This window comes from Oncorhynchus tshawytscha, linkage group LG03 (genome assembly GCF_018296145.1).
Source record: "Oncorhynchus tshawytscha isolate Ot180627B linkage group LG03, Otsh_v2.0, whole genome shotgun sequence".
Taxonomy (NCBI): domain Eukaryota; kingdom Metazoa; phylum Chordata; class Actinopteri; order Salmoniformes; family Salmonidae; genus Oncorhynchus; species Oncorhynchus tshawytscha.
The window spans coordinates 47,249,454-47,372,235 of record NC_056431.1 but is presented as its reverse complement, the minus strand read 5'-3'; the positions used below and the strand labels follow the sequence as shown (position 1 = coordinate 47,372,235).

Genomic DNA, 122,782 nt, shown 5'->3' with positions numbered 1-122,782 from the left:
GTCATTGATCTAGTTCAATCTTATCAATCACTTAAACATATTTAATATTGATCTCTTACCTAGTTGATGACTGGACAGATTGTGTAGAAATGCAGGAAATTAGCTTTAGATGCTCCCAAAAATGGGAGGAGTGTAGGTTAGGTCCTCCCCCACTTCTAAAACCAAAGTTGCGTCCCTGAACACATGCATATCTGTATTCCAATACATTAGGGCCTAATGAATTTATTCCAATTTACTGATTTCCTTATAAGTACTGTAAAAGGGGAAATCTTTGAAATTGTTGCATGTTGCCAGTAGAAACAGTGTCATAAGATAAAGTGCTACCCAGTTAACTGTATTGTAGCCTACATGCAACACTAGTTCTCATCATGCTATGTTGCTGCATTTGTTCCTAGAACACGATAAAGGGAAAAGAAAATGCAGAAATTCACAGTGACAAACTTATAAATATGTCTTTGAAGTGGCAACTTCGTTTACCACATCTGTAAACTGAATTGAGCAAATCAAGCCTTAACCCAAGCGTAGGCCTATCAGAGGACTTCTGAGACTGTCACAGAAACACGGGGATTTATTTAAAAATGCAACACTTGAGGAAAGAAAATACATTTTTAAATAAAGGCCAGCCTCAATTTTCCACGAGGCTTCTGATGAGCCCAGTCCCAGGAGAGGCAGAATTAAAGGTACAGTAATTAGCAGAGCCCGGCTAGCTCTGATTAGTCCACATTAGCTTTTTACAGTTAACATATGGGCCATTTCATTTCTCTGTGACGGTGTTCCCTGATAGAAAATGTTTAAAGGGGGAGGAATGGAGAAAGGAGTTTGTCCTCAAGTGACACAGTCATATGCTATCAATATGCTGCCATGTTCTTTTGGAGCTGGGGTTGTGTTTTAATAGGCCTGGTGGTTAGAACGTGGCAGGCGTTTCACAGGGACAATGTATTGTTATGCCTCCATTTCTTCTTTTTGAAGGATTTTTTTTTTTTTTACTAAAGAAGGCAGACGTCCGTTGCCATGAAGCTCTTCCAAAAAGGAACAAAGGGGGGCTATTCCAAAACAGAGTGGTCGACAGTTATTATATGAAATCACCACACATAGAGAGTCTTGGCTGGGAGAAGGAAAACAAACCGGCCACATTCCCCCTGTACTGTAGCCTACTCTGACTCACGTCTTGGTTATGGAGTTGGACAGAGGGGTCCCAAGCTGAACGTAGTGTCATATGGCAGAATTGTCATTCTTCTGTTACCTCTCCCTTATTCACAGACCACTCTGCAGTTAACCCTGCTCCTATTATTTATACTGCCCTATTTACATTACATATTTATGTTGCCAATTACTTTAAGCATATCCTTCCTACTCTCCGTCCAACACTTCGACAACCCCTTTTAACAAAACAAGCAAATGGATGAAACATTCCCATGCAGCAAAAACTCGGTCTCTTGGATCCAAGACCGCATTCATGTTTTTTGTCAAAAGTTGTGTAGAGAGTGAAATGTGGCGCTGAAATCATTGGTGGCCTGCCGGGCTCGTTTGGTCTTCGAAAGTGTCTCTGCGTGCCAGGAGGGAGGTCACCCAAAGCTGGAACTCGTTCTGTCTTTTATTCTCTGTGGAGATTTAGTGAAACACAACCACAAAGCTAGTTTAAGTATGTCACTCTCCCATCGTTCTCCCAGTTCTCTGCCAAGGCATGAGACATCTGATTTAGAGAATAATGAAATGCAGAAAAATGGCTTTCCCATAATTAGACATTCTCTTATCTCTGCTGAGCTCTGTAGAAAAAAAATTGCACATTCCACAATGGCATAGTCTTTGCATTGGCTTTTAAAAAGTGTATAAACAGAAACTTCTGTTAGGGGGTATGAAAGCAGTTGGCTGATTTGAAACTGATGTGAATGCTGTCGTACAGTACCACACAGCTACAATTGTATCTCTGGATTATTTGTACACTCAATCCATATGGAGATATGCTGACTGAGAAACGCTTTCTGACAGTATTTACACAAATTACCTTTCTCCTCAACAAATGCAATAGTTGGTTGATACCCTACCAGAAGATGCAGTGATCTTGATTTAACTTGGAACATTTTGATTGGACGTGTGTTTGTCATACTAGACAGGGATCCTGTTGCTTTTGCCTTATCTCTACATGCTCTTCCTCAAATAAGCTCTACAGGGAACTGATTAGTACATCCACAACGGGTCATCTCCCCAGCCCTATAGTGCTGTTGAGGAGTATGAAAGCATGGCACCTTATTGCCTTTCAAACGACTCTCAACCTACTGGGAGTAAGTCTAATTAATTATTTGATACAGGTTCTTTTGACATACTTTGACTTTCAAAGTGGCTTTAAAGTGGCAGCTTCAGAGTGGAAGCTCTTTGGACTGGTAGTCTATGATACTATATGCTACAGATGCTGTAAGTGGTTGGTGCTTGAGGGTGTGTCTGGACCATCCCAAATTACATAGATCCATTAGTCTTCCTGGTATAATGATATTGATTTAGGACATGTTCTAGGACAACTGTTGTCATTGTTGCAGTATTGCAGAGTTGTCATCATACTGATATTTAGACATTGTAAAATGGATGACCACATTGACAAAAATGTATCTACACAGTCTATGGCTTTCTTGGGGTTTCTGCATCCACAACGAAGACAAACAATTTTCCTTGAGGGCAAGTCTGCAGTGTTGGTAAACCTGCGACTCCTGCTGTTATCTTAAAAGACAAGGGACTCCTACTCCAGCCGAAAAGACAAAAATAGCACACGGCACAACAAAGCTTTGCTCCCAGAGAGCAAATGGTCAGAGCAGACAGGGAGTGTGTTTCATGTGGTCTCTAGTCATATAAGTAGGAGCAGAGCAGCTGTGATCTGATAGTGATGGAGAACACCTTGTCTGAGTGACTCTGCCCTGGCCACTAGTGACCAGCAGAGGGTGCTGATTCACCCCACCCTCCCTCTGGTCTGACGTAGAGCAACGAAGAGCTGCTGACCAGCTTTGGATCAGTCTGGATAAATCAAAGCAAACATATTGACAAAAAGCCTAAACAAAGTATTTTCCTAGATTAAAGATTTTTCCCGATCTTCATCAAACATCCAGGAATTAGATTCACTCTAGAATGAAATGCTCTGAAACAGATTGGTTTGTGTATATCAAACAGGACTTGTAGACGAATCGATGTGAACAATATCCAGGATAGAGGTCAATACACCCACCAATAATCTGTTGTGATTCTCTTGTCGTGAATCTCTCAGGTGTTTCAGATCCCTGTAACTTCTTACAGTATACAGTGCTGTACAGAAAGTGATGTGAGAATAGAATAAGGGGTTCACTGTGTACAGTACTGGACATGATGGCAACTTTAAAAGTGACACATTTAAATGGCATTACATAAGTCCAGATTAGGGAGCCTGTTTTAATTGCGGCCGTGCTTTGAGGAGCAGGGCTGTGTAATAGGAGCTGACAGACGTATGATATGAGTCCTGTGATCACTTATTAGACTACAAAGGCTGTGGCTGCTCCTCTCTGCTCTGCTCGCCCTCCCATTCATTTACACTGTGATTGACTGTTTTATTTCAGGGACAGCTCCATTAGTTATATTTCGATGAGTGGTCGTTCGTCAGAGAAAATGATTAAAAGTAATCATCTCATCCGGGTTGTCTCTCTCTCTCACTCACTCACACGCTCACACACACTGTGTGTGTGTTTCTGTGTGTAGGTAGGCTCCTCTGATCACCCAGTATTCATGTTACATCATTGTATATGGTTGTTTAACCCTTAAAACAGACATTTGCTATTGAGGAGGAAGGGAGACTTTTTCCAATGTGATTGTGGTTTCATACAATGCATATGAAAAAAAAACCTCAGTGCTCATATTCAAAGGATTATTTTTAATTTCCAAGTGTGTCTGAGACAGTTCCATTTGCATAGAGCCTGTCTCAGACACACTTGAGGATGATGCTCATTCACAGACTTGAATGCATCACACAGGCACACACAGATAACTTAACATAGTATCATTACTTTTGTCAATACTTCTTTCATGATACTGTAGCTATGCAGTATAAGGCAATGGAAGAGCCAGACCACAAAATAAGCTATTTACTAGTATGCATTCACTATAGCACAATTCAGAAATCACAGTTTGGGTTCTGGGTTCAAGAAGTGTAACTAACAATATAGTAAGATATAAATGCTATTAAAACTTTAAGATAAGGTGTAAATCCTCACTATTAATAATATATTACAGAAATACTAGCAACTAGCTCCAAGCTTTAGGCACAACAGGTCCTCTTGTCTGTTCATGAATCCATCCATTGCTGTAGATAAAATGTCCTTATCACTTCTTCTCCAGGCCGAAGATCTCTGGGCTCTCAATGAGGATGAACTCCACTATCTGGTTCTGATAAACCATGTTGACCGCCATGTTCCCACAGTCCAGCTCAGGCCACATGAGTGTCGGGCCAAACACGATGCTGATGCCTTGTGTCGACATCAGGTTTTTCCGTGAACACGTCAGAATCCTGCAGAGAGATAATGGTTAAATTATCTGGGAAAACAAGAGAGAGCTTTGATTTAGATGGTTGAGATTGAAACAATGGGATATTAACTCATGAGTCACGAAACGAGGCTTTTCAAGTCAACATCAATGACCATCACAAAAACAGACATCTCATTGCTACCGGAAAATGTTGGATCATTTCTGCACACATTCAGTAGATTTGTTAGCAAGGCTGATTTTTACCCTTCAATGGCCCCTGTTGAAAACATCTCTTATTTCAGTATTGGTAACTCTGTATATCATCTGTGCACCCAGCTTTGTGTACTCAAAGATCCAAAGATGTGTACTTTCACTTCATGCCACACATTCAGCACCGGCAGTCAACTGCGGAACATCTATTGACTCTAATGTATCTGAATAGGGAAAGTTACAAAATAAATCTGGATGGAGTTTCAGTGTAGAGAGGAGGTCTGGAGAAGGTTTGGGGACTGGATAAAACAGGGGCAGGAAATTAAGAAGCACATGCAACTCTTGTACATTACGTACATGCTGTACGATTCTATGCCGCAATGAGGAAACTGTAGATGATATTCTCTACTGTACAATCTGCAGTGACCTGCTTTTGTTTCACTGTACAGATTGCCTCGCCTTCTTCCTTGGCCATAATCCATTAGATATACTGTATATTCCATTACCTTGACATGAGCAGTATGCTACGCAGGGTGTATATGAGGACTCGGTGGTTGTACTTTCTGGAGAAAGCACAGAGAACGTGATACAGGGAGGCTTTTTGAGAAGTATTCTTCCTGAGCTGAGGCTTGGCTGTGGGACAAAGACCCAGGCAGGCCCAGGCAGGGGGACCCACTCCGCTCCAGTCTCTACTCCCTCTGTGGAGGAGGCTGCCGCCCACAGGCCTCTGGGCCCATTATGGAGTGAGGCCTGGAACGGGATGGAAGGGCTGTGGCGTGGGGCGCATCTCCAAGCTGTCAGTGGGATCTTGACGGAGCGTTCTGAGGTGGGATGGGGTCCCTCCTTGCCCAAAACAGATCCACACAGGGCCTCTCAGCAGATAATTGCATCCAAAGGTATTGTCAGGGTGCCAGGATTAGGCACTGCAGCGCCTGAAGCTGGTCTTTTGGAAAGCCCTAAGTGATGTTATCTATGGCTTACATGTCATAAAACAAAAAGCAAAATAAAACAACAGTCTGGATATTTTTTCCATTGCCTAAATGTAGTGCACATGTATAGTAAGAAAACACACTAGAAAAGTTCAATTTGATTTCTTTCCCTTTTTCCCCAAAGTATGGAGTTAGTATTCTTTGTGACAACTACTATAATAGTTAAGTTAACATAACATCTAGCCGATGTAAAGGCAGATGTACTGGTATGCAAGAGCTCAATCAGAATAGACATCTAAGATGGACTGACATTCACATTAGGGATAGTCTGTCTAAACAGTTGATTTCAGTGCTACAGTATATGTCAATAAAACGCATGCCTGGAAAGGTCACGATCAGGCTGTATCTCTCACCAATGGAAATATGCCTCTAAATCGTTAATCATGTGGGATGGTCAACATCTTGCTCTGCCACATGTCATTATAATATCGACCCAGCGTGTTCATACCATGCATATTTCTCAAGCTCATTACTAAGAGAAAGACATGATGATGATCCAACCTGACACAATCATTATGAATAATTATCCTCATCTCACTTTAAGCCAAAAAATTATATTTTCCATAAAATATGCTATCATGCTACGGTGTCAGAGCGAATCTGTATCAATGTGCTGTGGTAATTTATGTATATTAATAATGTTCAGAGTGCTAGCTTTAGCAATACCAATGTAGCTAGTACTGCATAGTGTCCCCCCTGTGCCATAATGCTAGTAAGGCACAGAACACTGATGTCTTGGAAGGAGCTATATTGTGAAAAGAGTGCCATAATTGATTCCAGACGAGAGAACTTACGTTCACAGGTGGGAGTGTAATTGCAGGAAGTGAAATTCACTGCCACCTATTTATCGGTGCTAGCAAAGCAGAATTAGAGATTTACTGTCACCGCGTGCATGTGCTGTACGATTCTGGTCAAATATATATTTTAGGGGATGACTGGGAAAAACAAAGTTTACTGAACGCACGTACTTGAGGTGGACAATATGATGTGCAAGTGCTTTTTATTTTATTTTAGACTTTCGAAATGCAGTTGTATTCACCTGATGAATAGAGTTTCTATCCATGCACTTGCCATTACTGTAGGTCTGTGTCTTTGCATGTATTGTGTGTCCATGTGACTAAGTGTCTTGGAGTGTGTCTTGGAGTGAAACCTGATTAAAATGTGTACACGCTATAATTTCCTATTTATGTCTGCAATTAACCTCAGCCCTGTGCCTGTGTACAGTACATCACTGTTCTCTGCCTGTCTGACCATCAGCGTTTTAACTTAATTAGAACACTGCGATGATCTAAGGGTCTGGATTACCATGCCTAATGGTTCACTAATGATCTCAAATAAGGCGACTCAATTATTAAAGTAATTCCACTGTATATTATTATTATTCATTATTAAAGTAATTCCACTGTATATTCACAGAAGGAATACATCACCTTAGTTCTCAGGATCATTCTGCCTCGGCACAACGGAGACTGGTATAACTTTGTGTAGACTAGCTATTCCTCATCTCCTCTTCCTCTGACTACAACGGCTACAACCTCTAACACTAGCTATACTTACAGGAAACAAAAATCACACTTCAAATACTTCACACCCAAACTTGCAAGTAATGACTAGTCACCAACACCCTGGCACAGTGTTTCCAAAAAGCCATGGTGGCATACACAGCTCATATCAGCAATGTCCATCCTACCCTACCCAGAGAGCTGACCAGAGGGGACTCGTGATTTGATCTGACGAATCATTGATGTCTCCTACATGAGCTGACGTGCACGGCCCAAGATGCCAATGGTAATTAATTAGCATCTAGTTTCTCCAGGCGGGGCATGACAGAAAATGAGAGCTGGACCATGATGGGGTCCCCTCCTTCTTTTCCACCTCCTCCTCCTCCTCCTCCTCGCCTGGAAGGCTCCTCCTAATTGGGTCAGGATCACTGACTCCTTCAGGATCATGGGACAGATAATAAATTGAGGTGGGGATGGGAAGAGAGAGAGAGGAAGGGGCAGGGAGCCGGAGGAGGTGGGGACGAGGAGGAGAGGGGATGGGGGGGGGGTGGTCTAAAGCTCGAAGGTTGAAACTATAAGTGTCAGTCTCGTAAAGTGAACAGACAGCGCCCCATTTGATCTGAACTAAAAATACCCCATGGGACCAAACATTTGAGTTGAAGTGTTGAAAAGTTTCCAAGCAGCGAACATCTTCTTGGTGCACTATGGTTAAACAACACTGCATTGGATCATGGCAGTTGAGAGCCAATCATAAGAGCTGTCCTAGACAGACCTATGTCATCCATTCTGGTTCAGCAGCACCCATTGATTTTGATTCCTCTCCTAGCCTCGGCTGAGGCTACCTATCACACCTATAGAGGTTTGTTTTCCACTCTGTAGTAAGGTCAGCAGGAATTGAAAGCCCATGGATTTTTTTAAAGCCCTTGTGGTAAATGGTACCATGAACAGCAGTGACAAAAACACTGACAAAAAGGAGAATAAATAGAATAGCTAAGTGAAGGTACACTTCAGAGAATCTGGTTTCCTTGACCACATCATCACAATGCAAGTACACAGCTCGATATTGAAGCCAGACCCTATGGATCGGGGGAAAAAGGAACACTGGTTCCACACAGGCAGAGAATGAAGCCACAACAAAGCAGTCAGAAAACTTCATAGACTCCTACATTACTGAAGGCACAGACAACCCAGCCAGGACCGAAATAAAACCGCTCAGTGAAGCCTGGGATCATAAACCACTCTTCCTTCTGGAATAAAAGTTGTTTAATATGGGAGGCAGGGACACATTCACACACTCTGTAATCTCATTTGATATCCTCGATAAGGCAACATGCACCACTGATAAGCGTTTGTCAGCGTAAACTTACTCTCATTCTTTACCTCTAATTGTCTTTATAAGATGTTCCCCCTCTTTTTGTTCTCTGGCAATCTCAGAGAATGCTTTATACACTGTGCCTGTGCGCCCTCCAATGCTGCTATGCTCTTTTCTTTGGGGGAAAAAAGGCAAATAATAAATGTAAAAAAATCACACATGATCCCAATTTACTGTGGTCTGGTGTGAAATTTAGATTAGGCAAACGCATCTAGCCTATGAGAAATAAAGAGTGGAACTGGAAGTGAACGCGGTATGGAGCGAGACAGAGAGCGAGAAAGAGGGAGAGAGAAATAAGTGAATTAGAGCTAAACCACATCAATAGGTAAGGGTGTGGTAGCCAAAGTCCTGGATCTGGTCCCTAGGGGCCCGTTCTCCTGCCATTCTGTCACATGAGACGTTCTGGCTTGATTATTTGCATGGTGAGAGGGCAGGGAGAAGTCATTTTGTGGTGGGGGCAGACTTGGAGGCACTGCCTGGGATTTACTCTGTCCCCACAATCCCCGCGCAATGAAACCGTGTGAGCAAAACAATGTGTCAGTAACATTACTTCACTCAGTCCATTGATAGTTTTTATGAGGATATTATTCAACATATTCTATTATGCAAAGCTGCATAAAGGAGCTGCAAAGAAGAGCTGAGAAGGACTGAGAAATAGGATAGAAATGCCGCTGAAACCATTCCTTGAACTAGGTGTGTCATTGCCGAAAGAGAGAGGGGGAACGAGAGGTAGAGATAGGAAGATAGAGAGAAAGGAGGGAAAAAGAAAGAGCGAGAGGAGGGAGACAGAAATAGAGAGAGAAAGAAAGAGAGAGATAAAGAGATAGAGATGTTTTGAGGTTATCTCTGTAGGCAATTCTGCATGGGGATATGAATGGGGGATTTGGACTTATTGAGGGACCTGGCATTCGAAAGCAAACAGACAAACACACACACGTCCTCTGCTGTAGCCAAGGGGTATGTTCCAGTTAGGGAGGGGCTCATCAATCTAAAATGAGTCATTTGGCCTCCTGTGTGGGGTGGTAAATATGGAGAAGGGTAAGATGGGATAGAACACCTCTCCTGGGACATGGGTTTAGCCATATGGCCCCTTTAGCCTGGCCAGGACAGTCAGAGTGGACCGGGGCCAGGCAACTTGCACACGCAGGCAGCACTGAGGTCATTTCCCCCTGTCCTACACACATGGGGCCGGGATGCCACGGTCGGGTGGGGGGGAAGGGGGATAGAAGCGTCATACGTAACTTTCTCCAGAGCTTGATGTTTTAGTGTGACCTCTCCGTCACCCTTTACTGTACGTTTGACTCTCTGTTGTCACTCTACTTTTTAAAAACACTGGGCTAATAGAAAAAAAATGACTGTTTATGAGTTAGTATATAGCATTCGCCTACCGCATTCTACAATCCATCCGAATTCTGGACATTGAATACAACATGTTCCGGCTGTGCCCCAATGACATTAACAGGCTGTCAACTTACTTCTGCAGGTGTCTGAAGAGTACTCTCATGGTGTCCTGGTTGGGTTTAGGGAGCTGAAGTACTAGCTTCTTTATCACCTGCACCTTCTGCTTGCCAGCCTTCGTCTCTGTTCCGAAGGAAGATTTGGAGGAATATCGTTAAGTGGCAACACTATAAAGATTGATTATCCAAGTGTAGATGTTTGTCTGATTATTCACATTCAATTCAAGAGTAAGTGAGACTTTACTCCGTTTTTTTTTTTAAATGGATGGTCATTATTGTTATTACTGGAAACCATTAGAGCCTTTCTGTTACTGTAACACAACACTTGGCTGACCAATTAGCCCTCCCAAGGGAACTTCCCAGTCTCCAATGGGGAGTCAGATGGGCCCTTACCCATAATGCCTTATATAGATGGCAAACTGTTTGGCGACATTGTGTCTGACCTATGACCCTTATAAATTGGTAGGATCCATCATGTTGTGCTAGCTGATGGGTAACACTCTTAAGACTGCACCTCCTCTCCTGATACACACTGTTCTGTAAGAGGAATACACCAATGAAATCTCTCAAACAATGTGCATGTCTTTCAATGAGACTTTATTTGATTGTAATCAAAACAAATAGAAACCTAACACTATGGTCAGATGAGTTAGATAATTCCAGGGAGAAAATCCTCGATGATTTAGTCCTCATAGGGGCCAGGCCAGGTGGGGACGTCAATACAACCAGTCCAGGGATCAAGCTCCTTTTCCAACCCTGAATTCCACCCCAAAACAACTTTGCATGTTATTAATCTGAACAGATGTTTGCTTTCTGTATTGCTACTCCATTTAGGAAGAGTTGGGGAAACACGTGTGAATGTGTGTGTTTGTGTTGATGTATTTGTTGAAGAGGGAGAGAGTGAAAAGTACTAAAATAGTTTTTGTTATAAAACAAGACAAATCCAGTCCTCAATCCCTGATAAATATCACAAGAAACTGCAACACTCAGTAACACATCTATAGTCCAAAAACTGTCCCACCCACTGTGGCACTACAGCCATGCAACACCTCCCATCCATCTGTTGAAACCTGCTACCTGTTTTATTATATCGACATCCTGCAAAGAGGTGACAATAACCTCATGCTTGTTCTACCCTCCCTGTACTCACTGCTCAGCATCCTTCTCTGACCTCCAGAGGAACCCACAGGTTAGGTTAACACTAATGGCCTAATGGAGTCTACTCAGCTCTGCTTGTTCTCATTACCCCAGGTTGTTAGCAGACAGAGCCGCAGAGCGAGGCGAGGACAATGTTTGGCCCCCTGTCTGTCGTACCGTGGAGGCTCCCCTTGAGCACGGCCAGAGCAGATGTCTGCGTGTACACCGAGCTGGCACAGGCACAGGTAGCAGATGCCCACGTCGGGTGCCAACCCTGCCAGTTGGGCACAGATGGACAAACCCGTTCTGGGAGAGAGAGTAGGGCCCCTGACCTTCTGCTCTAGGTGAGCCTAGCCTGAGCTACGCTCTGCGCCGGCCCGGCAGGATGGAATGTGTGGCAGCTTTCCCTGCCTGGCGGACAGGCTGTCACTCTGAACAGAGTTTTCCTGTTTAGTTTTTGTCCTCAGAATTAACTACGACTGGAAGTTATCACTGAGATTATCTGAATTGACTAGAGATGACCCACTCTGAAATAGATCAGGCGATATATCTGTTAAGTACAATGCAGAACTGTTTATAAGAGGCACCTGCTGTTACACAACTAATCAATAGTAGGCCTCACCCTAAAATATTTAATCTGGTCTACATTACTGGCACAAAGGACATGATTCATTCATTACTTTGCCGTTGGTGGCTGACATATTGGAGATGCCCCTCAGCTCACCATTGTGGACAGATGGCGAGGACAGTGTCATTAATTTAAAGCAGGCTGAAATGCCCTGTTAGGATTATAGCATCTACATTTGCTGATTCACTCCAATGTACCACACACTGAAACATACAACCTGACCCAAAAGTCACACAGGGTCATATAATATGGCACTGGATGAGCAATGGAGCCAGATGAATACGGTAATACTGCTCTTCACACAACTACTCTAAACCAGAAGATCATTTTCAGCCTTCGTATAAATGAAGTTGTGATTATTTAATTGACTGAGCTGACTTTTGGCAACCATAGCAAGCATAGAACATTAAGTGTGATACCATTTCCTGGAAGACCCTATTTCCTTTTTTTTGCAAATCCAATATGGTTATGAATCTGGCATGAACAGGAGTAAAGCCTCTCAATGATGGGAAACATCTCAAGGGATCGAGCGTACCCCACAGAAGACTAAACGAACATTAGTCATGTCAACTTTAGTCCCCGGCTGCAGCATTAGGCAGCTTTTGGGCACCTAGAGGGGATTGAGTGATTTATGAGCTGCTATGACAACAGACCATTACAACTCCCCATCCAGGTCTGTATACAACAACACAAACAAACATGGCTGTGCCAATGAAAATCAATACTGTGTATGGGGTGTAACCCAAGGAATAGTCCTTTGATCCCAAACAAATATTTAAGAATTGCTGATCTGTATAGATTGGAACAAGAAGGTAAATGCCAAACAAATGCATACAAACCTTTTTTTTTTGCAGTCTGCTGTAAACTGTGTATGTGACAAATAACATTTGATTTGTTTTTGTTTTGAGGTATCAAGTTGGGACAATAAGATTTATGGAATTGTCGACATTTTTGCATTTGTGCAAAGCTACTTTCCCAGTTATTAAACATTCGCAATGTAAATCTTAAAACCCAACGTTAGTCATTTGAGAATGTCAATAGCTGTATATTCATAGAGATTTCTGTGAGAACCAATTACTGTACAATAGCCTCAAGTTTTTCTTCTCTTTTCGATTTCTGATAAGTGTTTCAATCGGTGACACAGTGACTAGATACACATTCAGCATCTAAACCTCTGTGTATATAATCCCATTATAAACGGGGGAAATGTATTTTGTTTCAGGAAATCTAGCCGTACAACCTCATCTCCAGGCTTAGTGTACTGCATGGCTCACTAAAGCCCCGTCAAGGCAAATATTAGCAGAAAGCAAATAATCCTGCAGGTTGTGATTAAGATTTTAAATGGATCCCAATTGTGTGCTTTTGGTTAATGAATAACAAAGTCTTGGAGGATGGTGTCTGTAATTTATTAAACATGAAAAGCTCCTTGATGAAATATAGAAACTAGATATTTTTGCATTTCAAACGATTTGCATGGCCAGCTTACTTGCATGCAAATTTGTTTTTAGAGCGTTATAAAAAGAAATGAACTAATAAGTACCATTGAATGCCCCCATTTCATGAAAAGGTAGTATCTTCAAGTATCTTGATCAAAGGTAAAAACCTAATTATGAGGAATTATTATTCTCAAACTGAAACGTTACCTACCAATTTAAGAAGTCTCAGCACAGTAGCACAGAAGTGCAGAATTTCTAGATAGTTTTTTTTCTCATTTGTTCAATCTTTAATTGCATATTCATGAGAGTGCTTTGCACCACATTCCCCATTACAGAAAATACACAAACATAATTAATACTCATTATGAACACAGGTCCTAAGTTAATAATCCATCTGTGATTATGATGAGTGCTCTGTATGCTCTCAATAAGTCAGAAATAGAAACAAACCAAACAATGTCAAACTAATAAAAACAACTCCTTTCTATGCTACAGGACTTGTAGGGCTCTGGGCTCTCTGCCTTTCTGTGATGTGCGCTTTTGTATTTGAGTTAGACTATAGAATGCTATTCTTTCCTACTGTAATGGTGATTATCAACTAAACTACGCCAGATCATAAATACGTGCAATTATTCATATGTAAATGATGTGTCTCTTTGAAGCGTGAGAAGTGGTGTGTAACCTAAGATGACCTGGAGATAGCGAGGATATCATCATTATAACCACAAATGCATTTCAAACAGATACCAAACACTACAGAGAAATGTGATTCTCTCTTACGTTTGTCATGTACAGGCATTTTGTCTTCCCTAATCTACAGTATTATCATAAATACTGAACCCACATTGGTAAAGTTATTGCTTAAGTGGGTGAATCAACCAACCCCAACTGAGACACAATAGATTCCCTCGATTCTCTCTGCAGTAATGTTTTTCTGCTGTGTTTCTGTTTCTGTGTCAGTATGGTGAATAAATAAGAGCCATGTATAAAACTGTGCTAGCTAGTTAATGAAGAGAAAGTCCCTGGCTTGGTGGAGATGCGGAGGGAGCAGTATTTAGACTTCTCTCCTCGTCTGTGTGGCCCAGTTACTAACTCACATGACTCCATTTCCATGGTTACTGAGGGCATAGACAAGGACCAAACAACTTGGGAAAATATGCATCTTTTTCTAATTAGCATTTTTGAATTAACAGCAGAAGAATTTTAAGGATGCCAGCCAATCTAAAGTTCTGGGAGCCAAACATTTTAATACAATCACTTATGTTTAAGAGAGTTCCAATCTTTGTAAATATCAACAGTTAAACACACACATGCATGCATACAGATAGCATCCACTCATCCATGAACATGTGACATCTTAGTTCTTGTAACCAGTGTAAAAATGTCTCAACTCACGACTCCGCTCCTCCCCCGAAACATTTACACTTTTACGGCAACACTATCAATGCCGCCACCATCCTCTACAAAACTATAGAAGCAGCGCTCGAACGAGATCAAGCTCAATTCACCAGTGTTTGCATTGATTTGCTTGCGAAACAAAAAGGAGCGTTTGTCTGCGAGACAGGTGGCTGGAGATTCCAGATACCCCTCTCCGATACTGAGGCCCACATGAATAATAGAACGTGGTAAGTTGGTGCCAGGATCACGGCCTGCAAACACAGCTGCTCCTCTCAGCCTTCCAAGAATGAACAGCTCACTTGGAAGGGAGACAGGGAGACAAGGCCTGCATGGACACCACCTGAGGACCTCAGACTGAACAACTCATCAAACCTACGGGGCTGAGAGGGAGGGAGGGGAGGGAAGGGGGCATCTGTTCATACAAAAGTAGAGAGAAAACAAATGAAACAGGAGACCAGAGAAAGAAAGAAAGAAAGAAAGAAAGAAAGAAAGGGAGGTGTCGGACTGAAGATATGATAAGTGTTTGCATTGTGCTTAGGATATTTAGGAGATAACAATATCATGTCTCCATTATCCGTGGCTGAGAAAATCCTTTCATATGATGTGAATGGACTGGACTACATCCAATGCTACACTCCCCATCATGTTGTAGTACTTGTAAGTATTTTTGTCCAATGGGACCCAAGCGCTTGGCCCATGATTCCGGTAACGACACTGCCCATTCGTAACAACACATGCACACTGGCCATGGTTCCAGTAAGCTGCAACACTGTGGGCTCTTGGAACGGTGGTTTCAATTAGAGACCTGGTGATGTGTACTGAAACCTGCCTAATCAGCTCACCTCCCATCCACACAAGCCACGGACCCATAGGAACTCCCCGTAATGCAACCCCATTACAGGGCCAGCCAGCAATGGGCAACGAGACTCTAATGATTACGACCCATCATCTCCATCACCAGGAGACTCTCTCCCTGTCTCAAGGTCCTAAATGGGACATGAAGTCAAACAACTGTTTACTAATAATGTGTTGGCTGCAGATTAGGCCTTGCTCTCATGTTCTGGACAGTTCAACCAGCTCATTATCTTGGACTAGGACTAGGTCGTCTTAAATGACGTGAGGCAGGTGATTGCCATGTGCTGATGCTAAACCTTCACAGTCTTTTCATTTCAGTATCTTTGCAATATAAATGAATGGTGTACGTCACCATATGGTCACTAATGCATCTATTTAGCTGCACAACTACATTCACTTAGTGGCGAATCTGTAGTGACTCCACCCCTGTCCGTTTCATCTCTACAGCGGAGCATGGCGTACCAGGTTATCCTAATTACACCTCCTGCTATGAAGGGCTTCCTACACTGCTAATTAGTTGTCTAAACGCTGTCTGAGACTCATCAGCCGTGCACATACTTATCTGATTAACTGGATGTAACCACCTTGAGCGCCAGAGGGGATTCTGGCCTACATTCTGGAGCATGTAAATATTTATTGCCAAATTATAGCACCACCTTGGGATTGTTTTCGCAATCTGTTTCCGGGGGCTTCGAGGGTCTCAGAGAGAATATTTGGGTATGGGATGGGACAGCATTGACAACAGCAGGCACTTTTGTACAAATGACACATATAGAACAAATGAAAAAATAAATAAGGGGTAGAAGAAAAAGCATTATTCAATATAATTTCCTTATGTTTCATCCATGGAGCTCAGGAGAGAGCTGATGCTCCCTGTATTCCAACCCTGAGGTGAGGTTACAGGGCCCAGGTAGCATTTCAACACAAGTGCACAACCTTTAACAGTATTGTTTACACAAGGTTAACACTGGCGTCAGTAGGACGGCAGCTAGGGTGGGAGCCGGAACAATGGCATGATGGGGGTTAATGTGTGGTGGGGTGTGTGTGTGTGTGTGGTGAAGTAGAGTGGAAGTACGTCGACACATGACTGTGTCAGATCTGATCTTGTGTTAGTATCTGTCTGGACTGCCAGCCCTGGCTGTCGTGACCTTTGACCTGTGGAATTCCCCCCACTAACCACTAGGGGATGTCAGGGGTGCGAGAGAGAGGTGACCCACCTCACAGTTCGACAGCGACCTCTTTTGACTGGACAGATCGAGAGAGGCAGAGAACTCTGCAACCTTTTTGAGACCACCTGGTGTAAGTGGAGTCAATGATATAGTACATTGTACATGAAGCACAGAAAGAAATCCTGTACATACTGTGTAGATCTATCTGAATGTTTGAAGAGTTTACTCACCGCCTCCAAATGCAACCTAAAGTTCTAACTCTGAGGTTGTTCTCCTCTGGGCCCATACATACTGTATGTGCCAAGTGACCATGTGGAAAGATGGCTATTGATTTCACCCCTGTTGCTTAGCAGAGAGTGGAGTATCAACTTAGCATACTGTACCACGGCTCAATCCTCAGTGGTCTTTCTCTCTCTCAGCCTCTCTGAATGAAAAATCGTTTAGTGTTTAAGTGAGCTGCCTTGAGGACAACGTTTCTAGAGGCAAATAAAAGCGCATGGAGTACAGTATAAACAGGATTAATGCTAACACACCACAGGGCCTGATGCATAAGTTACTATGTAAAACCCAGGCAAGCCTGCCTATTTCACTGGTAGAATAGCAACCGTTACACAGTTTTGACACAAACCGTTATTAATCTGGATCTGGAGAATTTCATTGCATTCCATATTTTCAGTCTTCTTGACCTCAAAATGAAAGTGACTGACATCTGACTGCAAGCGCAAGCTTTGCGAATATGCTGACACAAACTAATGTGCTGATGACAACAGCAAAACATCTAGGCTGTATACTCACTGATGGCCTCCACAAACAGCTCAAATAATGGGAAGGGAAACAGGGGCTCTGGCAGCTCCCGGAAAAACATCTTGAGTGCCCCGGTGACGACGTGGATGTCCTCCCATTGGCTGTCGTCCAGGTTAAACTCCTCCTCTGGGACAACACCAGGAAGAGAGGGGGCAAGAGAGAGGGGGGAAGAGGGGGAAGATTCGGAGAGGTGGGAGTGGGAGACAGAGAAAGAGAAGGAACAGGAACAGTGAGAGAGAAAGAGAAAGAGGGAGTGAGAGAGAAAAAGAACAGGAGAGGGAATAGAGAGGGAACAACAAAGCTTTAATTGAGAGAATTTGCAAAGGCTAATTACTATGCTAATGTTTACCTGCTAACAGCGGAGCTCGCTAACAGGCTCCCAGCTACCCAGAGGTCTGATGAAGCCACATGTGTTGGATTGGGTTTCTGTTCTAGACTGACATATACCCTCTGTTGAAATCAGTTAGTTCTGATAGGGCTGAGAATAGAGAAAACCCCTGGTAGTGACAGAGACAGGCCATCAGGTGACGAAGTGATTCAGAGGCACCAGGCTCAATATGCCACAGGAGGAGTGCAGGATGATCCAAAGCCAAGATGACAGGCCTGGAGGTCTGAAGACAGTGGAATGGTACAGCACAAAGTCACATTATGCTGTATGTTGAAACTGGAAATAAGCAATCGTTCGTTTCAGACAACCCTGTTACATGATAATAGGAATAAAGTGCCATGGGAACTTCTGAATCATTTTCATAGAGATAATTATCTTAGAGAGATTTTATCCATCCTTTGAAATTAGAGTAATGTATTTGGCATGTCAAGATGATCTTAGATCTTCCCTTCCATCCTAGGCCAACCAAAAACAAAGGCAATGTGTTGGAAAGCCAGAGTCATAGAGAATTACATAAAGCCAGAAGGGTATTTCTTTTTTTTTCTGCACAGTTTTAGGTACTCCCTAGAAAAAAAGTCCAGACTTTCAATTAGCCAGCCTCTCCAGTGTGTGCACTTGACACATCTGAGCTGATTGCTAATCAGCCCATGGTTTCCTTGTTTGTATTGAATCCTGGTACAAAACCCACTCAGGGAAACTGAACCTGCTGGGTTCTATGGTCCTGAAGGACATAGTAGCCTACTACATGGTCAATGTTTTCAACCCACTCTCACTTGAGATTGTACTGTACTGGCTCTCTATAACTATGGGGGTTGGGAGCACATTCAGGATAAATGGAATGTGTGGGACAGAATGCAGGCACATGGTGTCATTGTGTCAGAATGCTTGGAATGTGCAAAATGTTGATGATGTCACTCTCCCCTCAATGTCCCGCATCACAAACCACTTCTTTAATCTCTAGGACTGCAGGGCACAGTAACAAATAATGGTGTCTCTAAATAAAAAGAAGGTTGCTAGCTACCTCAAGACAGAGAAATACGTTCCAGAGTGATAAATTAGGCTAAAGGTCAACCAGTCTATTCTTTATTCTCAGAGCCTGGACAACAACAAATGTACTCTTGTTGGTTTGCTGGAGAAATGCCCCAGGAGTCCCTTACAGGAAACATTGGATAATTCAGATGAAGTACGTAGACGTGTTTCACTGGAGGCCCAGATCTGACTTGAATTCTCATGAGGGATGCTTTATCCTTCCTTTAACTCTGAAAGATCCCATTCTTAAGGTATTCATCAATCATTTTTTATTTTCCAAAGAATGCCTTGTGATCCGTTACTCATTCACCATCAATAGGTCTCTACAGTTATTCATAATTAAGTAGAGTTACTCAGTAACTACCCAGAATCATCCATGATTATTGAAGATGGCGCCAGAGAGGATAGCTGCTGTTTAATTTGCTCTTAACCAACCGTGCAATTTTGTTCGTTTTTTTGCATTGTTTGTATCTTATTTTGTACATAATGTTGCTACTACCATCTCTTATAACCGAAAATAGCTTCTGGACATCAGAACAGCGATTACTCACCTCAAATTGGACAAAGAATGTTTCTTAAATGTGTCAGACGGGAAGGATATACTCCAAACCCCCGAAAAGGCCCTCATCCTGTCATTCGCTGGAAAAAGAAACTGAGATTTTGCGGAAAGAGATCGGGGTGCCTTGTGAGGATCAGGTGACGAGTGGATAATCTGCTGTTCAATCACTGGAAAATAAATTAGATAAACTGAAAGCACGTATATCCTACCAACGGGACATTAAAAACTGTAATATTTTATGTTTCACTGATTTGTGGCTGAACGATGATATACAGCTGACGGGTTATGCACTATCGGCAGGATAGAACAACAGCTTCTGGTAAGACAGAGGGCGGGGACCTATGTACATTTGTAAACAACAGCTAGTGCACGATATCTAAGGAAGTCTCGAGGTTTTGCTTGCCTGAGGTAGAGTATCTCATGATAAGCTGTAGACCACACTATCTACCGAGAGAGTTTTCATCGTAGCTGTCTACATATCATCACAGACCGATGCTGGCACTAAAATCGCACTCAATGAGCTGTATACCGCCATAAGCAAACATGAAAATGCTCATCCAGAGTTGGAGCTCCTAGTGGCCGGTGACTTTAATGCAGGGACACTTATATCAGTTTTGATACAAGGACGTTAAATGTGCAACCAGAGGGGAAAAAAAAAAACTCTAGACCACCTTTACTCCACACACAGAGACGAGTACAAAGCTCTCCCTCGCCCTCCATTTGGCAACTCTAAAATTATATCCTGATTCCTGCTTACAAGCAAAAATTAAAGCAGGAAGCACCAGTGAATCGGTCTATAAAAAGCGGTCAGATGAAGCAGATGCTAAACTGCAGAACTGTTTTGCTAGCACAGACTGGAACATGTTCCGGGATTCTTCCGATGGCATTGAGGAGTGCATCACATCAGTCACTGGCTTCCTCAATAAGTGCATCAATGATGTCATCTCCACAGTGACTGTACGTAGATACCCCAACCAGAAGCCATGGATTACAGGCATCCGAACTGAGCTAAAGGGTAGACCTGCTGCTTTCAATTAGTGGGACTCTAACCCAGAAGCTTTTAAGAAATCCCGCTATTCCCTCCGTCAAACCATCAAACAGGCAAAGCATCAATACAGGACTAAGATCAAATCATACTACACCAGCTCCGACGTACAGACTACAAAGGGAAGCACAGCCGAGAGCTGCCCAGTGACACGAGCCTACAAGATGAGCTAAATAACTTCTGTGCTCGCTTCGAGGCAAGTAACACTGAAACATGCATGAGAGCATCAGCTGTTCCGGACGACTGTGTGATCACGCTCTCCACAGCCGATGTGAGTAAGACCTTTAAACAGGTCAACATTCACAAGGCTGCAGGGCCAGACGGATTACCAGGACATGTACTCCAAGCATGCACTGACCAACTGGCAAGTGTCTTCACTGACATTTTCAACCTTTCCATGTCGGAGTCTGTAATACCAACATGCTTCAAGAAGACCACCATAGTCCCTGTGCCCAAGAACACTAAGGTAACCTGCCTAAATGACTACCGACCCATGGCACTCGCGTCTGTAGCCATGAAATGCTTTGAAAGGGTGGTCATGGCTCACATCAACACCATTATCCCAGAAACCTTAGACCCATTCCAATTTGCATACAGCCCCAACAGATCCACAGAGCACGCTGACCGGGTCTCTAGGTGTACAGTGTTTCCTCCGACACATTGGTGCGGCTGGCTTCCGGGTTGGATGTGCGGTGTGTCAAGAAGCAGTGCGGCTTGGTTGGGTTGTGTTTGCATGGTTCTCTCGCATGGCTCTCTCGCATGGCTCTCGACCTTCGCCTCTCCCGAGCCCGTACGGGAGTTGCAGCGATGAGACAAGACAGTAACTACTACCAATTGGATACCACAAAATTGGGGAGAAAAAGGGGGTAACAATAATATATATATTTTTTTAAACAACACATCCAGCACGCTGATCGTCAACACGGGGTCCCCTCAGGGGTTCGTTCTCAGTCCAGTCCCTTCCTGTACTCCCTGTTCACTCGTGACTGCACTGACAGGCACGACTCCAACACCATCATTAAGTTTGCCAATGACACAACTGTGGTAGGCCTGATCACCAACAACAATGAGACAGCCTATAGGGAGGAGGTCAGAGATGTGATCAAGAGAAAGGAGATGATTGTGGACTATAGGAAAAGGAGGACTGAACTCGCCCCCATTCTCACCGATGGGGCTGTAGTGGAGCAGGTTGAGAGCTTCAAGTTCCTTGGCGTCCACATCACCAACAAACTAACATGGTCCAAGCACACCAAGACAGTTGTGAAGAGGGCACAGCAAAGCTATTCCCCCTCAGGAGACTAAAATATTTGGCATGGGTACTCAGATTCTCAAAAGGTTTTTACAGCTGCACCATCGAGAGCATTCTGACAGGTTTTATCACTGCCTGGGATGGCAACTGCTCGGCCTCTGACCGCAAGGCGCTACAGAGGGTAGTGCGTACGGCCCAGTACATCATTTGGGCCAGGCTTCCTGCCATCCAGGACCTCTTTACCAGGTGATGTCAGAGGAAGGCCCTAAAAATTCCCAAAGACTCTAGCCACCCTAGTCAAGACTGTTCTCTCTGCTACCGCACAGCAAGCTATACGGGAGTGCCAAGTCTATGTCCAAGAGGCTTCTAAACAGCTTCTACCCCCAAACCATAAGACTCCTGAACATCTGAACATCTAATCAAATGGCTACCCAGACTATTTGCAATGCCCCCCTCCCCCCTTTTACGCTGCTGCTACTCTCTGTTATTATCTATGCATAGTCACTTTAATAACTATACGTACATATTACCTCAATTATCTTGACACTGGGGCCCCCGCACATTGACTGTACCGGTACCCCCTGTATATAGCCCCGTTATTGTTATTTACAGCTGGTCTTTTATTGTTTGTTTTTCTTACTTTTTAAAGGTATTTTCTTAAAACTGCATTGTTGGTTAATGGCTTGTAAGTAAGCATTTCACTGTCAAGTCTACACCTGTTGCATTCGGCGCATGTGACAAATACAATTTGATTTGATTTCAACAGAACACACTGTCTTAGTTGTATCAATTGTATCACAAAGAAACCCCCCTAATTGAACCCTATTCGAATCGTGTTGTGTTCATTATATGATATCCAGTAGAAACTGAACTGTATGAAGTCAAGTACTGTTACAAACACCATAACACAGTCAATCACAAGTGAATTAAATGACAGAACATACCTTGGTCAACCAAGAATCGTAACTTCTGGATGGTGGCTAGATTACCACTCACTCTGTAGATGCCATCAGCCTCTAAACCTGGTGGATACAAGTTAGACATTAAACACAAGCAAATTTGACAAGACTACATTTTGATTTGGACTTATATGACCATAAATGACACATTTAGATACAATTCCTGGGTTTTACAATAGACAATGTGTACATTCATTGCAGTGGAATGGATAGTTGACATCTTGCCTAGATAAGGGCTTGGACTTGGACAACATACGGCTCTATTTCACTGTGACATTTTGAGCATTACTTTGATTATGGAGTCTGACTGCCATTTTCTTTTGCATCCAAGTACAGGAGACCAGCCTGCCAAACCAGCTCAACAGCATTTGATATATTGTCATGCTTTCATTGTACATACTCTCAAAAACAAGCCATTTAAAAAATATATACATTAAAAAGTGAACAGCATTTATATACACAAGGCTGGAGGCTTAAAAGTTGAAATACAGGCTAGGCTACAGATTGTAATGCTAAATATTTGAGTCACCATGTTGTCAGTGCAAACTAACACTGCCACTGCATAGAGGTAGCTGGGGCGACACTTTCCTCTGGCCCTTTCTATCAATTGCTCTAATGAATGTCCGTCCACATTCCAGAGCATTTGACAGTGGCACGCTATGTACTGTACTATACCGCTGTCACTGGTGGGGTAACTTGAGGATATGGTTGACTTGAAAAGTAAAGAAGACGTACGTTTCATTCTTTGCAAGGCATTTTTGTATAACGTCCTGGCTATTTTCTGCAGCTCAAGTGTTAAGATGTCCAGAGGAATTTCACCCCAGTGTTTGGCCCTTTGTTTACATAGAAAGCAGTCAGAAGTTGTTTGTTTGTTCTTTCCCTGCTGTGTCCAGAGCCCAGCCAATGGCCTCCCAAATGTTGTTTGTGTGTGTGTGTGCGCGAGTGAGTGCGTGTCTAAAGGTTTATTTTCTAACACACTAAAGTCCATCGTGTATCAAGAAATGCAACAGACCTTTAGATCATAATCATTACAGTTAAAAGACGCTCTTAATCATTATTATTTTCTCAGCGTGTTTATCGGGCCACAGCAATTTTACCCCCAGATAACTAATAGTCCTGAACAAATGTTCAGCCAAAACCACAAACGGAACCCATTACACAAACACATAATTCAGTCTCAATTTCAGCGCGTTATAAACAGTCTGAAGTGGACTCGGAATTGGACGCGGACCAGGAGTGAGTGATTTGGGATGCCGAGGAGCATTTTCCTCAGGGTTCAGCGCCTTTGCCTGGCCAGCTATGTGACGGAGCCTGGGAAACTACCGATCACACACATTGTGTGAGAACACTACGAGTCAATGACCGGGATACACGTCTTATAAAACAGGCACTCTCAACTATAGGTCTTTTCATATTCACTCTCAAATGTCAAAACAGAGGGGGAAGTGTAAACAGTGGTGAAATGCTGAAGCAGCTACTGTAACTGTATGAGATGAAGCATCACTGAGGTGGACAGGCCGACTCGCCAGGGTCAGGGTGTGGAGAAGGGTCAAACTCCCAAATACAGGAGGACAATAGAGTACATACTTCCCACACACATCTTATCCATTGTTGATTTATTTCCCATAAACAAAGTATTAATTAAAAATAACAATTTTAGTAAAAGTGCATACCTCTTTTTTCGACGGCCTCCACACACTGCCTGACAAACTTTGGCACAGTGGTCCCTTCCCGCTCCCAAAGTGCCAACAAGTGACATCCAAACACTCGATCTGTGAGGAAGAAAAGACATGATTTGTTCAAGTAAAAAAATCAATTTCCCAGAACTACTGAACTAGAGACAGGGTAAAAATATAGATATTAGCAGTAATCACCAGATATTGCATTTAATTGCATCAAAAGTCCTCAAACGTGGAATGTGTTGAAATGTCTGTTTTCAGATCTCAGGAATTTTGGTGGAACGGTAAAAGGTCTGTTTAATAAGTCATTCCATTCACGCTTGAAAAATCTCATTAATACTGTCCATTGATCATCATCATCATTATGTGGAGGGATAGGTAATTATTTCATAGCATGAGTAGTAACACTCATCGCTCTTGACTCCTACTGCCCTGCTTTCCTCTGATGGCTGTTTCCAGAACAGTGCTACTAACAGTAGGCTACATGGATTCCACGGCCACATTGGTAAAGGATAAACAATCTAATGTTTAATCACACACTTAGCATTTTATCGCTAACATTTTTTCCCATGAACCCTGAGAATCCCAGGCCGCTTTGCTCCAATCAGAGGAAGAGGGGGGCCACATTTTCTTGCCTTATATGAACATTCCCATTGCTTCATTACTCTACTTTTGTCCATTTAAATGTACTAAGGCGTCCCTCATTTAACCTGTCCTTACTGGCAATAAACTCAGGCATCTGTGGTCACTAACTCTGGTCAGTTAATCTCTAGTAGATGCCCTATAGGGCTAGCAAAAGCTAGGGTTAGCAAAGCATACCTCATCAATCATAGACTGGAATTCAAACTGACTGTGCACAGAGGTACACTTTCTCACTCATCAACTGGCTTATGTTACATTATCGGGACTCTTGAACAGTGCTGTCTCTCTAGCACTGTGCAACATCAAAGATCGCCCTCTCTTGTTTATACACTGGAGGGAAGTGTGCACCAAATACATAAATGACTGCAAGCGCGGCACCTTTGCATACAAAATGCACTTCCCAGTGCTCGGCAGATAAGCAATAGAAAAGACGAGGGAGAAGGGAAGGGGGGCAGAGAAATGGAGCAAAATTACCCCTCCTAAAGGAATTCAAATAACCCTCGCGTTGCATGGATTTAATTTGCATTCTGAAGTACGATAGGAAAGGGGGGCTGATTTGAGGAAGCACACTCTCTGAAGTGGCTTGCCCACCAGCCCTGCCAAATAGGACAGTCTGGAGGCCACCTGCCCCACTCCTTAATCCAGAAGTATTTCATTTATTCCGTCAATAACGTCCTCTCCCTTTGATCTAGCGTTTGTCCCGTGGACACAACATTAAAGGGTCTCCTTGAAGCTGGGGGAAATTCCAAATACCGTTACCTTCTTCTAAGGATTGCAAATGTGCTTAAATATGCCCTTTAATGGTGTATTTTCCTTCAACCGTGAGCTCAATAAATTAGTTCCCCCTTAGAGGAATGGATTCTGTGGTTGCCGGTTGGATTGGCATGGTTTGTTCAAGTAAAATGCATTCAGTTTAATTTTATCAATCACTGTTGTTCTGTGACTCCTAATAAACGTGGAAAGACCTTTTCAAATCAGTATAATAACTCATTATCATCACTAGTTATTCTATATTTACAATCAATTATAAAATAAAATTGTGACATCTGGGAATATACACACAGTTAACTCTCTTTTTTCTTATTGGAAGGGCTGTCCTAATAGAAAAAGATGACAAAATGTACAACACATTTTGAACGATTTGTGTTCTTCACAACATGTGAGGTGTGCTGGAAAATAACACACTTATACTGGTACATTTAAAACAGAATACTGTGATACCTTTGATGATGCCTTTCTCCTGTAGAGTCTTCATAGAAGGCCGCCTTGAGATGAACTTTTTGAGTCTGTTCTTCACCCCAATCTTATCAGCACTGTCCGACATGCTGTAGGTGAGCTTGGAAGACTTGAAAACTTGTCAGGAACACACAGACACACAGTTAAAATATGCCTTTACAATGTTCAGCCAGTAAAGTGGAGGTGGATAGCATGGTTCCCCTCATCTCTCTACCTGACCCTCGCTCTTCCCCTCTCTCTCTCTCTCGTTAGAGTCCCAGTGTTATTTATTAATTAGACATCCTTCCAGGGGTCTCTCCCATGGCTGTCTTTTTCTATTATTCATTCCAATTGAACTTCTCCATGTCTAGAGGAATTCCCTGTCGTTTTTTTAAAGTCCGGGTGCTGCTTGTCATTCTAATAAAAATGAACACTGCTCCTCCCAAATGAATCAAATGGCCTATTTTTGTCTACGGACTAGCTTTGCAATAAAATAAACAAGTTGAATATCTTTATTATATTATAGTTGGGTTAGACAGAGTTGCAAAGCAAATACTATTGTTGTCAGGTGATTGTATATAATTTCCTGAAAACATACAGTAGGACCTACAGTGGGAAAAAAGCTATCCATGTTGCTCTCCAGTTTGTGTAAAGTACGGTCTTTTTCATGGGCATAAATTCACATAAACATAGCCAGAATCATACCCATAATGAAAGGTTCAAGCAGCTGGATATAAGAGACTGGATCTTGGCCTCTATGTCCCTGGCCCCTAATTAGAGATTTTAATATGCTCATCCAACATCAATATATTCGTCTCGCAGCGCTTAAGGTGATGAGATTGATTTGAACCAATGACAGGGATTAACATAATTGCTACTTGACATACGATGACATAATGTTAATTAGCATGTTCTTGTGTCATGTTCCTACAAGAGCCATAATTGAAATCAACAGTCCCACACACATTTTGGGCATATAAAAAGAAAACACAAAAAAGTGGCACTAAAAATCAGGAAAGCTGTCAGACCTTATCACGTCGGTGAGTAAGGGAAACGAGCACACATACATTATGCAAATGTGTGAGCAACCATTTCCCTGGAAAAGTTGTGTTTTGAGCAATTAAATCCCTACCGTAGCACAGATAAGAGACAACTTTTAATCAGCATACCTCCGAGTTCCAGCTTGTACTAACACGTCAAGAATTGTTTTGATTAGCAACTGTAGTAGAACTATAGTCGTTGGAGACAACTTACTGAGTGAGCGTCTGTGTTCAGGTTCCTTTGTGCAGGGGGAATCAGGTGCAGGTTTTGGCAGTGACAGTGTCTTGCTAAGCAACCCATGTCTAGGTAGGTACTCAGTGCTGTTTGCTCTCTGTATGCCAGGCTTGCCAGAGGCCTGTCCTCCAGCTCCTTTAGACTACATCAGAAAGGAGGTTACAACCTTTCAGAGTCCAAAGGTAACTGGTTGCATACAGTAACTCATTATTAACAGTCATTATTCAGTAAAGCAGGTCTATACGATTATCTGCACTACGTGGAACATACAATTATATGTTTGACCTGATATATAGTCAATGATCCATGGAATTGTCTTGCTTTCATTTTGAGAAGCATGTTATGACTAAGCAATATTCTGAATGATTTAGTCATCATTTCAATATCATAAACACTTCAGAAATGTTGAACTTCAGATATACCGTCTGTACGAAACAGGAAACTGCTTACCAAGTTGTCAGCTGTGCTTTTAATAGCATCATGCCATTTACATATTGTGGGGTAATTGTCAGCCTGGAGAAGGAACTCACTTCCAGAGCTGGTTGTTATCTGGAACAGAGAATGCTCAAATTGACCTCAATAAAGGTACAACAACAAACAGGCCTTTACCTAATGCATTCCCATGAGGCAGGGTATAATACATACCAAATAGCAAAGGTTAGAATTCATAATACAATCAATATTTACATGTTCATGTCATTTTAATGACACCTACTGATCCACATGAGTTTATAAGACTATGCTCACTCCAGCATCAGCAGACTTTGTACTTGATACTCATTCCCTTGGTCTGTTGAGTCTTTTCAGCTATGTGCCTGTTAATATGTGTGCTCTCTGTGTTTGACAAGAAGCTCACGTTGTGCAGGGTGTGTGTGTGTGTGTGTGTGTGTGTGTGTGTGTGTGTGTGTGTGTGTGTGTGTGTGCCAAAAGAAGAGACAAATGCAGACTGTATTCTCAGAGGGGAAAACATAATTAGTGTGATACTTGTCATCTTAATATCAGGCCTGTTCTGCATCTCTGCAACAGTGTAGTAACAGCATTTGGCGCCGTCAAACAGGATAACTGTACTGTTAGTAAAAGTCTTTGAGAAACCATGACATCAAGGTCAGCATTGTCAAGTGTAGTTGATATTAAAGCTGATTAAATTTTGCTCATGTTTTGTAACGGAAATGGTAAAAATAACATAAAAGGAGATAAAATGGTATTTCATACCATACATAACGATGAAACTTGTTTTTTTGCATGTTATCTTCCTAAATTAGTTAAAATGTTGACAATTGTTCATCATTCATCTATGTGATAATTCCTTAGAGGAAGTGTTTTTTACCGTATGGAGTTTGGGATGTGAGTAACCTTTTCCCCTTCGTATATTAATATCTCTTTAATCCAGCATGAAAAGCCAGACCAGACTGTAATTATTTTTGTCACACGAAACCTTTTAACAAATTCTGAGGAGGAAATTTCATATTTTATCAACAACCATGCTTGCAAAGTCACTCGTAGCCTTGGGGAGTAGCATCTCACATCTTGCTGTCCCAATATTCCACTCATGCAATCATGGTTACCCTACATGGACCTTCAAAGTTTGGGACTATTGTGGAACTGACTTTTGTGACTTCCTTACAAAGCGTCAGGAGCAGTTAAGCAGCATGCTTTTGTGATGCCAGATAAAAACAGAGAATGGTTAGGGGCACAATCCTTGTCAGAGTGAGTTTGCCATCCCTCTTTTCTTCGGTTACAAGCATCTGAACAAGCATGTTTGCTCTGGAACATTGTTTTTCCTCGAGGCTTCCCCAGGACGTGTCAGTAATAGGCTCTGCAATCACGCTGCAATGTGGGGGACAGGTTACGGGGAGGCTCACTGGTGCATCTGAAAGTGCTCTCCAAACAATCACAAACACACAAACCTTGGGCTCCGAGGATCTATTTCCTGTTCTCTAACATAAAGTATGTGTAATCAGATACACAAAACATTTAAAAAATGCATACAGGAACTTGTGTAAAAAATGTTCAACCACTACCATGTACAGTACACCCTATAAATAACAACACAGATCGGTTGTGTTTGTATCACCTCTTCTCTCCATGATTAACTGGAACATAATGGACTTGGATAGGTTGTTTTATAACCCAAGTTAGATGTATTTGCATGAATTTTGCATTAGTTACAGTCTGTTCCTCTTATAAATGTTAGATGGTGGACACACTGAGCTCCCCCTCTATTCCCACATGGGACTGATCTAGCTACCTTCAACTGGGATGACTGTATGCATTGATGTTTCATTTTGCCATTCACAGCCCCTCATAATTGTATAATTTGGCAGAAATGATTTACACCAGTATGTCAGAGCTCTAGAATTATAGTACGAGTTGATTTGAAGAATGAGTAAAGCAACCTTTCACGTACATTATTAATATCAAATGGGAGATTTGCAAAGATTTTGAAGTTATGTGCCTGGATGTCAACTTCAAATGATAAGCCTAAAATCCTAGGCCTTGAAAGAGGAAACCAATATTAGTGACTGTTTATTAACTGGTCCCTGCAACTTGGAATCTTTGTTGAAATCCAATGTGTCCATATCATGGTGAAGCTAGCCTACAATCCTCTTCATATTGGGGTTTAAGACTCAGGATTTATCATGTAGTCCATGGGATCCTCATACAGAAATGCATCCTGAACATTACATCCCTTTTCTCCTCCTGTCATCTTGGAAACAGAACCCTATTGAAATGTCTGGCTTACACCAAAGTATATCTGACTTGCTGATAAGGCAGACTCTTCCCTCTGAAGTTTAATCAAAAATTGAGAGCAAACTGCTTAAAAAATATATATGTATTTTTTAGGAGCATCTTAAAGATGCATTTAAGATTATCTGAAGCAGCGCAGAGAAATGACAGCGGATGCTTCGTGTCTATTCATTCAGTTAATGAAAAATGGAGATAAGCTCCTTCAACTAAATATGGCCCTACCCAGTCTCCATGTTCACATGTCAACTGTCCTAATCTGAGCCAGCACAAAAGGTACAGTGTGTAGGGCACCGCCTCTCAGGCTCATATTGAGCTGTAGGTTCGTTGGGACGACGCACACTCCTTAGTATGCCATGATATTAATCCTGACGTGCACAGGCCTCTTGAACTAAGAGTTGGTGATTTTAATTAGCATGGTCATTTTATTCTCAGGCAAATGTTTGCTGGAGATGCTAATGTATGTGAAAGCAGATAGATTTCCCCCCCCAAAGGCCCTTCATATCAACATGCTAGCTATAGTACAAATGGAACACTACAGACAATGTAGGAGGTGCAGGCTAATGCAACACTCACATCCAGGTCCCCACAGTCAAACAAAACAATAGGCAAACATATTAATTAATAAAGAAGGACTATGGGAAATAAAAATGTAATTATATAGTTTATACCACTGGTTAACATTGTTCTTTATAACCAACAGACCAATTGTTGGTTATTCATAGACTGTTATGAAATGTGAGGTATTATAGGAGATAATCAGCCTTGACAACGCAATGGAAATGCATTGTAAAATGACTGCATATAAAGGGTATGACTTGACTTCTATTCAGGGAATATATTCAGCTCATTGCCACGATACAAAAACAAAAGTCAAAAGTTTTATGTGTATTTTTAAGAAGTGAAATGCAGTTATAGTAACCAGTGCAAAGTAGTGTTTTGCTTTTAGAAATGAAAAAGAATATGAAATAAATCTATTTTTTTTTCATCACATTTCTTAATAAAGAGGGTGTTGAATTTCTGGGCTATATTTTGACTGGAGACATTAATATTTAAATATGCACAGCGGAGCAGAGAGGAGAGTGCCATTTGTGCCTTTACATTTGCATGTGGCTCTTAAATTAAACATTAATTGTGGTTCTTCATAAAGGAACAATGCAATGTTGAAGCATTCTACTTTGCCAAGTTAATTATTTCCAATTTGCAACAAAATATCTGTAGATGTGTCAAAACTGCAATGATAATCAGAGAAAGAAAAGTTCTTAGAATAACAGTGGAAATAGTGTGAAATTAAAGAGTATCTAAGTGTTGGATGCTTTTTATTTAGGTCTGACCTGAGCAGAATGTTAATCCTGCAATGTACTGCTGAGTTATCATAGGCCAAGGCGACAGTTGTCATAAGAATGTTCCATCATTTGCTGAAAATGTAATAAATCTCCACAATTCATAACCCACAAATTGCTTACTTCTCTTCTCTTTGCTCCATGACCTGAACTCATCCCAGATGCTCTATCCTGGTGGCTCACATTTCTCCACATAAGAAAGGTATAACATTTAATACTGTGTGATGCATGTCTGGCTAGAATTAAGTCATGTGGTTTAACTGAAGTTCATTTCTAAGTTGTAATCTCCAAGGCAATCTGCTGTTGGGGGGTTTAAATCCTTCCACCGTACTGGCGATTAACATACTATATACTTTCACTGTTTCTCTGAAGAACCAAATTAATGCCCACTTCAATGTAAGCAGCTTTGAGGAAGAAGGGCCACACCACAAATACCTTTTCTACGCTCTGGGACTACCAGAGAGAGACTGTCATTTTAACGGATTAAGTCCTCATCTCAAGTCTCCAGAGACTCAGTTCAGAGGGAACGTTACGAAGGTAACTTACAGCTACGCAATCAACGTAACGCAATGCCGATGCAATTTAATAAACTATTATGTTTTCCACTTGTTTCCCTCCTTTGAATAAGAACACTGTGTTCCAGTGACCGAATGAAATACACAGATAAAAGCCTTTTAAAGGGGGGGGGGTTGCGTCTGAGTAAGTACCAGTAGGGGTCAGGCTTTAGATGACGGCTAGTGTTTCACAAGGTGACATTCTGTGTTAATCTGGGACTATTGCCAGCTGCCTTGCGACTCTGTTGTCATAAAGTATCTGTGTTTAAGGGTTACAAGGAAGAATCTTTCAAACGCTCACGTTGTTTTAATTAATTTATTTTTTTTACATGGTTTGTGGAGAAAGAGACAAGATATAAAAATCACAGTGCCACTTTAATTCACAGCTTATAATACATGTGTAATAACTTAGTAACAAAGTGGAGCCGTAACTATCCTTATTCCGAGCTGGGAGTAATGTGCTATCCATATGTATAAAAATACAACGCATGATGGTACTCTACCAGATCACAGAGTGACAAACAGACAGGCCTTCCTCTCATAACAAACAAAATACATTACCATTATGTAAATAGATTGATATACAATGATCTTACGACCTCATTTGAAGCCCTAAGATCTTGCCATCCTCCTGGGCCAATTAGCCATAACACTTATCACAAAGTCACTCCGAAGCATATCAATCCGTGCGCATGGCCGTGAGGTACAGTGTGAAACGCCAGTTGTGATAACACTGTTAAAGAGCTCCAGACTCCCGCAGCTCTGACACCACGGAGACATGCATCGCTACAATATGGTGCATGTCTTAGTGGTGCGGTCTCTACCCTCCAGCCAGGAGGACAAGAAATGACAAGACAGGAGGTGGATGAATTAGTAGCAGTGGAGAATGAAATGCAAGGATATGCTCATTATATAAAATGTGATTGCTCAAAATCAAACAAAATGTGGTATTATTCATTCATTGATCTGGATATTGCTATTATGGTCCAACTAACTTTTCCATTAACATTCTAGTATAGGCAGTATTTTAAATAAACTAAGCTACTAGTTGATGGCCGATGCCAGCCTCTTTTTGGGTGTAGCCCATTCCTGCAGTCAAATTACCAAATCACCCTCTAGTGGCTTCATGGGTGGAATGTTATTCATATTTTTCATAATTTCATAATTAATAAACATGAAGAGAAAAAAAATGGCAGAAAATACGGTGTTTCTATGTGAAACGGTTTTGTTATATTTCAGTCTTCTGTGATGTATATAAAGTGTAATATTTGGATAAACTCCAAATTAAATACATTCAACTCTATATCTGACATGGTACAGGTGTCTTCTCCCCCCCCCCCATAACCATGTCTGTGAGGTATATACTTTTGTTTCAAAGTAGATTTGTTTAAGACTAGCAAGGAACACTCTGTGTGAACCTGATTTAGCCCACAGCAGTAAAAGGTTAACCACAGGTCAATCTCCTAGACCTCACCAAAGTAGTGTTGGCTAGGACAAGCAAAGTCTGTGTCTGTGAGAGGCTACCTCTATATGTGTGTGTTGTGGGATCCATTTTGGGAGCGAGCCACTCCTATTCACAATCGTAATCACGGCTGGTCATCAAGAAGCAATCAGGCACCGTGAGCTTTAAGACAGATGGCATTAAAGTAGTCAGGTCAGCAGCTTTGGACGATTACATCCTGGGATCAGGGGACCAGTAGGCACGGGATAAATCCTACTCCTACTGTACAAACTATAACCTGCTCTGACTATCTACTGTACTGATCTTTCAGTTGCTTTAAATAGTAAATACATTAATTTACATCGATCTGGTCCAGCTTTTTTATTTATTTGCTCCACTCAAGATACAGCTCCTACACTTCAGGGCCTGGCTGATGCATAATGATGTGGAGGTGTTTAGTATCTCTGTGTTGGTGTAACAAGGGCCAAGCCAGTTGTAAAAGTCAATGCCTTTCATCTGACTGAACTTTAGAAAGGTTGAGGCGCATACAGAAATCCAAAGATCAAAAACTGTGCTAACCTCAATGAACTTCTTCCGAAAAAATTAGGATGACATCCTGACAGTATAATTCACCTTTAACACTCAGAAGGACGCTTCCTGAAGATATTACGGGTCTTTCGCAAGAATATTAAACTTTCCTGTTGATTAGTCAAGATAAAGCAATGTTTTTAGAGTGGTGGCAGGTTAAAGCTCCTCCACTAAAATGGACTCATTATTTTCTAGCCCTGGGCTCTATTTCATCATCTTAGTTGTTTCTGTCTTCTCTCCATGGTTGTTGTTGAAGTCTGTTTTTCCACATAGTGACAATGAGAACGATGTTTGTCAGAGCAGAGAGGGTACAGGGGGCTCACAGCGAGAGTCGCCCAAAACTCCAAAGAATCAATTAGTGATGAGAGAAGGATGCTGGTGTTGACGTCTCTGTAGCTGCGGCCAGTGGGTTTAACCAGACGCCTTTGACACTACACTACTTTATGTCTCTCTTTCTTCTGGTGGAGTTGACGCAATTTGGACTTTTCTGCTCCTTTTGTTATTTGCTTTTAACTCACTCACGCCAGACTCAAACACTGAGATATGTAGAAAGGCATGAAAAATGCACGACCACTTATTCAAAGTTGTGCTCCTTTTCATTTGTTAAGCAACGTCAGAGATACTTCTAGTTTTATTAGCCTCGTGGGATAGTTTTTGAGCCGTTAGCGCTTTTCAAACAGACTATCTGCTTTCATCAATGCTGAAAACAGTTAAAAAAGACAAATCATGTTGAAATTCTTCTGAATTGATTTTGGTTATAAAGACAGTGTGCCAGGCATTTCCATTCAGTTTTGACATATTATTTTTAGTATATAATTTTGGGTGTGCTTACATTTGTCCTGTTAAACACAAGTTTGTAGTGGAAATGTGTTTTTTGCATATCCCAACCCCCTGAACACAGGGAGTAGGGTCACAGTCACCATTGAACAGCACTGCTGAGGCAATTAGGGTTAAGTGCCTTGCTCAGCTACAGATTTTTTATATACATTTATTATCTTGTCAGCTCCGGTCCTCAAACCAGCAACCTTTCAGTTACTGGCCCAACACTCTCACCTCAAGGCTACCTGCCATCCCTGGTATGACAGCTCAATATAGATAGACTGCAGTTTGGAATACAGAGTTCTGCTCATTGTGTCTGACTTTCATCGGACAATGTTAGCCTTATACAGCCTTATATATGGTCTGGTTTATGGTTCCCCAAGGTAAAGTATGACCTCTCCTCATGTCCCTTTTCTGCATCATGTCCCCTCCTACCTCTATGATTCTTCAAATGTTTTTTTTATTTATCACAGTACAAATAGTGTAATACGTTTAAACAATCTCTGTTCTTCAGTGAACCTTTTTGTATGTTTTTACAATCTTATGTATCATAAGGCAGCTGTGTGACGAACAATGACATATCTTATATCTCATATTGCAGTCAAATATGTGTATTTCCTGTCAATCCTCATGCGATGTTTAACCTGAGACTGATGCAGACGCAGAAGTGACTTACTCTCAGCCTCAAAACAACCACATCACAATTGACCACAGTTTTCTCTGGTTTCTAACTATGTTTGTGTATGCAATTCTTTCCGTGAGCATGGCACAAGATACGGGGGTCCCTCAGGTGTCAAAGGAATCCAAATACAAAGACCAGAGCTCCCTCCTTGTTTCTGCAAGGTTACGTTTCACTTTGTCAACCCTGGCTGTGTAACTGATAGCCTGATAAAAATGTAGCAGACATGAACCTTGCATTGTTTTAAGAATTTCCTATGTAGAGACCAAGTGAAGGTTATTCACAGTGTCTCGCTAAGCTGAAGTGTGGAGTAACCTTGAAGGAAAACAAAGTCCCTCCTTCCTTAAGCTCCTGGTAGGGCAATACTGAATCATGAAGAACAATGTCCATCTATTCATAAACACAAATTATGATATTGGTGAGTGAAGAGATAACGGGAAGGGTGAGTAACAGACTTGTGTCAAGTCTAAAAAGAAGCATGCAGCTGAATAAATACTGTGGGTGACAATGGCCTCAGTTAACACCCTCCTCCCATTCCCATCCTCTTTCCCCTGCTTGTGGAATATGGAAGACCTTTGTGTCACCAAACTTGTCACTCCTCCACAATGACAAAAAGAAAGAAAAAAAAAGTGAATAAATAAACTGGGTAGATGAATAACATGAACACCTATTTCTGAACCATTTTCATCAACAACTTTTTCTAACACTTTTACTATTCCTTCAGCTGCCCTCGAGCCAAACCAGAGCTCTCTTCTAACCATGTTAATCCCCTTGCAGGACCCCCCATAAACTGATTGAACCACTTCCTCAGTCGATCACACATTCACTAAACTTTCAACTTTATAGATAAGAAAAACATACTTTTTTTTTTCAGGCGGGCATTGGCTTAATGAGTCAGTTTCAGCTCTCCTCTATCCTTTTACCCACGACTTCCTCTAGAAAGAGCAGGTTGGCTGCTTCCTGCCTGCCAAGCAGCCATGTCACTGATCTGAAAAGCTACTGCGGGGAAAAACAGCTGGTGAGTACTGAGGTCTTAGAAAGTCAACGCTGACTGACTGAGAGGCACATTTCTCAGGGTCATGACCCTGTGATCTTCGGCTGGGTAGCCTGTTAATGACAACACTGTCCAGGGAGGACACTTCCTTACTGGAATGTTCACAGAGAATGATAGTGATAGAAAGCTGAGCGGAAAATAATGTTCGGCTTCATGCCTATTTGATTGCAGGATTTATTGAGCTGAGGCTCCTTGTCATATTTGGACATTGGATTTGAAGCGCAATCAATCGATATATCTTGTGCATTTGAAATGTTGGATTTGGAAGAAATACACTGAAATACACTGAGTGGACAAAACATTAGGAATCTTTTCATGACATATACCGCTCAGGGGAATCCAGGTGAAAGCTATGATCCCTTATTGATGTCACCTGTTAAATCCCCTTCAATCCGTGTAGATGAAGGGGAGGAGACAGGTTAAAGAAGGATTTCCATGGCCCAACGAATTGAGGCTGTTCTGAGGGCATAAAGGTGTGCAACTCAATATTAGGAAGGTGTTCCTAATGTTTTGTACATTCAGTGTATATACTGCTGCCATCAATCAAGGTTTAAAGTTGAGAGTCACATTTATGTCTGCAAACACTGGGTACTTTGCAGGAAATTTTAATTATTCCTTATCAAATCTCGTGAATGGCCTTTTGAGATCACCATTTTCAATAGTGCCAAACTCATCAAGTCTGTAAACCGGCCCTTAGTTTATGTGGTTCAATAGAGTAATTATGTTGTCATCGTCCTTGAAATATCATAGAAATTGGGATCTATCTGGAAGTCAGAGATATGGCGAGCGGAGATACTGTATAAGCGGGCTAACAAAACAAACATTTCTATTATATTTTTGTAATCGTATCTACCCATCTGACAGGCATATCTTTGTGAGGTATTTCTTCGATTATTGTATAAATCAGTCTCTGGAATGGTGCGAAATTAAAACTAACTTTCCGTACTAATTTTAACTGTAATCCTAGTGTTGATTGACAATGTTGTCAGAACTCAGAATAGCTTTGCGTCAGCATTACACACACTTTTCTGTCCACAGCACTTGGATTATTTAAGATTATGGTGTAATTCCCATTTTAATCTTCACTGCATTAAGATTTTGAGGCTGAAATACTATGCGGAAGAGTAGCGACCGGCAGCGATGAAGTGTCTTAAGCATCTGATGAGATCGTGAAATCTGCTCTCATCCTCGTCCTTTTCTCCCGCTTATCACAGCATTTTTGTTTCTCATGAAAACTTGTGCTGCCACCGCCAATGAATTGATCATCAGTTTGCTTTGCTGGCTTAAGCTTTTATCAAAGAGTATCTTGAAAAGGCAAAAATAAGATAGTACTGTGAAGTTCAAAGGTCTAATTCCCTACACTAAAGGCCATTGGGTCTGAGGAGACTAGATGTTGGCTTAACATCACCTTCAAATGCAATCTGACTCAATTGAAATGTCTAGTCAACAAAAAATAATTTATGAAAATGTATCAAATATCTTACGTTGAGTCTATTATATACTGAAATTATCAAGGAAAGAGTGCATCCGAGAACATCCCATCATCAACAACTGAAACAGACAATTTGCAGGCTGCTCAGTTTTATTGTAAACTTGCTTGATCCTTGTATTCATGCAGAAACAAAATGGCCGTACCTGAACCACGTTCTTCCGGCTGGACCTCTCTGTTGTCCATTCAACCACGACCCCACAGAGATCCACCCCATCAGGGCTGCAGCCAGGTTTCTACAGATATATAAGAGGCAGAGTGGAGAGGTGTTTAGTGAATAAAGGTTACTATACTGAACAAAAATATAAATGCAACATGTGAAGTGTTTGTCCCATGTTTCATGAGCTGAAATAAAAGATCCCACAAAAATCTTATTTCTCTAAAATTTTGTGAACAAATTTGTTTACATCCCATTTAGTGAGCATTTTTCCTTTGCCAAGATAATCCATCCACCTGACAGGTGTGGCACATCAAGAAGCTGATTAAACAGCATGATCATTACACAGGTGCACTTTGTGCTGGGGACAATAAAATGGCACTCTAAAATGTGCAGTTCTGTCACACAACACAATGCCACAGATGTTTTGAGGGAGCTTGCAAATGGCATGCTGACCGCAGGAATGTCCTCCAGAGCTCTTTCCAGAGAATTGAATACTCATTTCTGCTGGAGGAGTGTGCTCTTTAGATTCATCGCGTTTTCAACTGGCAGATGGCGTGTATGGCGTCGTGTGGGCGAGCGGTTTGCTGATGTCAACGTTGTGAACAGAGTGCCCCATGGTGGCAGTGGGGTTAAGGTATGGGCAGGCATAAGTTACAAAAACAATTACATGTCAATTTGATTGCACAGAAGTACCCTGATGAGATCCTGAGGCCCATTGTCGAGTCATTCATCTGCCGCCATCTCCTCATGTTTCAGCATGATAATGCACAGCCCCATGTTGCAAGGATCTGTGAACAATTCTTGGAAGCTGAAAATGTACGACAGCATGTTCCAGTTCCCACCCATACTCAGCAACTTCACACAGCCATCACAGAGGAATGGGACAACATTACACAGGCCATAATCAACAGCCTGATCAACTCTATGTGAAGGAGATGCATGAGGCAAATGCATGAGGCAAATGGTGGTCACACCAGATACTGACTGGTTTTCTGATCCATGACCCTACCTTTTTTAAAGTTATCTGTGACCAAAAGATGCATATCTGTATTCCCAGTCATGAGAAATCCATAGATTAGGGCCTAATGTATTTATTTCAACTGACTGATTTCCCTATATGAACTTTGAAATTTTGTGTGTGTGTAACGGCAGATTTCTTCTTAGTCCGAAGAGGAGTAAGGATCGGACCAAGATGCAGAGTGGTAAGTGTTCATGACGATTTATTTAAAAAACGAACTGAACACTGAAATACAAAACAATAAACGATGTGATGAAAACGAAAACCGAAACAGAGCCGGCGACAAACACTCACACGGAAACAAACACCCACACACCAACAGTGAAACCCAGGCTACCTAAGTATGATTCTCAATCAGAGACAACTAACGACACCTGCCTCTGATTGAGAACCATACTAGGCTGAACACAAAAACCAACATAGAAAAACAAACATAGACTGCCCACCCCAACTCATGCCCTGACCATGGGGGTACTGTCAGAACGTGACAGTACCCCCCCCCCCCCAGTACCCACGCCATGGGTCCCGAATGGACGGGAGACTCCGGCAGCTCCGGACAGGCGGGAGACTCCGGCTATGCCGGACAGGCGGGAGACTCCGGCAGCGCCGGAGTGAAGGGTGATTCCGGCATCGCGACGTGACAGGCGGCTCTGGCAGCTCCTGGCTGGCAGCGGCTCTGGCAGCTCCTGGCTGGCTGACGGCTCTGGCAGCTCCTGGCTGGCTGACGGCTCTGGCAGCTCCTGGCTGGCTGACAGGCTCTGGCAGCTCCTGGCTGGCTGAAGGCTCTGGCAGCTCCTGGCTGGCTGACGGCTCTGGCAGCTCCTGGCTGGCTGCGGCTCTGGCAGCTCCTGGCTGGCACTGGCTCTGGCCGCTCCTGGCTGGCTGGCGGCTCTGGCAGCTCCTGGCTGGCTGACGGCTCTGGCAGCTCCTGGCTGGCCAACGGCTCTGGCAGCTCCTGGCTGGCTGAATGCTCTGGCAGCTCCTGGCCAGTGCGGCTCTGGCAGGTCCTGGCTGACTGACGGCTCTGGCAGGTCCTGGCTGACTGACGGCTCTGGCAGGTCCTGGCTGACTGACGGCTGGCAGGTCCTGGCTGACTGACGGCTCTGGCTGACTGACGACTCAGGACAAACTGCCGGCGCTGGCAGCTCAGGACAGGCGGGAGACTCCGGCAGCGCCGGACAGGCGGGTGACTCCGGCAGCGCCGGACAGGCGGGTGACTCCGGCAGCTCAGGACAGAAGGAAGGCTCTGGCAGCGCTAGACAGGCGGGAGCATCTGTAGGCAGAAGACAGAGAGACAGCCTGGTGCGGGGGCTGCCCCCCAATAATTATTTCTTAGGCTTCAAGTCGCGCTGCCGTGCTGCCTCCTCATACCATCACCTCTCGGTTTCGCTGCCTCCAGCTCAGCCTTGGGGCAGCGATATTCACCCTGCTGTGCCCATGGTCCCTTGCCGTCCAGAATCTCCTCTCAAGTCCAGGAGTCCTGTGATTTTGGCCGCTGCTGCTGCCCGTTACCACGCTGCTTGGTCCTTTTTTGGTGGGTGTTTCTGTAACGGCAGATTTCCTCTTCGTCTGAAGAGGAGTAAGGATCGGACCAAGATGCAGCGTGGTAAGTGTTCATGACGATTTATTTAAAACACGAACTGAACACTGAAATACAAAACAATAAACGATGTGATGAAAACAAAAACAGAAACAGTACCATGTGGCGACAAACACTCACACAGAAACAAACACCCACAAACCAACAGTGAAACCCAGGCTACCACGTATGATTCTCAATCAGAGACAACTAACGACACCTGATTGAGAACCATACTAGGCTGAACACAAAAACCAACATAGAAAAACAAACATAGACTGCCCACCCCAACTCACGCCCTGACCATACTAAATAAAGACAAAACAAAGGAAATAAAGGTCAGAACGTGACAGTTTGTATTTTTTTTTCAGTGTAGTTTCACTGCTGTGTTTGTGAATGGGACTCCTAAATGTATCATAGTTGTGCAGTAAATATCAAAATAAATGTTTAAAGAGGGACGCTCTCTCTATAATGGACAGATATTTGATATAAATCACAATGAATAAACAAAAGGAAGTGCTCTACCCAAATATCATATTTTTGTTATATTCATTATGCTGTAAACTGAGAATGTACATGTGCTGTAATTCTCTATCATTCAAACCTTTAATATCTTATTCATATCCTCTATGGAATTAAAGAAGCGGTGTGTAACCGTATGAAAACAAGAATGGTATAATTTTCAGACAAAGAGAATGTGATTTAGAAAATGTAGCTTTTTTAAAGAACTAATCAGTGTTAAAGGCATGGGAACTCATTTAGATATAATTTCCCTTTATTGTGGTCTCAGACGAGGGAAATCATGGGTAAATTATAGTGAGATGCTGTAGAAAATTAAGATGATAAGGACATTCTACAACAGTATTACAATGTGGTATCACAATACACTGTAAACACCATAAATCAGAATCAAATCAAGCTATCTTAGGCCTTGATTTGCTCACTGAGATCCCACATGCCCAGCCTGGAATAAACTGAACCTTGACGACTCAATTAACTACCTTGGCTGACAGGTACAGTATTGGATAAATTAGGTGATATTTGATTTATAGTACCTGCCTCACACAGAGGACACTACATGTGTTTAAGTTGGATGATGTAAAATACTGCCCATTCTTGTTTCTACTGAATAAATAACTCTCCTTACAGAATGATGTACACATTGCAGGTGAACTCATATATCCTGACTTTATATGCTGGTGACGACATTGTATATTCAGACCCAAACCTAAATACTGCCCACAGCGACCAAATGATAACACAAGAGATTAATAAGCTGTTTATTCTACTCTGAAACAAAGATAAATTAAATTATCAAATGAACACACACACACACAACCTCCACTGTACCAACTATTTCCATCGGAAAGGGGGGAGATATGTCAATCTATGTGGAAGTGGAAATGTCTCTCTCGCCCATAATGAACTATTGGACGGGGAGAGTCTGACAGACCGTTGCCCTGGTGGGGCTCAGTAAGGGAGAGGGCTTTGATTAAGTCCTTGGAGCTTCATTAAAAAGCATGGCAAGCTCATTTTAGAGACTCCCCCCAACCACCCCTTCTCTCGCTCTCTCTGCCAGTCACCAGTTTCTCTCTGTCTCGCTCCACCTCTCCCTCTCTCTCTCTCAGAACCACATCAGGGCAGGGTGGATTAAAGTCACATACTATACACACATAGACACATAGACACACACACACACACACACACACACACACACACACACACACTATATGCAGTCCACTTCACAAGGGGGTAAACAGTTCCTCATTGCTTTTTGATGGGGTGAGCTCCAGTCCTTGGGATCAAAGCCAAAGTTAATTTGCCAGTTTGAGAAATCAGAAAATGAAAAGAAAACGCTTCATTTCTGGCATCAAATTAAAATGCACATAGCGTGTGTTCACTCAACATTTGCACTCATAATGCTAATAGGCAATCCCTCAGAAGGTTGATTTGAGGCTGTAATTGAACATTGCCCCCTCGTATTCAGCAGGTTACCAACCTATTGATGTCACTTTTTTACTTCACAGAACTGTCACTTTTTACTTTACTGTGTGTGTGTGTGTGTGTGTGTAGTAAAAACCTACCAAATTCGTCAGGGCTTCTTGCTTGCTCTCTTTATAAAACAGAAGTTTATCAGTCTCCAGGACTACCCAAGTTGAAGCCCAGTTCTTCCTCAGTTTTTTGCCTCCATCTGATATTTTGGCTTTATTCAAATATTCACCTTTCAAAACAACCTGAAATGCATGATGTAACATTTAGCCTTTAACGTATATTAAATCAATTAAATATTAAAATAAAACACATGCTATTTTATCAGTATAAACTAAATAAATATACCTATTTTAATATGTAAAATAGGCCTGCTGAGTTAAAAGCATAGAAACATATTTATAGTGAATAATACTTAAAAGTTAGACTTATAGAAATAGTCTAATAGTCAATAGCAACCATATAGCAATAAAGTATAATAAACCAAATACATTCCTTCCCATATGCTGCCATACAAACAGTTATTTTTGATGACCTGTCATACTCACAAGAGTCTCTGCAGCTCCACCAATGTTATGCTGAGACTGGTTCCTCCGGTGGCGAGAGATCTACAGAAACAGGAAAGCAGAAAAATATATTGAAGAGGAGCCGATTTCCCTGACTGTTTCAAATCAGAGCTGTTGCTTGATTGTGGCCATATTGTCTTAGCTAATAAAATCGGTTCAGTGAAATTAAAGGCGTACAGGTACTGCTAAGAGTCTATGTATTCCATGCAGTAAAGATGATGCAATATACTGCATACAGAGTACGGTTACGTGTGAATGTATCATCAATGTCTATATACAGTATACATATACAACGTCTATATCATACAAGACAATACAGTCTCTGATAGTAATGTGTATGGAGCCACCGTGGGGTTAATGAGATGAGACCTCGCATTGTGACAACAGATTGACAACGCACACAACCCAGTGCTAACCAAAATCAGACCATGAGTATTCAGATCAATATCACAGCAATGTAAACACTCGTTCCAAAAGATAAACATGGACACAAATACAGCAAGATTATTGACAGTGTCATTTGACAAATCCATTCTCAACTCCATGTATTTCAGTATTGTAGTAATAGAGTGGCAGCGGAAGCAGTACTAGGTATAGCTATAGTAAAGGTAGCTTAGAAGAGGTTGAGGTTATACATAGTTGAACAAGAGTTCTGCGATATCCACACCCTTTACTATGGAAACACAGCTCACAGAATGTATGGTTTGGTCGTCAGTTTTATCCTTCAGCACGGTGCTGGCCTGCCCTCTACTGTTCAAAGGATAGGCCTACCCCGGCACGCAGAGTCCTATATTCATTATGATTGGGTCCTGCTATATTCTCTCATTAATCACAGTGTAAGAGGGTGGAGCTGGTCACAGTACAGCTGGTTTTAACACACTTACGTCCATATATGGGAGGAGGTCAAGAAAGCATTTCTCTGCTCTCTGGTAACATATCTAATACATGGGAGTAAACAAATAACGTTTCTTTTGATGTCTGTTAGACGAGACCCGCTGTGTAATGAATGTAATGAAATGAAAAGTACATCTGCAATACGAACAACATTCATGAACACTGATGCAATGTTAAAGCAACTCTCTTAACCGTGTTCTGAGTTGTGTTTGTTCCGAGTTGTTAATGACCATGTTTGTAGTCCGTAGGAACTGGTTCATTATCTCCAGTAGCCTTTGCATCTCTGTCCTCTGGACAAACTGTATTATTGCAGTATAAGACGTCTCACAAACAAGTATCATCTGCATAATTAGCAAACAAGCAACCCAACAAAACCACAGACGTGGCCTCACGGCAGTGATCATCTGAATGTTTCAGTTTGCTGTCAATTACTAATAAACCCTATGAAGGTTTACAATACAACTGTGTATGTTAAGCAATCTAAACTGACGGATTGAAGGTCAATGGCCTGTTGTAAACACATCTAGTACTATTCGCTATCTGAAATTTTGCAGATGAACATTCCAGCCAACAGACAGATGTATTGTATGATACGATGTATGAACCACTATGCTAACTAGAGGTGTCAGCCAGCCCCTCCACCAGCTTATGAAAAATATTAAATGGTTGGGGTTATGTCCAGTTCATTGTCAACATGGTAGCTACATTATTCCAAATATGCTACACCAGATTGCTCATTTTGTAAATGCATCATCTGTTTTATCTTTACCCTGATTTTCCCACAGGGAAGTGCTCAGAGTCAAACAGAGATCAGCTCAATTAAGCTAATGATAATCACCTAATGTGCGACAACAGTTTAGAAACAATATAATCATAATTACTGGAATTTATATAAGCACAGTTCACCAAATGGCTAACAATATTCAATAAGCCTCTACAATCAGAGTATATCCGGCTTATAGGTGTGTGTGTGTGTGTGTGTGTATGTGTGCGCCTACACTGAGGGTACAAACATAAAGAACACCTCATCTTTCCATGACATAGACTGACCAGATGACTGTCTTGCTCTGGATGTATGATCCATTATTGATGTCATCTGTTTAATCCACTTCAATCAGTATAGATGAAGGGGAGGAGACAGGTTAAAGAAGGATTTTCAAGCCTTGAGTCAATTGAGAGATGGATTGTGAGACAATTGTGTATGCCCAGAGGGTGAATGGGCAAGACAAAATATTTAAATGCCTTTGAACGGGGAATGGTAGTAGGTGCCAGGCACACTGGTTTGAGTGTGTCAACTGTCAAGAACAGCAATGCTGCTGGATTTTTTCACGCTCAACAGTTTCCCTTGTGTATCAAGAATGCTCCATCAACCAAGGGACATCCAGACCAAGGCAGGCCGGTGGTCGAAAACAGGTAATTGATGAAAGAGGACAAAGGAGGCTGACACAAAATGTGCAGAGTAACAGACGAACTGCAGTTAGTCAACTGACAGTCCAGTACAACATTGGTGTCCAAAGAACCATAAAATAATGCACAACTCGTTTGAACTTAACACAAATGGGGTATGGCAACCGACGATCTTACAAAGTTCCACTTCTTTTAGCAACAAAACAAAAAACTGTGGTTGCAGTGGGCTAAGGAACAAAAACCCTGGACACTGGAGAATTGGAAAAACATTGCCTGATCTGATGAATCCCGGTTCCTGCTGTTTCACACTGATGGGAGGACTAGGGTATGCAGATAACCACATGAGTACAAGCATCTAACATGCTGTGTGTCAACATTGCAGGCTGATGTAGGTGCTGGGATGGCACACATTGGGCCTCTTGATAAAAGTGGAGCAACGTTTGAATGCCACAGGCTATTGCCAATCAAGTGCATCCCTTCATGGCAACAGTCTATGTTTAAAACAGGATAATGCCCCTAGGATAGGACTGTCCAGGAATATCAATCCAATTGAGCATCTGTGGGATGAGACGGAACGAGCTATTCGGAGTAGAGCTCCACTACCAGCCAACTTGACACAACTGTGGGAAGCATTGGAGTGTTTCAGTTCCTTGGAGAGTCCACGCCCTTACAAATTGAGGCTGTTCTGAGGGCAAAAAGGGGTTCAACTCAAAATTAGGAATGTGTTACTAATGTTTTGTACACTCAGTGTATACTCACAGGTTTGGGAGGCAGGTCAGGATCCTGCAGGACCATGGACTTGGTTTGACTCAGGCGTTCCCCGCTGCTCTGGGAGCTCTTGATGCGCATCTGGACTGTACCTTGTGCTGCTCCGGTCAACTGGTGGGGCAGAATCAGAGGCGGCTGTTTCCCTACATTCTGAAGATTGGTGATTCTGGTCAAAAGGAGATGAAAACATAAGTGGATGTTAAGATTAAAATATTGATGAAAAAAACAAGTATTATCCAATTGATAAGATTTCTTATAAATCAATGGATATAAAATAACCTATATACTGAAGAAGGCTATTAAGTCAAAATGTCTGTGTATGCTATCCTGATGCAGTAAAAAATAATACCTTTTTTGAAAATGAAGTATGCTTCATGCAACATCGTTTTGAGGGCCCAAACAAACTTTTGGGAAGGCATGATGGTCCTCCTTTGATTCAAATATTGATAAATAATAAGTAGTATCCAACTGATAAGATTCCTAATAATTAAATGGATGTAGAACACTTCATAGAAGGCTGTTAAAAGTGCTATTTTTGCTTTTGGGAGTGCATTAATTCATTTGGTTTAGCTGTGACGTTCAGGAGATGAGAAACATTTAGGGGCAGACACTTCGAGAAGTCTGGCCTAAGCTTGAGGACTTTAACTTTCCTTCCTGTAATGGTTGCCTCATTAAAGCATTGCAAAACACCCTTCTTGCTGTAATGTGTCTTTCGATGAGCAGGAAAAATACACAGTCTGCTTATTCAACGATTGTCACAAATCTACCCACTGACAAAAATCTATGTTAAATCTAAACAACGATCATGTAAATGTAAATATTAAGGCACATCCAGCCAATGTCATAATATATATATATTTTTTTTAACCAAATGTGTGTTATTGACTGATGTTTATTTTGAAAAGCTGCACAGTGTCTCACAACAGGAAGCAAATCTAAAACTCCCTCCCCAAAAGAACTATTCAGAAATCAACCAAAGTATTTAATGTTTGCATAGAGCCTAACATCTCTTCTTCTTTCTGATTACCACTTTAACAACGCAGTAAATAATGATGGCCATGTGATACATATCATCATATATCTGGTATAGACTTGTGCAGAATTGTCAATTGACAGACAGGATAATGAATGCAGTTTCAAAAAGTTACTTTAGCAAAGTAAAAAGAAAAGAGACACAAATTCTCTATATTTTTGGAATTCACACTTGTTCAACAGCAAATCTACGGTGTCCTGTGGCATCTAGCATGTCCTGTTTTAACTGCATGTAGACAGGGCATTCCTAAACAACATCTCCCATGTTATAACGATTCTGGAATATAATACTCAAGAATAACGGATATTCCTCACGTGTCAACAACTTTCCACCTATCAACAACTTTCCACCTATCAGCCACGTCCAGTAAGGACCCAGGCCACTGACACCATTGCTCAGGTGTTACATCTCTTTAAGTCACCAATGGCCCCCACTAAACCCCAAATACTCTTAAAAGCAAGGAAACAGCAATGACAGCATCTTTCAATTTTCAAATGCAAACCCACTAGAATGGTGTCTTTCTTACCTCGCCCCCGCCATGCCTCTATCAAATCAATCTGCCACTGATCACAAAAAGAGAGAAATAGTGCAAGTCTTCCTTTTAGAGGAAGTAGGTTTCATCATGTGTTGTACTCAAACCATTGCTGCTCTACAGTTGATGTGAACATCTGTTATATGTCGCAGGCTCAGGTCCCCACTTCCTGAAGGGTGCTACTTGCACAGAAATAGTCTGACTGAAACTTGCTTCAACTTCAAAAGTGAATACCGGTACACATTACTAACGCATGTACAATAGAGGTAGAATCTGACCATCACACAATCTGAGAACAGCGTGAATCAGAATTATCTCCCTCCTGCAGCAGAGAGTTGGTGTACGAGACAACAATTTGTGTGGTTTTCCGCTTCTCCTTTTTGGCCTGTTTTTAGTAACAGCTTGTTTCAAACATCTCCCTTGCCCAAGTGTAGTTTGAAAGTTAGTTGTGCATGCCTTGTGGTAAGTTTCACTGCAGTTATTGTTGTCCTAACTTAAATTCTATTTGGTTACAGTGATTTTATAGTTTGCATCAATAAAAAAGTGGTCAGTTGAAGCAGATGCTAAACTACAGGACTGTTTTGCTATCACAGACTGGAACATGTTCCGGGATTCTTCCGATGGCATTTAGGATTACACCACATCAGTCACTGGCTTTACCAATAAGTGCATCGAGGACATCGTCCGCACAGTGACTGTACGTACATACCCCAACCAGAAGCCATGGATTACAGGCAACATTGGCACTGAGCTAAAGGGTAGAGCTGCCGCTTTCAAGGTGGTGCAGGACTCTAACCCGGAAGCTTACAAGAAATCCTGCTATGACATGCGACGAACCATCAAACAGTCAAAGATCAATACAGGGCTAAGAGTGAATCATACTACACCGGCTCTGATGCTCGTCTTATGTGGCAGGGCTTGCAAACTATTACAGACTACAAAGGGAAGCACAGCCGCGAGCTGCCCAGTGACATGAGCCTACCAGACGAGCTAAATCACTTCTATGCTCGCTTCGAGGCAAGCAACACTGAGGCATGCATGAGAGCATCAACTGTTCCGGACGACTGTGTGATCACGCTCTCCATAGCCGACGTGAGTAAGACCTTTAAACCGGTCAACATACACAAGGCTGCGGGGCCAGGCGGATTACCAGGACGTGTGCTCCGGGCATGTGCTGACCAACTGGCAGATGTTTTCACTGACATTTTCAACATGTCCCTGATTGAGTCTGTAATACCAACATGTTTCAAGCAGACCATAGTCCATGTGCCCAAGTACACAAAGGCAACCTGCCTAAATGTCTACAGACCGTGGCACTCACGTCTGTAGCCATGAAGTGCTTTGAAAGGTTGGTAACGGCTCACATCAACACCATTATCCCAGAAACCCTAGACCCACTCCAATTTGCATATCGCCCAACAGATCCACAGATGATGCAAACTCTATTGCACTCCACACTGCCCTTTCCCACCTGGACAAAAGGAACACTTATGTGAGAATGTTGTTCATTGACTACAGCTCAGCGTTCAACACCATTGTACCCTCAAAGCTCATCACTAAGCTAAGGATCCTGGGACTAAACAACTCCCTCTGCAACTGGATCTTGGAATTCCTGACGGGCCACCCCCAGGTGGTGAGGGTAGGTAGCAACACATCTGCCACACTGATCCTCAACACTGGAGCTCCCCAGGGGTGTGTGCTCAGTCCCCTCCTGTACTCCCTGTTCAACCACGACTGCATGGCCAGGCACGACTCCAACACCATCATTAAGTTGGCAGAGGACACAACAGTGGTAGGCCTGATCACCGACAGCGATGAGACAGCCTATAGAGAGGAGGTCAGAGACCTGGCCGGGTGGTGCCAGAATAACAACGTATCCCTCAATGTAACAAAGACTAAGGAGATGATTGTGGACTATAGGAAAAGGAGGACCGAGCTGGAGTGGAGCAGGTTGTAGTGGAGCAGGTTGAGAGCTGTAGTGCTGTAGAGGAGCAGTAGTGTAGTGGAGCAGGTTGAGAGCTTCAAGTTCCTTGGTGTCCACATCAACAACAAACTAGAATGGTCCAAGCACACCAAGACAGTCGTGAAGAAGGTACGACAAAGCCTATTCCCCTCAGGAAACTAAAAAGATTTGGCATGGGTCCTGAGATTCTCAAAAGGTTCTACAGCTGCAACATCGAGAGTATGCTGACTGGTTGCATCACTGCCTGGTATGGCAATTGCTCGGCCTCTGACCGCAAGGCACTACAGAGGGTTGTGCATACCGCCCAGTACATCACTTGGGCTAAGCTGCCTGCCATCCAGGACCTCTACACCAGGCGGTGTCAGAGGAAGGCCCTAAAAATTGTCAAAGACCCCAGTCATAGACTGTTCTCTCCTACCGCACGGCAAGTGGTATCAGAGTGCCAAGTCTAGGACAAAAAGGCTTCTCAACAGTTTTTACCCCCAAGCCATAAGGCTCCTGAACAGGTAATCAAACGGCTACCAGGACTATTTGCACTGTGTTCCCCCCCAACCCCTCTTTCTATGCTGCTGCTACTCTCTGTTTATCATATATGTATAGTAACTTTACCTATACATTCATGTACATACTACCTCAATTGGGCCGACCAACCAGTGCTCCCGCACATTGGCTAACCGGGCTATCTGCATTGTGTCCCACCCACCACCCGCCAACCCCTCTTTTGCGCTACTGCTACTCTCTGTTCATCATATACTGTATGCATAGTCACTTTAACCATATCTACATACTACCTCAATCAGCCTGACTAACCGGTGTCTGTATATAGCCTCGCTACTGTATATAGCCTGTCTTTTTACTGTTGTTTTATTTCTTTACCTACCAATTGTTCACCTAATACCTTTTTTTGCACTATTGGTTAGAGCCTGTAAGTAAGCATTTCACTGTAAGGTCTACTGTTGTATTCGGCGCACGTGACAAATCAACTTTGATTTGATTTGATTAGATTTCTTTTTGCAAGGCACCAGCATACTTCCATTAGCAAAATGTAGAGATACACTGAGTGCACAAAACATTAAGAACACCTTCCTATTATTGAGTTGCACCCTGCTCTTTTGTCCTGCCCATTCACCCTCTGAATGGCAGGCATACACAATCCATCTCTCAATTGACTCAAGGCTTAAAAATCCTTCTTTCACCTGACTCCCCCTTCATCTAAACTGATTGAAGTGAATTTAACAGGTGACATCAACAATGGATCATAGCTTTCACCTGGATTCACCTGGTCAGTCTATGTCACGGAAAGAGCAGGTGTCCGTAATGTTTTCTACAGTAACAGTTCACAATATGAATGGTATACACTTTATATCAAGATATATAATCCAACTCTCTAAAAACAAGTCTCTCACCGTTGCCGCCTGCTATAGACCACCCTCTGTGTAAAGAATGCTTGGTAATTTTAAAAAAATGCCTTCCTCACCATCTTAAATAAGCATGCCCCATTCAAGAAATTTAGAACCAGGAACAGATATTTCCTTTGGTTCTCTCCAGACCTGACTGCCCTTAACCAACACAAAAACATCCTATGGCATTCTGCATTAGCATTGAACAGCCCCCGTGATATGCAACTTTTCAGGGAAGTTAGAAACCAATATATACAGGCAGTTAGAAAAGCCAAGGCTAGCTTTTTCAAGCAGAAATTTGCTTCCCTCAACAAAAACTCAAAAAAGTTCTGGAACACTGTAAATTCCATTGAGAATAAGAACACCTCCTCCCAGCTGCCCACTGCACTGAGGATAGGAAACTCTGTCACCACTGATAAATCCACTATAATTGAACATTTCAATAAGCATTTTTCAACGGCTGGCCATGCTATGCTTTCCACCTGGCTACCCCTACCCCGGTCAACTGCACTGTCCTCCCCACAGCAACTCCACCAAGCCTTCCCCATTTCTCCTTCTCCCAAATCCAGTCAGCTGATGTTCTGAAAGAGCTGCAAAATATGGACAAATCAGCCGGGCTAGACAATCTGGACCTTTTCTTTCTAAAATTATCTGCCTAAATTGTTGCAACCCCAATTACTAGCGTGTTCAACCTCTCTTTCATGTCGTCTGAGATTCCCAAAGATTGGAAAGCAGCTGTGGTCATCCCCCTCTTCAAAGGGGGGGGACACTCTAGACCAAAACTGCTACAGACCTATATCTATCCTACCCTGCCTTTCTAAGGTCTTCGAAAGCCAAGTCAACAAACAGATTACCGACCATTTCGAATCCCACCGCACCTTCTCCGCTATGCAATCTGGTTACAGAGCTGGTCATGGGTGCACCTCAAGGTCCTAAACGATATCTTAACCGCCATCGATAAGAAACAATACTGCGCAGCCGTATTCCTTGACCTGGCCAAGGCTTTCGACTCTGTCAATCACCACATCCTCATCGGCAGACTCGATAGCCTTGGTTTCTCAAATGATTGCCTCGCCTGGTTCACCAACTACTTCTCTGAGTTCAGCGTGTCAAATCAGTGGGCCTGTTGTCTGGGCCTCTGGCAGTCTCTATGGGGGTGCCACAGGGTTCTTTGGACACTGTGGACACTTGACACTGTGGCCTTCTTTGGACACTGTGTTAACAACCCTCCAGATGAGCTTCAATGCCATACAACTCTCCTTCCGTGGCCTCCAACTGCTCTTAAATACAAGTAAAACTAAATGCATGCTCTTCAACCGATCACTGCCTGCACCTGCCTGCCCGTCCAGCATCACTACTCTGGACGGGTCTGACTTAGAATACGTTGACAACTACAAATACCTAGGTGTCTGGTTAGACTGTAAACTCTCCTTCCAGACTCACATCAAGCATCTCCAATCCAAAATTAAATCTAGAATTGGCTTCCTATTTCACAACAAAGCATCCTTCACTCATGCTGCCAAACATACCCCCGTAAAACTGACCATCCTACCGATCCTCGACTTCGGCGATGTCATTTACAAAATAGCCACCAATACCCTACTCAGCAAATTGGATGCTGTCTATCACAGCATGAGTGAAGGATGCACCCCCAAAACCAATTCTTCCTTTGGCCGCCTCTCCTTTCAGTTCTCTGCTGCCAATGACTGGAACGAATGACAAAAATCTCTGAAACTGGAAACACTTATCTCCCTCACTAGCTTTAAGCAACAGCTGTCAGAGCAGCTCACAGATTACTGCACCTGTACATAGCCCATCTATAACTTAGCCCAAACAACTACCTCTTCCCCTACTGTATTTATTTATTTATTTTGCTCCTTTGCATCCCATTATTTTTTATTTGTACTTTGCACATACTTCCACTGCAAATCTACCATTCCAGTGTTTTACTTGCTATATTGTATTTACTTCACCACCATGGCCTTTTTTTGCCTTTACCTCCCTTATCTCACCTCATTTGCTCACATCGTATATAGACTTATTTTTCTACTGTATGTTTGTTTTACTCCATGTGTAACTCTGCGTTGTTGTATGTGTCGAACTGCTTTGCTTGATCTTGGCCAGGTCGCAATTGTAAATGAGAACTTGTTCTCAACTTGCCTACCTGGTTAAATAAAGGTGAAATAAATATACCATAAGATTTAAAACTAATGTTGTAACATTATCAACAAGCTCCAAAACAATTGTTTGTTGATGACATTGGTTGAACCAAAATTTTACATAATTTGGGGTTTTCCTGTGGTCTTGGGGAATTCACCCAAAGATGGTGGATAAATAAAGATGTCTTACTGAGGTTGTTAACAATTGAAACATTTTGTCAAAGTTTCAGTCTACTTAAAAGCAAGTGGAGGCTGTCCCATGGACACCAATACGATAGCAGCTGGGTTTGGTCTGCTTTGTTCATTGACTGTATGAACCAGAAAAAATGAATGTGTAGAATGTCTCTCTTCTTCATCCTTCTCTGATTCACCTTAACAACACTCCTGATGATGTCAGCTTGGTTATTTACAGTGAGGACACACTGTCAGTTTAATTTGAATGCACAATTCAAAATGTGGTCTTCATGGACGCCATCCTTGGTCAAACTTTAACATAAACAATAAAATATAAATGTTTTATACGGCATAAAATTTTAGAATAGACCGTGAGGAAAGTGTACAATAGTCAATAAACTATGCATTTCCTACTTACTTCCAGAAGATGGGGCAATTGCAACTTCACATTCCCATTGGCCCTAAACGAGGAAGTGTTTTTCAAAACTCATTGTTGCCTTGTATGGAGCTGAGAGGGGGTGGAGACTGCAAAAGGGAAAGTACAGAATTACAGGAAGGGAACCGACAGAGGGAAACTGACACTCAAGTTCTGCCGATATAAGTCTATAAGATCAACCACCAGCACAAGGTATCAATTTACTGCACTAGCTAGTAAAGGGGACATTCAATAATTCTACACAATACATCCATATCTCTACATTCTGTGACGTTTGTCTTTTATCATTGATGGTTCAGTGACTCTCATTGGGGTTGACCGCCTCATATCTCGTCTCAACAGCTTTTTTCTGTATTTTATATTAATTGACATTCAATGTCACATTCAATTAGTCAATGATCCAATGGAATCTCTTACAGAAGTGACTGAACACCATCCAGATCTCACCATGTCAGACACGGTCCCCCTGGAACAGAGGTACAAGGCCAGCATGGTCCTGAGTGGAGCAGGAGATGCCCTGGGCTACAACCATGGTAACTGGGAATTTGAAAATGATGGAGTGTTAATACATGAGCAAGTTCAGAAGAGAGGAGGTCTAGAGAAGCTGGATGCCATAGACTTCCCTGTTAGTGATGACACCGTCATGCACCTGGCTACAGCTGAGGCTCTGGTCAAGGTAGGGGAGGGGGAAGGGGCGTCCCTCCCTGTGCTGTATCGAGCCCTGGTGGAGAAGTACATTGTAAGCATGACAGACATGGATGGAAGAGGAGCAGGTATGTAACAGTTTATATTCCTTTATGAGGTGTGTCATGTTGTGTTAACCTGAGAGGCAAATGGCAATATTTCTGCACACTTGGGCACGGTACACTTATCTTAATGTAAATATAGGGGACCTACGTGGTTCTGGTACCGGTTCTGTGGACACCGTAGATCAAAATGGCTTGCATTGAGCAATAGCCCTGGTTCCCACATACATAGTAGCATTTTTTCTGCGCCTATCTGTCGTAGGATGTGAAACCTGAAACCATTTTAAGCTGGGATGTTCCTTCTACCATTTAATTTGCTCTTCCAACGGTCCATCAACTCCTAGCTGAACCCTACCTCACACGTGAAGCACATGCCTGCGATAGTTACATCGTAGCACAGCAGGAGAGAGTGGTTTCAACATGGTAGCACATTCAGAGATAATATTATAGCCATTAATCTAAAATAAAAATCACTTTCCATTTGTCATAGACAGACAATATTAGCATGAGATGAAAGGTGTGTTCCTAATGAGTTCTGGAAGTCAATCTAGCGTTCTGTGAGACGTTCACAGATGGGGGCAGATGTTTTGATCAAGAGAGCCCTTTAGAAAATGTTCACATTTTCTCTAACTCTAAACATACAAATATTTTAGCATTTACATTTTTAGTCATTTAGCAGTCACTCTTATCCAGAGCAACTTGCAGGAGAGTGCAGACATTTTCATATTTTTCATGCTGGTCCCCTGTGGGAAACAAACCCACGCGTTGCAAGCACCATGCTCTACCAACTGAACCACATACAACTTTCATTTATAATGAAGGTGAAATCGTATAATAATGTTATAATTTGAAGTCCTATTCATACAGTTTTGTTGAATAGGAAATACATCATATAAATATTGAATACTTTGTTTTTTTAAAATCATATTTGTACTGTGCAGTTGAGCTTATGTCCTCAAAAGTGACCTCAGCAATTTATAACAATTCTTACCAAAAATGTGAGATTCTAACATTTATTGGAGTATGCAACATTACTAGTTATTATGGCCCTATCATCAAAAATAATTACTTTGGGGGATTTTGTAGATTACACGATGTGTACATTTAAACCCACATGTTGACCTTCATTCAATTCAATAATTATACTCGTTCTGTCTCCGCTGTAGGCATCACCTGCATCAACAGTGTTGCAAGGCACAGACAGAGAACTGACGAGGACATTAAGATTCCCTTCAACAAGAGGGGCGGAGGGTGTGGAGCAGCCATGAGGGCCATGTGTATCGGCCTGCGCTTCCCCGACCCTGAGCAGGAGCACCTGCTGATAGCAGTAAGTGTGGAGAGTGGGCGTCTGACCCACCACCACCCCACAGGCTACCTGGGAGCCCTGGCTGCAGCCCTGTTCACGGCCCACGCAGTGAGGGGCACCCTGCCCGTGGAGGCCTGGGGACACAGACTCATGGAGGTCCTGGACAAAGCCAAGGAGTACGTCAGGCATTCGGGCAATTGTGTGGAGCTGAACATGGAGCACTGGTGAGGCCTTTGTTGTGGTTTTCTGCAGAGGAAGCTGGTGGGCGGACTGGAACGGTGTCAAACAAATGGTTTCCTTTGATATGTTTGATACCACTCCATTCCAACCATTACTATAAGCCAGTCCTCCAATATCTCTGCCCAACAGCCTCCTTTGGTTGACTGTACGTCACACCTCAATGTTAATTAGTAAAAGTTGTTGTTTATAAAGAAATGTGACATACTGATTCCAGTTAATAACACACCATTGTCCAACCCAGATATTGGATCTTAGTTTTGACATTTTTTTGTTGCTGAGAATTTACCTGTGCTGGAGGAAATGGAGATGAGCTTGGGGTTTACATAAATTCACACAAAACTGCACTAACACCCAGTCAAATTATCATTCCATTTTTCATGTAGCCTCATGTTACCAGCAAAAAGCCTAATCACAGATCACGCAACATCATGGACTAAACGATCAAATCCTGTTGCTGCAGAATTATTTTGCTGTGACAATACAGGCCAAATTAAATTCCTACCTCTATGGCTGGGTTTACAAAGTAGAATGATGTGTAAGTTTCATCTGCTTCTGACTAATCTCATTATTCCAGGGACTACTTTGGAATTCAGTGGAAATCCTATTTAGAAAAGAGAGGCATTCTGGATGGAAAGAGCAAACCTCAGTTCCCAGACTCCTACGGTGTGAAGGAGAGGGAGAGTTTCTATAGGTCTGTGAGCTTCAAGGGTTGTGGTGGCGCCAGTGGGCATGATGCTCCCATGATAGCTTACGATGCCCTCCTGAGGGCAGGCGACTCCTGGGTTGAGCTGGCCAATCATGGCTTCTTCCACGGCGGGGACAGCGACTCCACGGCCGTGATCGCTGCTGCCTGGTGGGGCGCACTGTTCGGCTTCAGAGGGGTGCCAGAGATCAACTACCAGAGGCTTGAGTACCGTGACAGACTATCCAAACTAGGGGAATGGCTATACAAGCTCAGGGGGAAGCCTCTTGTAACTGAGAAAGAGTGATGTAAATTAAACCAATAGATGGTTAAAGATGAAATTCATTACATAGCCTGCAGATGATCAGTAATTTCTCCTTTTTTGACAACAATTTTGTATCCCTTGGTTTTTTATTACATATTTTTAAAGAATATGACTGGATCTGGAAAGATTTATAGAGTATTTATGATCTCAAACTGCAGTCTACCTACTGACCTACTGTCATACGCAGCTGCAGAATTTGCTGTATAATTACAAACATTTTATTTTATGGCAACGTAAAATGTTTAATTACCAGCCTATAATCAATCCTTCACTAACATACTTTACTGCTACAGTTGTGCTATTATTGTAGCACATTAGCTATGGCAGAGTGTAAAAACGGATTGCTTTACTTCAGATTAGATTGACGTTATTGTGTACATCTTCAAAATGGAGACTACAAATACGGTGGTGACCAGAGGGTGGCAATGTAACTTAACAAATCACTCTTGAAACTCCCTCCTCTCTCTACGTCTCTCTCTCTCTCTCTCAATTCAATTTCAATATAAGGTCTTTATTGGCATGGAAAACATATGGTTACATTGCCAAAGCCAGTGAAATAGATAAGTGAAAAAATAAAAAATTAACAGTTAATATTAGACTCACAAAAGTTCAGATGTCATATTATGCCTATATACAGTGTTGCAACGATACAAATAGTTAAAGTACAAAGGGGAAAATAAATCATATTTACCCTGGTGTTTTTTCTTCACTGGTTTCCTCCCTGAAAAACCTGCTGTTCTCCTTTCTGAAGCTTGATTTTCCAGTGAAACCTGTTTAACAGTGTGGCTTCTATCCCATATCAGCTTGTTATATGAAAGTGGTTGCAATCATCACTGTAGACAATTATGAACAATTTAAACGTGAACTGTATGTCTGGCTCAGTCTTTGATATGCTTAAAGTCATTTTTCCTATCTGCTGGTAAGTTAAGATAGGGCAATTCCACTCTAGACTGTTCTGGTAGTTCTCACTTAGGAACTTCTTTGGGAGGAAGGATATTTACAGAGGAATTGCCATTTTAGGCCCTTTTTAGACCTATTCACGCCTCCTGCAAGACCCTGTGATCTGTACATGATACAGACACATCTTGGTGTCATTATACTCCATATAGTTTTCCCTCAAATATGGAGTACTGTATGTGTAGATTCCGAAATACACATTTTCACATTCATTTATTCAATATAAAAAATGTGAGTACCTCAAAACTACTTTTTGATTTTGCTTATTTTTATACATAGTTTGTAATGTAACATTTCCATAGTGGGCTCTCTGGTACTTTTAATGAAATTACCCATTGTGTGTGTGTGTGTGTGTGTGTGTGTGTACACACAAAACATGAAACATGACATAATACAGAACATCAAAAGACAACAGCTCAAGGACAGAACTACATAATTTTTAAAAAGGCACACATAACCTACATATCAATACAAACACAAACTATTTAGGTCAAATAGGGGAGAGGCGTTGTGCCCCTGAGGTGATGCTTTAATTGTTGGAAACCAGGTTTGCGGTTTATTTGAGCAATATGAGATGGAAGGAAGTTCCATGCAATAAAGGCTCTACATAATACTTGATGCTTTCTTCAATTGGTATTGGATTTGGGGACTGTGAAAAGACCCCAGATGGCATGTCTGGTGGGGTACAGTTAAATTCTGACATTTACATACACTTCGGTTGGAGTCATTAAAACTTGTTTTTCAACCACTCCACACATTTCTTGTTAAACTATAGCTTTGGCAAGTCGGTTAGGACATCTACATTGTACATGACAAGTAATTTTTCCAACAACTGTTTACAGACAGATTATTTAACTTATAATTCACTGTTTCACAATTCCAGTGGGTCAGAACTTTACATACACTAAGTTGACTGTTTCTTTAAACAGCTTGGAAAATTCCAGAAAATGATTTCATGGCATTAGAAACTTCTGATAGGCTAATTGACATCATTTGAGTCAATTGGAGGTGTACCTGTGGCTGTATTTCAAGGCCTACCTTCAAAATCAGTAACTCTTTGCTTGACATCGTAGGAAAATCATAAGAAATCAGCCAAGACCTCAGAAAAAAAATTGTAGACCTCCACCAGTCTGGTTCATCCTTGGGAGCAATTTCCAAACGCCTGAAGGTACCACGTTCATCTGTACAAACAACAGTATGCAAGAATAAACACCATGGGAACCACGCAGCCATCATACTGCTCAGGAAGGAGACGCTTTCTGTCTCCTGGCGATGAACATACATTAGTGCGAAAAGTGCAAATCAATCCCAGAACAACAGCAAAAGGACCTTGTGAAGATGCTGGAGGAAACAGGTACAAAAGTATCTATATCCACAGTAAAACGAGTCCAATATCAACATAACCTGAAAGGCCGCTCAGCAAGGAAGAAGCCACTGCTCCAAAACCTCCATAAAAAAGCCAGACTACGGTTTGCAACTGCACATGGGGACAAAGATCGTACTTTTTGGAGAACTGTCAGTCAGGAAGTTAAAGCTTGGTTGCAAATGGGTCTTCCAAATGGGCAATGACCACAAGCATACTTCCAAAGTTGTGGCAAAATGGCTTTAGGACAACAAAGTCAAGGTATTGGAGTGGCCATCAAAGCCCTGACCCCATCCTATAGAAAATGTGTCGGCAGAACTGAAAATGTGTGTGTGCGCAAGGAGGCCTACAAACCTGACTCAGTTACACCAGCTCTGTCAGGAGGAATGGGCCAAAATTTGTGGGAAGCTTGTGGAAGGCTACCTGACACGTTTGACCCAAGTTAAACAATTTAAAGGCAATGCTACCAAATACTAATTGAGTGTATGTAAACTTCTGACCCACTGGAAATGTGACGAAAGACAAAAGCTGAAATAAATCATTCTCTACTATTATTCTGATATTTCACATTCTTAAAATAAAGTGGTGATCCTAACTGGCCTAAGACAGGGAAGTTTTACTCTGATTACATGTCAGGAATTGTGAAAAATATAGTTTAAATGTATTTGGCTAAGGTGTATGTAAACTTCCGACTTCAACTTTAAGTGTGTTTGTCAGAGCTGTGTGTAAGTTGACTATGCAAACAATCTGGGATTTCCAACACATTAATGTTTCTTATGAAAATGTATCATAAGAGCTGAGATAACCTGTATAATATGGTCATAACACTGTCATGACCAATATATTTACCATATCTTTATAGCGGTTTTGACAAATTGCATTATTTTATAGCTGGTTATGACCCCTACTTTTAAGAGTGTCAAACCCACATTTATTCAAATGTGTTATTCCCCTGCCAAGAAGTTTCCTTTCAATTGAAATTGTTTCTTAAATCTTTTGTTGTAGTAATTACATTGAGTCATTTTTTAAATCATGTTTGAAATAACTTGGCACAATTTGGCACTGTCAAGAAGCATTATGACCATCCTGTGTCACTTTACTTGGACTAAGAAAATGCAGAGTATACAAAACATTAAGAATGTCCATGACAGACTGACCAGGTGAAAGCTATGATTCCTTATTGATGTGACTTGTTAAATCCACTTGACAGGTTAAAGAAGGATTTTTAAAGTCTTGGACACACATGGATGGTGTGTGTCATTCAGAGGGTGAATGGGCAAAACAGAAGATTTATGTGCCTGTGAATGGGGTGCCAGGCATACTGATTTCTGTCAAGAACTGCAACGCTGCTTGATTTTTCATGCTCAACAGGTTCCCGTGTGTATCAAGAATGATCCAGCTAAATTCATACAACTGTGGGAAGCATTGTATCAATTCAACATGGGCCAAGTCAACATGTACATTAGTGTCTAGTTTGAGAAACAGACGCCTCACAGAGGGGAGGATCGGTAAACCCTTCATTAGGGTGCTGTTTGACATTCACAGCCAAAGGAGGACTACAATTTAGTTGCTTTCATGACGGATTCATTATGACATGTCTGTGTTCTTTTTTGTTTTTACAGATCAACAGCTGATCTAGAGTCCTACCACAACCATTTTTTGATGTACGCCAGCCAGCATTCTTCCTTTTCACCACCAGTCTGATGCCAGAACACTGCTGGCAGCACTGGCAGAACGCAGATGGAACCAAGATGTAAGTCCCCACTCTATTTGAAGTTGGAGGAAGTTTTGAACAGAACTTTTCAAGTCTGCCCCACCCACATGTTCACACTCACACATTGGCCAAACACAGTGTCTTTTAAATGAATATTTCCTGAATTGCTTACATCCTCTCCCCTTGCTTCCTTTTCAAAACCTATTGGAGAAGAGGGTCCGAGGAGAGTGACCCTGGACCTTCTTCTACAATATGATTGAGAAGTAGGCAAGGATGTGGGATGCAAGAACCTTTTTGTCATTTCATATAAAAAAGGAACTTCTAAGTGTATTTGCAATGTGATACACTTTTTTTCACACTTTCAAACACTACATTTATATTTTCCAACAGGACTATACATTTGGGTGAGTAGCCTCGTTTCATTGCCAAAAATAAAATTAAACCATCTAGTGTTCAGCGAAATAACTACACAATGTCAAATACAGGTATCCTATTCAAATAATTCACATCCAATTACATTAATCGTTACTCTCTCGCCGGAATTCCACTAACGGTCCGTATGTAATCAAATGTAGCTGCTGCTCATTCCATTTGCTCGAATATGGATAAAGGGTTAGTAAGGCCCGTGTACACAGACACACATACCAGCTCCACTAGTAGTACCTGCTACTACCAGCAGTACTACACCTGCACCTGTCGACGACACAAGTTGTTCTGCTTGCACGAGCACATCCAATGCTAGCATCAATAATGCTACATGTTGTTAGCCCAGCTAGCATGGACACAGACAGTTGTGAATCTGTTGCAGCTGAAGAGCTACTGCCCCTTTAACCGGGAAAGCACCGAACATCAGACAGGGACGTTGGATCATCGAAGAGGCGCAAATATAATGAGAACTACATTGATTTGGGATTCACTTATATTGGGAGTAGTGCCTTTCCTCAGCCACAGTGTGTTATATGTGCAAAATTACTATCTCACAACTCGATGAAACCTTCACTCTTGCGCAGACATTTAGAAACAATATATGGCCATTTGAAAAATAAGCCACAGGAGTTTTTTGAGCGAGAAATAAGACGACTTTCCAGTAGTAAGACATGTATAAAAGCAACAGATATCATTAATAAGAAGGGGCTAGATGCATCTTATATGATGAGCTACCGAACGGCTAGGACAGTCAAGCCCCATGCTATTGTATAGGACTTAATTCTTCCTGCTGCCGCTAATACGGCGGGGACAATGCTGGGGGAAAAGGCCAAGAACCTATTCAGACAATGCCTTCATCCTTCAACACTGTTTCACAACGTATCAGTGACATGGCAGGAGATGTTTTGAAACAATTACTGCTTCGCATACAAGCCAGTGAATTCTATGCATTACAGCAGATGAGTCAAACGTTGCGGGCCTGGCACAGCTCCTGGTATATATCCGTTACGTTTATGGGGGTCAAGGAAGACGTCCTCTTTTTATTTTTTTATTTCACCTTTATTTAACCAGGTAGGCTAGTTGAGAACAAGTTCTCATTTACAACTGCGACCTGGCCAAGATAAAGCATAGCAGTGTGAGCAGACAACAGAGTTACACATGGAATAAACAATTAACAAGTCAATAACACAGTAGAAAACAAAGGGGGAGTCTATATACAATGTGTGCAAAAGGCATGAGGAGGTAGACGAATAGTTACAATTTTGCAGATTAACACTGGAGTGATACATGATCAGATGGTCATGTACAGGTAGAGATATTGGTGTGCAAAAGAGCAGAAAAGTAAATAAATAAAAACAGTATGGGGATGAGGTAGGAGAAAATGGGTGGGCTATTTACCAATAGACTATGTACAGCTGCAGCGATTAGCTGCTCAGATAGCTGATGTTTGAAGTAGGTGAGGGAGATAAAAGTCTCCAACTTCAGCGATTTTTGCAATTCGTTCCAGTCACAGGCAGCAGAGTACTGGAACGAAAGGCGGCCAAATGAGGTGTTGGCTTTAGGGATGATCAGTGAGATACACCTGCTGGAGCGCGTGCTACGGATGGGTGTTGCCATCGTGACCAGTGAACTGAGATAAGGCGGAGCTTTACCTAGCATGGACTTGTAGATGACCTGGAGCCAGTGGGTCTGGCGACGAATATGTAGCGAGGGCCAGCCGACTAGAGCATACAAGTCGCAGTGGTGGGTGGTATAAGGTGCTTTAGTGACAAAACGGATGGCACTGTGATATACTGCATCCAGTTTGCTGAGTAGAGTGTTGGAAGCCATTTTGTAGATGACATCGCCGAAGTCGAGGATTGGTAGGATAGTCAGTTTTACTAGGGTAAGCTTGGCGGCGTGAGTGAAGGAGGCTTTGTTGCGGAATAGAAAGCAGACTCTTGATTTGATTTTTGATTGGAGATGTTTGATATGAGTCTGGAAGGAGAGTTTGCAGTCTAGCCAGACAAACCTCTTTGTCTTCTGCAAACCACTGGAAAACGGGACAACAGGAGAGCATATTGTTTAAATACTGGACAGCTTTGTGACTTCACATGGACTTTGGTGGTCAAGATGTGTTGTTTTCTGTACTAATGGCGCAACAGCCATGACAGGGAGACATAGTGGAGTGGTATCGGGCTTCCAAGAAGTTTCTCCAAGACGCTACTTGGGTACACTGCAGAATCCACCGAGAGGCTCTTGCTGCCAAGGGAATGACTGACAGCTTGAAAGATGTTTTAGACACTACAGTGAAAATGGTTAACTTTGTTAAAGAAAGGCCCCTGAACTCATATATATTCTGCACCATGCAATGATATGGGCAGCGACCATGTAACGCTTTTACAACATACAGAAGTGCGCTGGTTATCAAGGGTCAAAGTATTGACACGTTTTTTAAATGTTAATTTCTTGAATTGAGACGAGCTTAAAGTTTGACCGCTTGCATGATGACGTTTCTCACACGACTGGCCTATCAGGGTGATGGGTTTTTTTCTCACCTGAATGATCTGAATCTAGGATTAGAGGGACTTTCCACAACTATATTCAACGTGCGGGACAAAACTGAGGGTATGATTAAGAAGTTGGAGCTCTTCTCTGTCTGCATTAACAAGGACAACACATAGGTCTTTCCATCATTGCATGATTGTGTGCAAATGAATTCAAGCTTACGGACAATGTCAAACGTGACATAGCGAAGCACCTGAGTGAGTTGGGTGTGCAATTACGCAGGTACTTTCCTGAAAAGGATGACTCAAACAACTGGATTCGTTCTCTTTCATGCCCTGCCTCCAGTCCACTTACCAATATCTGAACAAGAGAGCCTCATTGAAATTTCAACAAGCGGTTCAGTGAAAATTGAATTTAATCAGAAGCCACTGCCAGATTTCTGGATTGGGCTGTGCTCAGAGTATCCTGCCTTGGCAAATCGCACTGTTAATACCCTGATGCCCTTTGCAACCACGTACCTATGTGAGAGTGGATTCTCGGCCCTCACTAGCATGAAAACTAAATACAGGAACAGAGCTCTATAAAACCACGAGGTGGGTTGTGACAAACTCACACTCATTCTTATGTTTAATAAATGTATCGTATAGTGTGTATGTGGCAGGCTTACAATGATGGCAAAAACCAACATTTGAGATTGCGCTGACCCTGGTGCTCGAGGGGGTACGCAGCTGGAGGTTGAATGTTTGAAGGGGTATGGGACTATAAAAAGTTTGGGAACCACTGCTCTAAACCATTGAGGGAGGTGATGCACAACCTTATTTGTTCTGTTGTACTCAGATTGCAAGATCTGTGAGTTTACTAATTGTCCTTGAAATTACATTTTTTATATAATGCATACTGTCAAATTATGTTGGTTTATAGATATAGAAGACTGTATATAAAAAAAAAGAAGCTAAATATCAGGGTGTCTACATACTTAAGACTAAGAAGACATATGGCCACATTTCAGACCCCCAATACAAGATTTTGAGGAAGTGGTTGGAATCTGGTGGTGGGATGCCAAGGAGAAGAACCCAAAGACCCTAGAAGACTTGTACTCCTACCCCCTAGTCCTCCACCAACAACTGAGGAACTTGTGCATTCACAAGTGAGAAGAGGCCTAGGTAAGTAAAAAAACTGAAGGCAGGAATTGCATGGAAATTGCATCAGACCTCAGACTTAGAACAAACCCTGTAGGAGATGATACCAATACAGTCCAAGAAGTTGTCTTTTTATAATTTCACGGTATCAATATACTAAACCTCCACATCTCATTATTTCCCTTTCCTCTAGCATTGGGTGAACTTCTGAGACGATGCAGGAGCTCCAGAAACCTCCTCCAGCTCAGCAACCTTGTGAGAAACCCAGGTAACGACCCACATACATACAAACCACTTTACACCAAGTACATTACAATCACAGTATTTGAAAGCAGCCGTTTCATGTACTTTTTGCACAACAGAATACTTTGCCCCTCACAGTAACAATTATATTTCTTCTGAATAATCTGTTGGAATACATCAAGATTGACAGTAAATGCCCTGATGAATCAAGACCCCTGCTGCTGGACCTCTTTAAAGACCACTTCTGAATCCTTCACTATCAAGCAACTAGGGCATTGATACTCATTGCACTGCGTGGCCCACAGGCTCGCTGTGATTTTCCTATTTTCCATTCATAACAATGATACAATTTAAATTCAATGTGTTTAATGCAGGCCTGAATCACTTCATTGAATATATCTACTGTTCCCTGGGACGGCAGATAGATGGCAGTATAGGGCCTCCCGAGTGGTCTAAGGCACTGAATCGCAGTGCTAGCTGTGCAACTAGAGATTCTGAGTCCAGGCTCTGTCGCAGCCGGCCACGACCGGGAGACTCATGGTGCGGAGCACAATTGTCCCAGCATCGTCCGGGTTAGGGGAGGGTTTGGCTGGCAGGGATGTCCTTGTCCCATCGTGCACTAGCGACTCCTGTGGCGGGCCGGGTGCAGTGGACACTGACACGGTCGCCAGGTGTATGGTGTTTCCTCTGACACATTGGTACGGCTGGCTTCCGGGTTAAGTGGGCATTGTGTCAAGAAGCAGTGTGGCTTGATTGTGTTGTGTTTCGGAGGACGCACGGCTCTCGAACGTTGCCTCTCCCGAGTCCGTATGGGAATTGCAGCGATGAGACAAGACTAACTACCAATTGCATACCACAAAATTTGGGAGAAAAAGGAGTAAAAAAATGAAAATGAGGGGGAAGAGCTATGAATGAACAACCAGAGAATCAGCCGGAGAATGGCGGTCAAAGAAAAGTTTTTAAAAAATAAAATAAAAACATGACAAAAAGTATGTTTGAATGACACTGAGGGGCAGAGTTGTTACAGCTAATGCCAGTTTGCCTGAGGCTGATGCTGTGCAGGTGTTTGTACACATGCATATACACACACTCTCATTCAAATGCACACATACACGGACACACACTTAAATAGTGCCATATGTAACCGATGTGAAATAGCCCGCTAGTTAGCGGTGGTGCGCACTAACAGCGTTTCAATCGGTGATGTCACTCGCTCTGAGACCTTAAAGTAGTTGTTCCCCTTGCTCGGCTTTTGTGGAGCGATGGGTAACGATGCTTCGAGGGTGGCTGTTGCCGATGTGTGCAGAAGGTCCCTGGTTCAAGCCCAGGTAGGGGCGAGGAGAGGAATGGAAGCAATACTGTCACACATACATGCACTCAAACATATTCAGTTGGCCTTACTGTTATGATTTTTGTTGTCCTCTTCAAAGGGGGAAGACACTCTAGACCCAAACTACTACAGACCTATATCTATCCTACCCTGCCTTTCTAAGGTCTTCAAAAGCCAAGTTAACAAACAGATCACCAACAATTTTGAATCCCACCGTACCTTCTCCAGGCAATCTGGTTTCCGAGCTGGTCATGGGTGCACCTCAGCCACGCGCAAGGTCCTAAACGATATCATAACCGCCATCGATAAGAGACAATACTGTGCAGCTGTATTCATCGACCTGGCCAAGGCTTTGGACTCTGTCAATCACCACATTCTCGTCGGCAGACTCAACAGCCTTGGTTTCTCAAATGATTGCCTCGCCTGGTTCACCAACTACCTCAGAGTTCAGTGTGTCAAATCGGAGGGCCTGTTGTTCAGACCTCTGGCAGTCTCTATAGGGGTGCCACAGGGTTCAATTCTCGGGCCGACTCTTTTCTCTGTATACATCAATGATGTCGCCCTTGCTGCTGGTGATTCTCTGATCCACCTCTACGCAGATGACACCATTCTGTATACTTCTGGCCCTTCTTTGGACACTGTTTTAACTAACCTCCAGATGAGCTTAAATGCCATACAACTCTGCTTTTGTGGCCTCCAACTGCTCTTACATGCAAGTAAAACTAAATGCATGCTCTTCAACCGATCGCTGCCCACACGACTAGCATCACTACTCTGGACGGTTCTGACTTAGGTATTTGTAGTTGTCCACATATTCTAGGTGTCTGGTTAGACTGTAAACTCTCCTTCCAGACTCACATTAAGCATCTCCAATCCAAAATTAAATCTAGAATAGGCTTCCTATTTCACAAACAAAGCATCCTTCACTCATGCTGCCAAACAGTCAGTTTTACGAGGTTATCTACCAATCCTTGACTCTACTCTACTCAGATCACTGCACATAGCCCATCCAACTACCTCATCCCCCAAACTGTTATTTGATTTATTTTGCTCCTTTGCACCCCAGTAGCCCTATATTTGCACTCTCATCTTCTGCACATCTATCACTCCAGTGTTTAATTGCTATATTGTAATTATTTTGCCACTCTGGCCTATTTATTGCCTTACCTCCCTTATCCTACCTCATTTGCACACACTGTATATATACACTTTTTCTATTGTATTTTGGACTGCATGTTTGTCAATTCCATTTGTAACTCTGTGTTTGTGTCGCTCTGCTTTGCTTTATGTTGGCAAGGTCACAATTGTAAATGAGAACTTGTTCTCAACTAGCCTACCTGGTTAAATAAAGGGGGCATATAAGCAGTCAATGAAATCTCTTGCAAAATTCAATGATTATATTTCTCTAAAACAGGTTATACTGTAGGCTACATAAGCACTGCCAAATCAGAACACTAGGTGAAATTAAGAGGGGTAAATATACCACATTTTTAGGGTGAGGCACATGGGCTACTGACATCTTACTACACAACTAGTATTACCTTCTTAGCTACAGTATTGTCAGAGTCTAGGTGATGTGGGTAAGGCAGAGTCAGGCGCAGGACACAGATGAGTAATAATAGCAACTTAATACTTCCTACTAAGACAGCACACTGTCTGACCGATGCCAGGATGACCAGAGGAGGGTGACGTGTGAGCCCAACAGATCAAACGATTGCGGACATCAGACGGAACATACAGACACCCAACTGGACACTGGTTGGGAGTGGGCTCTGTACGTAATGCCTGCTCGATGTCCGCGTCCACCTCCCATACCAATGTTGCCAGGCAAGAAGCCAGAAGTATGGGAGTGGGATCCGTGGACCGCTCCTCTGTGTCATACAGCCGGGACAATGCGTCTGCCTTAGCGTTCTGGGAACATGGTCTGTAGGAAAGGGTGAAAACAAAATGGGTGAAAAACATGGCCCACCTCACCGCCCGGATGTACTCCAGATTGCGATGGTCAGTCCAAATGAGGAAAGGGTGTTTAGCCCCCTCAAGCCAATGCCTCCACGACTTCAGAGCCTTGACAACAGCCAACAGCTCCCGATCACCCACATCATAGTTTCGCTCTGCCGGGCTGAGCTTCTTCGGGAAAATAAGCACAAGGGCGGAGCTTTGGTGGCGTACCGAAGCGCTGAGACAGCACAGCTCCTATCCCAGCCTTGGACGAGTCCAACTCTACTATAAATGCCATAGAGGGATCAGGATGAGCCAGCACGGGAACTGAGGTAAACAGAGCCTTCAGGTGACCAGAAGCCCTGTCCGCCCCAGCTGACCACTGCAGTCGCTCCGGTCCCCCGTTTAGCAAATAGGTAATGGGAGCCGCCACCTGACCAAAGCCCCGGATAAACCTCCGGTAGTAGTTGGCAAACCCTAAGAACCGCTGCACCTCCTTTACCATGCTTGGAGTCGGAGCTGGGGTGATGGGGTTGCTGGAAAACCCCGTCTCTCCCATCGCTCCACGGTTTGAAGATGCTGGACGCGGTCCTCCAGTGGTAGAGGAGGGCTGTGTGCACCTGCTGACTCCATTTGAAAGGTGCGTGTTTCTGTCAGAGTCTGATGTGGGTAAGGCGGAGTCAGGTACAGGACACAGATGAGTAATAATAATAGTAACTCAAACATAATCTTCCAACAAGGAGAAGGAAAATCTAGAATCACATAAACGAGACAACAAAACCATGATGGCTCCAGAGGGTTAAATAGGGAAATAATTCAAACGTAATGGGAACCAGGTGTGTACAATCAAAACACAAAACAAATGGAAAAAGAAATGTAGATCGGTGGAGGCTAGAAAGCCGGTGACGTCGACCGGCGAACGAACAAGTAGAGGCACCAACTTCGGCGGAAGTCGTGACAAGTATACATATCTCCCTAGTATATACATAATTTATGCAGCAGCATACAAAACATTTTTGGACTTGCCTTGTTGTGCTGTGCTCACTTGAACAGCATGGTGGCACAGCAGTCAAATCAAATGTATTTATATAGCCCTTCGTACATCAGCTGATATCTCAAAGTGCTGTACAGAAACCCCAAACAGCAAGCAATGCAGGTGTAGAAGCACGGTGGCTAGGAAAAACTCCCTAGAAAGGCCAAAACCTAGGAAGAAACCTAGAGAGGAACCAGGCTATGTGGGGTGGCCAGTCCTCTTCTGGCTGTGCTGGGTGGAGATTATAACAGAACATGGCCAAGATGTTCAAATGTTCATAAATGACCAGCATGGTCCAATAATAATAATAATAATAATAATAATAATAATAATAAGGCAGAACAGTTGAAACTGGAGCAGCAGCACGGCCAGGTGGACTGGGGACAGCAAGGAGTCATCATGCCAGGTAGTCCTGAGGCATGGTCCTATGGCTCAGGTCCTCCGAGAGAGAAAAAGAAAGAGGGAAAGAGAGAATTAGAGAGAGTACTTAAATTCACACAGGACACCGGATAGGACATGAGAAGTACTCCAGATATAACAAACTGACCCTAGCCCCCCCGACACAAACTACTGCAGCATAAATACTGGAGGCTGAGACAGGAGGGGTCAGGAGACACTGTGGCCCCATCCGATGATACCCCCGGACAGGGCCAAATAGGAAGGATATAAGCCCACCCACTTTGTCAAAGCACAGCCCCCACACCACTAGGATATCTTCAACCACCAACTTACAATCCTGAGACAAGGCCGAGTATAGCCCATAAAGATCTCCGCCACGGCACAACCCAAGGGGGGAGCCAACCCAGACAGGAAGATCACATCAGTGACTCAACCCACTCAAGTGACGCACCCCTCCTAGGGACGGCATGAAAGAGCACCAGTAAGCCAGTGTCTCAGCCCCTGTAATAGGGTTAGAGGCATAGAATCCCAGTAGAAAGAGGGGAACCGGCCAGGCAGAGACAGCAAGGGCGGTTCGTTGCGCCAGAGCCTTTCCGTTCACCTTCACACTCCTGGGCCAGACTACACGCAATCATATGACCCACTGAAGAGATGAGTCTTCAGTAAATAATTAAAGGTTGAGACCGAGTTTGCGTCTCTCACATGGGTAGGCAGACCATTCCATAAAAATGGAGCTCTATTAGGAGAAAACCCTGCCTCCAGCTGTTTGCTTAGAAATTCTAGGGACAATTAGGAGGCCTGCTTCTTGTGACCGTAGCGTACGTGTAGGTATGTACGGCAGGACCAAATCAGAGAGATAGGTAGGAGCAAGCCCATGTAATGCTTTGTAGGTTAGCAGTAAAACCTTGAAATTAGCCCTTGCCTTGACAGGAAGCCAGTGTAGGGAGGCTAGAACTGGAGTAATATGATACAATTTTGGGGTTCTAGTCAGGATTCTACCAGCCGTATTTAGCACTAACTGAAGTTTATTTAGTGCTTTATCCGGGTAGACAGAAAGTAGAGCATTGCAGTAGTCTAACTGAGAAGTAACAAAAGCATGGATTAATTTTTCTGCATCATTTTTGGACAGAAAGTTTCTGATTTTTGCAATGTTACGTAGATGGGAAAAAAGCTGTCCTTGAAACAGTCTTGATATGTTCGTCAAAAGAGAGATCAGGGTCCAGTGTAACGCTGAGGTCCTTCACAGTTTTATTTGAGACGACTGTACAACCATTAAGATTAATTGTCAGATTCAACAGAAGATCTTTGTTTCTTGGGACCTAGAACAAGCATCTCTGTTTTGTCCGAGTTTAAAAGTAGAAAGTTTGCAGCCATCCACTTCCTTATGTCTGAAACACAGGCTTCTACCGAGGGCAATTTTGGGGCTTCACCATGTTTCATTGAAGTGTACAGCTGTCTGTCATCTGCATAGCAGTGAAAGTTAACATTATGTTTTCAAATGACATCCCCAAGAGGTAAAATATATAGTGAAAACAATAGTGGTCCTAAAACAGAACCTTGAGGAACACCTACATTTACAGTTGATTTGTCAGAGGACAAACCATTCAGAGACAAACATATCTTTCTGACAGATAAGATCTAAACAAGGCCAGAACTTGTCCGTGTAGGCCAATTTGGGTTTCCAATCTCTCCAAAAGAAAGTGCTGCTTTTGATACCATCGATCACCACAAAGGTCTAGGAGCACGAGGACAGATGCAGAGCCTCGGTCTGATGCCATTAAAAGGTCATTTAACACCTCACAAGTGCAGTCTCAGTGCTATGATGGGGTCTAAAACCAGACTGAAGCATTTCGTATACATTGTTTGTCTTCAGGAAGGCAGCGAGTTGCTGCGCAACAGCCTTTTCTAAAATATTTGAGAAGAATGGAAGATTCGATATAGGCCGATATTTTTAAAAATATTTTCTGGGTCAAGGTTTGGCTTTTTCAAGAGAGGCTTTATTACTGCCACTTTTAGTGAGTTTGGTACTCATCCGGTGGATAGAGAGCCATTTATTATGATCAACATAGGAGGGCCAACTACAGGAAGCAGCTCTTTCAGTAGTTTAGTTGGAATAGGGTCCAGTATGCAGCTTGAAGGTTTACTGGCCATGATTATTTTCATCATTGTGTCAAGAGACATAGTACTAAATCACTTGAGTGCCTCTCTTGATCCTAGGTCCTGGCAGAGTTGTGCATACTCAGGACAACTGAGCTTTGACGGAATACGCAGATTTAACGAAGAGTCCGTAATTTGCTTTCTAATAATCATGATCTTTTCCTCAAAGAAGTTCATGAATTTATTACTGCTGAAGTGAAAGCCATCCTCTCTTGGGGAATGCTGCTTTTTAGTTAGCTTTGTGACAGTATCAAAAAGGAATTTCGTATTGTTCTTATTTTCCTCAATTGAATTAGAAAAATAGGATGATCAAGCAGCAGTAAGGGCTCTTCGATACTGCACGGTAGTCTTTCCAAGCTAGTCGGAAGACTTCCAGTTTGGTGTGGCACCATTTCCGTTCCAGTTTTCTGGAAGCTTGCTTCAGAGCTCGGATATTTTCTGTATACCAGGCAGCTAGTTTCTTATGAGCAATCTTTTTAGTTTTTAGGGGTGCAACTGCATCTAGGGTATTGCGCAAGGTTAAATTGAGTTCCTCAGGTGGTTAACGGATTTTTGTCCTCTGACATCCTTGGGTAGACAGAGGGAGTCTGGAAGGTCATCAAGGAATCTTTGTGTTGTCTGTGAATTTATAGCACGACTTTTGATGTTCCTTGGTTGGGGTCTGAGCAGATTATTTGTTGCAATTGCAAACGTAATAAAATGGTGGTCCGATAGTCCAGGATTATGAGGAAAAACATTAAGATCCACAACATTTATTCCATGGGACAAAACTAGGTCCAGAGTATGACTGTAACAGTGAGTAGGTCCAGGGACATGTTGGACAAAACCCACTGAGTCGATGATAGCTCCGAAAGCCTTTTGGAGTGGGTCTGTGGACTTTTCCATGTGAATATTAAAGTCACCAAAGATTAGAATGTTATCTGCTATGACTACAAAGTCCGATAGGAATTCAGGGAACTCAATGAGGAACGCTGTATATGGCCCAGGAGGCCTGTAAACAGTAGCTATAAAAAGTGATTGAGTAGGCTGCATAGATTTCACGACTAGAAGCTCAAAAGACGAAAACGTTTTATTTTTTTTGTAAATTGAAATTTCCTATCGGAAATGTTAGCAACACCTCCGCCTTTGCGGGATGCACGGGGGATATGGTCACTAGTGTAGCCAGGAGGTGAGGCTCATTTAACAGAGTAAATTCATCAGGCTTAAGCCATGTTTCAGTCAAGCCAATCACATCAAGAGATTCTGATCAGTGATAAGTTCATTAACTATAATTGCCTTTGAAGTAAGGGATCTAACATTATGCAGCCCTATTTTGAGATGTGAGGTATCATGATCTCTTTCAATAATGACAGGAATGGAGGAGGTCTTTATCCTAGTGAGATTGCTAAGGCGAACACTGCCATGTTTAGTTTTGCCCAACCTAGGTCGAGGCACAGACACGGTCTTAATGGGGATAGCTGAGCTGAGTACACTGACTGTGCTAGTGGCAGACTCCACTATGCTGGCAGGCTGGCTAACAGCCTGCTGCCTGGCCTGCACCCTATTTCATTGTGGAGCTAGAGGAGTTAGAGCCCTGTCGGTGCTTGTAGATAAGATAACACCCATCCAGCTAGGGTGGAGTCCGTCACTCCTCAGCAGGTCAGGCCTGGTCCTGTTTGTGGGTGAGTCCCAGAAAGAGGGCCAATTATCTACAAATTCTATCTTTTGGGAGGGGCAGAAAACAGGTGTTTTCAACCAGCGATTGAGTTGTGAGACTCTAGTGTAGAGCTCATCACTCCCCCTAACTGGGAGGGGGCCAGAGACAATTACTCAATGCCGACATCTTTCTAGCTGATTTACACGCTGAAGCTATGTTGCGCTTGGTGATCTGACTGTTTCATCCTAACATCATTGGTGCCGACGTGGATAACAATATCTCTATACTCGCCAGTTTTAGCTTTAGCCAGCACCATCTTCAGATTAGCCTTAACGTCGGTAGCCCTGCCCCCTGGTAAACAGTGTATGATCACTGGATGATTCATTTTAAGTTTAATACTGTGGGTAATGGAGTCGCCAATGACTAGAGTTTTCAATTTGTCAGAGCTAATGGTGGGAAGCTTCCAATAACGGGAGGAGTAGAGACAAGAGAAGGCTCGGCCTCTGACTCCGACTTGTTGCTTAATGGGGAAAACCGGTTGAAAGTTTGTCGGCTGAATGAGCGACACCGGTTGAGCATTCCTACAGCATTTCCCTCCAGAAACCGTGAGAAAGTTGTCCGGCTGCGGGGACCGTGCGAGGGGATTTATACTAACGTTACCATCTGTACTTACTGGTGGCACATACGCTGTTTCATCCTTTCCTACACTGAAATTACCTTTGCCTAACGATTGCGTCTGAAGCTGGGCTTATAGCACAGCCATCTTCGCCATAAGGCGATCGTTCTCCTGTATATTATGAGTACAGCGACTGTAATTAGAAGGCATCATGTTAATGTTACTACTTAGCGTCGGCTGTTGGAGGTCCTGACGAACAACGTCCAGATAAAGCGTCCGGAGTGAAACAGTTGAATGAAAAAAAAGTTGAGGGAAAAAACAAAAATATAAACGGTAATTAAAAAGTAAAAACCAGAAAGTTGTCAGGTAGCAAAGTAAGGTTGGCAACAAAATGCACAGCAACACGTAAACAAGTCTGCTAAGACCAGAAGAGTTGAGGAGGAAAAGGTGATCATTAAGATAACTTTCCTTTCTCAGAGGTCCCCAGCCGGCCTCTCGGGAGAGGAGAAGATGGAACTAATTGAGTTACAAAATAAACTGGATAATATATATATATAGATTAAAAGCAGAAGGAGCCTTTATTAGGTCTAGGAAAAAAATTGATTGAGGAGGGAGAACAGAATTCATCCTTTTTCTTTAGACTTGAGGAATTTCACTCTAAAAATAACACTATCCATAAATTAAACATTGATGGTGTTATTACAGATCACCAAAAATGAATCGCTAAATACTGTAGAAATTTTAACAGAGAATTGTATAGCTCTACGTACTGTCAGGAATCCACAGATGTTTTTTAACTCACTGAATAATGTTCACTCTATCAGTGATATAGAATCTAAACAGTGTGATGAACCCATCAAAGTTGAAGAGATTATAGAGTCAATCAAACATTTAAAGAACAATAAATCACCAGGTGTTGATGGAATAACATCAGAATTTTACAAATTATTTTCTGAACAAGTAGCTCCCTTCCTATTTGAAGTCTTTTTAGAGAGTATTAAAAACAATGTTCTCCCTCCTACAATGAGCCAGGGGTTAATAACACTGATACCTAAGCCTAAAAAAATAAGTGCTGCTCATCGATAACTGGCGTCCAATTTTTCTTCTTAATAATGACTAAGATATTAGCCTTACTACTTGCAAAAATAATTAAAGTCCTGGATGCAATCATTGATGAAACAGTCTGGCTTCATGAGGAACATACATATTTCTATGTCAGACTAGTATTAGACATACTTGACTACTCAGACCTAATAACTGAGGATATTTTCATATTATTTTTTTGATTTTTATAACGCATTTGACACAGTAGAGCATCAATTTCTCTTCCACTCCCTTGAGAGACTTGGCTTTTTTTTCTATAAGGCTATTAAGACTCTACGCAAATGATAACAGCTCCATCGCAGCGCTAGCTGTGCCACCAGAGACTCTGGGTTCGCGCCCAGGCTCTGTCGCAGCCGGCCGCAACTAGGAGGTCCGTGGGGCGACGCACAATTGGCCTAGTGTCGTCCGGGTTAGGGAGGGTCTGGCCGGTAGGCATATCCTTGGCTCGTCGCACACCAGCGACTCCTGTGGCGGGCCGGGCGCAGTGCACGCTAACCAAGGTCGCCAGGTGCACGGTGTTTCCTCCGACACATTGGTGCGGCTGGCTTCCAGGTTGGATGGGCGCTGTGTTAAGAAGCAGTGCGGCTTGGTTGGGTTGTGTTTCGGAGGTCGCATGACTTTTGACCTTCGTCTCTCCCGAGCCTGTACGGCATTTGTAGCGAAGAGACAAGATAGTATCCAATTATTAGTAGTTACTATGAAATTGGGGAGAATTTTTTTTTTTTTTTAAATGAATGGTAACAGCTCTATCAATTTTAAATATGGCACCTCACTTAGATTTGAGTCAAAGAGAGGAATTAGGAAAGGTTGTCCTATCTCTCTGTACCTGTTTTTATTAATCACCCAACTTTTGCAAATTCTTTAAATAATAGTCCCGTAAAAGATATTTCCATAGCTGGTAAATAAATTATTATAAGCCAGCTGGCTGATGATACTACACTTTTTCTGAAAGACACTAACAAAATTCCCATATCGATCAATGTGATACAATCCTTTTCCAAAGCGTCTGGTCTATATCTTAACATTAATAAATGTGAACTCCTAGCTGTCAAAGATTGTGTGACACCTTCATATTATGGTATTCCAGTAAAAGAAGAACTTACATATTTAGGCATAACCATTACAAAGGATCAGAAGTCTAGAAGCTTAGTAAATTTGAACCCTCTTATTAAAAAACCCCAGAAGAAGCTAAATCAATGGCTACAGAGGGACTTATCTTTAAAAGGTGGAGTCCTAATAGCCAAGGCTGAAGGCATCTCTAGACTAACATATGGCGCTCTATCTTTATATCTTGACAGTAAAATAAGCAAGGAGATCGACCAGATGCTTTTCAACTTTCTTTGGAGAAACCGTACCCATTACAATTTCAGTGGGGCGGCAGGGTAGCCTAGTGGTTAGAGCATTGGAAGACTGCAAGTTCAAATCCCCGAGCCGACAAGGTACAAATCTGTCATTCTGCCCCTGAACAGGCAGTTAACCCACTGTTCCTAGGCCGTCATTGAAAATAAGAATTTGTTCTTAACTGACTTGCCTAGTTAAATAAAAGGTAAATAAATAAAAGAACATTAGGAAAACTGTTGTAATGAACACTTATGAGAATGGTGGACTGAATTTTCTGGACTTTACTTTAAATAATACTTTTAAGATCAATTGGATAAAACAATTCCTAAGAAGACCCACTTCTATCTGGAATTTTATTCCTCATGTCTTCTCTACTGTTGGTGGCCTTAACTTCACATGTTGTTTTGCAATTATAATATTGACAAAGTTCCAGTGAAACGTTCTGCTTTTCATCAGCAGGTTTTCTTATCATGGTCCAATTTTTCTCCACACAGATATTATATATGGAATAGTCGGGATATATTGTATAAAAATACTTTGTTTTTAGAATATTGGTTCTGAAATAATATCCTATTGGTGAGCCAACTGGTAAATGCAGAGGATCTTTTACTCAGTTATAAGGAATTCTTATCGCTTTACAAGGTCCCTGTAACACCTAAATATTTTGCAATTGTTTTATATGCCATTCGCTCAGGTGTTGCTATGTTATTCAGGAACGTGTCAAGACCTGACCCTCAGAGCCTACCTTCTATTGACTCATCAGTAGGAAAGATTTGTTTCTCTTTGAGTCTATTCAACAACAGAGTGATACAACATCCTGCTGAAACAAGGTTCATATCCATACCTTATGTCGTGCCTTATTGAAATGGATTTATTGATATCTGTTGTAAACAAAATTAAGCAAGTTTCCTTTAAAATTATTCATAAATATTATCCTGCCAACCACTATATGAAGAAGTTTAAGGAAAACATCAACTCAAATTGCTCCTTTTGTAATGACCACCCAGAAACAGTGTTGCATCTTTTTTGGCATTGCATGCTTGTAAGAAAACTGTGGAAAGACATCAGTAGGTTTATAATTGAACACATTTATGAAGATTTTACACTATTGTGGATAGATGTACTGTTTGGATTCTTAACATACGATAGAAATAAGGTGAAACATTATGTAATTAATTTCACTATTCTTTTGGCCAAATTGCATATACATAAATGTAAATTTACAAACAGAAAACCAAATTTTCTTACCCTACAAAAACAAATGGAACTTTATTTTAAGACGGTTAAATGCTCTACTAACAAAAAAGCTGTTAGAATTGTAAGTATGCATGTTCCTTAAGGTCCTTGTTTAATTGTCATGTGATATTGTACCCCCTAGCTCGATTGCCCATTGTTTGTAATCTATGTATGCTCCTGTTCCCTCAAGTGCTTTATGTATTGATTTGTTGTTAATAAAAATACATTTAAAAAAGTTAATAATTCTGTCTTACAGCCTCTCTCCATTTTGTAGCACTTCTCTCAGTTTAAAAACAAGAAAAGGACAGGGTAAGGGGGATACCTAGTCATTTTTGTGTCATCACTGCAAGCTATCATGACTCAAAAGCCGCTGTCTACTTCTGAATATCACTTTAGCACCGCCCTAAAAACACGATTAAAATTTGTCACAAACCTTCAAATAGGTATGTAATGACGCATTATATAAACTCTTTATAGTGTTTTATTTACATTTTAGAGCCGATAAGTTGGACAGATCGAGTGAAAAAAGCCATTTCCCCACACGACATCTCTCCTTCTCACTATCACGCAATAGGTGTAGCTTCCCCACCCGCCATTTTTAAAAAGACCCGACGGAGCTCTTTGTGTAACAGTATAACTTTAGACCGTCCCTCGCCCATACCCGGCGCGAACCAGGGACCCTCTGCACACAACAACTGACACCCACAAAGCATCGTTACCCATCGCTTACCCAGAGCAAGTGACGTCACCGATTGAAATACTATTTAGCGCGCACCGCTAACTAAGCTAGCCGTTTCACATCCGGAATCATGAAGGTCTCGTCATTGAAATTGTGCTTTACAATGGTATTGATATTACAGTTGATCTTGGAAGTATTACGTTTTTGGGGCGCTAAAAATAAGTTCAGTTGTACGGACCAGCGCGATGTACAAAAGAGAGTTAGTTTACTTTAGACCTGCTGTGAAAAAAGTTTCTCTGTGATAGATTAGCAGAAATGATTGTGTCTGCAATTGCCTTTGTTAAACCCCAACGAACATGTGCATGGCCAGTATTAGTGTATAACACTAATATAGGTGTATATAACACAAACATTGACAAGTGTTGTCATCAGACCTGGGTTCAAATTCTTGTTTTTCAAGGACTAAATTACCAGTACATTTTGAAATATAAAAAAAGTTGAATATTGGAATTGGTTTGGAAATACATTTGGAAAGTATTGGCATGTATTTGAAAATACTCGAATACACAGAAAACTGTATTGTAACGACCCTGGGTTTATAAGCACGGATATCGACTCTGCCGCTTGAGCATGCTTTTTCGGCACAAGTGGATAGCGCGTTGGACTTCGGGCTAGAGCGCTCGACCTGCTCCCTCCGTTTCATTACACTGGTGTCACAAATGATCGAACGTGCTTGGCCGGTGTGCGCGTTCCTGTAAGACGTAGAGTCGCCAGTGTTGCCAATTTAACGACGTTGTCGCTGTATTTAGCGAGTATTCAGACCCCTCTAGCGACACATTTTTTTTAAAGCAACTAGCGACAAATCTAGCGACTTTCTGGTGTTATTGGTGACTGACGTGAAAGCACGTATCGTTCTTACTCTTCTCAACGAGCAGCGGGTGCTGCCGTGGGCCCCACCCCAGTCCCAAAGCACTCACAGGCGGCCCAGTCCTCGCGCTGCAGTCAGGCAGGAGATGTTCACCCCTTCCCGTCCAGACTGCAAATGAATCGCGCATACGGGAAGTCGACGCTGGCTGATCCCGCCCTGGTTTACATTATTATTTTACCTGAATTAGGGCCAGACTAGTTACCATAATTTTCTCACATTGCCATTGACAGTTTTTCTATTGTCTCTTTTTGATCCATTTAGATTGTATACAAAAAGTAAAAAATCTTCATGTTTTACTGTGACTTGTTGTAGGCTCCTAAGTGGACCATAAGGTTACAAATCAAACCAAATTAAGAAAAATAAAATAAAAGACGAAATAACTCGGCCAGAGTTTCTATTTTGGGTCCCAAGCCCGGATAAAGGAGGAGGGTTGGAATTGTGACGTTAAAAAAAACAAGACTCGATAGAAGAAAGTTAATTTGTCGTTCTAAACATATTGAGGGTGTTTTTTACTCACTTTTTGTCTCTCCTACGACGTTATTCCCCTCTCCTACAGCATCCATCACAACTACGTCCACATGGCCAATTATGCAAATTAGGCGATGATGTCATTTAGCGACTTTTAGGACAGCCAATAGCTACTTTCCTTACTGAGGAGTTGGCAACATTGCACAGGAAGTGTTTGTCATTTTTTTTAAGGAAGTGCTTTTCATGGCTCGTCGTGGTTTAATTGTTTCCTTGTATGGAGCTGAGCGGGATTGGATTCTACATAATCGAAACTACACAATCCCAGGAAGGGAACCGAACCTCAAGGTCTGCCTATCAACCACCAGCACAAGGTATCAATTTACTGCACTAGCTCGATTTGCATTATGTAAATTCAACAATTCTACACAATACATTCATATCGCTACATTCTGTGACGTTTGTCTTTTATCATTGATGGTTCAGTGACGCCCATTATGGTTGACAGCCTCATGTCTCGTCTCAACAGCTTTTTTCTGTATTTTATATTAATCGACATTCAATGTCACATTCAATTAGTCAATGATCCAATGGAATATTTTACAGAAGTGATTGAACACCAACCAGATCTCACCATGTCAGACACGGTCCCCCTGGAACAGAGGTACAAGGCCAGCATGGTCCTGAGTGGAGCAGGAGATGCCCTGGGCTACAACCATGGTAACTGGGAATTTGAAAATAATGGAGTGTTAATACATGAGCAAGTTCAGAAGAGAGGAGGTCTAGAGAAGCTGGATGCCATAGACTTCCCTGTTAGTGATGACACCGTCATGCACCTGGCTACTGCTGAGGCTCTGGTCAAGGTGGGGGAAGGGGCATCCCTCCCTGTGCTGTATCGAGCCCTGGTGGAGAAGTACATTGTAAGCATGACAGACATGGCTGGAAGAGGAGCAGGTATGTAACAGTTTATATTCCTTTGAGGTGTGTCATGTTGTGTTAACATGAGAGGCAAGAGGCAAATGGTAATATTTCTGCACACTTGGGCACGGTACACTTAACTTAGATATAAAGTATATATAGGGGACTTGCTTTGTTCTGACTGACATTTACACTAAAAATCAATCTGTGACCACCGTAGATCGAAACGGCTTGCATTGAGCAATAGCCCTGCTTCCCACGTACACAGTAGTATTTTGTTATGAGCCTGTGTGACGTATGATGTGACATCTGAAACCACTTTAAGCTGGGATGTCCCTTCTACCATTTAAATCGCTCTTCTGACTGTCCATCAACTCCTAGCTGAACCCTACCTCACAGGTGAAGCACATGCCTGCGATCGTTACATTATAGCACAGCAGGAGAGTGTGGTTTCATCACGTTATTCAAATAATCACTTTCCTATTGTCAAAGACAATTGGTGCGGCAGGGTAGCCTAGTGGTTAGAGTGTTGGACTAGTAACCGGAAGGTTGCAAGTTCAAACCCCCGTGCTGACAAGGTACAAATCTGTCGTTCTGCCCCTGAACAGGCAGTTAACCCACTGTTCCTAGGCTGTCATTGAAAATAAGAATTTGTTCGTAACTGACTTTTCTAGTTAAATGAAGGTAAAATAAATAGATAATATTAGCATGCAATGAAAGGTGCATTCCTAATGAGTTCTGGAAGCCAATCTAGAGCTCTGTGAGACGTTCACAGATTGGGGCAGATGTTTTGATCAAGAGAGACCTTTAGAAAATTTGCACACACATTTCTGCAAACAAATATTTTAGCGTTTACATTTTTTGTCATTTAGCAGACACTCTTATCCAGAGCAACTTATAGGACAGTGCAGACATTTTCATATTTTGTTATTTTTTTCAAACTGGTCCCCTGTGGGAAACTTACCCACGCATTGCAAGCACCATGCTCTACCAACTGAACTACATGTATTTTACAGTTCTAATGAAGGTGAAATCTAAGTCATTTTATAATTTACAGTTTTGTTGGATAGGAAATACAGTTGAAGTCGGAAGTTTACATACACCTTAGCCAAATACATTTAAACTCAGTTTTTCACCAATCCTGACATTTAATCCTAGTAAATATTCCCTGTCTTAGGTCAGTAAGGATCACCAGTTTATTTTAAGGATGTGAAATGTCAGAATAATAGTAGAGAGAATAATTTATTTCAGCTTTTATGTCTTTCATCACATTCCCAGTGGGTCAGAAGTTTACATACACTCAATTAGTATTTGGTAGCATTGCCTTTAAATGGTTTAACTTGGGTCAAATGTTTCAGGTAGCCTTCCACAAGCTTCCCACAATGAGTTGGGTAAATTTTGGCCCATTTTTCCTGACAGAGCTCGTGTAGCTGAGTCAGGTTTGTTGGCCTCCTTGCTCGCACACGCTTTTTCAGTTCTGCCCACACATTTTCTATAGGACTGAGGTCCGGGCTTTATGATGGCCACTCCAATACCATGACTTTGGTGTCCTTAAGCCATTTTGCCAAAGCTTTGGAAGTATGCCTGGGGTCATTGTCCATTTGGAAGACCCATTTCGACCATGCTTTAATTTCCTGAACGATGTCTTGAGTTCAATATATCTACATAATTTTCCTCCCTCGTGATGCCATCTATTTTGTGAAGTGCACCAGTCCCTCCTGCAGCAAAGCACCCCCACAACATGATGCTGCCATTCCCGTGCTTCACGGTTAAGATCGTGTTCTTCGGCTTGCAAGTGTCCTCCCTTTTCCTCCAAACATAATGATTGTCATTATGGCCAAACAGTTTTAGATTTGTTTCAACAGACAAGAGGACATTTCTCCAAAAAGTACGATCTTTGACCCCATGTGCAGTTGCAACCCGTAGTCTGGCTTTTTTTATGACGGTTTTAGAGCTGTGGCTTCTTCCTTGCGGAGTGGCCTTTCAAGTTATGTCAATTTATAGGACTCGTTTTACTGTGGATAAAGATACTTTTGTACCGGTTTCCTCCAGCATCTTCACAAGGTCCTTTGCTGTTGTTCTGGGTTTGATTTGCACTTTTCGCACTGAAGTACGTTCATCTCTAGGAGACAGAACGCGTCTCCTTCCTGTGCGGTATGATGGCTGCGTGGTCCCATGGTGTTTATACTTGCGTACTATTATTTTTATAGAACGTGGTACCTTCGGGCATTTGTAAATTGCTCCCAAGGATGAACCAGACTTGTAGAGGTATCCTTTTTTTTGGCATGGCTGATTTCTTTTGATTTTCCCATGATGTCAAGCAAATGAGCACTGATTTTGAAGTTCGGCCTTGAAATGCATCCACAGGTACACCTCCAATTGACTCTAATGATGTCAATTAGCCTGTCAGAAGCTTCTAAAGCCATGACATTTTCTACGCTGTTTGACAGCACAGTCAACTTAGTGTTTGTGAACTTCTGACCCACTGGAATTGTGATACAGTGAAATAATCTCTGTCAACAATTATTGGAAATAATACTTGTGTCATGCACAAAGTAGATGTCATAGCTGACTTGCCAAAACTATAGTTTGTTAACAAGAAATTTGTGGAGTGGTTGAAAAACGAGTTTTAACGACTCCAACCTAAGTGTATGTAAACTTCAGACTTCAACAGTACATCATATATATATTTCACACTTTCATGATTTGTATCATATTTGTATTGTGCAGTTGAGCACTTGTCCTCAAGTGACCTCAGCAATTCATTTTTTTTTTTACCAGAAAGGTGAGATTTTACATTTATTGGAGTATGCAACATTCCTAGTTATTATGGCCCTATCATCAAAAATAATTACTTTGGGGGATTTTATAGATAACATCTAGTTACATTTAAACCCACATGTTGACCTCCATTCAATTCAATAATTATACTCCCTCTGTCTACGATGTAGGCCTCACCTGCCTCAACAGTGTTGCAATGCACAGACAGAGAACTGACGAGGACATTAAGATTCCCTTCAACAAGAGGGGCGGAGGGTGTGGAGCAGCCATGAGGGCCATGTGTATCGGCCTGCGCTTCCCCGACCCTGAGCAAGAGCACCTGCTGATAGCAGTAAGTGTGGAGAGTGGGCGTCTGACCCACCACCACCCCACAGGCTACCTGGGAGCCCTGGCTGCAGCCCTGTTCACGGCCTACGCAGTGAGGGGCACCCTGCCCGTGGAGGCCTGGGGACACAGACTCATGGAGGTCCTGGACAAAGCCAAGGAGTACGTCAGGCATTCGGGCAATTGTGTGGAGCTGAACATGGAGCACTGGTGAGGCCTTTGTTGTGGTTATCTGCAGAGGAGGCTGGTGGGCGGACTGGAACGGTGTCAAACACATGGTTTCCTTTGATATGTTTGATACCACTCCATTCCAACCATTACAGTACGCCTGTACTCCTATATCTCTGCCCAACAGCCTCCTCTGTTTGACTGTATGCAGGTCACACTTCACACAATGTTCTTGCGCTGCAGGAAATGCAGGTGAACTTCGTGGTTTTTGTAAATTCACAGAACTGCACTAACACTCAGTTATATTAACAGTATTCCAAATTTTATGTAGCCTCATTTTGCCAGCTAATAGTCTAATCACCGATCACGCAACATTATTGGCTAAACGATCAATTCCTGTTGCTGCAGAATTATTTTACAGCAACAATACAGGCCAAATTAAATTCCTACATCTATGGCTGGGTTTACAATGTAGAATGATTTGTAAGTTTCATCTGCTTCTGACTAATCTCATTTTTACAGGGACTACTTTGTAATTCAGTGGAAATCCTATTTAGAAAAGAGAGGCATTCTGGATGGAAAGCACAAACCTCAGTTCCCAGACTCCTACGGTGTGAAGGAGAGGGAGAGTTTCTATAGGTCTGTGAGCTTCAATGGTTGTGGTGGCGCCAGTGGGCATGATGCTCCCATGATAGCTTACGATGCCCTCCTGAGGGCAGGCGACTCCTGGGTTGAGCTGGCCAATCATGGCTTCTTCCATGGCGGGGACAGCGACTCCACGGCCGTGATCGCTGCTGCCTGGTGGGGCGCACTGTTCGGCTTCAGAGGGGTGCCAGAGATCAACTACAGGAGGCTTGAGTACCGTGACAGACTATCCAAACTAGGGGAACGGCTATACAAGCTCAGGGGAAAACCTCTAGGTTCTTTGAAAGTGTGATGCAAATTAAACCAATAGATGGTTAAAGGTGAAATTCATTACATTTCCTGCAGATCTGTAATTTCAGCTACTTAAACTTTTTTTGACACTAATTTTGCATCCCTTGCTTTTTTAAAAACATATTTTTAAAGAATATTACTGGATCTGGAAAGATTTATAGAGTATTTATGATCTCAAACTGCAGTCTACCTACTGACTAGGAGATGGAGCCAGAATGTTCTGTATAATAACAAACATTTTCTGTAATGGCAACATTTTTTTTCTTTCTAGCCTATAATCAAGTCTTCACTAACATACATTGATGCTGCAGTTGTTGCACTATTATTGTACCATTTTAGCTATGGCAGAGTGTAAAAATTGACTGTTTTACTTCTGATTAGACTGATGCTAAATGAAGACTAAATGAAGTCTACAAGTACAGTGGTGACCAGAGGGTGGCAGTGTAACTTAACAAATCACTCTTGAAACTCTTTCCTGTCTCGCTCTCTCAATTTATTCAATTTCAATTTAAGTTCTTTATTGGCATGGAAAACAAAAACAAGTGAAATGGATCATTAACAAAAGTGAAATAATAACAAATCAACAGTAAACATTACACATGTTCCAAAAGAATAAAGACATTTTAAATGTCTTATGTCTATATACAATGTAACGATGTACAAAAGGGAAAATAAATAAACATGGGTTGTATTTACAATGGTGTTTGTTTTTCACTGGTTGTCCTTCTTGTGGCAACGAGATTGTTCTAGCTGTTCTCACATAGGAACTTCATTGGGAGGAAGGATGTTTAATTGGCCATTCTAGGCCCTTTTTAGACCTATTAAGACCATGATCTATGAACTGTACATGATACAGACACATCTTGGTGTCATTATACTCTATATAGTGTTCTCTTAAATATTGAGTACTGTATGTCTAGATTCTGAAATACAAATGTTCACATTCATTTATTCAACATCATAAATATGAGTACCTCAACTAAAACAGATTTGGCTTATTTTTAGACATTGTTTGTAATGTAACATTTCCAGAATGGGCTCTCTGGTACTTTTTAATGCAATTACCCATTTCTATACATTTACATTATAGCTCATTAACCAATTACAGCCCCCCCTTTAGGATTTCACATTCAGCAAGTCACCAGCATAGGGAGTTCTCTTTGAATCCATTTTCCCATTCATTGTGTTGGTGCTGATTGTAAAATTGACCACACCTTCAATTAGCATAGAGCCCACTGGAAAGGTGATGTACTTGTTGAGTGTATTGTTCCAAACAATATGGTCTTAAAATGAACGGTAAAACTTGACACCTAGTATCATAATATGACACTGTCATGACCCATATATTTACAGCTGTTGTGACATATATTGCATTATTTTATAGCTGGTTATGACACCTACATAAGTGTCAAACCCACATTGATTTAAATGTGTTATTTCCCTGCCTAGAAGTTTCCTTTTGTTTGAAAGTTTGTTTCTTAAATCCTTTGTTGTACTCATTACATTTTTTTCTACATTTTTTATTCATATTTGAAATTACTTGTAGAAAACACACTTTGATACTGTCAAGAAGCAGTATGACCATCCTGTCACTTGACGTGGACTAAGAAAATACACTATACAAAACATTACGAATGGCCATGACAGACTGACCAGGTGAAAACTATGATTCCTTATTGATGTGACATGTCTTAAGACAATTGAGACATGGATTGTGTATGTGTCATTCAGAGGGTGAATGCGCAAAACAAAAGATTGAAGTGCCTGTGAATGGGGTATGGTAGTAGGTGCCAGGCGCTCTGGTTTCTGTCAAGAACTGCAACGGTGCTTGTTTTTTCTCGCTCAACAGTTTCCCTTGTGTATCAAGAATGGTCCACCACCCAAAGGACATCCAGCTAACTTACAACTGTGGGAAGCATTGTATCAAGTCAACATGGGCCAAGTCAACATGCACATTAGTGTATAGTTTGAGAAACAGACGCCTCACAAGTCCTCAACTGGCAGCTTCATTAAATAGTACCCACAAAACGCCAGTCTCAACGTCAACAGTGAAGGGGCGACTCCGAGATGCTGGCCTTCTAGGCAGAGTTGCAAAGAAAAAAACATATCTCAGACTGGCCAATAAAAAGAAAAGATTGAAATGCGCAAAAGAACACAGACACTTGACAGAGGAACTGTACTGCATTAATGCAGGTTTGTTGGCCTGCTTGCTCGCACACACTTTTTCAGTTCTGCCCACAACTTTTCTATAGGACTGAGGTCAGGGCTTTGTGATGGCCACTCCAATACCTTGACTTTGTTGTCCTTAAGCCATTTTACCACAACTTTGGAAGTATGCTTGGGGTCATTGTCCATTTGGAAGATCCATTTGTGGCCACGCTTTAACTTCCTGACTGATGTCTTGAGATGTTGGTTCAATATATCAACATCATTTTCCTCCCTCATGATGCCATCTATTTTGTGAAGTGCACCAGTCCCTCCTGCAGCAAGCACCCCCAAAACATGATGCTGCCACCCCCATGCTTCACGGTTGGGATGGTGTTCTTTGGCTTGCACGCCTCCCCCTTTTTCCTCCAAACATAATGATGGTCATTATGGCCAAACAGTTATATTTTTGTTTCATCAGACCAGAGGACATTTCTCCAAAAAGTACGATCTTTGTCCCCATGTGCAGTTGCAAACCGTAGTCTGTCTTTTTTATGGCGGTTTTGGAACAGTGGCTTCTTCCTTGCTGATCGGACTTTCAGGTTATGTCGATATTGGGCTCGTTTCACTGTGGATATAGTTATTTTTGTACATGTTTCCTCCAGCATCTTCACAAGGTCCTTTTGCTGTTCTGGGATTGATTTGCACTTTTTGCACTGAAGTACATTCATCTCTAGGAGACAGAACGCGTCTCCTTCCTGAGCGGTATGACGGCTGCGTGGTCCCATGGTGTTAATACTTGCGTACTATTGTTTATACAGATGAACATGGTACCTTCAGGCATTTGGAAATTGCTCCATTACATCAGACCTCAGAGTGAGTTATAACAAAGCCTGTAGGGGATGATACCAATGCAGTCAATTTTTATTATACCTTTATTTAACTAAGCAAGTCATTTAAGAACAAATTCTTATTTTCAATGACAGCCTAGGAACAGTGGGTTAACTGCCTGTTCAGGGGAAGAACAACAGTTTTGTACTTTATCAGCTGGGGGGTTTGAACTTGCAACCTTCCGGTTACTAGTCCAACGCTCTAACCACTAGGCTACCCTGCCACCCCGATAGTTGTCTTTTTATAATTTCACAGTATCGCAGTGGAGGCTCCTCGGAAGAGGAAGGAGAGGACCGTCCTCCTCAGTGAAATTTCATAAAAATAGTGAAACACAAAAGAAATATTTTCTGGGATGTCGAAATAATTTCAGAATGATTTAAAGCTTCCCTCGCATCATCCATTAAAAGTTAGATTAAAGAGAGACGTTGACGCAGTGCATGTTTTTTGTGTGCGCTCAAGTAAGCTTTCCAGTTTACACCTGTATTTATTTAGCAAATATGATAATGCAATCACTCCAGACAGACCCAAGCAAAAACTAATTCCAGAAATGTTGCAGTAGCCTACGCTACACCAAAACATGAGAGATCTGACATGCTGTATGGGCTGAAAACAAGACGATGTTTCATTCTGATCAACTGTAGTCTACAAATAAGAGCAGCTGCATACAGCTGCATACCTGCAGGCCCATTTGGTCAGGGTGAACTAATTGATAACGTTGTGTATTTATAGTTAATTTGTGTGTCAGGATAAAATGTGAATGTGTTAAAATTTGGTTTATATTCAAATTGGGCTGGCTAGGCTGTCTATATGTTTTCAATCCAAAATGATTAACTGGAATTAATCAATCAACATAATAGTGATGACAGTACATTTTTTATGAAGCCTAAAGTTGCATAGGCCGTGCATGATGCATAAAGCAAGCTTAGCCCTGTGAGTTCTATTGTCTATCAGTTGTCTCTGTGTCTGGGTAGAGGAAATCCCCCTCTTAATCTAGTCTAAATATAATTCATATGGACAAGTAACAGGTTGCTGCAGTTTGACAGGGTTTTCATCCCCCAGGGCCAGGAGTATTTTTCAGGAGATTTTTAAAACCATGTGACCTGATTGGGGCGGCAGGTAGCCTAGTGGTTAGAGCATTGGACCAGTATCCGAAACATTGCTAGATTGAATCCTCGAGCTGACTAGGTAAAAATCTGTCGTTCTGCCCCTGAACAAGGCAGTTAACCCACTGTTCCTAGGCTGTCATTGTAAATAAGAATTTGTTCTTAACTGACTTGCCTAGCTAAAAAAAAGGTTAAATAAATAAATAAAATTAGGAAAAACTGGTCCCATCATAGCCCTTATACAACTTTTTTTTAAACTGATTAAGCACTGTCATACCTTATAGGATCCAGAGTTTTCCTGGTTAGGTTAATAGAGAAGGAAAAACTCAGGGGGTAAACATTGCCCCACCACCCTGGGACCTATGGGGCCACCAGTCTGCTTGGAGTTGTCAGGTATGTGGATTTATTCAGGAACGTTTCTTGGGCTACTTTGATGTGTCAAGTTGACAAGATGCTCAGTCTGTGTTTTACTTTGTGAATTTCGAGATGTCTGAGTTTAACTACATGGAACAAATTGTAGTTCAAACCTACAATGTCACTGCTGTAATGGAATGTATCTACTATTTGTATTTCCAGCGAAGTCCCCTCCTGTTCGCTGATTTAAGAGGTGATGACTACTCCACTACCATTGTCAACTCGGTCCTGACATGAACTGAAGCCACAACTCATGTGCCCGCTCATCCACTGGCATGTTGAATGTTTCCTCTCCAAGCACTGAGTGCCCCTATTCATTTTCTCTCATTTCTGTATGTAGAGTTAATTACATACAAACACAATCACATTATTACACATCAATGATTTTACTCCTTGCTTGGACCAACTCATTCTTAGCTCTTTGGTCTAGCTGTGTAGTGTGTTGTGGTGTTTTTTGTCTTCCCAGCCAAATCCTGTCCTCCTCTGAACACCTCAACTCATGCCTCATACCCTCATTCAATCACTGCTGTGATGCCTTCCCAACACTGTGTAAGTAGCCCCCTCATTCCCATTCCCCATAATATTGTACTATAAATGTCTCTATTAAGTTCTTTCGGTTAAAATAATTAGTCTTTGATGATTTTTGAAACACACTTTGTCATCTCAGTGCGTTCCACGCCTATGCCGTGGGTCTCCCAACCTCAAAAGTCACCAGTTTCCACTGCGGTATCGATATACTAAACCTCCCAATTCCTCATTCTTTCCCTCTCTTCTAGCGTTGGGTGAACCTCAAGACGATGCAGGAGCTGCAAAAACCTCAGCAACCCTGTGAGAAACCCAGGTAACGACCCACATACATACAAACCACTTTACACCAAGGACATTACAATCACAGAATTTGAAAGAAGTGGTTTCATTTAGTTTTTTTGCACTACAGAATTCTACAGAGCACCTGGCTCTCCCTCTACCCCTGCCTCTTGCCCTGCTAGTCGGACTGCCATCAACATTGTCCAACGCAACCAGCACATACAATGAATGACGTTAGCAGGACATCTAACATCTTGCTATGAGAAATACTTTCTTACATACATTGGCTATTTGAAAACAATTTCACAAGGTTGGAACTATTGCAGCTAGCACGGAAACTTGACAAATTGCACGGAAACTTGACAAATTGCACAACTGTTGTTGTAATACACCAAGAAAAATGGGGATATCTCCTTTAAATCACCCAGAAAATATACCTCTGTTGATATTCCATACATTATCAAGCATTTCACAAGTTTTCCAGATGCTGACTGTTAACTCTTGGTCTGTAGCAGCTTCCCAGCAGAATGGGCTTTGGGTAGGGCAGATGAACCTGTAGCCATATTACTTCAACAATATTTAACATGAGATCCTCTCTAAGCTTTACAGGAATGTGGTTCTGAATATAAACGGTAACACCTCCACCTTTTGGCATTTCTGTATTTTCTGTAGATGTTATAACCATGTATTGCTACCACTGTATCATCAAAGGTATTATCTAAGTGAGTTTCAGAGATTGTCAGAATGTTAATGTAATCAGTTACCAGCAAATTATTGATTTCATGAACCTTGTTTCTTAAACTACACATATTAACATGGGTTTATTTTTAGTACTTTTTTAGCACCCATGAGAAGCAGGATAGCGTACGCCCGCTTCTCCCTGCGATAGGTCCAGATCTCCCACAGCAGGCAGTGCCCTGTCAGATCCAGAGCGAGGGAAAGGAGCCGAACTTGACGATGAAGCCGCTACTGGAGTCAGCGTTGATGGAGTCAGCACCGCTGTCGCAGACACAGGCAATCCCAGCAATGAAGGCGTACGTAGATCAGGCACCAGTGCAGTGACACTATTCCTTATGTCAATCTGCTCCGAACCTCTCGCAGTCACTCCCGTCAGCTTAGCAGCAGGCCGCTGCGTTCGATTTCCACGACTTGAGACATGGGACCAGCGTTGACTGGAAAAATCTTCTTGCTTGTTCTCCATCTACTTCACTACAAGATCTAGGAGACGGAGACGACTTCTTTGGCAGGCAAGTTCGAGGTAGTACAGGCCATTCTGATAGGGACAGATGACAAGGCGAGGAAACATCCACCAGACCCGAGCAGCATCCATTAACAGGAGTTGAGAACGAGAAAGTTCCAATTTGTGTTTTCCCCATAAATTTGTGCAGAATTAAGGTTTGCTTGCTAAGCATAGCCTCCTCATTCCTGTAATCCTCCACTAGCAAACCATTTCCGCATTGGAATTCCGGATTGTCAATATTTTCCCAGACAAGAGCGTAATAAACACAGCTTCTACAGCGCTGGAAACGTTTGTTAGATATTCCAGGCAAAGGGGGCTCCATTGCAACCTAGCTAACCGGCTAATTGGTAGCAGGTGTTGACACAATAACGAATGAGCAAAATATTTTTTTACAATTTTGAGTAAATTAATTGTTTTATTTCACAATCAAGACATACTCCATATTTTAGAGCACGCTGTAAGGAGTATAATGACACCAAGATGTTGTTTGTATCATGTATGTTTCACAGATCATAGGGTCAGCAGGCATGTACACTGTATGTGAGAATTGCCAGAACAATCAGAGATACCAAAAATATTTCCCCCTCCTGCTGGCATGGAATCGCCCAATAGGCTGTCTTAGAAAATGAGAACCATTGTCAAGGTGTTAGTTAGTCTTATCTTTGAAGAAAAACTGGATAGACAATATGAGAAATGTTCCACCGCTTTTCATGTCAACAACATACGCCTGACCGTTATGGGTTTTTACAGGAGAGTGTGAAATTGAATCTGACAGGCACCCTCTGCAGTTCCATGGAACAAAAACACACGTTCCTAGATTGCATGTTCCACGCACACACACAGACAGGAGACTTCACCTCAACTCAGAACAGAAAGGAGAGGAGCACCCTCCTCAAAGCAAATATTAGCAGGTTTATTTCACGGAGAAAGAGGAGTGAATGTAATATTGTTATTAACACGGCAGACTTAGGGTTATAAGGATGTGGAATGTGTCACAATCACCTGTTGTTGATGGTATTCATGTGAACAATTAAGAGGGAGGTAAAGTGGTCAACTTCTGCAAGTAGCAACAAGCTTTCCAGGACAACGGTCCGCAACTGCTGGGGAAGAAGCAGTCCACTGCATACAGTTTAACATTCGCCATCAGTGAAGAGTAAAAGAGTTATAAGTAGTGCAACTACTGGTCTCAGTCATTTAGACCAAAACCTTTTGTAGTCACTTGAATTGCCTAACGTGATGTCACTAAATGATATGTGTCAGCAGTGTGAAATTCCCTCCTCACCAGTGAAGCTCATGACTGTAACTTCACTGAACCTGTAGGTAGATTGCTGTCTTAGCGCTGAAGGAAATCATGATTCAAACATGGGAAACGGTCAGTGAGGAGGTAGCGAGGAGCCACGTCTGTCAAGAGCAACACGTGTTGCTTAGAGCTCCGTGCCTCAGTCTTCCCCTTGAGGTGTTGGATCTTACACAACACTGCACTACCAGTCTTTATCAGTCACCACAGCGTCAGGCCCACCGTTAGCCAACACATTTCTCACTGGAGTATGTCATACTGACGGATTACTCTGTCAAACTTTTATCTCTCTGATCAATAAAGTCCCAGTTTGGATTACAGTATATCTAACAAGAACTAGGGCATAACATTTACATTTGAGGCAATGGAGATTGACTAAGTGTTTTTTTCTCTTCAAATGTAGCAATAGCTGGTAACAGGAATAAAAGTTGGTCAGTAGGCCTATAGTTGCAGTCTTCAGAAGACGTGATGTGAGAGAATGGCAAGGAGGCAGAGAGGAAATGATTGCCACCATATCATTTCTATCATGACATTTGCAATCTCCGCTCTCCCAACAAAAAAGTAATTGCATGTCGACATTAACCAGAGGGAAAATATATGGACCGGAGAATGATTCAGTATATATTGTAATGTTTCCATAATATCAAGTTACTAACTAAACATGCTACCGTATAGTTATGCGTTTTATTTTTGGTATGGAGTCTGTCACCCTATGTCAAGTATTTCACTCCATTAGAAACAAAACATATGTTTCTTTGATTGCTTTAAAAACAGTCAGATAAGAAATAACATCACACCACAGAATGAAATTAGCCAGTTATTGATACAGTACAGGCCAGAGAACATTGGGCTTATCCTTATCTGTGTAGGACAAGTAACATAATCAGTGTATCAATGTGAAACCAAAAGAAGCACAAAAAAATACAAACTGACGTCAGCACTCAACTATTTCAAGGAACTTGGGGTTTTTAGAGTTGCGTGGTCAGCTTTTCAGACTTTTCCTAAAAGTAAAAGAAAAGGCAATTAATGAACACAAGCATTGCTATTGCCATGGTTTATCAGAAGAATAAAAAAAACATGGTTCCAACTTATTATGAAAAGTGAAGCAGTTGGGCTGACTAACATCTAATGTGATTGATGTGGGGAGTTAGTCACCATAGAACACACCACCTCTTGATAATTTCAACAGATAATGTAGCTAGTAAGACATCATCACATATCTACCACCCCCAGTTAACTTCTTGATGCACCCATCCCGTTAGCGGGATCATTTTCATCAACATCCGCTGAATTGCAGAACGCCAAATTCAAATTAAATTACTAAAAATATTTAATTTTCATGGAATCACAAGTGCAATATAGCAAAACACAGTTTTACCTTGTTGTTAATCCAACTGGCGTGTCAGATTTTTTAAAAAACCTTTCGGGAAAGCATACCAAGCGTTTATGTAAGGACATCTCTCTCAGCAGACAAAACATTACAAACAGCTAGCAGCCAAATAGATTGGTCAGACGAAAGTCAGAAAAGCAATAAAATGAATCGCTTACCTTTGATGATCTTCGGATGTTTGCACTCACGAGACTCACAGTTACACAATAAATGTTCCTTTTGTTCCATAAAGATGATTTTTTATATCCAAAATACCTCCATTTTGTTGGCACGTTATGTTCAGAAATCCACAGGCTCGGCCGGTCACGACCAGGCAGACAAATTCCAAATAGTATCCGTAAAGTTCGTAGAAACATGTCAAACCTTTTTTATAATCTATCCTCAGGTTGTTTTTACAATATATAATCGATAATATTTCATCCGGACTGTACCTCCTTCAATAGGAGAGAGAGAGTAAATGTCTGCTCCAAGCTGTTGCGCATTTAAAATGCTGCTGGCACCCAGCCATACAATGACGCAATGTGATCTTTCGCGCTCATTTTTCAAAATAAAAGCCTGAAACTATGTCTAAAGACTGTTCACAACATGTGGAAGCCATAGGAAAAGGAATCTGGTTGATATCCCTTTAAATGGAGCGAAGGCAGGCAATGGAACAGAGAGCTTTCAGGAAAAACAGCACTTCCGGGTTGGATTTTCCTCAGGTTTTCGCCTGCAATATCAGTTCTGTTATACTCACAGACAATATTTTGACAATTTTGGAAACTTTAGAGTGTTTTCTATCCTAATCCGACAATTATATGCATATTCTAGATTCTGCGCCTGAGAAATAGGCCGTTTCACTTGGGTATGTTTTTCATCCAAACATCAAAATACTGCCCCATACACTCAACAAACTAACCCACCATCTCTGTGGTACAGTACAGTACAGTGCTGGCATCATTGTGACCCATGAGCAATGTAAACATGTCATTCATATTTCATTGGGGTATTGATTTGAGGTCCGAGGTGGGGGAGCAATGGGACTAGGTTAGCCTCTGTAGCAGTTTGGCTGAAATTATTTGTGGTTTATTCATGTCCAGGAACTCCTAGGAAGGGACACAAACACTATCACACCTTACATGCTCAGGTTTGGGATGGCTCTTCCTGACCTCGTCCTCCTGAAGCAAAAAGGAGATGGAAGTGTAGTGTCTAGAATTATTTGGTTATCTTTTTTGAAAGCTAAAGAGGATTCAGTTAACTATATACACTACCGTTCAAAAGTTTGGGGTCACTTAGAAATGTACTTGTTTTTGAAAGAAAATCATTTTCTGTCCATTAAATTAACATCAAATTGATCAAAAATACAGTGTAGACATTGTTAATCTTGTAAATGACTGTTGTAGCTGGAAATGGCTGTTTTTTAATGGAATATCTACGTAGGCGTACAGAGGCCCATTATCAGCAACCATTACTCCTGTGTTCCAATGGCACATTGTGTTAGCTAATCCAAGGCTAATTGATCATTATAAAACCCTTTTGCAATTATATTAGCACAGCTGAAAACTGTTGTTCTGATTAAAGTAGCAATAAAACTGGCCTTTAGACTAGTTGAGTATCTGAAGCATCAGCATTTGTGGGTTCGATTACAGGCTCAAAATGGCTAGAAACAAAGATCTTTCTTCTGAAACTTGTCAGTCCATTCTGGTTCTGAGAAATGAAGGCTAGAAATTACCATGCAAGAAATTACCAAGAAACTGAAGATCTCATACAACGCTGTGTACTACTCCCTTCACAGAACAGCGCAAACTGGCCCTAACCAGAATAGTGTGCCCCTGTGCAACACTGAGCAAGAGGACAAGTACATTAGATTGTCTAGTTTGAGAAACAAACGCCTCACAAGTCCTCAACTGGCAGCTTCATTAAATAGTACCCGCAAAACACCAGTCTCAACGTCAACAGTGAAGAGGCATAAATGCCATATCTCAGACTGGCCAATAAAAATAAAAGATTTAGATGGGCAAAATAACACAGACACTGGACAGAGGAACTCTGCCTAGAAGGCTAGCATCCCAGATTCGCCTCTTCACTGTTGACGTTGAGACTGGTGTTTTTGGCCTGAATGCAAAGTGTCACGTCTGGATAAAACCTGGCACCATCCCAATGGTGAAGCATGGTGGTGGCATCATCATGCTGTGGGGATGTTTTTCATCAGCAGGGACTGGGAGACTAGTCAGGATAGTACAAACTCCAAAAAGGTCTGAGACACTAAAGTCCATGGAGAATAAGAGCACCTCCTCCCAGCTGCCCACTGCACTGAGGCTAGGAAACATTGTCACCACCGACAAATTCACAATAATTGAGAATTTCAATAATTATTTTTCTATGGCTGGCCATGGTTTCCACCTGGCTACCCCTAGAGTACCCCTCTCTTTCTAAAATTATCTGCCGCAATTGTTGCAACCCCTATTATTAGCCTGTTCAACCTCTCTTTCATATCGTCTGAGATCCCCAAAGATTGGAAAGCTGCCGCGGTCATCCCCCTCTTCAAAGGGGGAGACACCCTAGACCCAAACTGTTACTGACCTATATCTATCCTACCCTGCCTTTCTAAGGTCTTCAAAAGCCAAGTTAACAAACAGATCACCAACCATTTTGAATCCTACTGTACCTTCTCCGATATGCAATCTGGTTTCCGAGCTGGTCATGGGTGCACCTCAGCCATGCTCAAGGTCCAAAACGATATCATAACCACCATCGATAAAAGACAATAAAAAAGGGGTGTGCAGCAGTATGTGCAGCAGTATTCATCGACCTGGCCAAGGCTTTCTACTCTGTCAATCACAACATTCTTATCGGCAGACTCAACAACCAGTTTTTCAAATAACTGCCTCGCCTGGTTCACCAACTACTTCTCAGACAGAGTTCAGTGTGTCAAAACGGAGGGCCTGTTGTCCGGACCTGCCACAGGGTTCAATTCTCGGGCCAACTTTTTTCTCTGTATACATCAATGATGTCGCTCTTGCTGCTGGTGATTCTCTGATCCACCTCTACGCAGATGACACCATTCTGTAGACTCCTAGCCCTTCTTTGGACACTGTGTTAACTAACCTCCAGACGAGCTTCAACGACATACAACTCTCCTTCCATGGCCTCCAACTGCTCTTAAATGCAAGTAAAACCAAATCAAATCAAATGTATTTGTAAAGCCCTTCTTATACATCAGCTGATATCTCAAAGCGGGCGGACGGACGGTTCTGACTTAGAATATGTGGACAATTACAAATTCCTAGGTGTCTGGTTAGACTGTAAACTCTCCTTCCAGACTCACATTAAGCATCTCCAATCCAAAATGAAATCTAGAGTCGGCTTCCTATTTCACAACAAAGCCTCCTTCAAACATGCTGCCAAACATACCCTTGTAAAACTGACTATCCTACCGATCCTTGACTTCGGCGAGGTCATTTACAAAATAGCCTCCAATACTTTACTCAGCAAATTAGATGCAGTCTATCACATTGCCATCTGTTTTGTCACCAAAGCCCCATATACTACCCACCACTGCGACCTGTATGCTCTCGTTGGCTGGCCCTCGCTTCAAATCCGTCGCCAAACCAACTTGCTCCAGGTCATCTATAAGTCTTTGCTAGGCCAAGCCTTATCTCAGCTCACTGGTCACCATAGCAGCACCCACCCGTAGCACGCGCTCCAGTAGGTATATTTCACTGGTCACCCCCAAAGCCTATTCCTCCTTTGGCTGACTTTCCTTCCAGTTCTCTGCTGCCAATGACTGGAACGAATTGCAAAAATCACTGAAGCTGGAGACTCATATCTCCCTCACTAACTTTAAGCATCAGCTGTCAGAGCAGCTCACAGATCATTGCACCTGTACATAGCCCATCTGTACATAGCCCATCCAACTACTTCATTCCCATATTGTTATTTATTTATTTTTGCTCCTTTGCACCCCAGTATCTCTACTTGCACGTTCGTCTTCTGCACATCTATCACTCCAGTGTTTAATTGCTAAATTGTAATTGCTTTGCCACCCTGGCCTATTTATTGCCTTACCTCCCTAATCTTAGCTCATTTGCACACACTGTATGCTTGTTAATTCCATGTGTAACTCTGTGTTGTTGTTTGTGTCGCACTGCTTTGCTTTATCTTGGCCAGGTTGCAGTTGTAAATGAGAACTTGTTCTCAACTGGCCTACCTGGTTAAATAGAGGTGAAATTTTAAAAAATAACATAAAAAATGGATTGAGGGAAAGATGAACGGAGCAAAGTACTGAAAAATCCTTGATGAAAACCTGCCCCAGAGCACTCAGGACCTCAGACTGGGGCGAAGGTTCACCTTCCAACAGGATAACGACCCTAAGCACACAACCAAGACAAACCAGGAGTGGCTTTGGGACAAGTCTCTGAATGTCATTGAGTGGCCCAGCCCGAGCCCGGACTTCAACCTGATCGAACATCTCTGGAGAGACCTGAAAATAGCTGTGCAGTGACACTCCCCATCCAACCTGACAGAGCTTGAGAGGATCTGCAGAGAAGAATGGGAGCAACTCCCCAAATACAGGTGTGCCAAGCTTGTAGCGTCATACCCAAGAAGACTCGAGGCTGTAATCACTGCCAAAGGTGCATCAACAAAGAAAAGCGTCTGAATACTTATGTAAATGTAGTATTTCCATTTTATTTTTTAATAAATGTGCAAAAATGTCAAACAAGCTGTTTTTTCTTTGTCATTATGGGGTATTGGGTGTAGATTGATAAGGGGAAAAAACGATTTCATCAATTTTAGAATAAGGCTGTAACGTAAGAAAATTTGAAAAAAATCTAGTGGTCTGAATACTTTCTGAATGCGCTTTATGCAGTATACCACTTAGATGAAACTTTATGCTTACAATGTTCTACTATGAATTCAATTGGCTGTTTTTCCTTTAGCAATGCACTTCTGATGTTTGCTAATATTTGGTTTAGTGGCCTTCGTCCAACCCCATAAAATGCCTATTACTTCTGAACTATGTCACCTGAAAGCTTATCCATTGCTAATTCTGGCCCAGTAAAGGTAATGTTTTCCAGAGGAACCGCCATTATCCCCTTTCAATTTATTTGCAGGCTTTTGTCCTGTCCTTAACCCTCTGCAAAAACATCAGTCCCCCTCCCCTCCTCAGTGTCACAGGCCCTGGATGTGAAGTGACAGGTTATGGAGGTGGAACTAAAGCTAATCACCTCCTCAAGAACAGTTTAAAGCAAGAGGGACTGCATGGAGGAAAGGATTATAACTTTGGTCAGCCACTGAGAAGTACAGAAGCACAGGCTGAACTCCCTGTGGATACAGAGACATGCAAACAGAGCTTTAAAAAGTCTCTCATCGATTCCATTTGTCAGAACCTATTGTGGTGTCTCATCCTGATGGTTAACTGGAAAAGTCACGAAATAAGAAAGTTCAACTGAAACTTCTACATTACAGTATATCAGGGGTCTGCTCTGTGAGCTTCTTTCACTTTTCTAGCTTCAGGCTACTTTACCTTAACACTCCCTGTGATCCTCGTACCCCTTTTTTCCTTCCCACTGTCTGGTTGCTGAACCAGATAGGACCGAGCCAACAGGTGGCCTCTCCTAAATCGTTGTCCTGGAGAGTCGATAGGCTAGAGTCTACCCATTCCTGAGTGACCATCCCACACATTGTCTGGAAGACATCAGCTTGACGTTGAAACGTCAGTCACCTATACTCATCCCGAACAATGGATTAAAGTGAGTTTAAATAAATGAATGTCTGCCTTTTTTTGTTGAGTACTCCAACTAGTTCAAACCTCAAATTACTCATTTTGGAAGTTTTTCTTGGTAAGCCCTTTTCAGTTGAGTCTTGGTTTTCCCATGGGCATGGACTGGCATGAAAGAAAGACAGTCCTTACAAAAATGAATTTGTCGCGGCAAACTTCCTAGTTTGTGGCAAATTTGCTTAACTCTAAATAGTGTGCCACAAAATGTTGCCAGAAGATTGCAAATGTTTGCCATTAGTGGTAAAGCTGAAGCAAACCTTCGGCAACAATAGAGGGCTTGCAGTTGATGTACGATGCCTCCTGGTGGCCATGTTGGAAGACAACCTCATTAATTCTTCAGACAAAAACAGCCGAGTGGCTATCCCAAACTGCATGACAACAGTGCCTAAAACTAGTTGATTCATCCCCACTGTCATTTTTCTGTGGAGTATTTGGCTGCTCTAACAAGGCAGTGAAGACAATGGGAAAACACATGTCTATAGATTCCCTGCAATCATGAAACACCATTGGTGATACCAATGAGGTGAGACTCAAGAACTGTCAGAAAAGCGAAGAAACCTTTTTGCTCATCAGAACCTGAACTCAGATAGCTGGCAGTACAGGGTCTGCTGTGATCATTTCATCACTGGTAAGTCAAGTCTGATCGATTTTGAGTTTAGTTTAGCTGTTATGCTAACCAGGTGTTAACAACAACACTTCAGTAAGTTAGACAAAATTAGCTAGCTAAAATCAGCAAAAAAAGAAACGTCCACTCACTGTCAACTGCATTTATTTTCAGCAAACTTAACATGTGTAAATATTTGCATGAACATAACAGGATTCAACAACTGAGACATAAACTGAACAAGTTCCATAAACATGCGACTAACAGAAATTGAATGTGTTCCTGAACAAAGGGGAGGTCAAAATCAAAAGTAAAAGTCAGTATCTGGTGTGGCCACCAGCTGCATTAAGTACTGCAGTGCATCTCCTCCTCATGGACTGCACCAGATTTGATTGTTCTTGCTGTTAGATGTTATCCCACTCTTCCACCAAGGCACTTGCAAGTTCCCGGACATTTCTGGGGGGAATGGCCCTAGCCCTCACCCTCCGATCTAACAGGTCCCAGACGTGCTCAATGGGATTGAGATCGGGGGCTCTTCGCTGGCCATGGCAAAACACTGATATTCCTGTCTTGCAGCAAATCACGCACAGAACGAGCAGTATGGCTGGTGGCATAGTCATGCTGGAGGGTCATGTCAGGATTAGCCTGCAAGAAGGGTGCCACATGAGGGAGGAGGATCTCTTCCCTGTAACGCACATCGTTGATGTTGTGACACACGGCACCAGACCATGACGGACCCTCCACCTCCAAATCGATCCCGCTCCAGAGTACAGGCCTCGGTGTAACGCTCATTCCTTCGACGATAAACGCGAAACATCTGCAGTCCTCATGCCTAAGGCCCGTTCATGCAGATGAGCAGGGAATCTTTCTTTTGGTGTTTTTCAGAGTCAGTAGAAAGGCCTTTTTAGTGTCCTATGTTTTTAGACCTTAATTTTTGACCTTAATTGCCTACTGTCTGTAAGCTGTTAGTGTCTTAAAACCGTTCCACAGGTGCATGTTCATTAATTGTTTGTGGTTCATAGAACAAGCATAGGAAACAGTGTTTAAACCCTTTACAATGAAGATCTGTGAAGTGTTTTGGATTTTTATGAATTATCTTTGAAAGATAATGGGGAAGCTATTTTTACACCTTCAAAATTGACCTTTATAACAAATAGTTGCATGCTTCTATCATCACATTTGCAGACTATTCCTAATGTGGCTGGAGACATTAGCAGAATATGTTTTAATAAGATGATAGCCTCGGCCTACTCTATTGACACTGACAACAGTTCAATAAAAACAAATGCTTTGAATTTCTTGAAAGCAACCATGTAATCTAGGCCGAAAAAGGGTCCTGGCTAAAAGGGATCCAGCTTTGTCAAATTAACGTCAAAAGTATATATTTATTTCATTTTAGATAACCCTAACTCTTTTCCTAACCTTAACCTAATTGTCCTGTGCTGCTACATTAATTCTCCTAACCTGCTACGTAAACGTTTCTAATCTGCTATGAAATGTCAAATATTAGGTTAATTTGACACGCGCTGGATCCCTTCTAGCCATGACTATGAAAAGGGGAGACACAAATTCTACAACATGACATCCATATAGCCTGGAGGACATTATTGTCAGAAATAACTCCAGTGGTTATCATATATTCACATAATAATGCAATGATCATTTGTTGAGAACTTCATAAGAGTGTGGAGGGGGGGGGTGTATGGACATTCGGACAAAGGCCTCAATGGTATAGGTCAACCTAATGTGGTGAATATTGGTTGTTCCAGCCCCAACAATAGATTTAATCTTTATATGGCACTAAAACACCTGAATGAATTAAACACAACCAAACACTTGCCCTGGTGGTATCGGTGACCTGAAGAAGTGATATTCTAACATCAGGAGTACTTGTCATTTGTTGATGTACTAATGTAGGTGTACCAGCTCACCTCTATCAAGACACCCATGTTGACTGGATTCCCACTGTGAAGATGAGCAGTGCTGCAGCAGCATCAGTTTATACTTCCACTACTTCCCTATATAGCTACATCCCTCAGCTATACGAGATGGTTGTCATATGGTGTGCTTTGGTCAATCTAAATGATTCTGTTGTGCCGTTTGAGTAGAGAGCATCTTCACCTTGTCGTCATGACAAAAGTGCCCTCTTAAACTGTATGAATATATGAAATGTAATTTGGAATGTGTAAAATACTATTGTTTACGATATTGTGAACATACTGTACTTTAATAATAGGCTATACTGTTGTATGGATCAAATGATACATATTTTGTCATTTCCACTTAGACCCATTGAATAAAAAGCTTTTTTATAGCCCAACTGTTTTCTTTCTTTGAGAATAGAAAACATTTAGCAAAGACAATGTAATTGTTGTGGTAGTCTTAGGAAAACCATCTTAATTATCACAGTAGTACCTCTTGGGTGCCACTCATACCTACTGGGAGAAAAGTGTCAGGCATTGAATTTGTTAGTAGTAGTTGTGTGTATGTCTTAAGCTAAGGACCTCATCATCTCCCGCTTCCAGATGTTTCACCACCTAGATTACAAGGGTTGGATTTGCACTAAACAATTTCATGTCAGCACAATGGATGTACAAAATCTAGTATAATGATTAGCCTCATACATTGTCTACTGGTTTCGTTTTTAAATTGAGAACATATATCTGAACAACACGTAAACAATGTGCGAGTTAAGCTACTCTCTACTTCAGGTGCACAATGTCAAGGGGTGCATTGCAAATGCCCATTATAATAATGCCATCACACTGTAGGCCAGTGGTTCCCAACTCCTCGAATACCCCAAACAGTACAGTTTATTGTAGCCCTGGACAAACACACCTGATTCAACTTGTCAACTAATCATCAGGCCCTCAGAGTTGAATCAGGTATGTTTGTCCGGGGCTCCAACACAAATGTGGGCTGTTGGAAGTCCTCAAGGACTGGAGTTGGGAACCACTGCTGTAAACCTATGGCTGCATTGGTGTTGCATGCCATAATCAGCTGCAAAATGGGTTCACACGGCTGATATCCTGAAACAATTGTGACAATCAAATAAAACTAATTGGAGAGGATATGACTGAGAATACAACACAGAAACAGACAAATTAGAGACGGATTCCCTTCTTTATTGCCGGATTGTGATCTGTGATTAATCAACATCGACACTAGTTAATCTTGCATAATAGTTAAGTTAACAATTAAAACAAGTTATTACAACATGTTATTATGCACATCTGGTTAGAATGCACATGTTCAGTGCGTGATATTGGAATATGTTTCTGATTGGATGTGCATAGCTTGATTTGCAGGCCCTCATTGGTTGTTGGCCAGGGTATTCTAGTGTGCTACCTTTGAGCGAGTGCAGATGAACTCAGTTTGGAACCAGCTATGTTTTATCTGCTGTCATGTTGGAAATAAACCATTTTCGTGATGTTAATGCTTTATAGTGTCGATTTTCTCTTTGCGATAACTAAAAAGAACCCGCTTCCTTTAACCGGGGATGCAACAGATTGGCTACAAGGTACCAGACTTTTTGTCTGACGGGGAACAGAGAGAACAAGAAAGTGCTAGCTCCGTCAAGACAGTCTGTGTAGAAAAGCTAGCACCGAAGAATGGGCAAGGCCTAGGAATTTCACTTTGAGGAAAGTGAGGAAGGTTTCGAAGCCTATTTGGAAAGGTTAGAACATTATTTTGAAGCTAATTGGCTAAAGTACAAGGATGATAAGTCAAAAGCCATTTTTCTAATGATTGTTAGCAGAAACACTCACAATTTGTTAATGGACTTATGTGCGCCACAGAAACCAAGTGAAAGACATATTGACAGAGTTGGTTGCGCTGTTAAAAAGTCACTATGTACCGAGGACAAATTCTATTGCTGAAAGATGCAAGTTCAATGCAACTTGAGGGAGAGTCGATTAGTTAGTACTTGGCTAGTTTTAAAAAACTATCAGCCATGTGTAAATTCAGTCAGTTTCTTGAAGAGTCATTACGGGATAGATTTGTGTGCAGTGTTTAAAGTGCAGAGCTGACAGACCGTTTACTGAATGTAGCTCACACAAAATACTTTTTTGAAAGGACACAGCCAGGGCATGCCGCTCGCTTCAAGTGGGAAGGAATGACACGAAGCAAGCAACATGGAACAAGCTCCTGGAAGCTACTGAGGGAGAGGCCTCCTCACTGCGTCTGCACGAAGATGAGAGGAACAACGATGAGCCACACTAGGGCAACGCACACCAGTGAGAGAGAGGACAAGAACGTCATTGCAACAAAGAGGAGAATTGCGTCACACTCCAGCATCAGAGTGATGAGCATTACATCTCACATGAGAGCGAGACATCTGATAAAGGGACATCAGCTGTTTTCACCACTGACTATGACTTGGGTAACGTTAAAGGAACTGAACTGTTTGCATTAGATACAGACAAGAACATGACTAAACCGTACTGTGTATGTAAGGGTAGATGATGTGAGACTCAAAATGGAAGTTGATACAGGTGCAGCATATTTGTGATATCAGAAAGGTTGTACATCCGCAGGTTCAAAAAGGTGAAATTGAGCCCTGCAAACTGTGTTAAGAGGGTACAGTAAAGAGTCACTAGCTCTAATAGAGAACATCTCAGTCAAGGTCAAGTGTAATGGGAGCACTAAAACTTTAGACTTACTGGTGGTCAAGGGAAATGGTCCTGCGCTGTTGGGTAGAGACTGGATCAGTCAGTTAATGCTAGACTGGCCACGTGTACACAGAGTAACAGCTGTAGCGACAGTAGAGGGTTTGTGTGAAAAATATTCCTCTGTTTCAGCCAGAGCTGGGAATGCTAAAAGGTACAGTATCACAGCCAAGATACATGTACTGTACCTAAGTTCTGCAAGCCTCGCCCAGTGCCATATGCACTTAGAGAAGCTGTTGAAAAACATCTAGTCAAGTTGGAGTCAAAAGGGGTCCTTACTCCAGTTAACTACAGAGAACGGTTGTGTGTATACCAAAAACAGACAGTACTGGAAGAATATGTGAAGATTACGAGGTAACTATCAATCAGTGGCTGGAAGTTGATCACGCAGGACTTGTTCACAAAGCTGACAGGGGGTGAGAAGTTCACAAAGCTGGATTTGTCACAAGCATACCAACAAGTACAGTTAGAGGAGAGATCTAAGCCCTATCTCACCATGAATACACATAAGGGGTTGTTTAAGGTCAACAGGCTTCCTTATGGTGTTGCCTGTGTTCCAGCTATTTTTCAGAAAATGATGGGTCAAATCCTACAAGGTATAGATGGGGTACATGAGAAATCTTGAAAAAGTGCTAAAAAGACAGTCTGCCATCTGAAGGTTAAAAGAGAGAAATGTTATTTCTTCCACAACAGTGTAGCCTATCTAGGTAATGTGATAGATGCAGAGGGGATACACCCTATGAAACAGAAAACTGAAGCTCCCATTCCTACAAACACCACCAACCTCCTGGTCTTTTCAGTCCTTACTTAACTATTACGGCAAATTCTTTCCAAATCTGCCTACCATAATTAAGCCTATGACCGCTCTACTGCAGAGAGATGTAAAATGGGAATGGTCATAGAAAGCCAAAGTGCTTTCGAGGAAGCTTAGAGACATCTACGTACTAGCCAGATGTTAGTTCACTACAACACAGAGCTACCGCTCATACTAGCCTGTGTTGCTTCACCGGTAGGTGTAGGTGCAGGAATTTCTCACAAAACGAAGGTTGGTTCTGTGAAACCTTTAGCATTTGCCTCTAGGATGCTTACCAAAACAGAAAGGAACTATTCTCAAATAGAGAAAGAAGTACTAGGACTGGTGTTTGGAGTTATGAAATTTCATGAGCATCTGTTCTGTAGGAAATGTACCTTGCTGACAGACCTTAAGCTTCTTCTTAAAGATTATTGGTCCTAAGGCAGGTGTCCCAACACATGGAGCAGAAGGCAATGATGGTCTTTAATTTTATCAGCTTACACATATGAGATACAGTACAAACTGTCCGAACAGCATGGCAATGCAAACGTGTTGTCTAGACTCCCACTAAGTTATTGTAGGGGGCCTACACCAAATCCAGTGTATAGACTGTCATATATAGACGACTTGCCAATCACGGCTAAAGGTATATCAATTCAAACTGAGAAGAAAAAAAAATTGTTAAGCAGTATGTATTGTCAGGATGGCCAAACCATGTACCAGACAAAGTCTTTAAACCTTATTTCAAAAGAAAGTTTGGACTTACCGTTGAGGATGACTATATTCTTTGGGGTTACAGGCTGGTGGTTCCACAAAGCCTGCAAAGCAGACTATTGGCAGAACTACATGAGAGCCATTGGGGTAGAGTTAAGATAAAATCCTTCTCTGATGAAAATATTGAAACTGAAGTAAGTCACTGTGACTTATGCAAGCAGCAGCGTAGCATCCCTGCAAAATGCCAGTACATATAGTATATGGAAATTGGTATCAGGTCCATGGGAGAGAATTCACTTAGACGTTGCAGAAGACCACTAGCAAATCTTCTTGGATGTTATGGATGTGTGATGGAAAATGTTATGTTTATGCTTTTCTAACCAATTTCTGTGTTCTATGTTTGTGCTTTTCTAATAACCAATTTCTGTGTTCATGCAAGTGACTGATTGAACGAATCCTCACTATCAGTATCTGCAATTTGGAAGTATGCCCAGAACCTTGTTTTGAGAACGAAAGAATATCTCAGTTTCAAGGTCTCAGCTTGAAGAGAAGAAGCCTCATGAAGTATTGGTCTGTCACATGCATGAACCAGTATTGGCTGGTCACATGCATGAACCAAACGTTAATTATGAATAATGAATAAGCTGAATCATGTAAATAAAACTTGTCTGTGTAAGCAGTATATAAGATAACTAGTGGGATTGCCCCGGTGGAGCGCCTAACTGACATGTACTATGGTGCATCAAGTTTGTTGGAACCTCTCAAGCTTGCTGTTAATAAACCATGATTTATGTAAGATGGACTGCGAGTGTCTCATGTGTCGAATTTCCACAACAGATGCTTATTCTAGATGGTCAGAAATTGTACACATGCAGAGTACTACTTCAACTAAAACTGTTGAGGTACTCAGAAATCTGTTTACTTCCAATAGTCTGCCCCAGGAAGTAACCACAGATAATGACCCACAATTCACTTCCTGTGAAATTAAAACATTTTAAAAATTGAACGGTATCAAGCATACCCTGTCACCTGCATATCATCCAGCTTCAAATGGGTTAGCTGAAAGGCTAGTGCAAAAGCATAAGAAGTTGCTAGCTAAGAACAGAGCAGTAAGGTGGTATGATGTTACATCATTGTGCTTCTAACTTCCTATATGGCTACCGCAACGCACCACATACTAGTACACATAAAACGCCAGCAAAGCATTTGTACACGACTGTCCTTGGTCAAACCACAGTTCTTGCCGAGTGTACAGACTGAAGGGTCATAAGTCAACAGTGACAAACCACAGAAGGTCAGATCCTTCTCTGTTGATCAAGAGGTCTTGGTAAAGAATTACAGGGGAGGAGAACAATGGTTGAATGGTCTAGTCACATACATGGTTAATGTTGAGGGTAACTATGTGAAAAGACATGTGAATCAGATGTTGAACACCTAGCCAAGGAGCCAAGTTGATGCTTTTGCACAGGGAGATGCTTATTTTTATGTAGGAGAATCTTGCGACTATGATGTTGATGACATTGATATGGATATTGAGATGGACATTGCGATCAATGTGCCTTAGAGCACAGCTGCTGAGGCAGTTGAGATGCCCCCACCACAGCCTCAGATTGTTGTTCTGAGAACCCGTCCTGTCCGTAACAAACGCCCACCACAGCCTCAGATTGTTGTTCTGAGAACCCGTCCTGTCCGTAACAAACACCCACCACAGCCTCAGATTGTTGTTCTGAGAACCCGTCCTGTCCGTAACAAACGCCCACCACAGCCTCAGATTGTTGTTCTAAGAACCCGTCCTGTCCGTAACAAACGCCCACCACAGCCTCAGATTGTTGTTCTGAGAACCCGTCCTGTCCGTAACAAACGCCCACCAGAGGCTGGACTTATAAAAAGACTACTGGAAAAAGACTGTTTACAAAAATAAGTTTGAGAGATAAGCAATATATTATTATGCACATCTGGTTAAAATGGTATGCAGGTGTTCAGTGTGTGATAATGGAAATATGTATCTGATTGGATGTGCATAGCTTAATTGGCAGGCCCTCATTGGTTGTTGGCCAGTCTATTCAAGTGTGCTACCTTTGAGCGTATGCAGATGGACTCAGCTGTCATGTTGGAAATAAACCATCTTTGTGATGTTAATGCTTTATACTGTTGAGTTTCTCTTTGCAAGAACTAAAAAGAACCCACTTCCTTTAACCGGGAATGAAACACATATAATTTTAAAGTGTACCTTTAAGTTACAGTAACTCAGTTAAACATTTTAGTAACAAGTAGTCAATACCAGAGGTGGCCAACCTCACTCCACCAATCCCCGATCTACGGGGGGAGCAGACTTCTGTTCCAGCTAGCAATAGCACACTTGATTATTACCTAATTAGGTTTGATACTTTGAATCAGGTGTGTTAGTGCTGGGCTGGAACAGAGGGATGCAGACGCAGCAAGGTTGGCATGCTCCAGTTGTAATAGGTTTATACATTGTGTGTGACTTTAAAACTTTGTTAACAACATGTGTTAACATATAATCCATGGTATACAAGGATGTACCCTTATTCTCTTGGGATATTAATTGGGACCTCTTCATCTACAGACATGGTTTTACAGCTCTCTGTATCTGAGGACAGAAAACATCACAAAAGAAACATGCTGCATTATACTCAAATTAGACAGCACTGAATATTATGTTGCTATATCTCTCTGTCCTCAGTTTTTCTCGCTAGGGACTTGAACTTGAGAATATTTTCATAATGTCCTCCCATAAAGGTACAGTACCTGCCCTATCCAAAGTAGCCTACTCTCCCTTATCTGACAGCTGGATCTGCTAGCTAATCCTTTCACCTTTTTTGATGGCTGTTAGCTACAAATGCATTTTAATAAATACATCAAGATAGCTAATATGAAATTAGCAAACTGGTGATATTTATTTCACTCAGGGGTGCAACATTGGTTTTTAGAAGTTGCGCCGCTGAGTGAATAGATGCCCACATAAACTGGGCATCTGAAGCTCATTTCCTGCATTTCTACTAAGGCTGTCTTTAGTATTTTCTTTCGACGAAACGATTGGTTGAAATGTTAAAATGTGTATTTTTTCCGTAGACACAGTAGCCCTAGGTGTTTTAATAAAATCAACTATATGTACTGATGCTTTAAGCATGATGCTATAATCAAGACACACAAATGACTCAGGAGGAAGCCAGAGATCAAGATAGCCTCAACAGAAGAAGAAAAACTCTTCTCCTGCTACTGCTGGCCTTCGTAGAATTACCCTCCTGAAGTTGCTAGTAATAGGCTACTGGCTACACCAGTGGTCTGCAACCATTTCCATTTGGAGTGCCAATTTATCTTACCATTTCTACCGATCTTTGTGCCAGTTATGATTTTCAAATGCACATTTTTGTAGAACAGTTTCATGTAATTTATAATACAAAGACTCTCAAAATCATTGTTTGTGGTTAATCTACATTCTAAATCTAAATGACAATTATACAAATCTAAAAGTGACTTTTATTCCCATTGCCAAGTATAGAAAAATAGCCTACATGAAGCAAACACATAAAACATTGTACGAATAAATATCCTATAAATAAATATCCTATGAATCACATTTGCTACGCATTACCTGCCTGCAACGAACCTTGAAACATTATATCAACTATTAACTGGGTCGCTTTTAAGAAACTGGCGCTAGCAAACTAGAAACATTGCATAAAATATTCTGGGCCCTCAGAGTTTCCTGAGCCAGTGAGCTCGGGACAGACACAGCTGTAGGCTATTTGTGCAAGGGATTAGAAGTAATCAGGTATTTTTTGACGCTTCCAATGGATCAGAGCATTACATTTGTCACTTTCCTGCTGAGTGGCTATCAAAAGGGTGCTTAGGGTTATTGTCCTGTTGGAAGGTGAACCTTCGCCCCAGTCGGAGGTCCTGAGCACTCTGGAGCAGGTTTTCATCAATGATCTCTCTGTACTTTCCTCTGTTCATCTATACCTTGATCCTGACTAGTCTCCCAGTTCCTGCTGCTGAAAAATATCCCCACAGCATGATGCTGCCACAACAATGCTTCACTGTAGGGATGGTGCCAGGATTCCTCCAGACATGACGCTTGGCATTCAAGCCAAAGAGTTCATGGTCTGAGAGTCCTTTAGGTGCCTTTTTGGTAAACTCCAAGTGGGCTGTCATGTGCCTACCATCTGGCCACTCTACCATAATGGCCTGATTGGTGCAGCACTGCAGAGATGGTTGTTCTTCTGGAATGTTCTCCTATCTCCACAGGGGAACTCTGGACCTCTTTCAGAGTGACCAGTGGGTTCTTGGTTACCTCCCTGACCAAGGCCCCTCTCCCCCGATTGCTCAGTTTGGCCGGGCGGCCAGCTCTAGGAAGAGTCTTGGTTGTTCCAGACTTCTTCCATGTAAGAATGATGGAGGCCACTGTGTTCTTGGAGACCTTCAATGCTGTAGAAATGTTTTGGTACCGTTCCCCAGATCTGTGCCTCGACACAATCCTACCTCGGAGTTCTATGGACAATTCCTTCGACCTCATGGCTTCGTTTTCGCTCTGACATGCACTGTCAACTGTGGGATCTTATACAGGCAGGTGTGGGCCTTTCCAAATCATGTCCAATCAATCGAATTTACCACAGGTGGACTCCTATCAACTTGTAGAAATATTTCAAGGATGATCAATGGAAACAGGATGCACCTGAGCTCAATTTCAAGTCTCATAGCAAAGGGTCTGAATTTTTATGTAAATAAAGTATGTTTTTTCACTTTGGCATTATGGGGAATTGTGTGTGGATTGATGAGGGAGCATTTTAATTTAATCCATTTTAGAATATGGCTGTAACGTAACAAAATGTGGAAAAAGTCAAGGTGTCTGAATACTTTCAGAATGCACTGTATATTTTTGTTTTGTAAGTGTAAATAATATAATAATAATATGGCAGATAGGCCTATAAAGGCCATATTTTACTTTTTTATTTGTTATTTTATTTAACTAGGCAAGTCAGTGAAAAGGTTGACTCAGTGGCTAACGGGTGGGTTTGGCTTAGGAAAAACAAAGTATTCTGTTACAAAGTTGCCTTAATATTGCTATGCTTCTCACGGAAAATGGCATTCTATATATTTTTCAGCAAAACAGTTGATTCAAACTAATCAACTAATTCTGGTTGTCAATCTAGACTGGGGACTTTATTGGGGCAGAATGGTAGCCTAGTGGGTAGCCTAGTGGGTAGAGCGTTGGACTAGTAATCGGAAGTTTGCAAGTTCAAATCCCTGAGCTGACAAGGTACAAATTTGTCGTTCTGCCCCTGAACAGGCAGTTAACCCACTGTTCCTAGGCTGTCATTTAAAATAAGAATTAGTTCTTAACTGACTTGCCTAGTTAAATGAAGGTAAAATAAAAAAAATATTATTAGGCAGTTGTGTACTAGATGTCTATTCTTCCTCACTTAGGTGTATATGGCTTGGGTGGAAGAAAAGCAACATAACATTTAGTGGTTACACTTTATTTCAAACCTAGCATCATAACCATGTATGTCATATTATATAACTGTCATAATATGGTAATATACCCTTGGTAATATACCCTTTCATGACACACATACTTAGACCTGTGGTGACATATATGTCAATATTTTATGACTGGTTATGTCACTTACATAAGAGTGCCAAAACTTAACACAAGGAAAATCATTCCATTCTAGTTGTAAACAGTATGTTAAATAACATTTCTTAAAATTGGCAATTTTATTACCATTGTTATAGTACACACATTGATGTCAAACATGCGCCTAGCCCAATAATCTATGCTGACTGGGATCAATGCCGGACAAAACATCCTCTTATGATTGAAGGCTCCTGAGTTGCGCAGCGGTCTAAGGCACTGCATCTCAGTGCAAGAGGCGTCACTACAGTCCCTTATTCCAATCCAGGCTGAATCACATCCGTCCGTGATTGGGAGTCCCATAGGGCGATGCACAATTGGTTTGGCCGGGGTAGGCCATCGTTGTAAATAAGCATTTGTTCTTAAATTGCCAAAATATAAAATGTTTTCAGTGATTGTTTTCAGTATCCTAATTTGGTTTTGTGTTTTCCTGAATGGTTCAGTGCATACATTCAACAAGCTTTGGACGAAGGACTTCCACAGAGCTGCCATCTCCAAAGGTCACTCAAAAAGGCAATAGTTCTGAACTGGGTTTGATTGAGTTTTTGTTGTTTTAATTATTTTTTATTTGAATGATCTTTTAAATTCAAGTGATAATCAGTTATCACTTGAATCATGTCTGTAAATGCTATAGTTTTCCCTTTAAACATTCTACGGTCAACATCCCCATAGTATTCATGTCTCTCAAATAAATGTTGTAGCTACATAAAAAGATTAATTAAGCAATTTATTTGGAAAATATCCAGTCTTTTCTCTGTTCTTTATTAGCATGCTGATGATTTCAAGTTGTATTTGATTTATTTGTAACTGTTACGACAAGACATGGAATACATGACGTTTAGTATATTTAGTACATTTAGTTTGTTTAGTTCTCTGTGAGAAGCAGTCCATTTAGAGTTATATTGTCACGTTCTGACCTTAGTTCCTTTGTTTTGTCTTTTGTTTTAGTATGGACAGGGCGTGAGTTGGGTGGGTTGTCTATGTTAGTTTGTCTATGATTTTCTATTTCTGTGTTTGGCCTGGTATGGTTCTCAATCAGAGGCAGCTGTCAATCGTTGTCCCTGATTGAGAACCATATTTAGGTAGCCTGTTTTCCATTGTGCTTTGTGGATGGTTATTTTCAGTCTTTGTGTATCTGCACCAGACAGAACTGTTTTGGTTGTTTCTTATTCAGTGTTCAGTTTTTTCATTAAATAAGATGAACACTTACCACGCTGCGCTTTGGTCCTCACCTTCTTCCCACGACAGCCGTTACATAGATGTGTTTTTTGTTTTTCAATGTTAATAACACACAGTAACCAAAAACCTTATAGAATTAGCATATTCATACAGAGTTTGCAGAAAATTTGCAGCAAACAGTAAAATGTTCCCTACACGTTTCCTAGAATTGTTTGCCAGAAGATCACAAGTCGGCACAAATTTGTGGCAACAATTTGCCACACAATTTAGTTGCATGGGAAAATATTTGTGACAAATTGGCCAAAGATTTTCCACAACTGTTTGCAAGAAGCCTGTTTTTTTTTCTCTCGGTAAGGGAGATGTACAAGATAACCATTAAGGATGAGTTTGGGAAATTATAAAACAGTACATTTGGATCCTGGATGCTGATTTGTTGATAGCCCTTAGTTATTCACAATATAACGCAAAATGCCATGATGTCATAATGCCATAATTACATTTCAAGTATCAATGTGCATCCACTGTCCCGCAGCCCAGCCAGGCATTCCTAAACGTCATCTCCCTCGGGAAAAAGCGTCTAGACATTATTTCCCCATGCTTCTTGCCTAGCAATTGGTTTGGTGCAGCGGTGGTTAATATAAGCCTCCCTGTCTGTCTATCCGACCTATGCAACATGTTGCATTTGGGGGATCTCAACCATGCCATACATATGAACGTTACGAGACTGACAGCTTCCTTATCCAGGCAAATTCATTTGATCAGGATAATTATAATGGAGATATCCATTGGCAGGTAAAACAAATGAAAATGCGGTCTGCCAGTTCAGTACCGGGGACATAAACCAACAGTTGAGGACAACATGTGAGCAAAGAACAAGTTATATAAAAGAAGCTAACGGTTGTCAAATACACTGATCAGGAGGTCAACAGAACACCTCTAAACTCTCCTGGACTAGCCGACCATCTAGGCTCCTAGTTGCTTTAAAGCGTGTTGTTAGGTCACTTAAAGGTTGAGTTGTAATTGATGGCTGTACCTTTTGTACTGTGTCATGTGAGGACGGAGAGGAGTATCATGTTTAGTGGGGCTATCTGTAAATGTCAACTCCAGGCCCTTTGAAAAAATGTTCTCCTCTGGGAGGGTTAGTGTTGTGACCTTAGCCTCGACAAGGCTTAGATCAAAACCCAGATCATATGTTTAAAATCTTCAGGGGAATTTCTTTCTAGATTGAACATCCAGATAAACAGATGAAATAAATGTACAGTTTCTTACACAGGGAGAAAGTGAAACAACTACATGAAATACATGATTCCTGGACCTGCATAATATTTGGCTTCATGCTAGCAGTGATTGCAGATTCTGTATAGACCTACCTATAATATCAATGTTTTTAAACAACAAGGTATTCGAGGATTGTTTTTGTTTACAATGATTTCTACTTTTAAACTTGAAGTCCAAAAATCATATATGATAGTAGTTTACAACCGATACTTCTTAAAGAATAGACATTCTCATTTCTTTCTTTAGCTATTTTTTTTTGTGTGATAAAAATGAGTGCCTCCATTGTCTCACTCCCTTTCTGTCAGAGCCACCCAGCTGAAGATGCTTTGAAGCGTGAATGTTAGCTGGGCCATCAAAAACAGCAGACCATGCCAATTATAATCCACCCTGCTGGGGCGGGGGGGAACTTCAAGACACCTCTGTACACGCTAGCTACCCGCCCAGCTTACTCAAACCCAACCCAGGCCTCAGAGTTTAGTCTCTTAAACTTTCTCTTCCTGAAAGCCGCCAGGTAAAGTGTGGCCCAGTCGTAAGTCATTTACAGCAGGCTAGCAGGAGGCACAACACAGAAAAATACATTTTGTGTTTTCAGTCTTGGGCAGCCGGAGATCTTGTCTGCCATGATTGGGTCAGAGCTTAGTCTGAAGGGGAAACATTAGGGAGGAGGGATGTTTTTAGAGCTATCAAGTCTGACATGAGACTTCCTCTTGAAGCATTTCCCAACAGTTAAGCTGAGCTCATGAATTACACAGCTCAGTTCCAAATATTTTAATGTATGTATGTCGAATTTTCAAATACTCATTTCAAATACTATTTTCAAATATCTGGGTATACGAATGGGAGTGTATTTGAGTCAGGTATTTTTCAAATACCTTCCAAATACCTTAAAATGTTCAACTACTTGTCTTTTCAAGTAAAACATATTTGAATACTTTGAATGTATGTGAAAGTAATTGAGATGTTTGAAATTTGAGCCCAGGTCTGATGTATTGACAGTATTTAAGTGGTGATTATACTACACTGCGGATACTGGCACATGCAGGGAAATCATAACAAGCTGTGAAATCTTTAAAGACTCAAACTATGTGGCAATGTGTGTCACCAAAACATGGAACTGTTCAAGAACAGGATATGATCGATAATGTCAGCTAGACAGCTATTCTAAAATATATTCTGTTTTTACTGTCATTTTAGTTCAAATCAAATCAAATTTTATTTGTCACATACACATGGTTAGCAGATGTTAATGCGAGTGTAGCGAAATGCTTGTGCTTCTAGTTCCGACAATGCAGTAATAAAAAGCAAGTAATCTAACTAACAATTCCAAAAAAAACTACTGTCTTATACACAGTGTAAGGGGATAAAGAATATGTACATAAGGATATATGAATGAGTGATGGTACAGAGCAGCATAGGCAAGATACAGTAGATGATATCGAGTACAGTATATACATATGAGATAAGTATGTAAACCAAGTGGCATAGTTAAAGTGGCTAGTGATACATGTATTACATAAGGATGCAGTCGATGATATAGAGTACAGTATCAACGTATGCATATGAGATGAACAATGTAGGGTAAGTAACATTATATAAGGTAGCATTGTTTAAAGTGGCTAGTGATATATTTACATCATTTCCCATCAATTCCCATGATTAAAGTGGCTGGAGTAGAGTCAGTGTCATTGACAGTGTGTTGGCAGTAGCCACTCAATGTTAGTGGTGGCTGTTTAACAGTCTGATGGCCTTGAGATAGAAGCTGTTTTTCAGTCTCTCGGTCCCAGCTTTGATGCACCTGTACTGACCTCGCCTTCTGGATGACAGCGGGGTGAACAGGCAGTGGCTCGGGTGGTTGATGTCCTTGATGATCTTTATGGCCTTCCTGTAGCATCGGGTGGTGTAGGTGTCCTGGAGGGCAGGTAGTTTGCCCCCGGTGATGCGTTGTGCAGACCTCACTACCCTCTGGAGAGCCTTACGGTTGAGGGCGGTGCAGTTGCCATACCAGGCGGTGATACAGCCCGCCAGGATGCTCTCGATTGTGCATCTGTAGAAGTTTGTGAGTGCTTTTGGTGACAAGCCGAATTTCTTCAGCCTCCTGAGGTTGAAGAGGCGCTGCTGCGCCTTCCTCACGATGCTGTCTGTGTGAGTGGACCAATTCAGTTTGTCTGTGATGTGTATGCCGAGGAACTTAAAACTTGCTACCCTCTCCACTACTGTTCCATCGATGTGGATAGGGGGTGTTCCCTCTGCTGTTTCCTGAAGTCCACAATCATCTCCTTAGTTTTGTTGACGTTGAGTGTGAGGTTATTTTCCTGACACCACACTCCGGGGGCCCTCACCTCCTCCCTGTAGGCCGTCTCGTCGTTGTTGGTAATCAAGCCTACCACTGTTGTATCGTCCGCAAACTTGATGATTGAGTTGGAGGCGTGCATGGCCACGCAGTCGTGGGTGAACAGGGAGTACAGGAGAGGGCTCAGAACGCACCCTTGTGGGGCCCCAGTGTTGAGGATCAGCGGGGAGGAGATGTTGTTGCCTACCCTCACCACCTGGGGGCGGCCCGTCAGGAAGTCCAGTACCCAGTTGCACAGGGCGGGGTCGAGACCCAGGGTCTCGAGCTTGATGACGAGCTTGGAGGGTACTATGGTGTTGAATGCCGAGCTGTAGTCGATGAACAGCATTCTCACATAGGTATTCCTCTTGTCCAGATGGGTTAGGGCAGTGTGCAGTGTGGTTGAGATTGCATCGTCTGTGGACCTATTTGGGCGGTAAGCAAATTGGAGTGGGTCAAGGGTGTCAGGTAGGGTGGAGGTGATATGGTCCTTGACTAGTCTCTCAAAGCACTTCATGATGACGGATGTGAGTGCTACGGGCGGTAGTCGTTTAGCTCAGTTACCTTAGCTTTCTTGGGAACAGGAACAATGGTGGCCCTCTTGAAGCATGTGGGAACAGCAGACTGGTATAGGGATTGATTGAATATGTCCGTAAACACACCGGCCAGCTGGTCTGCGCATGCTCTGAGGGCGCGGCTGGGGATGCCGTCTGGGCCTGCAGCCTTGCGAGGGTTAACACGTTTAAATGTCTTACTCACTTCGGCTGCAGTGAAGGAGAGACCGCATGTTTCCGTTGCAGGCCGTGTCAGTGGCACTGTATTGTCCTCAAAGCGGGCAAAAAGTTATTTAGTCTGCCTGGGAGCAAGACATCCTGGTCCGTGACTGGGCTGGGTTTCTTCCTGTAGTCCGTGATTGACTGTAGACCCTGCCACATACCTCTTGTGTCTGAGCCGTTGAATTGAGATTCTACTTTGTCTCTGTACTGGCGCTTAGCTTGTTTGATAGCCTTGCGGAGGGAATAGCTGCACTGTTTGTATTCAGTCATGTTACCAGACACCTTGCCCTGATTAAAAGCAGTGGTTCGTGCCTTCAGTTTCACACGAATGCTGCCATCAATCCACGGTTTCTGGTTAGGGAATGTTTTAATCGTTGCTATGGGAACGACATCTTCAACGCACGTTCTAATGAACTCGCACACCGTATCAGCGTATTCGTCAATGTTGTTGTCTGACGCAATACGAAACATCTCCCAGTCCACGTGATGGAAGCAGTCTTGGAGTGTGGAGTCAGCTTGGTCAGACCATCATTGGACAGACCTCAGCGTGGGAGCTTCTTGTTTTAGTTTCTGTCTGTAGGCAGGGATCAACAAAATGGAGTCATGGTCAGCTTTTCCGAAAGGGGGGCGGGGCAGGGCCTTATATGCGTCGCGGAAGTTAGAGTAACAATGATCCAGGGTCTTTCCACCCCTGGTTGCGCAATCGATATGCTGATAAAATTTAGGGAGTCTTGTTTTCAGATTAGCCTTGTTAAAATCCCCAGCTACAATGAATGCAGCCTCCGGATAAATCGTTTCCAGTTTGCAGAGAGTTAAATAAAGTTCGTTCAGAGCCATCGATGTGTCTGCTTGGGGGATATATACGGCTGTGATTATAATCGAAGAGAATTCTCTTGGTAGATAATGTGGTCTACATTTGATTGTGAGGAATTCTAAATCAGGTGAACAGAAGGATTTGAGTTCCTGTATGTTTCTTTCATCACACCATGTCACGTTGGCCATAAGGCATACGCCCCCGCCCGTCTTCTTACCAGAAAGATGTTTGTTCCTGTCGGCGCGATGCGTGGAGAAACCCGCTGGCTGCACCGCTTCGGATTGCGTCTCTCCAGTTAGCCATGTTTCCGTGAAGCAGAGAACGTTACAGTCTCTGATGTCCCTCTGGAATGCTACCCTTGCTCGGATTTCATCAACCTTGTTGTCAAGAGACTGGACATTGGCAAGAAGAATGCTAGGGAGTGGTGCACGATGTGCCCGTCTCCGGAGTCTGACCAGAAGACCGCTTCGTTTCCCTCTTTTTCTGAGTCGTTTTTTTTTTGGTCGCTGCATGTGATCCACTCGGTTACACTGGTTGTAAGGCAGAACACAGGATCCGCATCGCGAAAAACATATTCTTGGTCGTACTGATGGTGAGTTGACGCTGATCTTATATTCAGTAGTTCTTCTCGGCTGTATGTAAAGAAACCTAAGATGACCTGGGGTACTAGTGTAAGAAATAACACGTAAAAAAAACAAAAAACTGCATAGTTTCCTAGGAACGCGAAGCGAGGCGGCCATCTCTGTCGGCGCCGGAAGTAATATCCAATCTCCTCCCATAAATTATATGGCCAGTTGTATACCATTTGTCTTCCCATAATTCCAAGCACATGAAGTGTGTTACCAATTATCAACATCCAATTACAGCACATCGTTTACACAAATACATTTTATTGGTCACCCACAGGAAACAATTTGCTTGTTTTATTGACCCTATGCACGCTGTCTTCCTCTCTCCTCTCTCTCCCTTTCCCCACATATACACATCCACACACATACACGATCCAGCATCCACATGTATTATTTTCTGAAATTAAATGTAGGTCAGAAGTAGAGAGAAAGTGAGTGCTTGCTGTCGCCCCTGAGTGTTAGCTCGTCAGACAAAGCAGGGGAACAACACTGGCATAAATATGCCATCTCTTTAATCTCACACATAGGAAGGGAGTGCATCTCTTACACAGAGACATGATGAGAGAGAGAGGAGGGCTCACAAAGGGAAGAGAGGAGATAAACTGGGGAGAATAAAGAGATGCAAAAGCTAGGGAGCTGTAGGTAAGTTTTTGTGCTTGGGAATCATCACACACTTGTGCAGATGTTCTTCATAGCATACCATTATTCAGTGAAAAGCACTCAAACCCGCCAGGCAGAATTACAGAAGGAAAACAACAACTTCCACTTCTTCAGATTAGCATGGATTTAAAGTGAAGCATCTCTTGACTCCAGCACTTCTTCAATCTCAAAACAAAAACAAAGTATTTATATCAGTGTGACAAAGCTCAGGTGGCAAAGCCCCAGTATTCTCCATTACATTTTCTGCTCCAATTCCATCTCTCCCCCACAGGGCACAAACAACCCTGGCAACAAGCGGTGGTGTAGAACAGGGACTGGATGGCTGCCTCCGTGACTCGACAGCGAGCGGCTCATCCCATTGGCTAACTACTATGCCCGACGAAGTGCATTGAGACTGGTGAACGCTCGCGAACAATGAAATCCTCCACATTCTACAAACCTTCATAGGGCTTCATCCAAATGTGCAGGGGCATATCGTGTCCAAAGGGGATTCCCACTGCTTTCAGCTTGTCACCGCAACAGAATAACGAGTGGGTGTGCTGAGCTGGGCTGAGCAGCTCCCAAATCGCTGCATACAACTAATTGACCTACTGTCCTTTGATGACCTAGTGACCTCATGCACTCCCTATGTGCATGTGAGTCTACTTAACATCCTTTAGCATTGTGAGCACTTCTTTCTACCTCCCACACTTGAACATAATCCTTTGAACACCTACTTTCCTCTTTGAATTTGCTGCTTCTCCAAAACATTCAGAAAGCCAGTTTGATGCATTCTTTGTGAAGCCTGGATGTAGGCCATGTGCTCCATCCTTTCATTTCCCTGCCTCAAATACACACAATGTGGCTTGGCAACGAGACTAGCCTCCTGGAGCAGCAAGCACCCTTTGATCACACACACACAGAGAGACAGAGAGACAGAGAGACAGAGAGACAGAGAGACAGAGAGAGAGAGAGGAGCCCCCACGTTCCAATTGGACTCACTGCACATCAGAAAGACAGGTCTCTCTCCAAGCAGAACCAGGAAATCCTGGAGGAGGAGAAAAAACACACACCCAGACATCACATCAGAACCTAAAATTAGGAGAAAGGTGAGGATAGGTAAAGAGGGAGAGAGAGATGGAGACTAGAGCGATGGATGAAGAGCGAGAGATGGAGAGAAAGAGAGAGAGAGACATGGAGAGCTTGAGAGAGAGAGAGAGAGAGAGAGAGAGAGATGGCATAATTACAGTTTAACTAGTCTCTAGCATGAACTCGGAGGGAGGGTGTCCCTCTGTCACTGTGGGTGTAGAATGTAGAGGGTGGGGACTGTCCTATCAGCAGGAAGGACATAATTCCATTACAGCCACCACAGACAAGGCTCTACAGCTCTACATGTCAACGTGTAATCATGAACTGCAGTGAGGAGAATGAGGTGGGGAGTGTGAGCTGCGACCAGAGGGGCTCTTACAGTTTTGAAGTAGTCCCCTTTGGCACACTGTGGAGTCATTCAAACAGACTGTTTAGAAAAGCAGTCCAACCAGGTATCAAAGAACCTGCAAAAACTGCTTAGAATTGAAAGCGAGTGATAAAAAAAGTTTTAAAACATGCCATATAAACGTTTGAATAATTTAGTTTCATGGACAATTGTTGTAGGAACAAATTGATTATTGTTCCTCATTCTTAGACAGTGGCACAGCAGTGGAAATGTACGATTCACTGCTATTCATTTGCTATTGATTCCTTTGGAGGTTGTAGATATGAGCATTAACCCTG

At 42.1% G+C, this 122,782-nt stretch overlaps 3 protein-coding genes across 7 annotated transcripts; 2 read left to right on the top strand and 1 right to left on the bottom strand.

Moving 5' to 3' along the window:
• Positions 1-3,877: 3,877 nt before the first annotated feature.
• LOC112237476 (rho GTPase-activating protein 15) lies at positions 3,878-54,846 on the bottom strand. Of its 5 annotated transcripts, none has more exons than XM_042318236.1 (14): positions 48,126-48,420; positions 46,558-46,732; positions 43,480-43,539; positions 43,027-43,176; positions 38,332-38,421; positions 27,924-28,022; positions 27,453-27,615; positions 26,205-26,336; positions 24,336-24,434; positions 22,648-22,725; positions 17,425-17,559; positions 10,025-10,130; positions 4,305-4,519; positions 3,878-4,267 (listed from the first exon to the last, which is right to left on the bottom strand). In XM_042318236.1, the coding sequence occupies exons 1-13, from the start codon at positions 48,137-48,139 to the stop codon at positions 4,336-4,338; spliced, it is 1,485 nt and encodes a 494-aa protein (XP_042174170.1). In that variant the 5' UTR covers positions 48,140-48,420; the 3' UTR covers positions 3,878-4,267; positions 4,305-4,335. The 5 variants fall into 5 exon arrangements, with proteins under 5 accessions (XP_042174170.1, XP_024261850.1, XP_024261856.1 ...); XM_024406082.2 differs by lacking the exon at positions 48,126-48,420 and adding exons at positions 54,246-54,352; positions 54,711-54,846 and having other exon boundaries at positions 3,879-4,519; XM_024406088.2 differs by adding an exon at positions 46,916-46,995 and having other exon boundaries at positions 3,879-4,519.
• On the top strand, positions 54,339-58,768 carry LOC112237501 (protein ADP-ribosylarginine hydrolase). Its single transcript, XM_024406100.2, has 4 exons — positions 54,339-54,455; positions 54,683-55,036; positions 56,176-56,539; positions 57,130-58,768. Exons 2-4 carry the CDS (start codon positions 54,712-54,714, stop codon positions 57,542-57,544), a joined length of 1,104 nt encoding a protein of 367 aa, XP_024261868.1. The 5' UTR covers positions 54,339-54,455; positions 54,683-54,711; the 3' UTR covers positions 57,545-58,768.
• A 22,190-nt stretch (positions 58,769-80,958) lies between these two features.
• LOC112237465 (protein ADP-ribosylarginine hydrolase) lies at positions 80,959-86,571 on the top strand. Its single transcript, XM_024406060.2, has 4 exons — positions 80,959-81,127; positions 81,360-81,707; positions 84,623-84,986; positions 85,467-86,571. Exons 1-4 carry the CDS (start codon positions 81,031-81,033, stop codon positions 85,879-85,881), a joined length of 1,224 nt encoding a protein of 407 aa, XP_024261828.1. The 5' UTR covers positions 80,959-81,030; the 3' UTR covers positions 85,882-86,571.
• The last annotated feature ends 36,211 nt before the right edge of the window (positions 86,572-122,782 follow it).

Coding starts and splice junctions, on each gene's coding strand:
- LOC112237465 (XM_024406060.2), top strand. CDS start 81,031: ATGGAGCTGAGCGGGATTGGATTCTACATAATCGAAACTACACAATCC. Junction 81,128..81,359: donor CTATCAACCACCAGCACAAG/GTATCAATTTAC, acceptor AATATTTTACAG/AAGTGATTGAACACCAACCA. Junction 81,708..84,622: donor CATGGCTGGAAGAGGAGCAG/GTATGTAACAGT, acceptor TCTACGATGTAG/GCCTCACCTGCCTCAACAGT.
- LOC112237476 (XM_042318236.1), bottom strand. Junction 43,177..43,479: donor GTGGAGCTGCAGAGACTCTT/GTGAGTATGACA, acceptor CATGCATTTCAG/GTTGTTTTGAAAGGTGAATA. Junction 27,616..27,923: donor AAAGCACAGCTGACAACTTG/GTAAGCAGTTTC, acceptor TTTCTGATGTAG/TCTAAAGGAGCTGGAGGACA.
- LOC112237501 (XM_024406100.2), top strand. CDS start 54,712: ATGTCAGACACGGTCCCCCTGGAACAGAGGTACAAGGCCAGCATGGTC. Junction 55,037..56,175: donor CATGGATGGAAGAGGAGCAG/GTATGTAACAGT, acceptor TCTCCGCTGTAG/GCATCACCTGCATCAACAGT. Junction 56,540..57,129: donor GAGCTGAACATGGAGCACTG/GTGAGGCCTTTG, acceptor TCATTATTCCAG/GGACTACTTTGGAATTCAGT.